Consider the following 144,179-nt stretch of genomic DNA (forward strand, 5'->3'; position numbering starts at 1 on the left):
GCTGTGGGGAGACGAACTGAAGGGATGGGAGGGAGGAAATCTGCAGCAGGGAATGCCTATGGAGGAAGACTAGACTGCCAGGGAAGCAGGCGATACTGCTGAGTCACACATAGGAGGAGGAACCACTATTGTAGCCTTTCTCTCCCCACATGCCGGCGTCTGCTGTCGACAATAAAAGAAGCCTGCTCAGGGCTGGCTCTTGTGTGCTGGCTGCTAGGCAATAAAAAAGTCTCCTCAGAGCTGGCCCTCACACGCTGGCTGCAGGGCAAAAAAAAAAAAGCCCTCTCAGGCCTGGCCCTCGTACACCTCCTGCCAGGCACCAAAAAAGCCCTGGCCAGGGCTGGCCCTCACGTGCCTTAAGCTGGGCCAAAGAAAAGGCCCTCATTAGGGCCATATCTCTTGCATCTGTGGCCACCGACTTCCCTGGACATTTGGCGCTGCCAGGGCTCCCACGATCCAAGCAGTCATACCATCTCTGCGCCTTGTCCTCACAGGGGCAGACCCAAGAGCTCCAAGGCAACCTCAGGACTGGACTCCTGTGGGTGGACCACACGCAAAGGTGGGGATAAAATCAAAGCTGAACTCCAGGGATGGGGTGACTAAGGAAGAAGATTGAAAATCTTTCCATCAGCTGTATAAGCTGCAGATTAAATCTCTATGATCAGCTAGGTAGACCCTGCATCTGTGGAATATCTGAATAGACAATGAGCATTGCCACAACTGAAAACGATCTAGCTCTGGCCGCTGTGGAATTTGGGGGCAGCACACGCAGGAATTGGGCCAGATCAGAGTCTGAGTGGTCCCCACAGGGCCCACAGCAGGTCCAGAGACCAGCCCAGAGGCAGGGAAGAGCCTCTTGCGTAGGCGGAGGTGGGCTGTGGCTCACAACGTGTGCAAGGACACTTACAGCAGGGAGCCCAGGGAAACATAATTATTACTATTAATTTTATTATGTTTTGTTTCATTCTGATGTTGGTCCTAGCGTTTTTTTTTTTTTTTTTGGTTTCTTTTTTGTTAGTTGTTTTAGTTTTGTTTTTTTTTTCTTTTTTTTAGTCTTTTGGGATCTCATGTATTATAACATACATTTATTACTTTTTATACATTTCTATATTTAATTTAATTTATTCTTTTATACAGCAGGTTCTTATAAGTTATCTATTTTATAATTTATAAATATTAGTGTATATATGTCAATACCAGTCTCCTAATTCATCCCCCCTCTTCCCCCTTGATGTCCATACGTTCTCTACATCTGTGTCTGTATTTCTGCCTTGCAAACCAGTAATTGTATTTTTAGTTTTTTAAGGAACCACCATACTGTTCTCCATAGTGGCTGTATCAATTTACATTCCCACAAACAGTGCAAGAGGGTTCCCTTTTCTCCACACCCTCTCCAGCATTTATTGTTTGTAGATTCTTTGATGAGGACCATTCTGACTGGTGTGAGGTGATACCTCACTGTAGCTTTGATTTGCATTTCTCTAATAATTAGTGATGTTAAGCATCTTTTCATGTGTTTGTGGGCCATCTGTATGTGTTCTTTTGAAAAATGTCTATTTAGATCTTCCACCCATTTTTTGATTGGGTTGTTTGTTTTTTGATATTGAGATACATGAACTAATTGTATATTTTGGATATTAATCCCTTGTCAGTTGCTTTGTTTGCAAGTATTTTCTCCCATTCTGAGGGTTGTCTTTTCATCTTGTTTATGGTTTCCTTTTTTGTATAAAAGCTTTTAAATTTTATTAGGTCCCATTTGTTTATTTTTGTTTTTATTTCCATTACTCTAGGAGGTGGGTCAAAAAAGATCTTGCTGCAATTTATGTCAAAGAGTGTTCTGCCTATGTTTTTGTCTGAGAGTTTTATAGTGTCCGGTCTTACATTTAGGTCTTTAAATCCATTTTGGGCTTATTTTTGTGTATGGTGTTAGGGAGTGTTCTAATTTCATTCTTTTACGTGTAGCTGTCCAGTTTTCCCATCTCCACTTATTGAAGAGACTATCTTTTCTCCATTTTATATCCTTGCCTCCTTTGTCATAGATTAATTAACCATAGGTCTGTGGGTTTATCTTTGGACTTTGTATCCTGTTCCATTGATCTATATTTCTGTTTTTGCACCAGTACCATACTGTCTTGATTACTGTAGCTTTGTAGTATAGTCTGAAGTCAGGGAGCCTGATTGCTCCAGCTCTGTTTTTCTTTTTCAAGATTGCTTTTGCTATTCGGGGTCTTTTGTGTCTCCATAAAAATTGTAAAATTCTTTGTTCTAATTCTGTGAAAGATGCCATTGGTAATTTGATAGGGATTGCATTGAATCTGTATGTTGCTTTGGGTAGTATAGTCATTTTCACATTATTGATTTTTCCATTCCAAGAACATGGTATATCTTTCTATTTATGTCAACTTCGATTTCTTTCATAACTATATTATGGTTTTCTGACTACAAATCTTTTGCTTCTTTAGGTAGGTTTATTCCTAGGTATTATATTCTTCTTGTTGCAATGGTAAATGGGATTGTTGCCTTAATTTTGCTTTCTGATCTTTTGTTGTTAGTGTATAGAAATGCAAGAGATTTCCGTGCATTAATGTTGCTTCCTGCAACTTTATACCAAATTTATTGATTAGCTCTAATAGTTTTCTGGTGATATCCTTAGGATTTTCTATGTATAGTATCATGTCATCTGCAACCAGTGACAGTCTTACTTCTTCTTTTCCAATTTGGGTTCCTTTTATTTCTTTTTCTTCTCTGAGTGTTGTGGCTAGGACTTCCAAAACTATGTTGAATAATAGTGGCTAGAGTGGACATCCTTGTCTTTTTCCTGACTTTAGAGGAAATGCTTTCAGTTTTTCACCATTGAGAATGATGTTTGCTGTGGGTTTGTTGTATATGGCCTTTATTACGTTGAGGTAGTTTCCCTCTATGCCCACATTTTGGAGAGTTTTTATCATAAATGAGTGTTGAATTTTGTCAAAAGCTTTTTCTGCATGTACTGAGATGATGTATGGTTTTTACCCTTCAGTTTGTTAATATGGTGTATCACATTGATTGATTTATATATACTGAAGAATTTGCAGACTGCCATACAGAGTGAAGTAAGTCAGAAAGAGAATAACAAATATCGTATCTTAACACGTATATATGGAATCTAGAAAAATGGTATAGATGAACTTATTTGCAAAGCAGAAGTAGAGACACAGACATAGAGAACAAACATATGGATACCAAGGGCAGAAGGAGGGGGTTGGATGGATTGTGAGATTGGGATTGACATATATACACTACTATGTATAAAATAGATAACTAATGAGAACCAACTGTAAAGCACAGGGAACTCTATTCAATGCTCTGTGGTGACCTAATTGGGAAGGAAATCCAGAAAGGAGGGGATATATGTATACATATACCTGATTCACTTTGCTGTACAGCAGAAACTAACAACATTGTAAAGCAACTATACTCCATTAAAAAATAAATGAATAAATAAAATGAATAAAAGTCCAATATTGCTAAGGAAAGCAATTACATTGAAATACATTTTTCAAAATATATATTTAAAAAACTGGGCTGCTTTATACATTGCAGGATGAGCCATATTCTTTTTGACTAAAGAAAACAACAACAAGAAATATTCTCTTTCTCTCATCTCCTTTTTTTCATGGTTTTCATTAGAATAATCATGTTGTTCCAGCTGCGTCCAGACTCTTAGTTGCCTTTTCAAAGGTGCATATTTTTCTTTGCTCTCAGTAGGAGCCCCATAACACATTTAGAGATGGGATGCTTGTTCATGACTTTCTAACTTAAGATGAACAGTAGTTTCAGGCAACTCAATCTTGATTTTCATCTTTTGATTATTTTGTTGTTTAAGCACCAACATGCATGCACACATATTAAGTTAGCCAAAAGAAAGTGGAATAATAAAGCAGTCAGAAGAAGCCAAAATATAGCAGTTATGGTGAAAAGCTGAGAGCAAGGAGAAGTGCATTTTCAATCTCGATGAAGTCATAAAAATTTTTCTGCCATGATTTAAAATTTATAGTAAAAAAATTAATTAAAATGTTACTTAAACATAAGCATTCAATCTGGTATCATTAGTTTCTCCATTTGTGAGATTTCATATACCAGTGAGAACAAAACAAAACAACAAATCCCCCAAAGGTTTAAACTTTTTTACCTAGTAAAAGATTCAGGAAAAAGGGGTGGGAAGTGGAGGTAGGAGAGACGTTTGAATTTCTAATGTGAGCTTCAGTTCTTATCCTTTCAATTTTAACCTTGTAATCAGTAAATCGCTGGGCTTGGTGATAATACATGCATATGGAAAAGGACTAATTTATTTTCATGAAGACGATTAATAGTTTGCAAGAGAGAAAAAGTAATTAACTATAACTTCCAGCCTTATAATAACCATAAAATTATTAAACCTCTCCTCAGTAATGTTTAGAGAATACTGATGCAGTATGTCTTTGAAGATCAAGTTGTACTGGACTTGCATGCAAATATTAAAGAACTTAATTAAAATGTGAATTATTTTTGAATGCTGATTTTGGTTATATTATAAAAATACATTGCAATTATTACTTAAGAATCCAGTTTTTCTTCTTTTTGCCTCATTAGCATTTCTGATTATGTCTGTTTGAACCATCAAATTCAGTACCACTACTAGAGGTATTGGTATGGACTGCAAAGTTGGAGAAAAAGTGTATTTTAGTAGTTTCCTCTCTTTCTCCAAATAATAAATAATTTGTAAATTTCCAAATAATTTATCCTTTACTCTGAGTGTCCTACTTTTATGTTGAAAAATGAAATCTGATGTTTTTAAGATTAAATGAAGGTGCTGCTGTATTTTTACCTATTTTCCGAATATTAAGAAGCAGATGGACCTCAAGCCTATAACCACGAGAGAATAATTAGTGGTTCTAGGTTATTTCAATTGATGACCCTACAACTCATTATATTAAATCTCTATGTCTTAGTATCTGTGTCCATATTAGAATTAAGTTAGGCATTTTCCATATAACCCTGAAATATCAATACAGATGCATACACATGTAAATTTAAATTAGTTTGCTTTCTGGATGTGTAATATATCTCTTTAACAATTCAGTGTGACTATAGGTCCCAAGGTATTGATACTTACCATTCTATATGCAGCTGAATCTAGGTTCCAGAAACAATCTAACTAGCAAATATTTGGATAGAGTTCAACAATTAGCATCTTAAAGATGTATGTTTTTATTTATGTAGTGATTTCTTCAAGTAATGTTTATTTTTATTTAAGACTTAGCAAATCAATTAGGAATGGAAATGTATTTGCACTATCTAAATATAGGGAAGTAACATAACTTAGCAAAGTCACATCTTTTATAAATATTTTTCATTGAAGACATTTGTTGTACATTTGCACAAAATGAAGGATTCTTTAAAAGAAAACAAAAATTAATGGAGTGAATTGTGCACGAATAATTTTAAGCTAAAACGATGTCTCTTTTACATCTTCTCTTGTTGTAAACTATTAGTAAACATCCAGAGCTGAATTAACACCTAGAAAAAAGTTATCACTAAAAAGAGACCACCAGGTATCTACTGAGTAAGAAAGGCCTAAATTCTCCAATATTAGTGATTGCTTGATATCAATTCAATGAACCAGCATCGTTTGAGAACCTGCTATGAGTCATTATTATGCTTGGTTCTGAAGATTTAAAGATAAATTAGATGTTCACTACCCTTGAGAATTTGTTTTGATAGATATGGAAAGAAGGAATGAGGGAAGAAAGGAAGAATTTTACCATTTCTAATATGGTCTGAATTGGCAGTACTTTTTCGTGTGTGAAGGACAAGGTTCATATTGTGTCAAAATAATAAGTGTTAGTCAGCCACTTTATTTCCCACATAAGAAAATTAATGCTCAGAGACAAAAAGTAAATGTTTCAAGTGCATACTGCTTGCTGTTTGTAAGTCCAAAATAAAAATCTCATGTTTTCTATGGATTTCTAAGAGTCTCAATGAATGTATAATTATAGATGGTAGGAAATAATATGTAGATAGGAAAAACTTTTTTCTTTTTCAGCTGCCTGACTTTTGAGGATGCAAATAGTGCCTGAATTGCTCTACCTTGGTCATGTCATCATTTTGATTGCTGTTGTTCAAATATACTTTGACAAGATTCAATTCTGTTTTAAACAATCCCAATTTCTTTCTTTCCCTCTTTCTCTTTTTTTAGAAAAAAAATTTTCAATCCATATAAAGTAGTGCTTCTGAAACTTCAATGAGCATATAAATTACCTGGGGTATTAGTAAAATGCAGATTCTCATTCAGTAGGTCTGGTAAGCAACCTGAATTTTGTGATTTTGATAAATCCTTAGGTATTACTAAGCTGCTCATCTGAACACCATTCTTTACTGAGTAACAAGGCTTTGAAAGAGCAATATGATAGAAATTTGTTATTCCTCTACCTTAAATGCTGTGTCGTCTTTCCACTGCTTGCAGTAGTTTGGGATTTGGAATAGTCCAAATTGAGGGATGTTGCCTTAAAGCATTTAGTTGTATAATGAAGGCTTATGCATCATTGTGAAAAAAAAAAGACCCTTATATAGCACAAACTGGGAACAGAATCAGCCATTGACTTCCATGTTTCCCTTTTCTCAGTGACTGTCAGGCTTTTGGCATATATCTGATAGCACACAGCCAAGAAAAAGAACATTTTCCAAGCATCAGTTCTGGTGTTCTGAATTATTGTCACATGAATAAACCCTAGGTTTATGCCTTCGACTAAAAATGTAGCAACAGATAGGATTTATTCAGTCAGTACACATTTATTAAGCCCAGCTACCAGGCAGGCATTGCCCTTATTACTGTATAAGTGCAAGAAACAACCAGTGGTGTTACTATCTCCAGCAAGTCACAATAAGAAACACTCTGCTCATTTGACAAAGACCTAGAAATTTTATATCTATCTCTATATTTGTTACTAAAATAATACCAGTTATATACTTTCTGTCTTCTTATAATAGTAATATATGATTGAGGTAATAGTGATGGTGTGAAGAGAGATCGTGCAACTTGTCCTCCCTACACCCCCAAAATAGAAAGAAAAATAAAAGCGACAAATAAAACTATAAATATCCATGTTCTTAGCATAAATGGAAGACTTAGAACATCCTCAATTCAATTTTCCTTTAAGTGGAAATATAAATAAGATGTTCCATCAAGCTATTGGCCATGTTCCAGCACATGTCTTTATAGACAGCAAGAGCAGTTTGAGAAACAGATCAACATCTTCAAAAAACTAAAGAAGTATAATTGTGAACCAAGGATTTTATAACCAGCCAAGGTTTTTTTCTATCAAGGTTGCATAAAAGGATTAAATACACAAGAGCTTAGAGAGTTGTGCACCCATGAGCCATTCCTGAGGAACCTATTATTATTTGCTACAAAAGTAGTGACAGTGGATATTTTATATATTTAATTCTAGATTGAAGATGAAAATGAATGCATACATGAGGATGGAATAAAATATTTTATATGATGGATGTCATGTGTTGTATATCTGACAATATACTGCAACAAAAGAATGGAAGGAAATAGGGGAAGATAAAATTAGCATATGCTTAATGATTGCCATACTGGTATTAGATATACCATTTAAGTATATACCATTTAATTTACTATTATAAACCAACAAAAAATTAGTAAAATGTTAAATAAGAAAATGGAAAAATAAGAACATTAAATATGTGTTCATGCAAGGGTAACCAATAGAACAAAAGTACAAACCCGGCTAAATGCCAAAACAAATTTAATAAGTAAAAAAAGCAAAGGAAAACATTGTATAGAAAAATAAATAGAAAATATAACAAAATATATAATAATTATATCAAAACAATGTGACAATTGAGACACACTACTTATCAATAAATGGAAATAAACTAATTCACCTATTAAAAATATTTTCAGTTTGATTCACGAAACAAGAAACAACTATATGGCTTAGAAGAACAACACTTTAAAAAAAGCTTCCCAAAAAGATAAAACTGAATAAATAGATGTATAGCAGGCAAAGGGAAACCATAGTAAAGCAAGTGTAGATATACTGATATCAAAGTAGAATGCAGAGCTAAAACCATTAAACAAAAAATAAGGGCATCATTTATGGCTAAAGCCAAAATTCATAATGAAAATGTAAAATAACTGTGCATCAAATACCACAACAGCAATCTTTATAAAGCAAAATTGGCAAGAGATGCAAGAAAACAAAGACAGAAACACACTGATAACCCAAGAACCAAAAAGCTTTTTTATAGCATAGACAAATTGACACTAAAGTATACTTGGAAAAAGAATCATGCAGAAGTAGACATAAAAACAATTTAAAAAAAAGAAAATCTTTGAAGGAGAATAAGCATACAAGGGATTAAAATATAGACCCTTCATATTAAAAAATATGGTTCTGATGCATGAATAGACATGCAAACAAGGGAAATAGAATTAGAAACCCAGAATTACGCTAAAAAATATGAAACTTTAGTATGTGATGAGGATGGTTTCTCAAATCTTTTTGAGAAGCAGTAAGCTTTTAATAAGTGTTATTGGGATAACTGGTTAGCCATTTGGCAAAGATAAAATTAGATCCAAATCTCAGACCATTATACAAGGGTAAACACCAAAGAGCTCAGGGCTCTAAATATAATAATATACTACTCAGACATAAAAAAATAATGAAATGTTGCCATTTGCTACAACATGGAGGGACCTTCAAGGCATTATGCTAAGTGAAATAAGTCAGGTGGAGAAAGACAAATACCATATGACCTTACTTAGATGTACAATTAAAAACAAAATAAATGAACAAATAAAACAAAACTCATAGATACAGAGGGCGGAGTGGTGATTTCTATGGGGAAAGGGACATTGAGGGTAGGGAACTAGTAAAAGGGGGTCAAGAGGGACAAACTTTCAGTTATAAAATAAATAAGTCATGGTGACGTAATGTACAGTTTGGTGACTATAGTCAGTAATATTGTAGTGCATGTTTGAAAGTTGCCAAGGGAGTAAATCTTAAAAGTTCTCATCACAAGAAAACAAATTGTAACTTTATATGGTGATGGATGGTAACAAAACTTATTGTGGTGATCATTTTGCAGTGTATACAAATATTGAATCATTACATTTTATAACTGAAATTAGTATGATGTTATATGTCAGTCATACCCCAATTTTTAAAAATTTTTATTTTATATTGGAGCATAGTTGATTAACAATTTTGTGTTAGTTTCAGGTGTACAGCAAAGTGATTCAGTTATACATATACATGTATCTATTATTTTTCTAATTCTTTTGCCATTTAGGTTATTACAGAATATTTAGTAGAGTTCCCTGTGTTATACAGTAAGTCTTTGTTGGTTATGCATTTTAAATTCAGTAGTGTGTACGTGTCAATCCCAAACTCCCAATCTATCCCTCCCCAACCCTTCCCCCTGGTAACCATAAGTTAATTCTCTGAGTCTGTGAGTGTTTCTGTTTTTTAAATAAGTTCATTTGTATCATTTTTTTTTAGATTCTTCATATAAGCAATATCGTATGGTATTTGTCTTTCTCTGTCTGACTTACTTCACTTAATATGATAATCTCCAGGTCAATCCATGTTGCTGCAAATGGCATTACTTCATTCTTTTTAATGACTGAGTAATATTCCATTGTATATATGTACACATCTTCTTTATCCATTTCTCTCTTGATGGACATTTAGGTTGATTCGATGTAGTGGCTATTGGAAACAATGTTGCAATGAACATTGGGGGGCATGTATCCTTTTTTTTTTTTTTTTGGCATGTATCCTTTTGAAACATATTTTTCTCCAGATAACATGCCCAGGAGTGCGATTGCTGGATCATATGGTAGCTCTATTTTTAGTTTCTTAAGGAACCTCTATACTGTTCTCCATAGTGGCTGTATCAATTTACATTCCCACCAACAGTGTAGGAGGGTTCCCTTTTCTCCACACCCCCTCCAACATTTATTGTTTGTAGATTTTTTGATGATGGCCATTCTGAGAGATGTGAGGTGAACCACAGACAAAATGAAAAGGCAACTCACAGAATGGAAGAAAATATTTACAAATGATGTAGCCAACAGGGGATTAGTCTCCAAAATTTACAAACAGCTCATGCAGCTCAATATCAAAAAAACAACCCAATCAAAAAATGAGCAGAAGATCTAAACCGACATTTCTCCAAAGAAGACATACAGATGACCAAGAGGTAACATGAAAAGATGCTCAATATCACTAATTATTAGAGAAATGCAAATCAAAACTACCTCACTTTTTTTTTATGCAAGTTTTAGAAGAAAACGTAGGTGAATTCCTCCTTAGTTGTAATATATGGAAATGCTTTCTAATTATGAATAAAAATGTATAAAAGAAAAGATTGATAAATTTTACTTAATAAAAATAAAATACATGCCAAGAAATGCCATGGAAAAAGGTAAAAGAAAAGAGATACTAAAATAATTTTAAAATGAAGACACAAATTGGGAGGGAATATTTTCTGATAACATATCTGGAAAAAGACTTTTATCCAGAATATATAAAGAACTCTCAAAATTTAATAGTAGGAAAACAAATGACCCAATTTAAAAAAAGATCAACAACTTGATATACTTTATCAAATAGGATATACTAAAAGCAATTATAAGCATATGAAACAAGTTCAACATCCTTAGCTATTAAAAAAACACAAATTAAAACCACGATGAGATACTATTCCACACCTATCAGAATGTTAAAATGAAAAATATTGTTAATACCAGCTGTGAGTGAGAATGCAGAGCTACTGGAATTTACATAAATTGGTGGTGGTTAATGCAAAATAGTACAGCCACTTTGGACTGTAATATGGCAGTTTCTGACATAGTTAAACATATTAATTGTATTTCCCAGGAATTTCACTCCTATATATTTGCCCTAGAAAAATAAAAAACCTATGTTCACACAAACACCTCTACCCAAATGTTTATAGCAGCACTGTTCATAATCACCCAAATCTGCAAATAAAGCAGATGTTCTTCTGTGCCTGAATTGATAAGCCATGGTACACCCATCCTAATCTGTAATAAAAATGATCTCAATATACATAATTCATTTGGATAAATCTTTAAAAATATACTGAGTGATAGAAGCCAGTTTCAGATAGTTACAAAGCTTATGACTCCATTTATGTGGCATTATGACTACAGAGGCAACACAAGGGAGATTTGGTGCTGATGAAAGTGTTGTATGTTACAATAGTGGTTATACAAATCTACACATATATTAAAATTCTAAGAATTGTATACCCAAAAATCTCAATTTTTGTATGTTAATATAAAAAATAGAATAAATACTTGAAAACTGAGACTATGTTTGAAAGATAATATCACATATAATGAACTAGTACTAATAATACATAAAGAAGTATTAATATACTTAAATAATTAATTAAATTATTTTTAAAAAGACCAAAACTCAGAAAAGAAATGAAGAGACTAACCACAGAATAGATACAAAAATGACCCTTAAACATATGAAAAAGATGTTCAATTTCACAATAAAAGAAATTTAAATTTCAAGTAACTCAAATAACATTTCTCACAAGATTGGCAAATTTGATATGTGTAACAAAATACTCTCTTAGCAAACATCTGGGGATAAGTGCTATCATTCACTGCTATTAGGAATGTAGGTGGGTATAAACTTTATAAGGAGAATTTGGCAACATCTTATTAAACTACATATGCATTTACATTTGACCCAAAAAATCTTTATAGAAATTTACCATTATAGATATCCAACATGAAAAAGTAAATGCATTCATACTTATTCATTACTATATTTATAGTTTCAGAACATTGGGAACAAATTAATGCCATATGCCCTTACATAAAAGGGTAGTTGAATAATTATGATACATCCATACAAAAGAGTGGTATGGCAGTCATAGAAAATAATAAACACCTTAATGAAGAAAAGTCGAGTGATTTCTAGATACATTTTTCAGTGATAAAAGTGATGTGTAAAAGAATATCTTCAGTATAACATTCTTTATGTGAAAAAAGAGAATTTAAAAAATACACATGTAATTTATTTGTGTAAGGAGAATCAGGGACTACGGAGGTGTTTTTCTAGCCATGACAGGATAGGTGAAAATGGGGTTTAAATAATGGAATGGTGTTTTTTGTACAGTTTAGCTATTTGGAATCATGTTTCTGTTTCATGTATCCACAGAGTGCCTAAGTAAAATCAACAAGGATGGCAAAAGTTTTAAATGGCATATCTCCTCCTGTAAGTGTACAAAAATATAGTATATCTGATAAATATTAAGATTTATACTGTATTATTTATAGTGAGCTCTTTTTCTTCCAGTAACTTTTATAGGTGATTGTTTTCATATCTGCAGAAGGGAAAACCTGTAATATTCTAAATACTGCCAAATAGCTCTTCTCTATACCAATAAATACACTAGTCTTAGAACTCTCCACTTAGGACATAAAAGCTAATACCTTAAAAATTACTGGGCTGAGTTGTTGACTGTAAGAGGAAAGGATATCAAATACTGTAGTTTGTTTGGTTTAATAAAGGTATTATACCTGTGTTTTGTATAATGTATTAGTTTTGGTTTTGTTTTTGGTTTTTTTTTTGCGATATGCGGGCCTCTCACTGTTGTGGCCTCTCTCGTTCTGGATGCGCAGGCTCAGCGGCCATGGCTCATGGGCCCAGCCGCTCCGCGGCATGTGGGATCTTCCCAGACCGGGGCACGAACCCGTGTCCCCTGCATTGGCAGGCGGACTGCCAACCACTGCGCAACCAGGGAAGCCCTAGATATTGTTTTTTATAAAGAAAGATATTATATAACTTTTTGTCATATATGAAAGGTATTTACAAAAGGACGTAAAAAGAAATAAAATTTGATGTGATATATTTAAGCTCAGAAAAAACAAAACCCCTGATATTTCTTAGACAACATTATTAAGATATTAATTGAATTATTTATGCCATTTTTCTATGTGAAGATTATTTTTATTTTTCTATAGTCAACTTTATGGATGAACCTTATTCTCTAGTTCTTGCACATTTTTATCTGGATCAAAAGATAACTAGTTAATAATGCATAATATATTATTTATTACATCATCCAATGAAAATAAATGTTAAATTATGGAGATATTTCATTCAAACTTTTGAAGATGAACTAAGCAATTAATTGTGTTTAGTATAAAATATATTCCCCTCCTGCCCCTTTCTAAATATGTGCATTTCATTAAATACTGAGGGATTTTCTCTGTACTTAAAGTCCTTGAAGATATGCAAAAAAATTTCCATGGCCATTGTTCTGTTAAATCCTAATAAAAAACTAGGTCCAGGGCCTTGAGCTTTAAGAGCTCCTTAGAGAGGGAAAGCAATAATTATTGAGTTGAAGCAAATATAATTCTGGCCTTTAATAGGAAGAACAAGAACAAAAATCAAAATTAGAGAGATGTCTGACCTTCAGACATTTTAAGGACATTTAGTCATTAATTTAAAAATAATAAATGCTAGCAATAAAATAAACACTAGGAACCATTACTTAGCATGGAAAAGTTAGGAAAATCAGCCAAATTTTAATTTGGATTTTTAAGGCACCAAAGATTTGTCGAATTTTTTTTCATTCATCTTTCAGACATAATCTGGAAGTAGTTACTGAACATGAATTACATTTATCAGACAGCATCTCTGTGTGAATGTTAATGGGTGTTATCAAGTCAGCATCTCAGAAACTCTGGAGAAAACAGGATCTTGGTCAAAGCCTCCCTTCTAAATTAGAATAATTTATGTTGCCCCAGACTTCTCAAGCACTGACTGCCATACAAAACTTAGTTCTAACAGTTTTAACCCAGATTTCATATATATTTACAACATAAAATGATGTCATCTAATGAAGGACAGGTCTTCTTGCCTCCTAACACTGTGTGTTTTGTTTTTGTTTTTTTCTGATTTGTTGATTTTCCTTCCATTCATTAATAGTGCAGTACTTTATTCCCATTTTGAAATTTAATTGTCATATCTGAAGTGAGATTTTTCTGATTTTTTTGCATCTACTTTTAATACTGACACTTCTTTGTTGCACATTTAACTGAAGTTCCTCTGTAAAGTATCTTTTCATTAATCAAAAGAAATTACTCTGCGATTTATTTTTAAAATGCTTTGAACACTTTATTTGTTCTCTTCTGAGCTCTCTTCAGCTTCAAAAGAGGATTAATCAGTTTCAAGTAGAAGACATTAATTACTTTGCCTGTCTGACATGTGCTGATTCCATTTGTGTACACAAATGTAGGATTCAATTAATTTCTATAATTTACTGAGTCCTATCCAGTTCATTATGTTATTATTATAGTCATATGATAGCTTATCCTTCTATATTAATTATTCGGAGTTCTCACATTCTATTCCATTTGCTCTTTTAGAGACTCTAAATAATTCCCTGAATTCTAATTGCATTTTACACTAAAACTCCCACCCAGAAGTTGATATAAGGAGACTATTAAAGTGCTATTATCAGGTAAAAAAAAAAATGACTTCAGAATTATTTAAATTACAAGAATTTTTAAAACTGATATAACCACTTGTCTATAGGAGTGTGATCTCTGTAGTATGTGTTTACTGTATGAGCTACACAACATCCAACACTTTCTATATTTACATGTAAATTGTGAATGCTAATCACAGATTCTCAGATTCATGGTAATGCACACAGAAAGGTTCTATGAACATCTAGGAGATTCAGTCTCATTATTTAATCTCTGATTAAACAGAAAGACATTAATACATTTTAGTTTATAAAGTTATTAATTACATTTACTTTAGTTTCACAAAGTATCAAAACCAAAGGATTTCTGGTTAATTTTTAAGTAAACTAGGACCTTCACTCAAATTCAATTCCAGCTGATTGAAATTTTCTGTTATATCCATTCACTTAGTCATTCACTCAACAACAGGGCAAGTCTTAGGAATGAAATCCTTTGTTAAATCTCCCTTGATGTATTTCATAACATTTTGCAAGGAAGATCCATGGTTTTGCATGCAAAGTATCAAAGTTACACATTATAAACACAAAACAGCAGAGTACATTGAGATTTAATGATTCTGAGGAGTGGTAAGATATTAGTGTGATGACATTCTCCTATTCATCCTCAGTTTCACAGTTTGAGTACCACAGGTTTGCAAGACTTAGCATATCTGACAGAATGAGGATAGTTTGGTGGTCCAATTCTTTGGCAGATGGAAAGTTCCAATGAGTTCTAAGTATCCTAGGGGTATCTGAGAAGATGCTTGCCAACATCGTCTTCTACTGGAATTCCTATTACATAGAGCCTGGGACAGGCATATTTGAAAATCAAATTATCAGAGAGGAGAAATAAGCTAAGGGAAACAGGGAACTGACCCATCATTTGTGACCTTAAATCTAGCCATTTCTGAAGCCACACTGTGTAGGTGGACTTTCCTATTGTGTGAGCCAGTAAATTCCCAGATGAGGTTAAACTAGTTTCGGTTAAACTTCTGTTGCTTGCAATGAAAATGTTTCACATTTTTATCTAAGGTAATATGTTTCCTGATTACAAAGTAACCCATGCTTGAAAAAAATAATCAGAAAATGAAGTCTTGTATAACAAAAAAAGTTGACTTCCCAAAGCAATTAATGGTATATATACATATCTGTGAGCATATAAAAGAAAGAGGGGGGCAGGAGGGGTGGGGAGAGAGAGAGGGAAAACGAGAGAGAAAGTGTGAATTGGTACTCTCGTAAAGAATTTACTCAGAATAGTGGTGATTTTTTTTTTTTTGCGGTACGCGGGCCTCTCACTGTTGTGGCCTCTCCCATTGCGGAGCACAGGCTCCGGAAGCGCAGTCTCAGCGGCCATGTCTCACGGGCCTAGCCACTCTGCCGCATGTGGGATCTTCCCAGACTGGGGCACGAACCCGTATCCCCTGAATCAGCAGGCAGACTCTCAACCACTGCGCCACCAGGGAAGCCTGGTGATTTTAAATAAAAAACATAGTTACAGAAAGTCCTTTATATATAAATCTATACGTATAAATAATCAACATTTATATAATATATATATAACATGTAATATATACACACACACATAAATGCAACCATAATTAATGTTAAGAATACCGAAAAGTTAATGAAAGAAAAAACTAAGTCTCTTATTCTGGGTTTGGAATTCTTCATTAATATAGATTCTTAATTAGTGCTGGAAGTTGTAATTAAAATACCTCCAAAATAATTGCTTTATTCTTGGACACTTACAGAGAAAGTATGCATTTCCTTGGGAGAGTTGTTTATTTTATATCAAAAAGAAAGATAAAGGGACTTTCATAAGTGTTTGCTTAGAGGTCAATAATTTAAACTTACAACATGACAGAAGCTAATGTATTTACTAATCATAACACTACAGGAATGTTAATCAAATGTGAAGAAATAAAAAAAAATCTAGTGACAACCATATGGTACATTGAGAACAAGTGTTCCAACTGTTGGAGGGAGGGCGAAATAGTCTTCTAAGAGACAACATAATTAAAAGTGAGAAGAATGTTCTTCTCCTACAAAAAGCAATTTCTAAGAACACAGAACATTCAACATAATTGTAGGAAAGAATTATGAAATAATTAAGGATAAATATACTCTGCAGCAGAGATATGGAGAAGAATATAGAATATTATTAAATGTCACTTAGAAAACAGATACGGAAAATCATTAAACAGAATAAGTAAATGTTAGCAAATGAGAAAAAACATATCACACAATATTCTTACATATTTAATACAGCACAACATACTAAAAACTAAACCAGCCAGATAAGGAATAAGTGAAAGTTCCATGTAATTATTTTTTCAGTCTTTGAAAAGTAAATAAAACAATCTGCCAATTTATATTTAATAGATAATTTTAAATGCAGGAAAGTGTATGTTGGATCATTTCCCTATTTAATGTTGAATAAAAAATGCATGTGATATGAGAAGCTTGCCCCTGTCCAAGGTACAATTGTATGTAGAGTGAAACAAAATAAAGATAATGCTGTGTTTCTAAGGGTAAATATTATACACTTTGTATTTCTGGTTTTCCAGATTAATATTGCTCATCTTCTAGAAATGCCTTGTCATATAACTTTTATGTTCTGTGAAATTTACTAATGACAATTGTAATTGAGAGTCCACATAATAGAATAATACACGGGGAGGTGTGTACCGGCTTCTAGTGGGTAGAGACCAAAATGCTCTTGATAAACATCATACAATGCACAGAGTAGCCCCTTAAAGAACTGTCTGGCCCCAAATGTCAGTAGTGCCCACCTCAGGACAATGACTCAGGGCAATAGTTATTATGGATGAAGAAACTGATACGTTGAAAATTTATCATTGACTAAGTTCACCAAGCAAGTAATGGAAAACGAATTGTTTGTAGAACAAGATTTGAGGTGAAAAACAAACCCCTATTCCAGATACTAATTTTCAACTGAATTGTGAAAAAGTACTTTAAAAATGTCTAATGTAATATTTATCCTTTTTTTATCTCTGACCCCTTTCATTTCTCTATGATATTTAATTCAGTAAACAGTATTTTCACTTGTACCGAAAAAATTAATTCCATCACTTCTCTTCTAAATTAGGGTCCATAAAGTCTTCCCATTTTGGTAATAGCAAATCTTTGAAGACTCTTCTCACATGTTTGATTTAAGCACTGCTTAAGCCAATAATGTATTTTTAATCATGTTTCATGAGGCAGTATTGTCATATTTTACTTTCTCTGATCTGAAAGTACATGATATTTAGAAATGACCTAAAATAGGTATATTATTATTTTTCTTTCCTATATAACATTTCATTAATTTATATTTTGACACTTTCTCTGCTAGTACTGTTTTCATTGTTCTTTTCATTTCCTTTTTTTGTCCATACCAAGTGGCTTGTGGGATTTTACTTCCCTGACCAGGGATCGATAACTTCCCTTCCCCTGCAGTGGAACTACAGAGTCCTAGCTACTGGACCACCAGGGAATTCCACAGTTTTGTTTTCTTATTTACTACCCCAGGTATATTGCATTTCATAAAATTTGTGTTCTAGGATGTTTTTCTCCCACAGTAAACTAGTAATGTATTAAGGACATAAACCAGCTGTCAAACCTTACCTTTATTTCAAGTTTGTTGAATTCTGCAGACTTTTTGTATTTGTTTTTTATTAGTGATTATTCATTATTGAGAGTAAGTGGCTATATGTAAGATCTGGATGAGCATCAATAGTTAGAGATTGATACTGAGCTCACAGGATTTGGCTCATAACTGACTTTGGTCCATAAAGTTCAACACTGAGTGAAGGACAGAAATTGCTCTCCACTATAATACAGCATAAAATGCTGGTTATACAGTGAAAGAGCTCAACTTACTCTTGTCTGATAGTCCTACAGAATGTTGGGACTTTATGAAGAAACATTTAAATTGGCATAATTTCAGATGGCATATCTAGTCATGTAAAAAGCCTGTGATTTAGTGGAGGAAAAATATTACCCTTTAAAGGAAACAGGGCAGATTGCCTATAGGGTGCTGCCATAAAGAACCATTCTAATGCATTTGGTATAGATGAACATGAATTGCGGTATATTTTTGAAAGGGGTCTTGAACTGGTAAATCAAATTTTTATTGCTTATGTTAAATTTCAAAAAATTACTCTTATATTGGGATTATATGAATAATGGAAGTTTATTATAGAATATAGTTAAAACAAATAATTACATTGATTTATATATTTATATTGGTATTTCTCCAAACCTATTTATATATTTATTTGTGAAGAATGGAAAGAAAACTTTAATACATTAATTTAATTCTCATTAATTCATTTACAATTGTATGAGGAAGATCCTTTTATTCACTCAGTATTTTATAAAATGTATTTCAATGGTTATGTAATATTCAATGTAATTCAGTTATTTTAATGTACTAAATTTATTTAAACTTCTCCTCATTATTAGGCATTTACTTTACTTCTACTTACTTTCTCTTAAAGTTCAATAAATATTTTAGTTCAAAAGTATTTTTTCTCTTTGTTAAATTTATAAAAGTTGGAATTACTGGGTAAATATTTTTAAACTACTTTATCACGTATTTTCCCACCATGAGAATTTAATGTTTGTCTTTGATTTGTTAGGGTTTTTATTTTCATATAGTTAGTTGTCATTTCCATCTGAAAATTATTTTCCCATTGAATGTTAGTTCATACTGTAACTTAATGTTTTTCAAATATATAATTGATTTTCTCAGAAGCAATATTGTATAATTCTTCATCCACTGATCCAAATGAAACTTAAGTACAAAAGTCTGATAAATCCATACTCTGTTATCATGCTGCTTAATTTATATAGTTCTTAAAAATTAGGTTTTAATTTCTTACAGTACTGCTCTTATTACTTTTATTTTTCAGAAACTTCTTTATAGTTCTTACACAGTTTTGTGTCAAATGACATAATGATCATCATTACCAGGTTCTTCCATAAATAGAAGCTGGGTTTTAATTGAATTTTCATTAGAAATCTATACTTTGAGGAAATTGTTTATCTTTACAATTTTATTTTTCCTAAACAAGAACATTTATTCAATAAATTATTCCTTGATATACTGTGGTAAAATTTTGTATGATCTTGTATATAGGGCTTGCATTTTTTATAATTAATTATTAGATAATATCATGAATTTGCCCTATGCTAGGCCCTGTTCTTAAATGTAACACATTTAATCACTACTATAGCCCCTTGATACTTATATTATTATTATCTCATTTTATAGCTGTGAAAACAGCACTGAGAGATTTTTGAGAACATCTGAGGACACAGAGCTATGGAGTGATGGAGACACTATATTTTTAAATAAAAGTACATAGCATATAAATATATGCTATGTATTATCTGTGATGCATATTTATAAATGTATATATAAATATGTTCTTTTTTTTTTTTTTTGCGGTACGCGGGCCTCTCACTGTTGTGGTCTCTCCCGTTGCGGAGCACAGGCTCCGGACGCGCAGGCTCAGTGGCCATGGCTCATGGGCCTAGCTACTCCGCGGCATGTGGGATCTTCCCGGACCGGGGCACGAACCCATGTCCCCTGCATTGGCAGGCGGACTCTCAACCACTGCACCACCAGGGAAGCCCTATGATCTGTTTTTATATGCTCTATATACATACACAGATATATACACACACACACACACACACACAGATACATATACTCACATACAAATATGTTTTCAATTGTTTAGTTTTGGTTTATAAGAAAACTGTGTTATTTATTGTTTCTTATACCACTATTACAGGATAAATTGTGTCCCTAAAAAGAATATGTTGAAGTCCTAACTCCCTGTACCTGTGAATGTGACTTATTTGGAAATAGGGTTTTTGCAGGTGTAATGAAGTTGAGATGAGTTCATACTAGATTAGGAGACCGAATCCAGTATGACTGATACCCTTATAAGAAGAGAAAGCAGACACAGGGAGGAGAATGCCACGTGAAGACAGAGACAGAGATTGCAATTTCCCTGCCACAAACCAAGGAACACGTGAGGCTAGCAGAAATGCAAGAGGCAAGGAAGAATCCTTCCCTAGATGCTGCAGAGGAAGTATGACCCTGCCAAAACTTTTACATATTTTGAACTTCTAGCTTCTAGAACCTTAAGATAATAAATTTCTGTTGTTTTAAGGCACGTAGTTTGTGATGCTTTGTTACAGCAGCCCTAGGAAATCAATATAACCATGAAATTATCATATTAGTTCTAATAATTTTCATTTGATTTTAGTATATTTAGACAACTCTATTTTCTGTTAGACAACTGAAGTTTATTTTCTAACTTTTAATGTATGTGTCTGAGCATATTAGCTAGTACTTCAAAAAAAAACTTTGACATTACAGTGATATTGTACTTCCCTTGATATTCACTGTAATGAGACTCATTTAGTGTTGCACAGGCTGCTCATTTGTTTTATTATTATTTTTAAATCTTGTCAAAAGAGAATTACTAGACCATTCAGATTCTTTTAAGGAAAATTTTGAATTTGATAAATGTTTCTGAGCATCTATTGCAATAATAATAAATTTTCCTCTTTATGTTAGATATGCTTATGTCTGTAATATCAATATATTTTTATTGGCTAACTATTCTTGTAGTCCTAGGATAAACTTTTAAAAATAATGATGGAATAGTCTTATAATGCATAATTTCATCTGTTAGATTTTATATATAATTTCTACAAGTATATTCAGTAACTGTCTTTTTTAAAAATAGACTTTACCATTCAGAACTGTTTTAGGTTTACAATAAATTGAGAAGATAGTAGAGAGTTTCCATATACCCTAAGCTCATCTGTTCTACTGTTAACATCTTTGTTAATAAAATTAATGCATTTTGTTAAAATTAATGAATCAATATTGATGCTCAATTATTAATTAAAGTCCATAATTCACTCAGATTTCCTTAGTTTTTACTTAACATCATTTTTTTGTTCCAGGATTTCATCTAGATTGCATTTAGTTGTTGTGCCTCCTTAAGTTCATCTTGGCTGCACAGTTTCTCAGAATTTCCTTATTTGTGATGACTTTGACAGTTTTGAGGAGTCAGGGTACTTTGTGGAATGCCCCTCCTTTGAGATTTGTCTGATATTTTTCTCATGATTAGCCTCAAATTACAAGTTTTTGGAAGTAAGACCACAGAGGTAAAGTTCCATTCTCATTGCAGCATATCAGGGAACGTGCTATCTACATGACTTATCACTGCTAATGAGAATCTTGTTTACGTGGTGGAAGTAGTGTTTGTCAGGTTTCTACATGATAAAGTTATTCCTTTTTTCTGCCTTTCCACCCCATACTCTTTGGAAAGAAGGTCCTATGTGCAATATAGTTTACTCTCTGTGATATAAAATTCTGTGTGTTTTGTATGATCCAGCAATCCAACTCCTGGGCATATATCCAGACAAAACTATAATTTGAAAAGATACTTGCACCCCTATGTTCATAGCAGCACTATTCACAGTAGCCAAAACATGGAAACAACTTAAATGTCCATCGACAGATAAATGGATAAAGAAGATGTGGCATATATATACCTATATGTGTGTATATATATACACACACAATGGAGTATTACTCAGCCATAAAAAAATAAAATCATGTTATTTGCAGCAACATGATTGGACCTACAGATTATCATACTAAGTGAAGTAAGTCAGAAAGAGAAAGACAAATACCATATGATATCACTTATATGTGGAATCTAAAATTCAACACAAATGAACATATCTATGAAACAGAAACAAACTCACAGACAGAGAACAGACCTGTGGTTGCCAAGGGGGTGGTGGGGGGAAGGAAGAGAGTTTGGGATTAGCAGATGCAAAATATTATATACAGGATGGATAAACAACAAGGTCCTACTGTGTAGCACAGAGAACTATATTCAGTATCCTGGGATAAACCACAATGGAAAAGAATATGAAAAATTATATATATATGTATAACTGAATCACTTTCTATACAGCAGAAATTACCACAACATTGTAAGTCAACTCTACGTCAATAATTTTTTTAAAGTTCTGTGTGTTTTGAAAAATACCTAGTGTCATGTATCCACCATTAAAGTATCATACAGAATAATTTCACCACACTGAAAAATTACCTATGCTTCACCCACTGAATCTACCAGCTCTCCCCCTGAACCATTGTCAGTATTGACCTTTTTATCATCTCTGTAATTTTGAGTTTGAACAATGTCATACAGCTGAAATCATACAGTAGCTTCTTTTGCTTAGCAATATACACTTAAGATTAGTCCATGTCTTTTTGTGTATTGGTAACATTTCATTTTAATCACTGAATAATATAACTGAAGGTGAAGTTTGCTGGCTTGATTTCTTCCAGTTTTGACAAATATGAATAAAGGTGCTATAAACATTTTAGTACTGTTTTTGTGTGGGCAAAAATTTTCAAATAGGTTAGGTAAATATCTAGGAGTGAAACCACTGGATCATATGATAAGACAATGTTTGCTTTGCAATAAACTGCTGAAGTGTCTTCCAAACTAGCTATACATTTTGGATTCCCACCAGCAATTAATGAAAGTTTCTGTTCTGCATCCTCGCCAGCAATTTGTATTTTTGTATTTCAGTCATTCTACTAGGTATTATCTAGTGTTAATTTATAATTCCCTAATGACAAATAATACTGAACAGTTTTTCATATGTGTGTTATCTTTATATCCTATTTGGAGACATGTCTGTGCAGATCTTTTGCCTATTTTTTAATAGGGTTGTTTTCTTACTGTTGAGTTTAAGGGTTTTCATACATTTTGAATACAAGACCTTTATCAGATATATTTTCTCCCAGTCTGTGGCTTGTCTTTTCATTCCCTTAACGATGTCTTTTGCAGATGAGAAGTTTTTAATGTTAATAAAGTCCGTTTAATCATTTTTTCTCTCGTAGACCATGCTTTTTTGTTGTTGTGTCTAAAAACTCATTACCAAACCAGGTCATGTAGATTTTCTCCTGTTATCTTCCAGAAATATTATTGTTTTGTGTTTTTTATTTAGGTATATATTCCATTTTTAGTTAATTTTTGTGTAGAGATGAGTTCTGTATCTAGATTCTCTTTTGTTTCATATAAATGTCCAATTGTTTCAGCACTAATTGTTGAAAAGACTGTCTTTTGTCCAATTGTTGAAAAGACTGTCTTTTGTCCCTTGGTTTTCCTTTGTTTCTTTGTCAAAGAAAAGTTGAATTTGTGTGGGTCTATTTTTGTCCTCTCTATTCTGTCCCATTTATCTGTGTATCTATTCTTTCATCAATATCATGCTGTCTTGATTACTGTAGCTTTGAAATAATGAATATTGAAATTCTGTGATGTGATTTCCCCAACTTTTTTTGTTCTTCAGTAATGTGCTGGTTATTTTAGGTCTTTTGTCTTTCCATATAAAATTTAGAATTAGCTTGTTGACATATAAAAAACAGCTTACTGAGACTTTATTGGGAATTTAGTTGAATCTATAGATTATTTTGGAAAGAATTAACATCCTAACAATATTGGATTTTTCAATCCATGAAAATGAGACTGTCTTTATTTATTTGTCTGCTTTTATTTTGTTATCAGGATTATTTTGCTACATTTATACTTAAGAATTGCATTTTTGTGATATTGTCAATTGTATTTTTAAAATTCAAATTGCAATTGCTGATTGCTGACATATAGGAAAGCAATAAACTTCTGGATATTAAACTTGTGTTCTGTGATCTTGATATATTTATTAATTAGTTGTGGAATTTTTGTTTTGCAATTTTCTATAAAACTGTCATCTGTATACAAAGACAGTTTTACTTCTCCCTTTACAATTGTATACATTGTATTCCATTTTCTTATTTTAGTGTACTAACTGGGACTTCCAGTGTGATGTTGAGTAGGAATGTTGAGAGGGATAATCCTTGCCTTGTTTCTCATCTCCAAGGAAAGCATCCAGTTCTCACCATTAAGTTTTTTAAAGGTGAATTTATTATCTTAAAATAGAGTTTATTTTGTACTACCCCTCTTTCCTGCAGAAGCACCACATGGTAAGGTAGCTAGACATAATAAACTAAAGTTAATTAGAATCACTTTTCATGAAAATCCACTGAGGATCTGTGTATCACATGGGGGCTATTCAGGAGTATCATAACTAGAATTGGAAATCTCTGGCCTACTGTAACTTTTAAGAGTCTATATTTTAAAGATGAAAGAGACATTTATAAAGCTTTACATTTATGCACCTGAGCACTGATTCAGGTAGATAGACAACTGACTTTACCCTTAGGGAGCTGGCTGTCCTCAAGAGGCAGGAGAGAGGTTGGTGAGGGGTAGGGGCAGATGCCCTACACTGCCAGTGGAGGTATGTGAAGATCAGGTACACTGAACATGTGATGTCCTCTGAAGAAGTATAATATATATGGGAGAGAACATGGAAACTAGGGAGGATGGGGAAGAGATAGTGAGGGAAGAGTGAGGGCTTTGGGGGCTAAAGTTCCCCAACTAAGGCTAGTTCAGCATGGGCCTGTTTTTCCCCACCCAGCTGCCCACAGTACTTCATTATATACTACCTCTATTGGAGAACTCTGCCACGTAAGCTGCTTTGGTCCCAGCCAGATTCCATACTCTGCATTTGGATCTCTAACCCTATCTACTCACACAAGACAACTAAGTAAGAAGAGAGCAAATAGTCATATAAATAGTTGATAACTCTTCAGTGCCTGCTGGGCACTAGCCACTTTCCATAATCCTCACCACAATCTTGCATGGTTGGCTTTATCATCTTCTCTGCTTTTCAGATAGGGAAATAGAGACTTGGACAGAAGCAGACTTGGTTGAATCAAGATTGGAACCTGGGGCTGCCTGTCTTCAGAGTTGTGTTCTTCCAGCAGTTTCTAGGAGACTGGGGTTGAAGAGCAGTGACTGTTCTGTTAGGGGATGAGGAGGGAGAGGGGTGGCTATGGGGGCCTCTAGGGGGTTTAGGTATGTATTGCTCTCTGTGGGTCATTTCCTGGGCTTCATGGGAATTTAAGTGTGAGTGTGTGTATGGGTTGAGGTGTGTGTGCATATGGATATTTGTGGGTTAGTTTTTGGAATGTGTGTACTTGAGTGTGTATGTATGTGTGCATGGTGGGGGGGTTATCCCTGGGCTGTGCAAATATATGCATGTTGGGGCTCCAGTGAGGGCAAATGGGCTTGGATTTTGTGCATTATTGTTAATGTGAATGTGTGAGCTTGAGGGTACAAGTATTTTGGGGTCCTGGGTGAGGGTCAATCCTGGTCGTGTGATTTTTTTGAGGTATAGTTGATGTACAATATTTTATGAAAGTTTCAGATGTACAGCACAGTGATTCACAATTTTTAAAGGTTATATTCCATTTATAGTTATTATAAAATATTGGCTATATTCCCTGTGTTGCATTACTCATCCTTGTAGCTTACTTATTTTATACATAGCATTTTGTACCTCTTAGTCCCTTACCACTCTCTTGCCCCTCCCCTTTCCCTCTCCCCATTGGTAAGCACTAGTTTGTTCTCTATATCTGTGAGTCTGTTTTGTTTTTGTTATATTCACTAGTTTATCTTTTAGATTTAACATGTAAGTGATACCATATTTGTCTTTGTCTGACTTATTTCACTTAGCATAGTACCCTTCAAGTCCATCCATGTTGTTATAAATGGCAAAATTTCATTCTTTTTTAATAGCTGAGTGTTCCATTGTATATATACACATCATGTCTTCTTTATCCATTCATCTGTTGATGGACACTTAGGTTACATATCTTACTAATGTAAATAATGCTGCTCCGAAGACTGAGTAGCATATATCTTTCTGAATTAGTGTTTTCTTTTTTTGGATAAATTCCCAGGAGTGGAAATTCTGGGTCATATGGTAGTTCTGTTTTTAGTTTTTTGAGAAACCTTAATACTATTTTACATAGTGGCTGCACCAATTTACATCCCAACCAAGTGTGTATGAAGGTTCCCTTTTCTCTGCATCCTTGACAACATTCCTTATTTGTGGTATTTTTGACAATAGTCATTCTGACAGGTGTGAGGTAACATCTTGTTGTTTTGATTTTCACAATTTCTCCAATTATTAACAATGTTGAGCATCTTTTCATGTGCCTGTTGGTCATCTGTATGTCTTCTTTGGAAAAATGTCTATTCAGTTCTTCTGCCCGTTTTTAATCAGGTTGGTTTTTTTTTATATTGAGTTGTATGAGCTGTTTTATATATATATTTTGAATATTAACCCCTTATTGGTCATATCATTTGCAAATATTTTCTCCCATTCAGAAGGTTGTCATTTTGTTTTGTTGATGGTTTCCTTTGCTGTGCAAAAGATTTTAAGTTTAATTAGGTCCCATTTTTAAATTTTTGCTTTTATTTTCTTTGCTTTAGGGGATAATTCTAAAAAAAATATTGTTACAATTTATGTTAAAAGAATATTCTGCTTATATTTTCTTCTAGGAGATTTACAGTTTTCATTCTTACATTCAGGTCTTTAATCCATTTTGAGTTTACTTTTGTATATGGTGTTAGAGAATGTTCCAATTTCATTATTTTACATGTAGCTGCCCAGTTTTCCCAGTGTCACTTAATGAAGAAATTGTCTTTTCTCCATTGTATATTCTTGCCTCCTTTGCTATAGATTAATTGACCGTAAGTGTGTGGGTTTATTTCTGTACTTTCTGTCCTTTTCCATTGATATATATGTCTCTTTTTGTTCTAGTACCATACATTTTTGATTACTGTAGCTTTGTAATATAGCCTGAAGTTGGGGAGTGCTATTCCTCCAGCTCTGTTCATCTTTCTTAAGATTGTTTTGACTTTTGGGGGTCTTTTGTGTTTACATCCAAATTTTAAAATTTTTTGTTCTAGTTCTATAAAATATGGCATTGGTATTTTGATAGGGATTGCACTGAACCTGTAGATTGTCTTGGGTAGTATTGTCATTTTAACAGTATTGATTCTTCCAATCCAAGAACATGATATATTTTTACATCTGTTTGTGTCATTGTTAACTTCTTTCATCAGTGTCTTAGTTTTTGGAGTACAGGTCTTTTGCCTTCCTAGGTAGGTTTATTCCTAGGTATTTTATTCTTTTGGATGTGATGGTAAATGGGATTATTTCCTTAATTTCCCTTTCTGGTATTTTGTTGTTAGTGTGTAGAAATGCAACAGATTTCTGTGTGTTAATTTTGTATCCTCCAACTTTACCGAATTCATTGATGAGCTCTAGTGGTTTTCTGGTAGCATCTTTAGGATTTTCTATGTATAGCATCATATTATCTGCAAACAGTGACAGTTTTACTTCTTCTTTTTTAAATTTACATACTATTTATTTCTTTTTAATCTCTGACTGCTGTGGCTGGGACTTCCAAAACTATGTTGAATAAAAGTGGTGAGAGTGGATATCTTTTTCTTGTCCACTGATCATAGAGGAAATGCTTTCACCTTTTTGCCATTGAGTATGATGTTAGCTGTGGTTTTGTCATATATGGCCTTTATTATGCAGAGGCTATGTTCCCTGCTTGCCCACTTTCGAAGAGTTTTTATTATAAATGGATTTTGAATTTCATCTAAAGCTTTTCTGTATCTATTGAGATGATCATATGTTTTTTATTCTTCAATTTGTAAATGTGGTGTATCACATTGATTGATTTGTGGATATTGAAATATCCTTGTACCCATAGGATAAGGTGTGAAATCATTACTAAAATTCAGTTACAGATATTTTCACTACCATTTCAAAATTGTCCCTTTACAACTTAGGTGTACTTAATGTGGAATTAAGTGGATCTTTGTAGTGAAACGGTTTGACTTCAAATGATACTTTTTGCCTCACCCCATTTCACCACCCTGCTCTACCATATGAATACTCAATTTAAAAACAGTATTTTGAGTATTTACCAAAGCAATACAGATAAGTTATAGGAATGTTCAATTTTTAGATTTTTTTTAATCTTTGTTAGAAGCTTCCATTATTCAACCCCACCCTCCAACATCATGTCTTTGACCTAAAGAATCAATGATCAAACTATGTCAGAAATCAAATATAAAAATGTAACTAATATGTGAGACTGGAACTCATTTCTTTATTCCTTTATTCATTAAACAAACATTATTAATAAGCACTTAAATTATGTGTACTCCTCTTTAAGTTGGAGAGAGAATTGAACAATAAAAAGAAAGTATCAGCCATTGTGAACTTTATGTTCTGGGGATGCCACATTTGCCTTATTAGAGTTCTGAAATTTTATCATAGTCATTCTAGATATCATTTTTCATTTATCTTGTTCATTATTCCATAGGCCTTTTCAGTTGTGGACTTGGCTTCTTCTTCAACAAAGGGAAATTTCTACATAATTTTTTTTTCTGGAAGTAAGGATTTCTAGATGTATTGTCATGTTTCAACTTGTTCACATATTTTTCTTTTATCCTGTATTCTAGGAGAATGTTAAGCTACTACACCTTCCTGCTTACTATTTAACTATTCAAGTACAAGGACACATCTATCACATTTTCCCCACAACATAAAATATGTTAATGTTCTGATGGTTACACAACATTTTGAATGTATTCAATGCCACTGAATTGTACTCTCAGTGGTTAAAATGTATATTTTATTTTATGTATATTTTACCACAATGAAAAGTGAAAAAGTTATCATAATGCACACATCATTCCACAACTTGCATAATTATCCAGAGCTATATCTTGTATTCATTATAAATAGATAGGTGAAGCTCATACTCTTTATTCCATTATTTCATATTATGGGTATAGGCTTATGAAAAACTAAGGACAGTAGCTAAGGTCTTTTTATTTATTTAATTAAAAAAAATTTTTTTGGAATGGAAATTTTTAATACTTATCTAGACACTTTTATCCCCCAAATGCCCTTGAGATTACTTTTTAAAAAATAGAATAATAATAATGATGATGATGATGTTGTTGAGATGTTTCCTTCGCTAATTGAGCTAAGGTCTTTTTAAATGGAATAGGATGCCTTGCAAAGTGGTGAGTTCCTTATCAGTGGAAGTCTTCAATCAGTGTATAACTGGACCTGTCAAGAGTATTTTAGAAGGATTGTGCCATTGTATTGGAGCCTGAAATATCTGTCCTCTAAGATCGCATTCATTTCTACGGTTCTGAAGTCTAAAAAGTAATATAAAATTGATGACACCTTTTAGTCATTACTTTCTGAATTAGATTTACACTCCTGTAATTAGACAATGGCTTTTTAAAAACTTATGGCCATTTTAATTATACTGTATTGTAGTTATTGAAATTTAGCAAGACATGTCCCTAAACTTTTCAAGAATTAAACACTGCATTTCAAGCTTATTGCATTGAATTTCAGAACTTCTGCTAGAAAAAATAATTGCACAGTATCAACTCATATATATGCAACTCATATATGTGCAAAGTGTAACATCAGAGTGAAAGCATGGGCTGTGGCATTAGGCAGTTTCCCATACCACATCTTTGGCAGAAAAAAATTAGTAATCAAAATGTAACAAAAAATCAAATATCAAAGTAAAACTGATATGTGAGATTAGCACTCATTCTTTCAGTCCTTCACTTATTAAATAAACATTATTAAGCACCTATGTATTAAACAGGTTCTCTTCTAATTAAATTCTACAGTTAAATTCTACCACTAACACTTGGGAGATGTTGGACAGGAATTTAAACTATCTAAGTCTCAGATTCTTTGTTGAATGGAAGTAAATATATCTACTCCACTGAGTTCTTGGGAAGAATAAAATTAGGTGCTTGCTTAACAGAGGCTAATAATTACATATCATAAGTAACAGCTGATATTATTTTTGTTATATCAATACGATTCCAGGTGATGACTTCTGCACAATAAAAAAAAATCTTCTATTCCATAAAATCAATTCAAGAACAAATTGAAATATATAAGATACACTCTAAAAAGAAAGAATAAGATATTAAGTGGAAAAAAAAGTCCAGGGAGAAGGCTAAATAGACAAATATATAGCCTATATTTTACACTAATAAATTTTACTTAAGAATCTCTGTAGGAACTCAGTTTATTTGGTTATTTTTTAAAGTATGGCTGTCCTTCTTATACCACATTGTGTACAAAGTGGCTAAATAAAAATATAATTTGAGATGAGTAGTGACGAGGCTGGCCCAGTGACATCACAACAAGGGGTATCTAGAAAGATAATCTTTTAAAAAGACAGCATATCAAAGTGTTCTATAGTCTTTGGCAACCATTATCATTTTTAGCGCTCTGCTGCTGTACCTGTGACTTTCTTTGCTCTTCTCTGAGATTTTCCATTTATACGTCTTTTATTTACTTTTCTTCTACATACTTCACTACCATCTCTAAAAAATGACTCCTTTAATAGGCAGAATTAGAGTATTTGAGAGGTTTTTTTGTTTTGTTTTGTATGGTAAATAACATGTAATAGTAATTTATTGGGAACCTCCAGTGCTTAATATTTTTTCCTGACAGAAAATGTATCAACTCTACTTTAACATTCATGTGCTGATTCATTCTCATAAACACATGGGGAGGGGGTAGTGTGAAGGACACTGCTAACAGGAACAGAGCAAATCTATAAATTGAGCATTCCAGAACAGGTGTAAAAACTGTATCTAAGGTATTTTGTTTCCTAGCTCTGTGTGCTCCAAAGCAGCTATCTTTTTTTTTTTTTTTAAGATGTTCGGGGTAGGAGTTTATTAGTTTATTTATTTATTTTTGGCTGTGTTGGGTCTTCGTTTCTGTGCGAGGGCTTTCTCTAGTTGTGGCGAGCGGGGGCCACTCTTCATCACGGTGTGCGGGCCTCTCACTATCGCAGCCTCTCTTGTTGTGGAGCACAGGCTCCAGACGCGTAGGCTCAGTAGTTGTGGCTCATGGGCCCAGCCGCTCCGCAGCATGTGGGATCTTCCCGGACCGGGGCGCGAACCCGTGTCCCCTGCATTGGCAGGCGGATTCTCAACCACTGCGCCACCAGCGAAGCCCAAAGCAGCTATCTTTAGCAAAGAAAAACAAAGGTAACACAATCAAGAAACTTTCAAGTTGTTTTAGAGTCAATTCAGACAATTTTAATAAAAGGTATTAACACTGGCGAAACCTGGTGGTACTGTGACTCTTCAGTGCAATAAAATGATTCACTGTGTGGATTCTGGAATAAATAAGTGATGCATTCTCATCATTTTTTAGTGTTTTTTCCCCTTTGTCATATACATTTCTGAACCCCATCAAAGCATCATGGCCTGTAAGGAGGAGGAAGTAAGATCTGATCTCTTATCTCTTAAATATTGTAAAATAATTTAAAAAGAAATAAAAAATGATGTTGACTATATGGTGTAGTCCCACCTCAAATCCCCATTAGTATGCTTTTTCTGGCTGTCTTTGAAAGTTTCTGGTATTGGAAGTGATATGTATCATGAGAGAAAGAGCAGGTTGATTCAGCTTGTAGAGGTGAGCAATGTGACCAGAGAAATTCTCATGAAGGAGTTGATTTTTGCTCTATATCATGAAGTGTAGATATAAAGTAATACAAAGATGAATAAAAGGAATACTAAAGTTTTAATTTAGACTATAGAGTTAGAAACAATATAAAACTGGCCATTGTTTTTTGAAGTTAAAGACAACTCAAACTCTGACATTAAAATCCACTAACCATGGATTATCATTACCAACCATTCTTTTACCCATCAAGACCAAAGTTACTTCTTTCACCTTACTTCCAAATTGATACATAAGAAAGTAATAAATCTAGAAAAAGGTACGTCACATAGAAATTGCTTAAAAACATTGATTGAACCAATGATTGCACATTTAAAAAGGATCCATGAGTTTGCAATTGGAAACATAATTATGGCGATTTTGCTGCTAGCTATTCTGTACTTATAAAAATACTCCAGTATGCATGCAGTCTAACTTTCATATCTCAAACCTACCAAATTTTGTTTCTAATGGGATGAGAGATTAAATTTATGACCAACAAACGTCCATTTCATTAAAAAAAATTATAAAACCTCTCTTTTTTCAGGAAATACACTGAGATCAGAAAAAAAAATGGAATAATTCATGAAAAAATTATATAAAATGAACAATTCTGTTAAAACTTTTTATTTTTTGAAGGGGTGGGAATAAAAGGTAGAAGCATATGCAATTAATTTTCTAGTGTTCCTTTCAAATATATTGCAGGACTTTGCTGTCTTGCATTTTTATTATTTATTTTTGGTGATAGAAATTTCAGGATGGCTAGGAGTCATTAGGTTTCAAGAAAGTAAGTAGAGTAAGGCTCGCTAATATATGAACTTGTTTTTAAGCAGTTCCTATGGTTTTAACAATTCTTATATTTTTAAAACAATTTCTATGGATTATAATTCAATATGCTTCTGTCTTAAGGTTTTCATTAGAAAAAGTAAATTGATAAAACTAATACTAACAGTAATGTTCATGTAAATAATTTTAATAATAGTTGCCTTTTCTTGACCCATTTTTTAACTTCCAGAAACTGTATTAAGAATTTATTTATGTAATTCCAATAGAAACCTCTAAATTAAGTTCTATTTAGTATGTATTTTATAAATGAGAAAAGTTAGTGTATAGCAAAAGCAAGTTACTTGGCTTTGCCTACACAACTATTCAAAGCTGTAGTCTCCCGACCAGGTAACTCATGATTTTAAGAAAGAGTTTCAAGAGTAATTGAATTATGACAAAGTGATGATCTTAGGATTTCTCTGTCATCAAGAGGAGATAAAAGACTATAGAAGCACTATCACATGTCTGAAACCTTGTGCTAACCCAATTTTATTTTCTATCAAAATTGTACTCAGAGATTATTCTGTAGGATTTACTTAGAATTTTACATGGAGGTGTATCATTCAGCTTCATAATTATCTAGTCTTTGGACTTAAAAATCCTAATTTGAATTCAATGACTCAGTTATTTTATATTTATCATATTTACATGCTGATATTCTATTATATTGAGGTATAAACTAAATAACTTGGATGAGCCATACCTGATTTTGCATTAGATCATAGTATTTTTATATTTTCACAAATTCTAAATTATTTTACATATAGTTATTGACTTAGTATAACCCTTTTAGTTTTACTCTAATTACCTTTATACTTACCTAGGAATGGGAAACGTAATTACAACTGAAAAAAAAAACAAAAGCAAAAAAAACCCTTCAAATAAATATGCACATAACCATCACAATAAGTAGAATTTTATAATGATTTAAAGAAAATAATATGAGAATTTATGACTATGTTCAAAATTTTCTTTGATTTAAAGTTATATAACATTTCTTACTTTTATTCTAAACCCTACCTAACCTGTTAGTGGAGTTCTACTGCTTTAATTCTGCTAGTGACTGTGAAGCTTAGTCATTTATTCAATCTTTTAGTCATATTTACATAACAGGAATTCCTTTAACATTGTCCATCATTTTTTCGTAAAAGTCACACTTGCATTATATTATATGGTAGCTTAGTAAACTAACGCCTTCCATTCCCATGGGTAACAAAGTAAATTTTCCATAGGACCATGGAATTCATTCTAAAAACTCAGAAACATTACTTTGTTGACAGTATTGACACTATCTGTGTCAAAATATGGAACGTAGCATTGACTCTTTGCCAGTTCCCTAATGTACCCAAAGTGCTTTGAAGAGAATGTGACAGACTGGGTATGCAATAAATATTTGTTAAATAAATAAATTCCCTGGTGGCGCAGTGGTTGAGAGTCCGCCTTCCGATGCAGGGGACACGGGTTCGTGCCCCGGTCCGGGAGGATCCCACATGCCGCGGAGCGGCTGGGCCCGTGAGCCATGGCCGCTGAGCCTGCATGTCCGGAGCCTGTCCTCCGCAGCGGGAGAGGCCACAACAGTGAGAGGCCCGCGTACCGCAAAAAAAAAAAAAAAAAAGCATTTTCTTTTTATTTCCTTCTTTTATTTGTTAATATGCATTTTGAGTGTCCATTTGTTTACCAGGCATTTTGTTAATCACTATGAACACAAAAGAGGTTTAAAAATAAAAAATTTAGCCATAATATACATCCTTGTTCAGATGTTTTATGCTACCCATTAGGTACACTGTGATGGAGTGCTTCATGGGCCTAAGAAGTTAAAAATGTTTAGTTCACTTGACTGTAGTGACTGTTTCGCATTCCAGTTGTTGATTATCCATGAAATCACATGATATAATTATGAAGAAAGACAATTATTCAAAGTTATATTTCACAAAAAGGTTACACATTCAAAAACAGAGGGCTCTGAAGTTGTAAAGTTATAAAAGCCAAGTTAAAAATTATTTAATTTACAACTATCTGGATGGTTAAAGCTCATTAGATTTTTGATAGAATTTCATCCACCCACAAATTAAAAGTAAAGTCACCCATCTGCCTTTAATGCTTTATGTACCAAAGGTTTCGTAATTTATTGTTTCCTGATCCCTCAAGGAAAGAAGAGGTTTTAGTAGGAAGCTGTGCTAAATTCAAGCCATTAATGCCATACATTATTTAGCTCCAACTATCATAATGGTATCTATGAACTTTCTTTGCTCATTATTTTTATGCTTGCTTTTAACATGGGAACCAGCTTGTCCTCTTATCCTGTCAGATCCACCGAGCTGTGCATTGTTGGTCTGAGTGAGTACTTGTCAGAGAGCCCTTCAAAAACTCCTGAGAGGGCTTCCCTGGTGGCGCAGTGGTTGAGAGTCTGCCTGCTGATGCAGGGGACACGGGTTCGTACCTCAGTCCGTGAAGATCCCACATGCTGCGGAGCGGCTGGGCCCATGAGCCATGGCCACTGAGCCTGTGCCTCCGGAGCCTGAGCTCCGCAACGGGAGAGGCCACAACAGTGAGAGACCCACGTACCACAAAGAAAACAAAACAAAACAAAACAAAAAACCTCCTGAGACCCTTGTGCTGATTCATTAGGTGGCAAGCTTTCTTCTGACTCAGGCGTTAATGGAAGGACTTCTCAAGAGCAGCTAGACTATTCCTGATTTCTGAGCAAAAGGGAAGATAAATTATGTTGTAATACCTTTCTGGCTTAAAATGCTCAAGTGTAAATGTGTGCTGTGTAGATAGAGACACTTTCATTGCTCTCTGCTGGCTCCAGGAAGCTATGTTTAATAGAAATAATAAATAAAGCAGTGAGTCCCATGCCTCTTTTCCCAGGAGGGTGAACACAATCAGGAAACAGATAAAATTAAGAATAAAAAGTATATTGTTCCACAAGAAGACAGTTACATCTGTCCCAGGAATTTGCTCCAGTAGAGGAAGAAATAGTCATGTTAGGGAAGAGCATTTTGAATTTGCAACTGAACTAGCTATATGATCGTGGGCTAATGCCAAGCTCTCTGAGTCTTTGCTTCATTCATCAGCATAGGTCTGAAAAAGATAAATGAGATATATGAACATTGTAAGGCAGGTGGAAAAAAATGACATGTAACTAAAATAATGTTAGTATTTCCCTCAGGTTGACTAAACTTTAGACCAGCTTCTTCCAAACTCTAAGCCCTGACCTCTCTTTCTTTAGAGAATTTACTTTAGAAAACGTATAATTGTGAATTATTCCTTTGCTCCTTTGAGATGTAAAATTTTAAAAAACCTCTTGCCGGTTTTGCAACTCAGGATTGTCTCAAGGACTGGGGAGCTATCCCCTTGAAATGCATTCATCAAGGAGTATAGGCCCATATCTGTCAGTCTCAGGGAGAGTAGCAGCCTAACATCAGCGGCTGCCTTGCTCCAAGTTATAAAATGATCTCCTTTCATGAATATATGAGAAAGTTTTCTTTTCCTTTGGGTAGGCAAATTAGTAAAAACAAATGGCCTACTGTTTCCCCTCCATCCACCTCACCCCAGCTATTAAAAACTCTCTGGCCCTTGTTTCAGCACAGTTGAAATCAGATGGTGCTGGTTTCTGTCCCCTATAGCAATAGTCTCCACCTCTTTAACCTCATCCATGCAATTTTTGCTTTGACCCAGGCTCACAAAGTCTCCTTGTGCTTACTTATTATACACACTGCAGCATTCACCTTTGGTGTTCATCTTTATTTGCTGAAAAATGACCCAAAGGCTGAGTAGAACATTAATATTGCTTGGTAAGTCCTTTCTCAGCAGATCTCACTGAACACAGTATGATTTGGACAGCTCTCTCTGCACAATGAAGATGAAAAAATGGCTTCTTTTATTGGCACATTTCACCCTAGAAATATTTACTTAGTGTTTATTATTAATTCCTCCTTGCCTAAAAAGCCCCCAGAAGCAAGAATAAAATATCATTAATTAAAAGTGAAAATATGATAAATTTGCAAGGTAAAACCCAATAGTAACAAGAAATAAACATTAAAAGGGGAATAAAACCTTAGAGACTCTAGACCGAGGAAGCTATCTCAAATAGGGTGATTTTTCTCATATTTTAATACTTAATCATAAGTATAAATTTCTTATAAATAAATTAGAAATTCTGGAATATGTTATGAATTCTTTGTAATTTTTTAGGACAGTTTATGTTTGTATAATGAACACAATGAAAATAGTCCAAAAATGAGAACGTATGTGGGTATCTTAAATGGACACACACGTCCACACACACTTGATTTCACTTTTTCTTTTTTTATATCTAAATTGAATCTTTTGGGTAATGCATAACCGATAGACATTTCCACATGGCAGTGAAAATAGGTTTCCAAAATTTACAATTCCTTAATAATAGATTGGGTTATTTCAATATTGTGTTAGACTAGGATTACAGAAAGAAAAGTTTTCTCAATTATAGAGTATTTTCCTTATTTATAGTAGGGAAAAATTAACTTCTCTGGCTTTCTAAAATCTGTGGTACTCACTGGAGGGTTAGTGAGCTATTAAATACTGGTCCAGGAGAGGGACCAATTTTGCTTAGTCAAAGTGTGCATAGTTAAGTAGTACCCAAAGAAATGTAAGCAAGTGTACATACCCCTGAGTAGATTCAATAACCATCCCACTTCTTTTCAACACAGACTTGACAGTCACAGTTTTGTTTATTGAGTGTGCTGGGTGTAGAGCTGCTAAGGAGCTGTTGGCTTAATTCAAGTTTAGTAACATCAGCAGTGTGTTCCTTGTATACCTTTGCTTAATTTTACAGTCCGTGCAGTAAGAAAATGAAAATAAATTTCTAACATATTACAAATTTGATATAAATACTGAAGTGAAAGCCTCAGTCAACAGTTTGACAACACTAATGTATATATTACCTCTCTTCTATTTCCAGCTATCCCCGAAAACAAACACACACACACACACACACACACACATGCATGCAGCTACAGTATTCACAAACAGTGCTAGAGCCAAGAAGTTCACAATACATGACAATTGAGACAACTTTCTACAAAATGTAAATCAAGGATCTAAAAAGCTTTCTTTTTAATTTGTAAATAGTTAATTCGCCAATTAGGTAAAAATATGTTCTTTAAATGATTTGAAAGATGTCCATAACTTTGAAGCAAGCCAAGTGAATATTTCTACACCTATGCCTCACTGCTAATACATCTAAAGTTTCCAAAAATGAAAATATGTCTCCACTATTTATTTTCATACAAATTGATCATATATTGAACTCAAAGTTTGTTCACACAATTTTATTTTGTGATATAATTCTGATTACAAAAGTCCTAGGAGCATATATCTTATTTATTTAATAATAACCACTTTATTTGGAGAGATAAGGTAAAAATAAACATTGATTAAGGGTGGGAGAAGCATTAATTCATTATTATTGTTATGACTGCATTATGGAACATCTGAGAAACAGGGAGCATCAAGATCACCTGTAATGTCAGAACCTTAATTATGAAAGTCAGTGTAGCAAACTAATTAAAAACATGATCCTTGAAGTCAGAACAACCTGGGTTTGATTCCAGATCTACTAGGAGCCTTGTGATTTAAGGTCAATCATTTGACAATTTTATACCTCAGTGTCGTCAATGATATAATAGTATATTATATCATTTAATATTTAGTTATTTAATGTATAGCTTTGCTGTGAGGAATAAATAAATGTATATAATATATAATTATGTACCACCTGACATGTACTAAAACTTAATAAATATGAGCTACAACTATTAACATTATCCTTCCTAGCAATATATATAAAACAATCCAATCCCTTTTCTATATTTTGAAAATATAAATCTGTTATTAATTTGTATCCTATTTTTCATTTATTAATTTTTCATTTTTACACATAAATAACACATAGGTTTTACATTATCTACTATTTCATTTATTTATTCATTTTATGTTGAAAAATGATTTTCGAGTACCTACTATATTGTGATACACTGCTAGGAGTTGAGGCTAAAATAATGAGCAAAATAAGTATTGTCCCTGCTCTCATGGGAATGACAGTCTAGTATGGAAGGCAGGCACAGATATGAAATCCCTACAAACAATTGTAATATTGCAGTTGTGCCAGGTGCCCAAAGGAGAGTCACAAGGTGGTATGATCTGTTCTAGCTGTAATGTGGTGTTTCCTCTGTAAACTCTTGCTGAAGAGGGAACTGAAAGATAATTAGGTTAAAATGATGTAGGTGAAAATGACAAAACAACTTCAGTAAAACCCCTGGTGACAGGGAATATGGTAATTATATATAGTTATTTATGTCTTGTTTTAATCCAAAGAACAAAGAGGATACAATGAGGGTTTTATCAGATTTTTGTTTTGAGAAATTTTTTTGACTACATGTGATGAACAGATTCATAGGAGCTAAGATGATAAAAGACCAGTTGGGAAACTTAAAATAGTATGGGCTATATTCCTGGTGAACATGAAGAAACGTGTGTCATTTGAAAAATATACAGGAGATAACACTAACTGATACAATGATGAATTGACTGTGGGGGATTCTTATGCGGAGAGATGAAAGAATGACAACAGATTTGTGCAGATTTGTGGTGATGGTACCATTTTCTGAGCTAGGCAACACTGGCTCAGGGTCAGATTAGGTGGAGTTAGAAGATGCATTGAGACATGTAAGAACTATCAAGTACCATGTTATTAAGCTCTTTATACTGAAGATTTCTAATTACTGTATTTTATTCCATTGATAGTATATGCTTCATTTTGTTTAGAATTCCTTCATTGCTGAACAGTTAAATTCTGTTTTGTTTTTTTCATTAAAACAAGTAGTAATGTTATAATTGAACATCTTTGTGCCTTAGCTTCTTCCTTGTTGCAGATTATTTATTAGGAGGAATATACTAGAAATAAAAGTCCTGGTCAACTAGCACTAAAACTTCTTTTGCACTTAATGAATATTGCCAACTAGTTAACCAAAATGTTGTAATTATTTATACTGTCACTATCTAAACATAGATGTACAAATTTAATTACACCCTTCTGCTCATGACAAGTTCAATAAACTACCTCCTCCACCCCATCACAAAGTCTTTATTAAGGGAGAAGATAAACTTCTCCATATTCCATCTGAGGCCAGCCTTCTGAGATTTCTAAGTGCTTTATATTTCTTTACCCAGATTGATTGAGAGTAATAATGTCTCTGCTTTCAGAGTAAACCTTGCTGGCAGGGTGACCTCACCTCCAGCCCCTACTGAGCAATCATACTAAAGCAAATAGGCATGAAAATAACACTACTCAAAGTCTAGGCCATCATCCTATTTAATTCTTAATCTTATTTAAAACAATATTTTCCTTTTAAAAGTGATGCTTGATAAAATTAAAAATTTAAATATGTATGTAAGGAATATTTCATATATATTGTATGTATGTAAGGAATGTATGTAAGGAATATTTCATATATATTGTACTATATATATACACATACATATATAATTATACATATTAAGAGAATATTGTATATTATATATAAACAGATATATATGTGCATGTGTAAAATTATATGTATTAGAAAAAGAAAAGATATATGTGTATGAATATATATATATATATATATTTTTTTTTTTTCTCCTGACATTTAGTCCCCCTTTCTAAAGGCAAGCAATGTTAACACATTTTTGGTATGCTTTCAAATATCTTCTTGGTTTTTTTGTTACACAACTTTATTAGCACAAAGAAATCATACTATATCTACTGTTTAGTAACTAGTTTTTTCCATTTTAGATTATATTTGGTATGCATTTTCATATTATTATATGTAACACTTTTTTACTCTTTTTAAGTAAATGCAAAATTTTCCCTTTTTCTAGAGTTTCATAATTTTTTGTGTCAGTTTCTATCCCTGGACATTTACGTTGTTTCCATTGGTTTTTGGCATTTACAAAAAAGAAACCATGGTCAAATTTATTCATAGACATTTACATCTGTCTAAGTGTATTTTAAGGATGAATTCATGCTTAAAATGAAATGGATGTGTCAATATGTACACATTAAAAATTTAGTTATAAATTTATATGTGGCCCTCTCATGCAGAAGTTGTATCAATTAAATTCTCATTTTAAAGTATGAGTACACATAGTGGTGTGCTGGTAAATGTTTAACAATGGGTTCTCTGGCTTTAAAAAAATGCCCTTATTGATAATGATTGACATATTCTGTGGTAAAACTCTTCCAGCCAATGACAGTTTCAAGCTATCAACATGATATCACTCAAGTCAGAGTTGGGCAAAAATGAGCAAAATTAGCTCTCGTGAGCCAGTAAAACTGTCTCCAACACACCACTGATTATGTTTTCTGAGAACCCTTTAACTATGGATGCTATCCAACTTCTAAACAGTTTTGCTTTGACAGATTAACAGAGGTATTTCTTTGTATTTTAATTTATTTAACAATAAATGGATAGTTTTTCATAGATTAATTGGTTATTTAATTGTTTTAGCTGTGTGCTCATGTCCTATGCTTCATTTCCACAGAATTATTCATCTCTCTATTATTGATTTGAACCCCTTCTTTGTGTAGTAAGGGAAGCATTCCTTTAAGTTGTCAATATTTGTCTCACTTGTCATTTATCTTTTAACTTTTGTTTTGATTTTGTTTTTGTGTGTGGCATACCTTTAATTTTTATGAAATCAAATGTATTAATCTTTTAGGCATTCATATTTGTAATAATTAGAAATGAATACATGGAAAAATTAATTATGTCTTTGCATGTCAGTTTTCTTACCTGTTAAGCCGGAGCTGATGGCTGTAAGATGTTTCTTCCCAGCTCAAATAGTATAGAATCCTTTAAAACATTTCTCCTTTGGTCCCTTTAAGCTAGGTTATTTCTCTGAGAATCAAGTCTTAGAAAAATTTCACTAAGTGAAATAATCCACCATTCATAAGCAGTATACGTGAGAACAAACCCTCAGTTGTATCCCATTCCTATTTCTTGCCAAATGTATTGGTATGTGGAAATGTCCCAACCAAATGACTAGGTTCTTTCTTAAAGTGAGAGTAGTGCCCATGTTGTGGTTCTACGGGGGAGGGTGTGTGTGTGTTGGCGGCGGGGTGAGGATCTGCTAGTGGGAGATGGGTTCTTCCTCATAGATATATTTCTTCATATCCAACAAGAGTTTCTGTTCATGAAATCTCACCAAATAATTCTTCTATCGTGTATTCTGTAACTTTTTCCTCATAACTTTCCTATGTTTTTTTCCCATAAAACAAAAGACAAGACAGATGTAAAGATAAGCAACTTTCAAATCATGACTTCTTATCAGCTGTAGATGAGCTGTTTTAAGTAATATAGTTACAAGACCAGTAATCTTTTCTTTATCTCCAAATTCATACTTCATTTTTCTTCCAGGGTATTAGGACCAGACAACCTTAGATGCAAGATAATAGGCTAGATTACACCACATAAGTAAGATACAGCTCAATCAGAAAAGTGTGTGTCTCTGTGTGTATGTAATGTAGCTGCAATCTTTTCTCAACTGGAAACTGGTTGTGTTTGAAAATGCTGCTCACAATTTTGGAATTTAAAATGTATTTGGCATTTTAAACTATGGTCATTAGGATCCCAGGTGAGTTCTTAAGTTTCTATTTAACAGATTAAGTATCTAAAAGAAAAAATATTAAGAGGAATTCTAAGGAACAGATTGTGGATCCTGGGAATTAAGCCGCCGAAGTTAGAAGAGGTTTTCCCTGTTACCTCTTCTGTTACTATTCTCTTTGTTGCTACTCAAGGTTATTGAGGGCTGTAGTGAGAAAATGAATGAAGGGGTTTATCAACAGTAAGAGGAAGAGGAGATATATAAGTCAAGTTCTTTATATGTTCATTCTGCTTCAGAGCTCTGAGTCAGCAACAGGCAGATGTAGTATCCCAAAATAGTGATGCATTTCTTTTCTTTTTTCTTCCTTCATCATGTCTCCTTCTATCCCTCTGCTCCTGTTGTAGCACATCAGATCCAAATTCTAAGTAACTGGCGTTATAGCAAGGTAAGAAGAAAGAACCAGGTTGAAACTGGTTAAGGGTAAGCAACTGCATCTGACAGGTAGGGAACTGTAGTAATTAGGAAAAAGCTGAGGGATAAAAAGAGGGTCTGCAAAACAGAGAGAAGGCAAGAGCAGTTGCTGTTCCTCTGTAGCACATGAGAGCAAGTGTTTCCAAAAGCTATTTCTTTCTTAAAAATTATTTTTTAAAGTAGGTTCTCAATAAAACTGAGATGAAGGTACAGAGATTTCCATATACCTCCTGCCCCAATACATGCCTGTCTTTCCCCATTATCAACATCCCCATCAGAATGGTACATTTGTTATAATTGATAAACCTGCACTGACACATCATAATCACCCAAATTCCGGAGTTTACATTAGGATTCACTCTTGGTGTTGTACATTCTATAGGTTTGGACAAACATATAATGAAATGTATCCAACATGTGGTATCATAAAGTATAGTTCAGCTGCCCTAAAAATCCTCTGTACTCTGCTCTTTATCCCTGTCTTCCCATTAACTCCTGGCAACCACTGACCTTCTTACTGTCTTCATAGTTTTGCCTTTTCCAGAATGTCATATAGTTGGAATCATACAGTTTTAGCCCTTTCAGATTGTATTCTTTCACTTAGTAATATCACTTTAAGGCTCCTCCATGCCTTTGCATGGCTTGATAACTCATTTATTTTTATTACTAAGTAATATTCCATTTTCTGATGTACCATAGTTTATCCATTCACCTACTGAAGGACATCTTGGTTGCTTCCAGATTTTAAAAATTGTGAATAAAGATGCTGTAAACATCCATGTGAAGATTTTTTTTTTTTTTTTAAAGTTTTTTTTTTTTTTGATATGGACCACTTTCAAAGTCTTTATTGAATTTGTTACAACATTGCCTCTATTTTATGCTTTGGTTTTTTGGCCCCGAGGCATGTGGGAACCTAGCTCCCCAACCAGGGATCGAACCCGCACCCCCTGCACTGAAAGGTGAAGTCCCAACCACTGGACCGCCAGGGAAGTCCCCATGTGAAGATTTTTGTATGGACCTGAGTTTCCAGTTTCTTTGGGTAAACACCAAAGAACATAATCATTGGATTCTATGTTGAGTATGTTTAGTGTCTTAAGAAACCATCAAACTGTTTTCTAAAGTGACTGTATGTATCATTTTGCATCCCCACCAACAATGAAAGAGAGTTGCTGCTCCACATCCTTGCCAGCATTTGGTGGTGTCAGTGTTCTGGATATTGGCCATTCTAATAGATGTGTAGCCAAAGGCTTTTCAACTTTATAAAATATGACTAATGGTGCTTAATAGCATTGCTTAAGCAAGAATAACATTGATTAAGCAAGTCTGTAATTTTACTTCAAACCAAACTGTTTTCTATTTGTGTTTTTGTTTAGCAGCATGTTACTGAATGGAGTAAATTTATAAAATTTAGAACCTTAAAAGCTTTGAGTCCATCTTGTACATTCTCTTACCAAATTCAGGAATCCCCTCCCCCACAAATCCTTTAAAGTCAGTGATACAGACACTGCATAATTTCATTCATGAGACACCCTCTCTGTAGGGATCATTCTCTCAGTGGCAACAAGTGAGACAGTGAAGTAAGTGTTTGAACATATAGGCTCTAGGCAGATTGTTTTGTTCCTGCTAACAAGATCTTAGGCAAGGCATTGAACATCCTTTGTATTTCAGTCTCCTCACCCCCCAAAATGGACAAAATAATAGAGTATTTTAAGTATTGAACCAGAAAATGTATGTAAAGTGATTAGGGCATACTTGTCCCTACCTAAATCTTAGAAAATCCCAGTTATTATTATTAACTATAATTAGATAGAAAATAGCTTTTATCAAACTAAAATGTTTCCACTTGAAATCCACCTAATTTCTCTTAAGATTCTCCAGGTTTGTTAACAAAGGATGGAAAGGAGATCTGTAATGTAGCTCATGATTATACTACTACCTTTTTCTTCTAATTTTGTCCAAATTTAAATTATAAAATTTTCACTTTTAAGATTCATTACCAATCAGCTACATCCTGATTTAAATACACATATTATCAAAGTAGGAGGTGCCTCCAACCTGTTCGCCAGTACTGGAACATCTTGGGGGCCATCTGTGAATTGTTGTGAATACAGAGGTCAGAGCAATAGTTATTGTGCCCAAAGTTAAACCCACAGTGCAAAAAATCAACGCTCTCACTCTTTGCCTAGTTCATTGCCTTCCCATTATTATAACAATTTTCACTTTAAAAAATGAGTGAATAGTATTACTAAGAAAAATCATGAGGAATAAGATATTCGTGCTTTTCATGATAAGGCAGTCTCATTTTGTGGATTTTATTTTCTCATACAGACTCATGATCTACAATGATAGTTCATACCATTTGGTCAATCAGCGTTTAAAATATAACCAGTGGCTCAGAGCACTATGCACAACTGGTACTAGGGCAGTGTTGGAAAGTAGATGTAGTCTTACAAACAGTCAATCAACATCAATACATCAAATGTATGGTGATAAAGATTCTAGTCAATCATAAATAGCAAATATGAGGAAGATAACTCTAATGTTAATTGTACCAAATATATACATGGATGTTTTCATTGTGATATGAAGATTTCAGAAGGTAGTGAGACATTCCTTAGTACCTTTCATCTCTTCTAGTAGGAACAACAGCTTGTCTTTGTCACTGACATAATTTATGATTACATTTAGCAAGAATATAAAACATGTCATATCTCCTGAATATCATTGAGACCATTTTCTCATTGGCCACATGTTACTAATTGTACTTAGCTTTCCTTGGAAATTCTATATGTAAACTAACATAGAAAATGTGTAGAAAAATCTTTTAAGTATATTCACTTGTGGTTAGCTCACTAAATTTTAGTTTAAAATTACAAATTAGAACCAAAAATCACAGCTTCCAGTTTTTAAAAGAGAGCAGATTCAAAACTCTCTCTAGTGAAATTTTAAGACCCTGAAGGGTGAACAGTGGTGTTCTTAGGTGATAGCTTATAAGACTCTGACATGATGTATAATGAACCACAGACAATTCTTGAAAGATTTTACTCTTTTTTTGGAATTATCACAGAACCACACATTTATTGCGACTATTGTGGGTTTTTTAGGTTAGGTTATGTTTTAATCCCTCTTTGCTTTCTTTGTAGTGGAATTTAAGGGCTCAACTTGGTCTCATTACTTCTTTTGTGTGTGTGTTTGGGTGCTGAGTATTTTTTTTTTAATTTTTTAAAAACTTTAGGGACTTCCTTGTTGGTCCAGTGGTTAAGACTCTGAGCTCCCAATACGTGGGACACAGGTTCAATCCCTGGTCAGGGAAATAAGATCCTACATGCTGCAAGGAGTGGCCAAAAAAAAAAAAAAAAATATTGGAGTATAGTTGATTTACAATGTTGTGTTAGTTTCACGTGTACAGCAAAGTGATTCAGTTATACATATACATATATAAACTCTTTTTTAAGATTATTTTGCCATATAGGTTATTACAGAGTATTGAGTAGAGTTCCCTGTGCTATACAGTAGGTTCTTATTAGTTATCTATTTTATATATACTAGTGTGTGTATGTCAATCCCGATCTCCCAATTTATCTCTTCCCCAGTTATCCTCTGGTAACTGTAAGTTTGTTTTCTACATCTACATTATGTTTTGTAAATAAGTTCATTTGTACCCTTTTTTTTAGAGTCCACATACAAGTGATATCATGTGAGATTTGTCTTTCTCTGTCTGATTTCACTCAGTTTGACAGTTCCTAGGTCCACCTATGTTGCTGCAGATGGCATTATTTTGTTCTTTTTTATAGCTGAGTAACATTCCATTGTATATATGTATCACATCTTCTTTATCCATTTCTCGGTTGATGAACATTTAGGTTGCTTCCATGCCCTGGCTATTATAAATAGTGCTGCAATGAACATTGGAGTGCGTACATCTTTTCTAATTATGGTTTTCTCCGGGCATATGCCTCGGAATGGGATTACTGGGTCATATGGTAATTCTATTTTTAGTTTTTTAAGGAACCTCCATACTGTTCTCCATAAGTGGCTGTACCAATTTACATTCCCACCAATAGTGTAGGAGGGTTCCCTTTTCTCCACATCCTCTCCAGCATTTATTGTTGTAGATTTTTTGAAGATGGCCATTCTGACCAGTGTGATATGATACCTCATTGTAGTTTTGATTTGCATTTCTCTAATAATTGGTGATGTTAAGCATCTTTTCATGTGTTTTTTGGCCATCTGTATGTCTTCTTTGGAGAAACGTCTATTTAGATCTTCCACCCATTGTTTGATTGGGTTGTTTGATTTTTTGACATTGAGTGCATGAGCTGTTTGTATATTTTGGAGATGAATCCCTTGTCACTTGCTTCATATGCAAATATTTTCTCCCATTCGGAGGGTTATCTTTTTGTTTTGTTAGTGGTTTCCTTTACTGTGCAAAAGCTTTTAAGTTTAATTAGGTCCCATTTGTTTATTTTTGTTTTTATTTTCATTACTCTAGGAGGTGGATCAAAAAGATCTTGCTGCAATTTATGTCAAAGAGTGTTCTGTGCTTTCCTCTAAATTTTTTTTTTTTTTTTTTTAGCTGCACTGGGTCTTTATTGCAGTGTGCAGACTCTTCGTTGCGGAATGCACACTTCTCTAGTTGTGGCGTGCAGTCTCAGTAGTTGTGGTGTGTAGGCTCAGTAGTTGTGGTGTGTGGGCTTAGTTGCCCCATGGCACACAATATCTTAGTTTCCTGACAAGGGATTGAACCCACATCCCCTGCATTGGAAGGTGGATTCTTAACTACTGGACCACCAGGGAAGTCCCTCTGACAGTTTCATAGTGTTTGGCCTTACATTTAGGTCTTTAATCCATTTGGAGTTTATTTTTGTGTATGGTGTTAGGGAGTGTTCTAATTTCATTCTTTAATATGTAGCTATCCAGTTTTCCCAGCATCACTTATTGAAGAAACTGTCTTTTCTCCATTGTATATTCCTTCTTTTTTTGTCATAGATTAGGTGACCGTAGGTGTGTGGGTTTATCTCTGGACTTTCTATACTTGTCCGTTGATCTATATTTTTGTTTCTGTGCCAATACCACACTGTTTTGATTACTGTAGCTTTATAGGATAGTCTGAAGTCAGGAGCCTGATTCCTCCAGGTCTGTTTTTCTTTCTCAAGATTGCTTTGGCTATTCGGGTTCTTTTGTGTCTCCATGAAAATTGTAAAATTCTTTGTTCTACTTCTGTGAAAGATGCCATTGGCAATTTGATAGGGATTGCATTGAATCTGTATGTTGCTTTGGGCAGTATAGTAATTTTCACATTATTGATTTTTCCATTCCAAGAACATGGTATATCTTTCTATCTATTTATGTCAACTTCAATTTCTTTCATAACTATATTATGATTTTCTGACTACAAGTTTTCTGCTTTAGGTAGGTTTATTCCTAGGTATTTTATTCTTCTTGTTGCAATGGTAAATGGGATTGTTGCCTTAATTTCACTTTCTGATCTTTTATTGTTAGTGTATAGAAATGCAAGAGATTTCTGTGCATTAATGTTGCTTCCTGCAACTTTATACCAAATTTATTGATTAGCTCTAGTAGTTTTCTGGTGACATCCTTAGGATTTTCTACGTATAGTATCATGTCATCTGCAACCAGTGACAGTCTTACTTCTTTTCCAATTTGGATTCCTTTTATTTCTTTTTCTTCTCTGATTGCCATGGCTAGGACTTCCAAACCTGTGTTGAATAATAGTGGAGAGAGTGGACATGCTTGTATTGTTTCTGAGCTTAGTGGAAATGCTTTCAGTTTTTCACCATTGAGAATGATGTTTGTTGTGGGTTTGCCATATATGGACTTTATTATATTGATATAGATTCCCTCTATGCCCATTTCTGGAGAGTTTTTATTGTAAATGAGTGTTGAATTTTGTCAAAAGCTTTTTCTGCATCTATTGAAATGACCATATGTTTTTTATTCTTCAATTTTTTAATATGGTGTGTCACATTGATTGATTTGCATGTATTGAAGAATCCTTGCGGCCTCAGATAAATCCCACTTGATCAAGGTGTATGATCCTTTTAATGTGTTGTTGGATTCTGTTTTCTAGTATTTGTTGAGGCTTTTTGGGTCTGTGTTCATCAGTGATATTGATTGATCTGTGATTTTTTTTTTTTTTTTTTTTTTTTTTTTTTTTGTGGTACGCAGGCCTCTTACTGTTGTGGCCTCTCTCGTTGTGGAGCACAGGCTCCGGACATGCAGGCTCAGTGGCCATGGCTCACTGGCCCAGCCGCTCCGCAGCTTGTGGGATCTTCCCACACCGGGGCACGAACCCGTGTCACCTGCATTGGCAGGCGGACTCTCAACCACTGTGCCACCAGGGAAGCCCTGTAATATTCTTTTGTTTGATATCGTTATCTGATTTTGGTATCAGGGTGATGGCAACCTTCTAGAATGAGCTTGGGAGTGTTCCTTCCTCTACAATTTTTTGCAAGAGTTTGAGATGGGTAGGTATTAACTCTTCTCTAAATGTTTGATAGAATTTGCCTGTGAAGCCATCTGGTCCTGGACTTTTGTTTGTTGGAAGATTTTTAATCACAGTTTCAATTTCAGTACTTGTGATTGGTCTGTTCATATTTTCTTTCTTCCTGGTTCAGTCTTGGAAGGTTGTACCTTTCTAAGAATTTGACCACTTCTTCCAGGTTGTCCATTTTACTGGCATATAGTTGCTTGTAGTATTCTCTTATGATCCTTTGTATTTACCTTCCTATCTATACTTTGATTTTTTTTCTTCCACCAGTTGCAGTGGTTTGTGACAGTGATTGTCCAAATGTTTTTTTCATTGCCCTCAAAGATAGACGTAAAGGGTCCGTTCATTTTAAGCACTTTATTGTATTTTCTATGGAAAAACTGAGATGTTCTAATAAACACAGCAGTAAATGTACACAAGTCATAAATAACAATGTTCACATAGTGAGGCCGTGCTTTCACAGTACACCCTCACTTAACAAATTTATGTATAATTTCTTATTTTTTCTTTAATATAAGGTTTTGAATTTGAGTTTTGTGGCTGCCATAAAAAATGATTTTTTCAAATATTTGACATAAAAGAGGATAATTGATCAAAGACCAGTCTTCTGGATTTTGAGATCCATCTACGTGTTTGAGCTGAGATATTCTCCCCATGGTGATGACTGAGCATGGCAAGGATACTAAATGAGATACAGGATTCCTCTACCTGGCAACTTGGCCTTAAAGATTCCCCGTCAGCCTTGCTGAACACCCTGGAACTGCACTGCATTCTAAGACCGTCCTCCCCACTTTCCTTCCTTCCTTCCCTCTCCCTTTCACAAGGGTCAGAGCTACACCGCAGTCCTGTAGCTGTCGCAGCACCACCTCCGTTCTTGCCCTTTTACTTTGCCCCTCACAGGCATTTCGCCTAATAAATCTCAAGTCATTTTCTCCGTATTGAAATCTGCTTGTCAGATGGCATGAACTTATACATCCCTTCATGAGAATTTATCCCATTCCATCACTGAAAAAAAATGCTAGTTTAGATAAAACAAACATGTAGAAGGAGTAAAAATTTAAAAAAAGTTAATAGGATGTTTTAGTAGAAATAAGTAATATTTAACCTAAAATACCCTAGGAAAAGATATTGTGGTTATAAATTAAATATTCTAGTAAATGTTTGCATTTATTGAGTTTTAGAGATCATGCATATATAGGTAAGTTGTAGTTTAGAAAAGGTTTATTAACACCTAGTTGATAATTTCTTAGCAATCTTTATAGATCCTAAGGGCACATAAAAAGAGGCATAAAATTACTTGCCCTTGTCTTTAGGAAATGTGCTCAAAATACCTCAAGTTAAGAGGAGAAGATTAAAAGTACCCCTAGAAATTACAGGCTTCACTATCACAGATTCTATCTTTGTTCTGTCACTTCTGATACTTTAAATGATCCACACTATTTTTCCAGCTAAACTTTGGTTTTTTATCTGAGCCATGCTGTTTGAAAACAGGAAGAGAAGCAAAAATTGACAAACCACAGTAAAGTGTTATCCTATCAGGAAGGTTTAAAACCACTCTACCTTCTGTTTTAATTACCAGTGACAAACTAGGCTTAAAACATGTCATAGGAAATGTCACTTACTAATTAATTTGTTTCACCTCTGTTGAAAAACAACAATCCATATTAGGATCCTGATATTTGTTGCTTAGAGAAAATGCAAATCAAATTGTTCTAGTTCCAAGTATATTTACAATCCTCAAATTAAAATGTTAGTTAATACGTTAGCTGTTACGATGGTTTCCATAAAGTTAAAAGAAGTTTAAAAGGGACAATTTGGGGCTTCCCTGGTGGCGCAGTGGTTGAGAGTCTGCCTGCCGATGCAGGGGACACGGGTTCGTGCCCCGGTTCGGCAAGATCCCACATGCCGTGGAGCTGCTGGGCCCGTGAGCCATGGCCACTGAGCCTGTGCGTCTGGAGCCTGTGCTCCGCAACGGGAGAGGCCACAACAGTGAGAGGCCCGCGTACCGCAAAAAAAAAGAAAAAAAAAAAAAGGGACAATTTATGTAATGATCCAGTCACTTAGGATTGTAATAAATAATACACAATAATATTCTCTAATACAGTTAAATTCTGGGCTTATTAAAAAAGTATAGGAATTCCTCTCAGACTATGGAAAATACAGCAATGATGAAACAGAAGATAATTCCAAACAGAAGGATTAGAACGAAGAAATGAAAAAATCTAGGAGAACTAGAGATGTGTATCTGGAAAATCAAAAACATTTAATTGGACTGGAGTCAAACTTCATGAAGAGTGTTTTTAGGAAATAATATTGAAAAAGATAAGGCTCATGGAATATGTTGAATGTCACAGTAAAGCCTGTATTTCTGATTGTTTAAACCACTGTTTCTCAACTGGTATACAAGGAGATATACACTGAATGCCCAGAAATGGGGACAGTTTCAAGGAATTCTCTATTGTTGAATGTTTTTGAGAAGTCAAGAGGAAAAAGACTGAGGAAAGAGATTGGATGTATAAATAATAGCACCATTTATTGTTTACTGGTACCAACAATTGTGGCAAGTAATTTACCTTCATTTATCTTATTTAATTATCATAATAACCATATGAGTTAAATATTGTATTGATTTTGCCTGTGAGGAATGGCAGCTTAGCGGGATTGAGTTACTGTTTTAGTCATTTGTTAAGTAACAGGAACTAGATGCAAACACAGATACGTAGGACTTCAAAACCTGTTTCTTAACCATTTCACTGTTCCACAGAATTTGTGACTCTTCACAAAATCTACATGAGATGATTAAGGAGCTAGGAAGTGAATAAATGGTCAGAAAATAAATCAACTAGAAAAGAACTTCTTTTGAGAGACTTTGAGGTTTTGAGAAAGGAACAGGATCAAAGCTGTTTGGGTTTTGTGGTTTGCATAATGGTGTGTGTCTCTTTTGTCTCCAGCCTTCCTTTTTTGCACACTTTGCCTGTTTTTCACCCATTATAAATGTCACTAAGTTTAATGTGAACTATTGCCTTCCCCTTGACTGTTTTACATTATTGTAGTTAATGCTTAAAACATCTTTGTCCCTTATCCAGGGCATTCTCATCTTTTACCAGAAACTGAGGGATGAGGTCTTATATTTTCATTTTTATCCAATTTCAGGTAATGCAGTTTGGGGCAAGATGCATTGTCTTTCTTCCTTAAAAAGGATAACACAGTAAAATAGGGATGAGGCTTTTTGGGTACACGTAATTTTAAAGAAAAGTCCAAAATCTGAAATCAAATGCAGATTTGCAGCAACAAAGAAAAGCTATAAAACTGAAAGAAAAAATCTGAAGCCAACTCGTGAGAATGAGGCAGAACTTGAGGAGAACATTGTCCTTTGGGAGATGTGAGGGCTGAGGCCCAAAACAATGGGAGTTATAAGATCCACAGCTTGTCGTGGTTTCCTGTTACCTGTCAGTACTTACCCCAAGCCAGGTAGCCTAGGCACAGAGCAGGTAAATCACCAGCATTGGTGCAGTTTGGGATTGCCTAGCTCATCCAGCTCTAGCACAACCCAGCAGGGAAAGCTGATCAGTGGTCACGGGTGGAGATTGGGGAAGGGGCACAGAGAACCGTTTGCTGATGAATATGTTTCATATTTTGATTGTGGTGGTAGTTTCGTGGATGTATATATTTGTCAAAGCTCCTTTTGAACTAGGTAATGACCTTGGTGATCATCTGTCAGTAACTGCCACAAAAGGAAAAAATGATATTTTAAAGCTGTCAGCAGTGGTTTTTAATCTTTTTCCAGGCAAAAATGGTTTTTTGTTTTAATGGAATATGTTACGGGGCATTTTATTTTTGCAAAAGAAAAGCCCAATTGCAAGCTGTTATGGAGTAATTCAAGCTAAAGTACTCTGCATAATAATTTAAAACTTTATCTTAATTGTAGACTATTTGCATTTCTAAAGTTTATTAAGATTTTGATTGGAGGTGAGCAAGAGCCTGGGAGTAGAAAATAACATTTTCCTCCATCATTGCAGTAATCTAGAGAAGATGAAGGTAGAAGTGAGGTTCAGAACATCACCATTGAGGGAGATAAACTGGCCCTTGCCATCTGACAGCAGGAGAATGGACAATAAGACGAGAGAGAGCCAAAAACTTCACCCTGTAAAGACTCATCTTTTGTGGTGTCCAGAATTTATGGCCCCTGCCTGTTGCTAACATTTTCTTTTTTGTGCTGTAATTTCTTCCTGCTATCTCCAAACTTTCACTAAAGTTCGGTTTAGAATTACAACTTGGACTAAGCAGAGTTTTGTAGAATTAAGGGAGAAATCTTCTCCTGTGTATGGAGTAAAGAATTATGGGCAGACTGAGAAAGCCAGTAACTAGGTTATCTGCAGTGTCTGGAGCAAAAACCAGAGCCCTTTCACTAGTGACTAGAGGATTGTGGTCTAGAAATACTTGGGCACTGGAACCCAATAAAAACTAAGGAACTAAGATTTCTGTAGTCACAGAGCATAGATATTCTTAAAAATAGTTTCCTTGTTTATGAAAAAGGCCTTCCTTCTTCTTCAGTGGTATAATGAATATTTATGGGATATCAGAGTTAATATATCACAGAATATAAATACATGATTCCAGCGCTATACTTTGAGTTAATTTTTCCTATTAGTTTGTGTCACACATTTCTTGGTTCTGACTATATTTACTCAAAATAATATTATAATATCCAATTCATACATTTTTTGGTAATATAAGGTATATGAATGTTCTCTGGGAACTCTAAAGTACTATACAAATATAAGGGGTAAGCATCCATGCTGAAAATCACAAATACTCCTAAATATTAATATCTTATTGTCTAATAAAAGATTAGTTTTCTTTTTGATGTTTTGTGCATTCAGACAGTTTCTGTATCCCTGTACCACAGAAATCAGTAATAATGTTTCATGTCAAATGAAAGGAAATGTGGTTTGGAAATATTTTTATTATTTTTTTCTCAGTTGGGTCAGATAAGGAAATGTTTGCTTACCCACTGCTGTAGGGGAAAGAGTTCATCTCTGCTGAATCACTAGGCTAAATAGTAGAGGTGGTATTCAGAAATTGCATCCAGGCTGTTTTAAAGGTTAAAATCTGCTCAAAGCCATGAAAATAATTTAAATTAAAAAAGGGAGCTTGCTCTTGCCATGTTGCTCTGTATACATTCAAGTCGAAAGCACAAACTGTTCATTTAAAAACATATTGAGTTATCAAAATGCAATGCAGAAATATGATATTTAGGTAGAAAAGGTCAGATTTTAAAAGAAGCAGGAGTCTCAAAAACTTGAAATGTCAAGATTCTGGGGAAAACTATGAAATGATTTTTAAGCTTACTATTTGATTAAAACTATTTCTCATGAAGTATGAGGGAAATGCAACATAGCACACTTTGATACAGATCTTTGTAAAAGTTGTGAGTGTTAAGTTCTTTCTAGGGAGTAGTATTTTGGGGGCACAGAGTTGGAGGGTGTGTTTGAAAGTATGAATTTAATAATAAATGCTACTGCTTTGGTAATCTTGGAATTTGGGGGAGTAATTTGGCGTCTTTGGAATTTTTAATACAAAGATAACTCTTTAAATGTGTATGAAAATACACCCAGACCTTCTTAATATCTCTCTTCTTTTAAATGTTCTATGAATTGCAGTAGAAGGGATTAGTTGGACTATATAAAGGTGTGTTTTCTGAGGCAAAACAGAATAAAAAAATTGAAAGTTCAAAATAACAACTTGACAAAAATCAAATATTCATCTCAACTGCAGACAGTTTTATTAGCAAACTAGGCCACTGATTAGTAGTGGTACTAATGAATAGACTTGATTTCTAAAATTTTATATTTTTCAAAAATTGTGAGGTCCTCTATTCCAATTTCGAATGGTGCATCTCTGGCCCTCTTGGAATTTATAGTCTACTTAAATTATAGGGTATTTAGAATTCAATATTTTGATTTTAAGATATTCTGGACAGCATCCAAGTTCAATGAAAAAGAGAAAGCAAATAACAGCAAAATTGTGATAAGAGTTATGTTGGTTCTTTTATTGGCAGAGGGTCCTTTCTCCCTAAGGTTTCAGGGAAGGGGCAAAATTATTGGTGGGAAAGGGAACTTAGTTTATCCCATGAGAGGGTGTTACTCATTTCCACTTAATGTGGTATAATCTGTAGAACTCCAACCAAAAATGCTGCCTGAAATTTTGCAAAACTCCTTTCCTTGTGTTAAAAGAAGCAAAGGCTTTAATGTGCAACTTACACAACAATGATTAATGTTTCTCTTTTAATGCATTATCTGTATCATTTCCAAAGCGGAGACTGAGATACTGTGAAGGAGCTGAAGAAACACTTAACGGCCTAACAGAAAATTGAGGAGCAGGACATAAAATAGGAAGAAAATTCTACCTAAAGGAAATAGACTCTTACTTCCTCACAATTTCTTCTAGAGATATCAGTAAAAAAAAAAAAAGTAGGCTTAAACTAACTGATCTTGGGGGGTTTAGGAAGTTCACTTTTTTCCCTTTTACTTTAAAGGATAGTAAGCAAACAGAAATCCAAAAATACTTGCTAAACTGGAAGGATATCTTCCTAATTGACAATATTACATACAGAGTTTAAATATGAAGCATAATCAATAGCTAGTGGAAAGCAGCCACATAGGACAGGGATATCAGCTCGGTACTCTGTGATCCCCTTTTTTGAGAACATCAACACGTTTAAAATAGTATTGTCTCTAGAGGTGCAGACACAGAAATCTTACACCAGGCAGCTTTTTGTTTAGAGATATGGATTCAGTTTGCAGGAGTGGTAGAATATAGGAGAGATTAAAAAAAAAAAAAAAAAGAAACAGAAAAAGAACCATTTTCCTTCATAGGCGTACTTTCTCACCACTTGGAACGGTGTCTTCATCTTTGTCTACCAGCTCTAACATCCTCATTCTTCTGGTAAACACTCAAGCTTTAATTTGGAAAGTTTTTGTTTGGTATAACTTTTTCCATCATTCTACTTCCAACAGTTTTTTATTCTTGTTTTAAATATAGATTTTGGTAAACATTACATCACTGGATTTTTCTTTTTTATTCTTTTTCTGCACATTTTTTTTCTGTAACTAGAGCATTTTTATTTTCTACATTTTTATTTTCTTTATATCATCACTTTTTTGTGATTTCCATGTACTTTGCCTTTCTGTGCCTTTATTTCCTCTATTCCTGCCTTCTTTTACATTGATTGATTTTGTTTTAACATTCCATGGTTTTCCTTAACTATGTTAGGAGTTATATATATTCTATTTATTAGTTATCATAGAAAATTTAAGTGTTCAAAATATAAACATTAATGTTTAATCTTTGCTTCTCATGATGTTCAAAATCTAAAGTCATTTATCTTTCAATCCTCCCCTCTAAAAATACAAGGACCTTAATTTCAATTACAACCCCATCCTTTTTACATACTCCAGTTATTAAATATGTTAGTTTTACATTATTTTTAACCCTATATAGCATTATTATTTTTGTTTTATTTGGTCAGTATTTGTTTAGATAGATCTACATGCTTACCAGTACCTTTCTTTTCATTCCTTTATAAATCTAACAGACCTAGTTTCCTTCTATCTGAGCAAGATTCTATACATTTTTGGGTGAAATCTCTTGGTGGCAAGCTTAGAAAGTTCAATATCTACATTTAATTCAAACTACTACACATATATGTTCTTTTCCTCAGGCACCCCCATTTCCTGGAATCCTTTATAATTGAGCAGAACCTAAAGTAATGACTAATATCATATTTGCAAAATGCAGCATATAAATTATCTTTTATTCACATTATGTGCTTTCCATTGATGACTGGCTTGTATTAGGCTTTATTTTTCTTCCATAGGGAAGCTAAATAGGACAATTAAGAAAAAGGAATTTAATAGCCCCTACAATTTCAAATCACCAGGGAGGAAAAACGTGGTCCATCTCAATCATTACAGTGAAAATATCCATTTGTGCCTTAGCTGGCGTGAAATCACAGAACAGAACATTTCACTTAAACACAGGATCTGCTGGGATTTTCACATGACAACCCTCAGGGCAGAATTGGGACTCCACTCAACCGAGCAATTAAATACAGTTAATCTTTCTAGGTAATTGCAGTTGTTGGTCTGGCTGCATCTCAGAATAGGTAATGAGAGGTAATTTGGGGATTATGAGTATTGTCATTTTATACACTGGCAGTAAAGAATAGTCTACCACTAGCTGAATTATCCTTATCAATTGTGCATTTTATGTATCCATATGACACAGAACAAATAAGTCTAGAAAGGCCAGGCTGCAAGATAATTTAATGTATTAAATCACCTCTAATCTGGGCATAATTTATTTTGGAAATAGTGTCTACATAATAAAAATGATAAATGAAGATGTGTCAGTTATCCCTTATTCCACATCACCATTTTAGGGTTTACAGAATGGAAATGATGTTTTGGTGAAAACTGTACTTTTTCATTTTCAGATAGTTTGTCCTCAGGTGCATAAAAACCTTACAAAAAATATTTACAAATAATCAGATTATACATTGACATTGGAAATTTAAAAACAAAGTGTTTGCAAGGTGATATATTTGGTTCTTAAAGGAGTAGTAAAGATAATTAAGTATAAGTCAGTATTTATTTACATGTATTGATATATTAAAAGATATTGAATTAGTATAGATTTATATCCTATAAATACTATTAATAACCTATTTCATTTACCTGTCAAGATGAACTATGGGAAAAAAATGTAAAATAGGTATATTTTAAATTTTTATGCTATTTTTATACAGAAAATATATATTTTCATAGATTTTTTTATTTTTAATAGATATTTTGTAGCTTATCTAGCACTTCAATGAATTATGTGATCAAAAAGGTACATCTGGAAGAAAATAATAAATTAAGGACTACACAGACGACAGCTGTGATCTTCACTTATCATACCCTGACATGTGGCAGAGAGGGTTAGACATCTGATATGTTTAATAAATAAATACATGCATTTTCACACCAATAATATGACACTTTTGTCATCCATCAACCTTCATTTTCCATCAATGTTGAAGTAGCTCTAAGGGTATCTGAGAATAGAGTGGCTTCTAATTTACTGTCCCTTCAATTTTTTATTTGTACTTTTCCTTTTCAATACCTGATGAGGGTTAGTCTGTCAGAGTCCATATCCTAAGCAATGACCTGAAATGGTCCTTAAAGTTTAAAGATGTGGCTGGTGATATCCCATTAGACAGCAGTACGAGTCTTACCATCTGTTGGGTCGTAATTTTAATTAGGTTGAAAATGGAGATCACCACGTGGAAATATTCTAAATCAGCTCTGTCAAGACCCATTTTTCCATGCTTTTTACTTTAGTTCAGAGGCCACTTAGCAAGATACCGTCAAGTCATAGCTTCAAGTACATTGGTATTGTAACTTCAAAATAATATTGGTGATATCTTGCTATGTAATCTATGGGATATCCCAACATTTTCTGCAAACCTTTAAATAGCTTTATATTTTTCTAAATTACCTCAATATTGAGGTAAGGAAAACATTAAAATGTCAAAAATAAACTTTCTTTCTCAATATATATACTATGAAAATAATACATTTTTCTGTCTTTCATATTAATTATTTTCAAAGTTGGCCAGTTAGGAAAACAGCAATTTTGAACTTCTTCTATCCACTATATCAAGTAAAACTAAATCCATCACTCATAATTTATAGAGGGTGGACTTTTTTTTAATCCAGCAGGTGTACACTTATGAAATGTTCAGAAAACTTTGTAGGAATTCAAAAGATGCCACCTTATGCTTAAAAATATTTTTTTTTACTTCTCTAGATTGATTTTTTAGTAATTCTATTTATTTTGTATATGAATATCTTTTGTTTAATACTTAAATTTTATATTTGCAATAACTATTCATAATAGCTCTAGGTATATGGTTCTTTTAAAAATGATCCACATCTATCAGAGTAAGATTTATTATCAGAATAGTGGGGTTCTGCCAAATTTACACCTGCTGTAATATTTCTATCATCATTCATACATTGCTGTGGATCCCAGACTCAACTCCCACCCTCTGAAAATTTTACTGCTTTTGGCACTTTCAAAATAATTCATTTAGATGTTGTTTCTTCAGGATATAATGTGATCTATTTGTCTCTCAGACAAAATCTCACTCACTGACTTTTCTACATAATAAATGCTCGGTCATATGTTAGTTGTGTTAAGTGACTAGTATGTTGAATTTCAGCTTTTTATCTGTCATTTATGTATATACATGTTTGGTTTTACAACCATGTTTACAAGTTTGTCAGAAAAATGAATGTAGACAAAATTTACATTAGATTCTAGGGGCAAGAAATGCATAAAATATTTACTTACCTAAATTTTGTCACAGTGAGCCATCATCAACATGTGAGAAGCAGTGTTTGATTTATTTCCTTATTGATTCTTTTCATATTCTCTGATTCTACTATGTTTCCCCCCTTTTATGATCTTTCCACTTCATTTAACCCTCTGCCTGTCCAAATTCGCTTGTCAAGATGAAAACAACATTTTGTAATATTTGTAATGGTGGCCAGTCTGTAGTGTTTAAGATGACCAACATCTCTAGGCAATTTCATAGAGAGTAAATGTTTTGGCATTCATTTTACAATCAGTTAGAAATTACTTTAAGATCAGTATAAGTAAAACTTCTCAGAGAATATTTAGCCATTACTTGATAATTTAATCAAGTTTCTGGAATATTTTCGTTTGTATGGCCTAAAAAGAAGTACAGATTTTTACATATTGAGGAATCAATATGTCAATTTTAGCTAAGTTATACTACTGGGCAAACTTTTCCCACATCTCAGTGGTTTACAACAACCAAGGTTCATTTCTCCCTAAAGTGATATGACCATCATGTGTCATCTGTTGCCCTGCTGCATGATTTCTTGTCTTTAGTTTGACACCTTGACTGAGCAAGCAGCCCTTGTGTGGGACATCACCAGTCTTGTGACAGAGGGAAAACATCTTGTGAAGCACCTGTCAGTTCTTTGAGCTTCCATTCAGAAATGGCACCTATCATTTCCTCTCAAATTTCTCTCCAAAGCAAACCACAACAGTACCAGTTACCACAGAGAATATTCTTTTCCACGTGGTTCTTACAATTGTTAAATGATTTTCTTTTGGTTCTTTATATAAAGTGATCAGAAAGTTTTAAACAAATCCTAATTACCAGTTTCAGCAGAAAAAATAAAATAATGTGAGTTCAAACCAAAATGATCTAGGCAGGGGAATTTTGGATCATTTGAAGATCCATCAGTAAGTACCTGATGTATGAATAAGTGCGTAAAAATCAAGCCAATTTAGAAAATGATGTATAAAATCAAAGTTCTGTTTATCTTCAGTTGAGGGTTATGCTCTCTGCTCCTTCCCACCTCCCTTCCTCCTCCCCTCCCTCTTTTTCTTCTCTCCTCACTCTCTCACATACACTCACAACCTATTTATGGATACATTCAAAATAGATTTGGATTTATAATAAATAAAAGAATGTTAGTGAATATACAAATATCAGTATTCCCGATATTCCCGAGTATAAGTTATATACCTATTATAATAATGCCAGGGCTTTTGAGATTTATATTTCATTTTCAAGTTATGTTAGTTTTCCGGCATTTAATATTTTGGTGGCTTCTCCAAGTTAAATAAAATCTCTGATTACTTCATAAGTTTCTACTATCCTCTAGTGAATGTTATTCCTGAGTTTACATCCTGCAGTCATAAATAACTAATGCCACCTTTTTCTTTAAATGACTATCAAAGGTATCCTTTGTAATCTTGTTTTATAAATATAAGTGTTATACTATTAAATGAATGCATACCATTAACAACGATTCAGTGAACCTATGTATTTAGAAACAACTACAGCATTTTTCTCCTTGTTTATCCCAAGATCTTTTCCAGGTGTGTGCTCCTCAAGTTTAAGACCCCCTCCAACTGTCCCTTTGTCTCTCCAGATCTTTCCTCTGTAATAACCTCACCAAGACTACATGGCTCCCCATCATCTAATAATTTAGTCTGTCTCCAAGACTTCTAATTTCATTTTATTTTCTTCTTTCAAATTGCGGTCACAGAATAATATCTTTATGAAATAATTCACACTTAAACATTAAAATTAATAGATTAATTTCTCATCCACTATAAGGCATAGTACGTGGATAATGGGGTAGAAATCTTGAAGCAGGATCTGGACTTAAAGATGGCATGTCATGGACAAAAGCCTATGTGCTTAAGTCTTACCAACAGTGCCAGTGATTTGTTATACAATATTTTATAATTGAATGGCGGAAGTGGCGATGATCAAGAGTTATTCATAGTTGTTATCATAGGTAATCATTAATAAGCATTAAAAATATCATGTTCTGAAACATATGAGTAATCCCAAATCTATTATGTTACATAGGATTTGTTTCCTTTCTGGAAACTGAGAATACATCAGAAGAAAGATAGAATATCCTTGCCATCTTAAACATCTAAATTCTATTATAAAAACATTATTTTATGAAATGGGTTTATTTTCATTTAATATTTTATTATTTCAGGATGAGGAATTTTGGAGTAATAACTAATCACTGAGCTCTTAGTTTATTGTGTTAGGGATAAATTGACCATATATTTAATCTATTTGTATTCACATGATTAGTAATACACAAAGAGCCAGGGGACCTGAGAAGTCAGGTCGCATTGCCTTCAGTAGACACAATAAAACTGCCAGTGTTTTCAAAGTTTGGCATGTGTGGCTGGGACTCTAGTGCCTCATTCATCTATCCCAAGTCCTGGGCAGGAGAACACCAAACAAACAGACAAAACCAACAAACAAACAAAACCCCCTACATAATCAAGATAAATATGTTAATGAATTATTTTGAAAAATCAAATTGAATGCAAAGTACCCGTAAGTAACAAAATAACAGAATTTTAAATAAAAACAGCATCAGTAGAGTAGGTCATAGGAAAGAGTTTTGTTTTTGTTTTTTTTTTAACTGGGGTCTATAGGGGGTGCCTCAAGCAGTTTGTGGACCACCTTAAATTGTGTAAAAAATGTGGTGTGAATGTCCATATTTATGTGTATATTCACAGCTTTTTCTTGCAAAATAGTGTGGGTCCCATCATATTTACAGGGTAGCCTCTCCCTCTGAATAGTTTAAGATTTACCAATCTTCATGCTATTATTGATATTTATATAAATATCAAATATGAAAATGAGTTAGGATAAAAAGTATAAAAATGGAAGTCCAATTCTTGCCCAGGATATAAAATTTACTAGCAATATTACTAACTGTTTGGGAGAGGAAGTATAGACAAGAAGCATGAGCTCTAAAGCCAGGCAGTATGGATTTGTATATTGAAATAACCACTAATTAGTTCTTTGACCTTGGGAAAGTTATGTAATCTTTCTGTGCCTCAGTGTCTTCAATTGTAAAATTAATATCAACTCTAAAATGAATTATAGTGCCTCTCTCATGAGGTTTCTGTGAGAATTAAATAAATGAAAAATGTAAAGCCCTTAGAAGTGGCTGACATGCTGTACACACTATTTGAGTGTTTTAGTTATTATTGTAGCTGTTGTTACTATTTGAGGAAAGAATTACACCATGCAAATTAATGGTTTTCATAAAATCCTATAAAAAATTACTAAGCCTACTTTTTGAAGAACAAAATATTTTAAATACTCATAATGTCCTAGCACATTACATACAATTCAAAAGCTATTCTCATTTACTCTGGTGTCAGTAGATCCAGTGATTAACATTGTTCAAAGTACAGAACAGTGATAAAACCACATCCCTTTAAAAATATTTTATAGCTTAGTTTCCATTAATTCAGACTGGTCTTCACTCTATTTCAAATTATAAATCTGCATTACTCAAGAGTTATACAGTATAGGTATAAAATACACATCCATATTGTTTTTAACTAACAAGAACAAAATATAAATTGAAAAAGTTCAAGTTCTTTTAGTAGTTCAGGTACGTATAGACACAGATATATAATTATCACCGTTGTGAAATCAGTGGCCTAGCAGTTGAAATAAGCATATACTGAGAACATTTTCTTTTCACTCGGCTATGATTGGGTAAGTTACCTAACAAGGGATGACTTCTTGCTATTACTAACTTATTTTAATATATTAACCAAAATGCATTAATGCTAACCTTTGCATTGTGAAACCACTATCTGTTCTCTGCGACCTGAAGATGTCCTGTTTTAAATCCATTAAATAAAATTGTGTGACACTGATCTTAATTAATTACACCTACCCAGCAGCTGAAAATCGGGCATATAAATAGAATATTGATCTTCAGGAAGGCTTTTCCTTATAACTGTAATGGAATCAGCCACAGGTGTGTTTTGCAAGCAATGGTAGGATAATTATCAGCAGTAAACCCAGGGCTTGTAGCTAATTTAATCCATTACAGAAGAGTGTTTCCCCAAAATGTTACCAAGCACTTAAAAGCTGTCTTAAAAGAGCAAATCATAATTTCATTTATTCACCTGGGTGTGTAAACAAATTAAGTGGATAAAGACACTGGCAACTAGTAAGAGCTTTTTTTTTTAATGACTGTTATCTTAGATTTGTTTCCTACTCATTTATAGCCATGCTGACATCAGTAACTGATTAAAAAGCATCACTGATTTCTGCTGGAGGTTATTTTTGTTATTTCATATAGTTTGTTCTCTAAGCCAAATATAAAGGTCATTTTACTTTTCCTTTTTCCTGATGCTTCATTTACAACATAAACATGTCCACTAATTGAATATCATTTCTCTTATTCCAATTTTATTTTCCTTGTAATAAATATCTACTTGAAAGTGACAGGCATCTTAGAAAAACACATTTAATTGCTTAATTTAATCTGTAGAAGATGCACATATGTTGCTTACCTTTTAGTTTCTAAGGTTAAACCACAGTTGCCACAGTTCATTAATATCTACTCTACCAGTAGTAATCACTTTTTAATAACTTAAAAAAATAAACATTGAAAAGAGCTATTTAGTAACAGTATAATAGCTCATTTTAAAAAGCAGTTAACACTGGAACACATGAATTGGCTAGGATTTCCTTTGAATTTTCCTTGAGTGTTAGCTTTATTTCCGAGCACATTCCAAAATAATGCATCTGTGAATTTTTTATTAATATGCAATGACTTGTTTCTTTACCCTTGTAGCTCAGCAGTCCCCATAGCAGGAGGTCTCTCTCTGATGCTTTCAACTTAGGAGATACAAGTATGGCCTAGCTATGTGCCGTTCACCTTCTGGAATATGTAGTGTCCGTGATTGCTGTGTATAATTGTGCTAAGTATGTACAACACATTTCCAGAGGAGGCCACTTGCATTTCTGTGCATTGAATGACACTGAGATGTCCACACACAGCAAGCTCTAGTCACTTATTTTTTAATTTCTAAAATTTGTTTAGCTCTGCAATATGAAAGAAAGTCATCCCTCACTACTTGCAGATTCTGTATTTGCTAATTTACCCACTCTTTAATATTTTTATTGTGTGTATTTAATATGTATAACTTGATGATTTGATATATGTATACATTGTGAAATAATCACCACAATCAAGTTAATTAACATTTTCATTATCTCACATAGTTTCTTTGTATGTGTGTGGTGAGATCACTTAGGATTTACCCTCTTAGCAATTTCATGTGCACAGTATTGTTACCTATATTCACTATGCTATACATCAGCTATCCACAACTTATTCTTGCATAACTGAAACTTTGTACCCCTTAACCAACATCTTCCCATTTCCCCCTCACCCTAGGCCCTGGTAACAACCATTCTACTCTCTTAACATTATTTGTAACCCCCAAATCAATACTCACAATGCTTTCTTCATCATCCACAGATACGCACAGAGTAACAAAAACCTTGAGTCCCCAGATGCACACTTTTCCAGCTAAGGTTGAACAAGGTGACACCCTGCCTTCTCATTTCAGCTCTCATAGTATAAACAAGTGTCCTTTTCATGCCTGTTCAGCACCATGATTTTTGCATTTTTATGCTTTTTGCTGGTGGTTTCACTGTTTAAACTGGCCCCCAAGTGTAGCATGCTGAAGTCCTGTCTAGTTTTCCTAAGCACAGAAGGCTGTGATGTGCCTTATGGAGAAAATTTGTAGTGTTACATAAGCTTGGATCAGATATGAGTTATGGTGCTGGTGGTCATGAGTTCAGTGTTAATGAATCAACAACATGCTACGTACAGAAAAAGGAACAGGATTTTGCCAATCTGTATGTGAAGTTGCTCTGGAAAGTAGTAATATAACATCTATAATGTATGATGAGGTTATGAGAAAAGTGGAAAAGTGGCTAAATTTGTGGATTCATAAGATGAAGACTGATTAAAAAGTGTAGTAGAGGGAATTCCCTGGCCGTCCAGTGGTTAGGCTCAGCGCTTTTGCTGCCGGGGCCCCAGATTCAACCCTGGTCAGGGAACTAAGATCCCGCAAACTGAGCAGTGTGGCCAAAAAAAAAAAAACTGCAGTAGATAGCATTGTTCTGAAGCTGAAAGTCAAAGAAATTTATGGTCATGTTACCCAGGGTCAGGAAATCACTAAATCCTTCTCAGCTAGTGTTTTATTATTAAAGCCCATACTTTATGTTGATATAATTAATTATTTTAAAGAAAGCCATTGTAACCACGGTGTCTTTAAACAGAAACACACATAAAGCAAGGTTTTGTATTGATCAGTTGATGAAAATGTTATAAAAAATGTTCGCAGAAGCCTAACCCTGTGTTTCCATTAGGAGCGTTGTTTAGCATTTGCTAATTCAGAACTGAGGGAGAATTTATAGAAATAACGCTCAGGAATAATGAGAATTGACTATAAATTTACAGGGAGTTGCAAAGATAGTACAGAGAAGCTCTTCACTCAATTTCTATCCAATCGTTACATCTTGTATCTTGCATAACTAGAATATGATTTCAAAACCAGGAGGTAGACATTCGTACAGTGTGTATGTATATACTTCTATGACATTTTTTATCACATGTACAGAGAAGGATGTTGAAGTCCCTAGCTTTAATTGTGGATTTGTCTATTTATCATTTTAATTTTATAATATTTGCTTCACATATTTTATAATTCAGTTTTTTGATGTTTTGGTTTTTTGTATATACATATTTAAGATCACTATATCTTCTTCATGGATTGATCCTTTAATAATTATGTAATATGTAAATGAGAACATAATATCTATCTATCTATGGGGAAAGCACTTCTTCATATGGCAATGAATTGTGAACATTTTAGCAGGTGATTAAATGTTCTTTTACTACTTTTTTTAGAGACTACATATTATTCTATTAAATGAATATACCAAAAAATCATTTATCTAAAGACTTCTGTTTAAAAGTTTTGGTATTTACATTTCAGTTATTAGCATAGTTTCAATACGTATCTTTGGTTCCAATTCTAAGATGGTGTAATTTCACTTCACTCTATCTCTCCCATGGGTTCCCAGACAAAATGTAGAGCATCTAGTTAAATTTTAATTTCAGGTAAATAACATTTTTTTTTGTAAAATCATATCCTTTACAGTATTTTGGACAAATTTATAATAACAAAATATTCCTTGTTTCTTTGAAATTAAAAGTTAACTTGGGATCTTTTATTTTTATTTTTAAATGTAGCATTCCTAATTACCAAAGCCAAAATAGAATACATAAAGCAACTCTCTGAGGTCTCTGAAAAATCAATGGTAGCAGGTAGATTGGGGAAGGAAACAAGAATGCAAAGTACAAACACAACAGTGGTGCATTTTCTGTATTTTTTTCTCTCTCATATCTCCCATCTTGAACTCAAAAGAAATCCCTGGAGACTTCCTCACAAAAATAAACTCCCTGGTGTGGATCTTTTAAATTGTTATGAGCATCTTAATTTAACTGGCTTCTGGGTATGTCATTCTCTGCCTGATGATTCTAACCATTGTTTAATCCACAGTGCCTTTATTATTTCTAAGAATTCTATTAGAAATAGCAGGTGATAGCCTCAATTTCTGCACCTCCTATTCAAAATAGCCTTCAATGCTTCAAGGTGGGTGGATCTAAAGTCAAATATGTCAATAATTAAATGAAATGTAAATGGTATGCACAAAGCAACTGAAAGATGGGGATTGTTGATTAGACAAATAAAAGAGACACAGCTACAAGCTGTATATTAGAAACCCACTTCATTATTCTTTAATTTTTTTTATTGACATATAGTTGATTTACAATGTTTCACAGCAAAGTGATTCAGTTGTACATATACATATATATGCATATATATGTATATGTATATACCTATTCTTTTTCAGATTCTTTTTCATTACAGGTTATTACAAGATATTGAATATAATTCCTTGTGCTATACAGTAGGTCCTTGTTGTTCCCCACTTTAAATATAATGCTATAGATAGATTAAATGGAGAAGGACAGAAAACTATATATACTATGCAAACATTAATCAAAAACAAGTAGCAGTAACGTAAAAATATTTACATCAAACAGTGTAGACTTCATAAAAGTAGACTTTCCTGAGCATTGCACAATAACAAAAGGATAATTTCACCAAGAATATATATAAAATTTAATATGTATAAACCTAACAATAGAGCTTCAAATCATATGAAACAAAACTGATAAAACTGAAAGGAGAAAAGAGAAAATACATAGTTACAGTAGGATACTTCAATACTATATTCAAAGTAGTATATTATTAAAATAGAAAATTAATAAATATAGAGAAGACTTCAGTCAACAGATTTGAACTCATTCATAATTATATAATTTTAGGATATTAAATAGAATACTTATTCTGAAGTGTACATGGGATGTTGCCAACTTTATCTTTGTTCGTGAAACAAACCTTAACAAATTATATTCCCTGACCATAACAAAATTAAAAATGAATAATACAAAAAAATAAAGAAAGTCTCACAATTACTTGGAAAATAACTAAGACCCATAAATAATACATTGGTAAAAGGAAAATCTCAATGAAAATTAGAAATAGTTCAAAGTGAACAAAAAAAATACACATATCAAAATGTGTGAGATGCAGCTAAGAATATTTTAAAGGGACATTCATAGTGTTACTTGCTTATATTAGAAAATAAAAATGATCTCATATCAACAATCTAAGATTCTACCTTCAGACACTAGAACAAAATACACCCCAAACAAATGGAAAATAAAAGTAATAATAAAGAGCAGAAATCAATGATATAGAAAATCATGAACAATATGGAAAATCAGTAAACCCAAAGATGGCTCATTAAACAGATAAGTAAAGTTGGTAAACTCTAGCCAAGTTGATAAACAACTACAACAAGGAGACAAAAGACATAAACTAATAATTATGGTAATGAAAGAGAGGACATATCGCTATATTCCACCGATATGAAAAGGAATACTACGTTTAGGAATATAAAGTAGGAGAATACTATGAACAACTCCATGTGCATAGATTCAACAACTTAGATAAAATAGACCAACCATTTCTTGAAAGCCAGTAACTACCAAAACACACCCAAGAAGAAACAGATAACCTGAATAGTGCTATATATGTAAAGCAATTTATTTCATAATTAAATACCTTCTGAAAAAGAAAATCTGATGTCTTGATGGCAAATTCTATGCAGTATTTTTTTAAATGACAGTTCCATATAACCAGTTTCAAAAAGTAAATGAGAAAGACACTCTTCCCAATTCCTTTTATGAGGTCAGCATTACCTAGATACCAAAGTCATCAAAGTTATTAAAGGAAAGAGAACTACAGACCAATACCCTTTATGAACACAGGAATTAAATTCTTAACAGTACATCAACAAATTTAATCCAGCAATACATGAAATCAGTTGCCACTAAATGGGGATTATCCGGAAAATAAAAGGCCTTTACAGATTTCAACAATTAAAGTTATCCACAATTTTAATAGACTAAATGATAATTTTTAAAACATTATCACATCAATTGCTGCAGAAGTATTTGACAAAACTCAACATCTATTTAAGATAAGAAAGACACTTGACAAACTAGGAAGAGAAAGACATTTCTGAACCTAGTGAAGGACATTAGCAAAAACCTACAAATAGCATCCAAGGTTGAAAAACTAAATTCTTTTACCCTAGGATCATGAACAAGGCAAGGATATGCAATCTCATTGTTATTATTCAACATAGTTCTTAATGTCCTGGCCACTGCAATAAGGAAAAACACATTATAGTTTGTAGAGGAAGAAAAAAAGAAAACCCTGTATTTGCAGATAAGATTTTCCAAATTGAAAATTCCAAGAATTCTACCAAAGAGCTCCTAAAACTAATAAGTGAGTTTAAAAAGGACAAGCTACCAATTTCAACAATATTTCTATATACTAGTAATCAACAATTGGAAATAATTTTTTAAAATATTACTTTCAATTGCTCCAACAAAATGAAGTTTGTGGATATAAATCTAATAAAACATATGCTTGATTTGCATGCTGATAACTACAAAATGCTGAAAAAAAAGAAATAAAGGAAGACCTAATTAATTGTAAAGACATACCATGAATTGAAAAACTCAATATACTAAAAATGTCAATTTTTTCCAAATGCAATTCCTAAAAATATCCCACTAAGATTTTTGTAGATATTCTTAAATGTATGTGGAAAGGCAAAAACATAGAATAGCCAAACCAATTTTGGGAAAGAGAAAAAGTTGTAGGACTCATATTACCTGATTCTAAGATTTACAGTAAAGCTGTAATAGTAAAGAAAATGTGGTATTTGCAGAATGATACACATGTAGGTCTATAATAGATTCTAGAAATAGACCCAAACAAATATGGTCAGTTAATTTTTAACAAAACTGTAAAGGCAATCAATAGAAAACAGTGGACACATTTGAAGATTTATATATTATTTTTAAGTGAACCTATTATACCTCACATATAATACAAAAATTACAGCATATTATAGATTGAATTATAAAATGTAAAACTACAAAACGTTTGTGAGGAAAACATGAGAACATTTCCATGACCTTGGGTTAGGTGAAGAGTTTTTAGATGTGATATCAAATACAGTATCAATAAAATAGTAAAATGGCAAGCAGGACTTAATATTAAAAATATTTGCTATGCCAAAGACAGCATTAAGAGAATCTCAAGACAGACAAAAGACTAGAAGAAAATATGTGCAAGTCAGATATCAAACATGCTAATTCTATGTAGGATATATAAAGAGTTCTCAAAACTTATCAATAAGAAAACAAACGGTCCAATTTAAAAATGGGCAAAATATATGTAAAGATACTTCAACAAAGATGATATTGAGGATGGCAAAAAAAGCACATAACAAGATGCTAAACGTCATTAGCCATTTGGGAAATGAAAAATTATGACATCAGTGAAATACCACAGTACAAGTCTTAGAATGGAAAAAAACACACATACACTCAGACACACACACAGAGTTAGTATTGCTAACTAATAGTGAGGATATGATGCATCAGCTGCACACATTGCTTCTGGTAATGCAGAATGATACAAAGTAAACACTTTGACAATTTCTTATAAAGTTGAACATATATTTGCTATACAATATTCTGCTCCTAGTTTTTTTACCTTAGGAAAGTGAAAATTTATGCTCACATAAAAACTTACCTGCAAATGTTTTTACAGCTTTATTCATAATTGCCAAAAATTGGAATTAGCCAATATATCCTTCAATGGGACATATATTCTTATATATCCATACAGTGAAATGCTACACAGTAATGAAATGGAACAAATTGTGGGTAAACACAATAATGCTCTATGAAAAAGTCAAGTCTCAAATAGTTCCTAGTTATATAATAGTTAATAGTTATATTAACCTATTGATATTACATCCTGTAAAGGGAGAAAATGTAAGGAAGGAGAACAGATAAGTGGTTTCCAGGCATTAGTGGTGAGGAGAGGGTTTGACTACAGTGGGGCCTCATGAGGGATTTTTAAGGGACATGAAACCATTCTGTATCCTGATAGTGGTGGCTATTACACAAATTTATAAATGAGTCAAATTCATAGACTATGCATCAAAGAAAATAGTTAATTTTTCCTTACAATAATTAAAATTTTTTAAGGAATAGAGAAAAAGTATACAACAGAAAGTTCAAAAATAAGCCTTACGAATGAACTTAGAACATTTTCTCAACCATATACAAAAATGAATTCAAAATGGATTAAAGACCTAAATGTAAGACCAGAAACCATAAAATTCCTAGAAGAAAACATAGGCAGAACAGTCTGATATAAATTGTAGCAATACTTTTTTTGTATCTGCCTCCCAAGGCAAAGGAAATAAAAGCAAAAATAAACAAATGGTACCTAATTAAATGTAAAAGCTTTTGAGCAGCAAAGAAAACCATCCACAGAACAAAAAGACAACTTATAATTTGGGAGAAAATATTTGCCAATGATATACCCGTATGGGGTTACTATGCAAAATATATAAAGAACTCATACAACTCAATATCAAAAAACAAACAACCTGATTAAAAAATAGGCAGGAAACCTGAACAGACATTTTTCCAAAAAATACATACATATGGCCAACAGGAACATGCAAAGCTGCTTGACATCACTAATCATCAGGGAAATGCAAATCAGATCTACAATGAGATATCACCTTCCTGACCTTCATTATAAAGACTTCAAATAACAACATTTGTGAGGATGTGGAGAAAAGGGAACACTAGTACACTGTTGGTGTGAATGTAAACTGGTACAGCCACTATGGAAAACAGTATGAAGGTTCCTCAAAAAACTGAAAATAGGACTTCCATAAGATCCAGCAATCCCACTCCTACGTATATATCTGAAAAATATGAAGACACTAATTCAAAAAGATGCATGCACCCTGATGTTTATAGCAACATTATTTACAATAACCAAGATATGAAAGCAACCCAGGTGTCCATCAACAGATAAATGGATAAAGAAATATGTGGGATATATTATATATATATTATATATATATATATATATATATATATATAATGGGATACTATTCAGGCATAAAAAAGAATGAAATTTTGCCATTTGCAACAACATGGATACACCTGGAGGGTATTATGCTTAGTGAAATGAGTCAGAGAGAAAGACAAATGCTATAAGTTTTCACTTATATGTGGAATCTAAAAAATAAAACAAATGAATGAAAATAACAAAACAGAAACAGACTCACAGATATAGAGAACAAACTAGAAGTTACCAGTGGGGATAGGGAAACAGAGCGGGGCAAGACAGGGGCAGGGGTAGGGGATTAAAAGGTACAAACTACTATGTATAAAATAAAGTGGAAAGGGTGTGGAGAAAAGGGAACCCTCCTACACTGTTGGTGGGAGTGTAAATTGGTACACTATGGAGAACAGTATGGAGGATCCTTAAGAAACTGAAAATCGAACTACCATATGATCCAGCAATCCCACTCCTGGGCATATATCTGGAGAAATACATGGTTTGAAAGGATACATGCACCCCAATGTTCATTGCAGCGCTGTTTCCAATACCCAAGACATGGAAGCAATCTAAATGCCCATCGACAGAGGAATGGATAAAGAAGATGTGGTACATATATACAATGGAATATTACTCAGCCATAAAAAGAATGAAATAATGCCATTTGCCACAACACAGATGGACGTGGAGATTATCATACTAAGAGAAGTAAGTAGGACAGAGAAAGACAAAAATCATATGATATTGCCTATATGTGGATTTTTTTTAAAAAAATGATACAAATGAACTTATTTACAAACCAGAAGTACTCAGACTTACAGAATGAATTTATGGTTACTAGGGGGAGATGGTGGGGGGTGGAGGGATAGATTGGGAATTTGGGATTGACATGTACACACTACTGTATTTGAAATAGGTAACCAACAAGGACATACTGTATAGTACAGGGAGCTCTGCTAAATGTTCTATAATAACCTAAATGGGGAAGAATTTGAAAAATAATAGATACATGTATATGTATATGTATAACTGAATCACTTTGCTATACACCTGAAACTAACACACCATTGTTAATCAACTATGCTCCAATATAAAATAATTTTTTTTAATTGGGGTATTAAATGGAGTATAATCTATCAAAACTTTGAATCACTGTATCATATATATGAAACTGATATGATATTGTGAACCAACTATGCCTGCATTTAAAAAAATAATTAAGAGAGGAACCAAGATGGCAGAGTAGAAGGACGTGCTCCCACTCCCTCTTGTGAGAACAACGGAATCACAGCTAGCTGCTGGACAGTCATTGACAGGAAGACACTGGAACTCACTAAAAAAATACCCCACATCCAAAGACAAAGGAGAAGCCACAATGAGATGGTAGAAGGGGCGCAATCACAGTAAAATCAAATCCCATAATTGCTGGATGGGGGACTCACAGACTGGAAAACATTTATACCACAGAAGTCCACCCACCAGAGTGAAGGTTCTGAGCCTTCACTGGTTCTGAGCCAGGCTTCCCAACCTGGGGGTTCGGCACCGGGAGGAGGAATTCCTAGAGAATCAGACTTTGAAGGCTAGTGGGATTTGATTGCAGGACTTCAACAGGACTGGGGGAAAAAGAGACTCCACTCTTGGAGGGCACACACAAAGTAGTGTGTGCATTGGGACCCAGGGTAAGAAGCAGTGACCCCAGGGTAGACTGAACCAGACCTACCTGCTAGTGTTGGAGGATCACCTGCAGAGGCGGGGGGTGGCTGTGAGTCACCATGGGGACAAGGACACTGGCAGCAGAAGTTCTGGGAAGTACTCCTTGGAGTGAGCCCTCCCAGAGTCTGTCATTAGCCCCACCAAAGAGCCCAGGTAGGCTCCAGTGTTGGGTTGCCTCAGGCCAAACAACCAACAGGGAGGGAACCCAGCCCCACCCATCAACAGTCAAGCAGATAAAAGTTTTACTGAGCTCTGCCCACCAGAGCAACAATCAGCTCTACCCACCACCAGTCCCTCCCATCAGGAAACTTACACAAGCCTCTTAGATAGCCTCATCCACCAGAGGGCAGACAGCAGAAGCAAGAAGAACTACAATCCTGCAGCTTGTGGAACAAAAACCACATTCACAGAAAGATAGACAAGATGAAAAGGCAGAGGGCTATGTACCAGCAAAGGAACAAGATAAAACCCCAGAAAAACAAATAAATGAAGTGGAGATAGGCAGCCTTCCAGAAAAAGAATTCAGAATAATGATAGAGAAGATGATCCAGGACCTCGGAAAAAAGAATGGAGGCAAAGATCAAGAAGATGCAAGAAATGTTTAACAAAGGCCTAGAAGAATTAAAGAACAAACAAACAGAGATGAACAATACAATAACTGAAATGAAAACTACACTAGAAGGAATCAATAGCAGAATAACTGAGGCAGGAGAATGGATAAGTGACCTGGAAGACAGAATGGTGGAATTCACTGCTGTGGGACAGAGTAAAGAAAAAAGAATGAAAAGAAATGAAGACAGCCTAAGAGACCACTGGGACATTAAATGCAAAAACATTCACATTATAAGGGTCTCAGAAGGAGAAGAGAGAGAATAAGGACCAGATAAAATATTTGAAGAGATTATTAAACTTCCCTAACATGGGAAAGGAAATAGCCACCCAAGTCCAGGAAGCACAGTGAGTCCCATACAGGATAAACCCAAGCAGAAACACGTGAGACACATAGTAATCAAATTGGCAAAAATTAAAGACAAAGAAAAATTATTGAAAGCAGCGAGGGAAAAATGAGAAATAACATACAAGGGAACTCCCATAAGGTTAACAGCTGATTTCTCAGCAGAAACTCTACAAGCCAGAAGGGAGTGACATGATATACTTAAAGTGATGAAAGGGAAGAACCTACAACCAAGATTACTCTACCCAGCAAGGATCTCATTCAGATTCGATGGAGAAATCAAAAGCTTTACAGACAAGCAAAAGCTAAGAGAATTCAGCACCATCAAACCAGCTCTAAAACAAATGCTAAAGGACTTCTCTAAGTGGGAAACACAAGAGAAGTAAAGGACCTACAAAAACTAACCCAAAACGATTAAGAAAATGGTCATAGGAACATACATATCAATAATTACCTTAAACGTGAATGGATTAAATGCTCCAACCAAAAGACACAGGCTTGCTGAATGGATACAAAAACAAGACCCATATATATGCTGTCTACAAAGGACCCACTTGAGACCTAGGGACACATACAGACTGAAAGTGAGGGAATGGAAAAAGATATTCCCTGCAAATGGAAATCAAAAGAAAGCTGAAGTAGCAATACTCGTGTCCGATAAAATAGACTTTAAAAAAAGCGTGTTACAAGAGACAAGGAAGGACACTACATAAGGATCAAGGGATCGATCCAAGAAGAAGATATAACAATTATAAATATATATGCACCTAACATAGGAGCACCTCAATGCATAAGGCAATGGCTAACAGCTATAAAAGAGGAAATCAACAGTAACACAATAATAGTGGAGAGTTTAACACCTCACTTACACCAATGGACAGATATCCAAAAGGAAAATAAATAAGGAAACAGCAGCTTTAAATGACACAATAGATCAGATAGATTTAATTGATATTTATAGGACATTCTATCCAAAAACAGCAGATTACACTTTCTTCTCAAGTGTGCACAGAACATTCTCCAGGATAGATCACATCTTGGGTCACAAATCAAGCCTCAGTAAATTTATGAAAATTGAAATCATATCAAGCATCTTTTCTGACCACTACACTATGAGATTACAAATCAATTACAAGGAAAAACATGTAAAAAGCACAAACACATGGAGGCTAACAATATGTTACTAAATAACCAAGAGATCACTGAAGAAATCAAAGAGGAAATTAAAAAATACCTAGACACAAATGACAATGAAAACACAACAATCCAAAACCTATGGGATGCAGCAAAAGCAGTTCTAAGAGGGAAGGTTATAGCTATATAAGCCTACCTCAAGAAACAAGAAAATTTCAAATAAACAATCTAACCTTACACCTAAAGAAACTAGAGAAACAAGAACAAACAAAACCCAAAGTTAGCAGAAGGAAATAAATCATAAAGATCAGAGCAGAAATAAATGAAAAGAAAAAAAGAAAACAATAGCAAAGATCAATAAAACTAAAAGCTGGTTATTTGAGAAGATCAACAAAATTGATAAACCATTAGCCAGACTCATCAAGAAAAAGATGGAGAGGACTCAATAAAATTAAAAATGAAAAGGTGTTAAAACAGACACCACAGAAATTCAAAGAATCCTAAGAGACTACTACAAGCAAATCTATGCCAACAAAATGGACGACCTGGAAGAAATGGACACATTCATAGAAAGGTATAACCTTCCAAGACTGAACCAGGAAGAAATAGAAAATATGAACAGACCAATCACAAGCACTGAAATTGAAACTGTGATTAAAAATCTTCCAACAAACAAAAGTCCAGGATAAGATGGCTTCACAGGTGAATTCTATCAAACATTTAGAGAGGCGCTAACACCCATCCTTTACAAACTCTTCCAAAAAAGTTCAGAGGAAGGAACACTCCCAAACTCATTCTTTGAGGCCACCATCACCCTGATACCAAAACCAGACAAAGGTATTACAAAAAAAGAAAATTATAGACCAATATCACTGATGAATATGGATGCAAAAATCCTCAACAAAATACTAGCACAGAGAATCCAACAACACATTAAAAGGATCATAAACCATGATCAAGTGGGATTTATCCCAGGGATGCAAGGGTTCTTCAATATACACAAATCAATCAATGTGATACATCATATTAACAAATTGAAAAATAAAAACCATATGATCATCCCAATAGATGCAGAAAAAGCTTTTGACAAAATTCAACACTGATTTATGATAAAAACTCTCCAGAAAGTGGGCATAGAGGGAACCTACCTCAACATAATAGAGGCCATATATGACAAACCTATAGCAAACATCATTCTCAATGGTGAAAAACTGAAAGCATTTCCTCTAAGATCAGGAATAAGACAAGGATGTCCACTCTCACCACTATTATTCAACATAGTTTTGGAAATCCTAGACACAGCAATCAGAGAAGAAAAAGAAAATGAATACAAATTGGAAAAGAAGAAGTAAAACTGTCACTGTTTGCAGATAACATGGTACTATACACAGAGAATCCTAAAAATGCCACCAGGAAACTACTACTAGAGCTAATCAATGAATTTGGTAAAATTGCAGGATACAAAATTAATGGACAGAAATCTCTTGCATTCCTATAAACTAATGATGAAAAATCTGAAAGAGAAATTAAGGAAACACTCCCATTTACCACTGCAACAAAAAGAATAAAATAGCTAGTAATAAACCTACCTAGGGAGACAAAAGACCTGTATGCAGAAAACTATAAGACACTGATGAAAGAAATTAAAGATGATACCAACAGATGGAGAGATATGTCATGTTCTTGGATTGGAAGAATCAATATTGTGAAAATGACTATACCACCCAAAGCAATCTACAGATTCAATGCAATCCCTATCAAATTACCAATGGCATTTTTTATGGAGCTAGAACAAAAAATCTTAAAATTTGTATGGAGACACAAGACTCCGAAAAGCCAAAGCAGTCTTGAGGGAGAAAAACAGAGCTGGAGGTATCAGACTCCCTGAGTTCACACTATACTACAAAGCTACTGTAGTCAAGACAATATGGTACTTGCACAAAAACAGAAACATAGATCAATGGAACAAGATAGAAAGCCCAGAGATAAACCCACACACCTATGGTCAACTAATCTTTGACAAAGGAGGCAAGGATATACAATGGAGAAAAGTGTCTTCAATAAGTGGTGCTGGGAAAACTGGACAGCTACATGTAAAAGAATGAAATTAGAACACTCCCTAACACCATACACAAAAGTAAACTCAAAATGGATTTGAGACCTAAATGTAAAACTGGACAGTATAAAACTCTTAGAGGTAAACAAAGGAAGAACACTCTTTTACATAAATTACAGCAAGATCTTTTTGATCCACCTCCTAGTGTAATGGAAATAAAAATGAAAATAAACAAATGGGACTTAATGAAACTTAAAAGCTTTTGCACAGCAAAGGAAACCATAAACAAGACAAAAAGACAACCCTCAGAATGGGAGAAAATATTTGCAAATGGACAAATGATTAATCTCCAAAATATATAAACAGCTTATGTAGCTCAATATTAAAGAAACAAACAACCCAATCCAAAAATGGGTAGAAGACCTAAATAGACATTTCTCTATAGACGACATACAGATGGACAAGAAGCACATGAAAAGCTGCTCAACATCACTAACTATTAGAGGAATGCAAATGAAAACTACAATGAGGTATCACCTCACACCAGTCAGAATGGGCATCATCAGAAAATCTACAAACAACAAATGCTGGAGAGGGTGTGGTGAAAAGGGAACCCTCTTGCGCTGTTGGTGGGAATGTAAATTGATACAGCCACGATGGAGAAGAGTATGGAGGTTCCATCAAAAACTAAAAATAGAATTACTATATGGTCCAGCAATCCCACTACTGGTCATATACCCAGAGAAAACCATAATTCACAAAGACACATGCACTCCAATGTTCATTGCAGCACTATTTACAATAGCCAGGTCATGGAAGCAACCTAAATGCCCATTGACAGATGAATGGATAAAGAAGATGTGGTATATATATACAATGGAATATTACTCAGCCATAAAAAGGAACGAAATTGAGTCATTTGTTGAGACGTGGATGGATCTAGAGACTGTCATACAGAGTGAAGTACGTCAGAAAGAGAAAAACAAATATCGTATATTAATGCATGTATGTGGAACCTTAGAAAAATGGTACAGACGAACCAGTTTGCAGGGCAGAATTTGAGACGCAGATGTAGGGAACAAACGTGTGGACACCAAGGGGGGAAAGCCGTGGGGGTTGGGAGTGGTGGTATGCTGAATTGGGCTATTGGGATTGACATGTATTCACTGATGTGTATAAAATTGATGACTAATAAGAACCTGCTGTATAAAAAAATAAGTAAAATAAAATTTAAAAATTAAAAAAACTAATACTAAACTTTCTTTGGGTTATTTATATGGAAATATGTTAATATATATGTTTCAGACATTACATGAAATTCCTAAAAATCGTATATGTTCTGGTGTAATGTTATAAGTCATAATTCTAGTTATTACTTTAAAATGTATATCTCATAAATGACTAAATTTTCTTGTCAATTGCATGATTATGAACTTTCATCAAATCTTTAGCTGTGATCATTTTTAAGTCTTTTGTCATTTACAAATATGCTTTTGCAAAAATATTCCTATAAACGGTTTTCATCTTCAAGGAATATATGGAAAAGACTGTGACAAGTACAGGTTTCTGGTAACTGACTATACAGCTAAACTGAATGAATAAGCATTTTCAGAATTCTCATGGAAAACTGATGAATTCATAAAAGTACTAACAGAAGATTAAGGTAAAAAAAATTAATTACATGGGACTGAGTTAACTGATGAGGATGATTATACTTTTTGTGACTTTCTGTTTTAATAAAAAAAAATGTGATGTAAATTTATGTAAAAAGAACTTAATGTAAAACAGTGCCATTCTTCTCACATATTTTCTCTTTTGGAAACTATAGATATTTTCTGTTAAAAACGTGATTTATGCTGACACGTAATAGGTTGATTATTGCTATTATAAATGAATTAGTAAATATTTTTAAGTTTCAAAAAAAAAAAAAAAAGTAAATGAAGAGATTTCCCTGGTGGCACAGTGGTTAAGAATCCACCTGCCAATGCAGGAGACATGGTTTCAAGCTGTGATCTGGGAAGATCCCACATGCCGTAGAACAACTAAGCCAGTGCGCCACAACTACTGAGCCTGTGTGCCACAACTATTGAAGCACTCATGCCTAGAGCCTATGCTCCACAAGAGAAGCCACCGCAATGAGAAGCCCATGCACTGCAACAAAGAGTAGCTGCTGCTCGCCAGAGCTAGAGAAAGCCTGCGCACAGCAATGAAGACCCAACACAACCAAAAATAAATTTAAAAATATATATTAAAAAAAAACAGTAAATGCAAACCATTAATGAAACTTAATGGAAGGGACTGAAGATGGAGAGCTTTTTGCTAACGAGAGTTGGAATGATGGCATTTTTTAATATACTTGCTGACAACTACTGACTTGGTTGCAGCAGGTTTACAACTTCCTGAAAAGAACCAGATACAAGAGGTTTCAACTTGCTGGAACTATTATTATATGCTTGAATGACCCCTGGAACAAAAGAAAGCTGTGCGTGATTGTTTAGGAATGTATAAGATAAAGCATAGGTTTTCTAACATCTAACTGTAATCTGATAGTCGTGTTATATTGGTCTCTGCTCATTTTAAGGTTATGTGATGAAGATGACTTTAGTGGTTCAGTACATAAATAAATGATGTTAAGACTCCACTTAAAAAAAAATTAAGAAAATAAACCTTACCTCTTAAATAAGTGTTATTTTGTACTTGTTTCCTTAGAATAAACCTTTATAAGTGGATATGCTATATTAAAAATTATTGGAATTCTCTGGCAGTCCAGTGGTTAGGACTCAGTGCTTTCACTGCCATGGCCCAGGTTCAATCCCTGGTCAGGGAACTAAGATCCCACAAGCTGAGGGGCCAAAAAAAAAGTTAAAAAAATAAAAGTTATTGCTTAACACTTTTGTTGCACTTCTTCCTGTCTTCCTTCCTTCCTTTCTTCATGCTTTCTTGATTCTTTCTTGTTTTCTGTCAGTTTCAACTAACATTTATTAAGCACCATCTTTATACGCATAGCCCTAATGTTCCTGAGAAGGATTTAAAAACTAAAAGACAAATGCTTAAATGGATTAAAATATTGTTGAAGAGGCAAGACAAACATTAATATCAATATTAATAAATGAGCTAATAAAATAAATATAAATTAAAAGTTGCATTAATAAAGTTAAAACTGTCATCAAAAGTTGTACATCAAATAATGAAATGTTGCCTCCACTGTTCTCCTTCACACACAGAAAATCAATGCTTCAATTAAATGAATGTTTATTAAGTGCTTATTATCTGTAAGAAGATGTTCAAAGCACCAGGTTTTAGCAACTCAATCAGACAAGTTCTTGCCGTTTTGGCCAAGAGATTCTCATAAGAGAGAAGACAGAAAATAAATAGCAAATATAAATAACCAAGTTATTTTTTTTAATGGTCATCTCTTATAAGGAAAACAATGTGAAATAATATAATGAGTTATGGGAGGGGTGTAACATAAATAAGGTGATCAGGAAGGCCTACTGTCAAGAAGGAGACAATATGCAGGGATTGGGGAAGAAAATTTAGGCACAGAGAATAAAAAAGGCAGGAGCTATGTATAAAGAATTCAAAATATTAGCTAATTGAAAATATATAAAGATATTAAGTGGGAAAGTTGATTCAAGGAATTTTCTTTAGGAAAAATAAACTAGCAGTTTATTAGAGAAAATAACCTCAAATATATTTGAATGAGTAATATTTTATAGTTTATTTCAAATTATAAAATCAATAATCCTGTGAAAAAGAGAAGAAGGATTTGTTTGGATGTTGATGATATGTTTTGATAACTTGGCAGCAGTCCCTGCATTTTCTTTTTCTATAATATTTATCCATAGCTAAGGAAGAGCTGGAAAATTCTCTAGGGCTTTTCTATCTTCTTTGGCCCTTTCTAATAAAACCTTGATCACTTTTGATGTAGTGGTATTAATTGTTTATTTTCTTATCTGCAGGAAGTCTTTATTGTTCATCTTTCCCACTACTGAAGAATGTATATTTAAGATCTTAGAAAAAACAAATATCTGTGGCTCAGCTTGCACAGACCTTTAAAATTATTTTTTAATGACTTGGCACTACTGAAACTGAATGACTGAGTATTAAGAAAAAAGCTACACTGTGTGATATTTTCTTTAATAGAATTTAATTTTAGGACTAATGATCTGAGTTTTGTCATTTATATTGATCCTAACAGGTGTCGGTAAGAAAATTAAGGCAAGATTGTACACAGTACATTGAGCTCAACCTGGTTCATTTTTCTGGCTTTCATTTTTTTCAAGCCTTTTCCATTTTTATGCTTCATCTGTTGTTTTTTTCACTTAGTCTTGGAGACGTCTGGAAAACTGCTTTGCAGACAGAGCAACTGGATTTTAATTTTCAGGAAAACAGGAGGAGAGGAGGAGAAAACAATAGTTGGGCTCTTAGTTAAATCCTGGCAGTTTTATCATGGTCTTTTTAAGGCGATTTTCCTGATATGGTAGAAAGAGTGAAGAATCTTTGAACTTCTTACAGATACTATATTTTGTGAAACTTAACTGGTTAGAAATAAATCTTATAAAGAATGAAATAAATGCTATAGAAGAAATTACAAGGAATTACATAGACACAATCATTTAATTACTGATGTAGTATCCATTCTCCAAACCACATTTTCATATTACTACAAAGAAACTCAGATTTCATACAATTTCAAATGTACTTAATAAAGAGAAGAAAAATATGAAGGTTAAGCTGATGAGAAAATGTTGCTCTGAATACCCTATTTTCTCATCTACTGAGTTTTGCATATCTAAATGTATATAACTTTGGACTTGCATAAAATTATTCATTTTCAGTTACTTTAGAGAGTAAAATAAATAAAACAATGAACAAGTGAAGAATTCCCTAAAACAAGATAATATTTACCCTCGTAGATACTACTAGATTGTTGTTTAAGTTATAAGCTTTATTAGACAATAATCATAAATCAATAATTAATTGTTTAGTATGGTAAAAATTTCAACATATTTTAGGAAATATTTAAATATATTTTAAGTAAAATTGTATAATTTTAGGGAAAAAATAGTATTGCTTAAAATAACCTATTTCAGTAGATATTCTCTACTGAAAATAGAGAATTTTCCTTTCCCTTTTATTGTCATTTTCTCCTATTTAAAAATGTTTTACTTAAATAACCTATTAAATAATTAATTTAATAATTGCCTAAGATTATCTCAACCTACTGCAATGCTAAATTTCAAGAGTTTAGGAAATTCTGTGTTCTTAAAAATTTTTAAGTATCCAATTCTAAATTTCAAGCATACCTTCTAAGCAAGCTAATAAACTATACCACACAAGAAATGACATATCACTAGTGAACAACCATTTGCTCAAGGGTATATCAATGAAAATAATCCAAATATTTGCATACAATATTTTGAAGGGAATATGAAGTGATAAAATGCAATGGCTAAAACACTTTTATAATTTTCAATAATTCCTCTTCCGGGTGAAATCTTTTTTTAAAAAATTTGGCTAAAACTTCAGAAACTACGTTAATCACATGTATTATAATGTTATATTGCTGCAGTTCAGTTTGTTCAATATATTTTGAAGCTGCTTTAATTTTTACCTTTATTAACTGAAAAGATAGTTAATTTTGTTAACTCATTTTATTAGGAATTATTATTTAAAAAAAGATTTCTTCCATATTGCAAACAAAATAAAGTAGTAATTCTTATTGCACTTACCTTGGAAGTCCAGATCTTCTGCAGTAGCTCTAGGACCCATGAAGATACTAGTTAGCAAAATAGTTTATGTTAAAGTATAATAACAAGAGTGTCATGACAAACAATGATAAAGGTTTTTCAGGGAAAAAAATGAGGAGTGCTTTGGGAAAACGCAGTAGGAAAACATAACTTAGATTGAGGAGATGTTGCATAAGACCCTTTTGATAAAGTGATATTTGTGGTTCATTCTGGACACTGAGTAGAAATAAACATTCATCAAAGATGAAGCAAGGATGAAGAGGGGGAGAATATTTCAGGCAGAGTACAGCATTTGGGGGGTGGGGATTGAATCATGAAAGTGCTTGAAGCATTGGAGGTCAGAAAGCAGACCAGATGGCTGGCAAGTTTTGAGTAAGGGAGTTGGACAAGAAGAAGCCATAGAAGTGGTCAAGGAAGAATACCACATTTTATAGACCCCATTAAGGTTAGTGAATTGACGGGATTTAGTGATGGTTTCTTTATAGTTGAGCAGTGGAGAGGGAAGTTTTAAGATTTAAACGAACATATCTGGCTTGAATTGAAACTTAGATGGTTTGAAATATCATTAATGAGAGAAGAAATCACTCCAATGTGAAGAAAAGCAAGAATTCGGTTTTGAACATACTATATTTGAGATCTTTTTAAGAAGGATGTGTTAAGAGGCAGAATAAACTGATTTGGAACTCAGATTACTCAGAATGAGATATAAGACATTTATCACATAAATATTTGAAGCCTTGGAAATGAGTGAGAAGGCCTAGGGCAAAAGTGTTGGGTAACTAGAGTTGAGAGCTAGAATTTTAATACTTAGAGGTAGAGTGGAAATGAAAAAGCCTTCAAAGGAAATTGAAAAGGAGCAGTTAGAGAGATGGAAGAAAATCTGCAAGGGTGTGATATAGTGAAACTCAAAGGAAATGAGAGTTTCTTGAACTTTTTCTTTCTTTTTTTTTTTCAGCAGCCATAGTAATCCTTTAATTTTACTTAGAAATGGACTTCTCAATGTGTTTTGCTCTCAGGCCAGATGTTTCTTTTCTATCTATTAGGAGTTGTACTAATTAGAGCACTCTAGAGGCCTGGTGGGATCTGGGCCTCAGAGGCAGACAACAGGAACCTCAGCAATAACAGGGCCAAGTGCCAAACAGGGCAACCCCCCCCACCTCCTCCTCCTCACCTGCTTCTCAGACTATTGCACACACTCTCAACAGCTACTGGGAAAAAGCAGTCACTTAGTCTAAGCAGTTGAACAACAGAATACTCAGCCAGCCTATGCCATGGGGAGCTGAGGTAGGCACAATTTCCCTTGATCCTCATGGAAATCAATTCCCTTGATTTTTGTTTTTTTTTAATTATTATTATTAAATCAAAAGCTGCACCAGAAAGCTAGGCAGGTTTTTGCTCAAATGTGTCCACTTCTTTTTATCTCCCTTAGCTCCACCATTGTTCAAGCATCATCGTTTTATGTAATGAACTATCATAATAGACTCTGAACTGGTCCCATCCTCTCTCCACTTCTACCCGTTCCTCTCCAATCCATTTCCCACAAAGGACCCAGAGTTATCTTTATACAGTATAAGTCAGAATGTATAATTCCTCTGTTAACAACCTATCAATGGCTTCTGTTCACACTACTTACTTTGGCCTATAAGTCTCAGCATGACAGGCTCCTATCTTTCTCCTCAAGCACATCCCATACCATGCTTCATCCTTCTCCCTGTGAAACATCACACTGGCCCTCTGTCAGTCTAGAACATATCAAGCTCTTTCCCACTTTGGAGGCTTTGAGTTTAATATTCCTTGAAATAAGTTTACCACCACTCTTTGCCTGGTAAGTTCTTTCTGCTCTTTAGTTCTCCTCGAACTGTCAGTTTCTTTGAGAAGCCTTTACAGATAACCCATTGATTTCTAAAGCTGTTTTTTTTCAACAGCTTTAAAAAAATAAAAAATATATCTTTATTTTTTTAATGTTTTAACCTGTTTATTGCCTTTCTCACATACTAAAGTGTAAATTCTACAAGGATGAGGAGCCAGTCTATCTTTTTCATTATATCCTCAGCAGATAGAATAATCATAGGAAAGAGGAGATCCTTAAAGTATTTGTCTAGTTAGTGAATGAATAAATGAATAAATCAAATAAACTAAGGATTAAATATTTTGTGTGATTCACTGCATATATGATTCATAATTATGAATTTAGCACACATAATGATTAAAATGATGCCATAACTATGTTATGATTTATAATTAAACCTACAGAAAAATTATAGAAGCTTTTTAAAAATAACAGTGCTTTATTTTTTTAAATTTTTTTAATACAGCAGGTTCTTATTAGTTAACTATTTTATACATATTAGTGTATATATGTCAATCCCAATCTCCTAGTTCATCCCACCACCACCCCCACCACCCCATCCATTTTCCCCCCTTGGTGTCCGTACATTTGTTCTCTACATCTGTCTCTATTTCTGCCTTGCACACTGGTTCATCTGTATACCATTTTTCTAGGTTCCACATATATGCGTTAATATATGATATTTATTTTTCTCTTTCTGACTTACGTCACTCTGTATGACAGTCACTATGTCTATCCACATCTCTACAAATGACCCAATGTTGTTCCTTTTTATGGCTGAGTAATATTCCATTGTGTATATGTAGCACATCTTCTTTATCCATTCGTCTGTCAATGGGCATTTAGGTTGCTTCCATGACCTCACTGTTGTAAATAGTGCTGCAGTGAACATTGGGGTGCATATGTCTTTTTGAATTATAGTTTTCTCTGGGTATATGCCCAGTAGTGGGATTGCTGGGTCATATGGTAATTCTATTTTTAGTTTTTTAAGGAACCTCCATACTGTTCTCCATAGTGGCTATATCAATTTACATTCCCACCAACAGTGCAAGAGGTTTCCCTTTTCTCCACACCCTCTCCAGCATTTGTTGTTTGTAGATTTTTCTGATGATGTCCATTCTTACTGGTATGAGGTGATACCTCATTGTAGTTTTGATTTGCATTTCTGTAAGAATTAGTGATGTTGAGTGGCTCCTCATGTGCTTCTTGGCCATATGTATGTCTTCTTTGGAGTAATGTCTATTTAGGTCTTCTGCCCATTTTTTTATTGGGTTTCTGTTTTTTTTAATATTGAGCTGCATTAGCTGTTTATATGTTTTGGAGAGTAATCCTTTGCCCGTTGATTGGTTTGCAAATATTTTCTCCCATTTGGAGGGATGTCTTTTCGTCTTGTTTATAGTTGCCTTCTTTGTGCAAAAGCTTTTAAGTTTCATTAGGTCCCATTTGTTTATTTTTGGTTTTATTCCCGTTATTCTAGGAGGTGGGTCAAAAAAGATCTTGCTGCAGTTTATGTCAAAGAGTGTTCTTCCTATGTTTTGCTCTAAGAGTTTGATAGTGTCCGGTCTTACATTTAGGTCTTTAATCCATTTTGAGTTTATTTTTGTGTATGGTGTTAGGGAGTGTTCTAATTTCATTCTTTTACATATAGCTGTCCAGTTTTCCCAGCACCACTTATTGAAGAGGCTGTCATTTCTCTACTCTATATTCCTTCCTCCTTTATCAAAGATAAGGTGACCATATGTGTGTGGGTTTATCTCTGGGCTTTCTATCCTGTTCCATTGATCTATCTTTCTGTTTTTGTGCCAGTACCATACTGTCTTGATTACTGTAGCTTTGTAGTATAGTCTGAAGTCAGGGAGTCTGATTCCTCCAGCTCTGTTTTTCTTTCTCAAGACTGCTTTGGCTATTTGGGGTCTTTTGTGTTTCCATACAAATTTTAAGATTTTTTGTTCCAGTTCTGTAAAAAATGGCATTGGTATTTTAATAGGGATTGCACTGAATCAGTAGATTGTTTTGGGTAGTATGGTCATTTTAACAATATTGATTCTTCCACATCAAGAACACAGTATACCTTTCCATCTGTTTGTGTCATCTTCAGTTTTTTTGTCAGTGTCTTATAGTTTTCAGTGTATAGGTCTTTTGCCTCCTTAGGTAGGTTTATTCCTAGCTACTTTATTCTTTTTGATGCAATGATAAATGGGATTGTTTCCTTAATTTCTCTTTCTCATACTTCACTGTTAGTGTATAGAAATGCAACAGATGTTTGTATATTAATTTTGTATCATGCAACTTTACTGAATTCATTGACGAACCCTAGTAGTTTTCTGGTGGCATCTTTAGGATTTTCTATGTATAGTATCATGTCATCTGCAAACAGTGACAGTTTTACTACTTCTTTTCCAATTTGTATTCCTTTTATTTATTTTTCTTCTCAGATTGCTGTGGCTAGGACTTCCAAAACTAAGAAAATACAGTGCTTTATATCTTCCAATGTGATGCACTTTTTATATGTATAAGACATATTTTGATTGATGAATATGTGCTCACCCCAAATGATCAATATATTTAGGAAAGTTTGTCTTTTTAATGATAAATATTTTTTCTGCCTAGTGAAGCCTACCAAAATATTCAACCCAGTTTCTATTAATAAAAACAAATGTAACTTGGGTCTTGAGTCATTTAATAAATATTTTTTTTAAATATGTTACAGACAATTTGAATTTTAATTCAAGCTCCAATATTAACTGTTGGTATAACATTTTCCTAGCGATGTAGAATCTGTATGAAATGGATAACATTGTACATATTCAGTGCTTTCTTTGGACTCATTTATACTTGCTTATATAAAGGTAGATTCAAATTTTTTTAAGAAAATAGTTGATGCAACCCAATAGATTTGAATTCAAGTTCCCTTATTTCATTTATTAGGTATGAAACACTGGAAAGTTATTTAATATATTTATATCTTAGTTTCTACCTGTGTAAAATGAATCTAATAATAATATCTGCCTAGCAAGGTTGTTATGATGATTAAAATATTACATATGAACACTTAGCCTATGGGCAGGGGCTTTGCACATGTTTGTGGGTGTTACTGTTACTGTTATCTTTATTCAGAAGCAAGTCAAGTGAATTTGCAATGGAAATCTTCCAGAACCGATATATGATGGCAAATAAAAGCTTTTTTGTGTGTTCAATGTTGGATCAATGTTAGTAACTGAGTTTAAAACAATACAAAGAGAAGTGAAAGCTGACATTGTCTTATGCTTTTTAACATTTATGGATTAACAACTCTAGAAAGCAGGAAAACTTTCCAAAAGAAAAACATTTTTCCATGTTAAAAAAGGTATATAGATTGATGTGAGAATAGTATTACCTCTAACAATTTCATTACTTAACATGTCTGAAAAGTTCATTTTCATTCTACTGTCATAGCCACTGATTTAATAAAGTACTTTCTTGATTAATGTATTCGTGCCAGTTTGATTAAGGATCTCTACATTTTCTTTGACTGTTGTTTCATGAATGGATAGATTTATTTGAAGTGAAAATAAGTGCTTGGATATTGTCTTTCGAAAGTTCAGTTTTAAGATAAAGTACCTACAAAATAATCTATTTTTTTCTTTATCTGAAATATATAATTTATGTTGTTTTTAATGTTTCTCATACTTCCAGGAATACCCTACATAAAAAACACAAAACTATTGCCTAAAAATTGTGTGAAATCTTGAATTCTGTTAATAATTATGCCGATATATCTATGTTTATGAATAGATATAGATATATATAAGCATCATTATATCAGTGATTTAGGTCATTCTTCCTTTTAATAAAAATGGATTTTCAGTAACATTCCTTGAGTTTTAAAATACTCTCAGCTCTTATATAGAACAAAATATCTTAGAACAGAAATTAACTGTAATTTTAAAATGTTTAAATAATACATGGAGCATAGCTATATGATGTGAATTCCAAATACTACCAAAGAAACGTCTTCATGTAGTCATTAAGGCATATGAAATATGCATTTACACCTTTTGAAATATTTATTTTGAATGTAATATATGTCTTCTAGAATTCTGCTGCCATTTTATAAAGCACTGAATTGAAAGAATAAAAACAAGTTTTCATGGAGAATCTGTTTGAAATACTTGAATAAAGAAATTGATCTTGGGCCAATTTTTAAAGTAAAATTTAAATATTGTTTTAATTATGTTAATTGTACTCAGGTATAATATGTAACTTGCTTTTGTAAAAGATAATTGTGATTTTAGTGGCATTGTTTTCTCAGGAGTTTTGAATATGTCTTTAAGATTGAAGTAGTAATCAAAGTTGGAAAACTTATTGCCCACTATAGAAAAGAAACAGAATCAATTACTGTTCATTTCTAAGCACTTTCCATTAAAGAGATTGCCAGTTACATAAAATGGAGGTCGGTCATATCACACACAGCTACTCTCAGCAATCTCTTTTTATTAAGCTATGCTACGATATTTGATACTGTGAGGAGTGGAGTGGTGAAGGAAGCTATTTGGTAACAAATGTTTTAAAATAACTACTAGTATTAATATAAATTTGAGTATTTTTAATTTATATATACAAATATTCAATGATATGACTACTGCTAGGGGTGCTACTGTGGTGGTAGTAAATGATGGTTTACACAATATATCAAAGAGAATTGATAAAGGTGACTTTACATTAAATTTTAAATAGGTGTAACTATACTCCATTTTACATGTTTTCATTTCCTAAAAACATTGTTTGAAATTCTCCTTTTTGTTAGAAAGAAGTTTTGAAGCTACTTTAATTATATAAAATATGAAGTGATTAAGTAACATTCAACTTATTCAAATGTTAGTTATAAAATATCTTCATATAAAATGGTAATTTGTTAACTGAATTTAATCCAAATCAAAAGTACGAAATCCATAGTTTATGATTGACTCACAAATAGGTTTCTGCATTACAGTTAGGGGTTTAACTTGTTCTTTAATAAGTGTACTTAAAAACTAGGATCATTCTGTGATTATTTTTAATGGGTTCACTTTATAATGGGTACATGTATTTATACAACTGGATTTTTAATGAAATTTGTTCTAATAAGCTTTGATTATCATTTTATTCCATGTATCCCAGACCACATAATGAATGCTCAGTAATAAATGGTCAGCATTTATGTTTTGTTAGTAATGTCTTCATCTATATTTCTTTATAAAATAGTAATGCCACCTTTTTACCATGCACTATTCTACTTTTCTGTCAAAACTTCTTACATTCTGAAGTACTATATAATTTATTTATTCATTTTTTTATTGTTTATTATCCATTCCTTCTCCACTAGAATGAAAATTCCATGAGACAGAGAGATCCTCATATGTGTTTTTACTGATATATCCTACCTATCTAGAACACAGCATGACATATAATAGGTACACAATAAATACTGCTTAAATGAATGCTTGAATGAAATAACATTAGTGGCTTTATTCTGACAAAATTTTCAGATCTTCATGAAATAAGTGAATTTTTAGAAATTCCATATTTTAATATTGATGTAAGTAGTAGAAAAACTAACAAACTAATATCATTGTAGAAAAATTAAAATGTCTTTATCGTCTTCTATTAAAAATAGTCTTTTATTCAGTATAATTTTTTTTTAATATCTTTATTGGGGTATAATTGCTTTACAATGGTATGTTAGTTTCTGCTTTATAACAAAGTGAATCAGTTATACATATACATATGTTCCCATATCTCTTTCCTCTTGCACCTCCCTCCCTCCCAACCTCCCTATCCCACCCCTCCAGGTGGTCACAAAACACCGACCTGATCTCCCTGTGCTATGCGGCTGCTTCCCACTAGCTATCTACCTTACGTTTGGTAGTGGATATATGTCCATGCCTCTCTCTCGCTTTCTCACAGCTCACCCTTCCCCCTCCCCATATCCTCAAGTCCATTCTCTTGTAGGTCTGTGTCTTTATTCCTGTCTTACCCCTAGGTTCTTCATGACTTTTTTTTTTTTTCTTAAATTCCATATATATGTGTTAGCATACGGTATTTGTCTTTCTCTTTCTGACTTACTTCACTCTGTATGACAGGTTCTAGGTCTATCCACCTCATTACAAATAGCTCAATTTCATTTCTTTTTATGGCTGAGTAATATTCCATTGTATATATGTGCCACATCTTCTTTATGCATTCATCTGATGATGGGCACTTAGGTTGTTTCCATCTCCGGGATATTATAAATAGAGCTGCAATGAACATATTGGTACATGACGCTTTTTGAAGTATGGTTTTCTCAGGGTATATGCCCAGTAGTGGGATTGCTCAGTCATATGGTAGTTCTATTTGTAGTCTTTTAAGGAACCTCCATACTGTTCTCCATAGGGGCTGTAACAACTCACATTCCCACCAGCAGTGCAAGAGTGATCCCTTTTCTCCACACCTTCTCCAGCATTTATTGTTTCTAGATTTTTTGATGATGGCCATTCTGACTGGTGTGAGATGATATCTCATTGTAGTTTTGATTTGCATTTCTCTAATGATTAATGATGTCGAGCATTCTTTCATGTGTTTGTTGGCAGTCTGTATATCTTCTTTGGAGAAGTGTCTATTTAAGTCTTCTGCCCATTTTTGGATTGGGTTGTTTGTTGTTTTGTTATTGAGCTGCATGAGCTGCTTGTAAATTTTGGAAATTAATCCTTTGTCAGTTGCTTCATTTGCAAATATATTTTCCCAATCTGAGGGTTGTCTTTTGGTCTTGTTTATGGTTTCCTTTGCTGTGCAAAAGCTTTGAAGTTTCATTAGGTCCCGTTTGTTTATTTTTGTTTTTATTTCCATTACTCTAGGAGGTGGGTCAAAAAAGGATCTTGCTGTGATTTATGTCATAGAGTGTTCTGCCTATGTTTTCCTCTAAGAGTTTGATAGTTTCTGGCCTTACATTTAGGTCTTTAATCCATTTTGAGCTTATTTTTGTGTATGGTGTTAGGGAGTGATCTAATCTCATACTTTTACATATACCTGTCCAGTTTTCCCAGCACCACTTTTTGAAGAGGCTGTCTTTCCTCCACTGTATATTCTTGCCTCCTTTATCAAAGATAAGGTGACCATATGTGCGTGGGTTTATCTCTGGGTTTTCTATCCTGTTCCATTGATCTATCTTTCTGTTTTTGTGCCAGTACCACACTGTCTTAATTACTGTAGCTTTGTAGTATAGTCTGAAATCAGGGAGCCTGATTCCTCCAGTTCCGTTTTTCTTTCTCAAGATTGCTTTGGCTATTCGGGGTCTTTTGTGTTTCCATACAAATTGCAAAATTTTTTGTTCTAGTTCTGTGAAAAATGCCAGTGGTAGTTTGATAGGGATTGCATTGAATCTGTAGATTGCTTTGGGTAGTAGAGTCATTTTCACAATGTTGATTCTTCCAATCCAAGAACATGGTATATCTCTCCATCTATTTGTATCATCTTTAATTTCTTTCATCATGTCTTATAATTTTCTGCATACAGGTCTTTTGGTCCCTAGGTAGGCTTATTCCTAGATATTTTATTTTTTTGTTGCAATGGTAAATGGGAGTGTTTTCCTGATTTCACTTTCAGATTTTTCATCATTAGTGTATAGGAATGTCAGAGATTTCTGTGCATTAATTTTGTATCCTGCAACTTTACCAAATTCATTGATTAGCTCTAGTAGTTTTCTGGTAGCATCTTTAGGGTTCTCTAAGTATAGTATCATGTCGTCTGCAAACAGTAACAGCTTTACTACTTCTTTCCAGGTTTGGATTCCTTTTATTTCCTTTTTTTCTCTGACTGCTGTGGCTAAAACTTCCAAAATTATGTTGAATAAGAGTGGTGAGAGTGGGCAACCTTGTATTGTTCCTGATCTTAGTGGAAATGCTTTCAGTTTTTCACCATTGAGGACGATGTTGGCTGTGGGTTTGTCATATATGGCCTTTATTATGTTGAGGAACTTTCCCTCTATGCCTACTTTCTGCAGGGTTTTTATCATAAATGGGTGTTGAATTTTGTCTAAAGATTTCTCTGCATCTATTGAGATGATCATATGGTTTTCTCCTGCAATTTGTTAATATGGTTTATCACATTGATTGATTTGCATATATTGAAGAATCCTTGCATTCCTGGAATAAACCCCACTTGATCATGGTGTATGATCCTTTTAATGTGCTGTTGGATTCTGTTTGCTAGTATTTTGTTGAGGATTTTTGCATCTGTGTTCATCAGTGATATTGGCCTGTAGTTTTCTTTCTTTGTGACATCCTTGTCCGGTTTTGGTATCAAGGTGATGGTGGCCATGTAGAATGAGTTTGGGAGTGTTCCTCCCTCTGCTATATTTTGGAAGAGTTTGAGAAGCACAGGTGTTAGTTCTTCTCTAAATGTTTGATAGAATTCTCCTGTGAAGCCATCTGGTCCTGGGCTTTTGCTTGTTGGAAGATTTTTAATCACAGTTTCAATTTCAGTGCTTGTGATTGGTCTGTTCATATTTTCTATTTCTTCCTGATTCAGTCTTGGCAGATTGTGCATTTCTTCGAGTCTGTCCATTTCTTCCAGGTTGTCCATTTTGTTGACATATACTTGTCTGAAGTAGTCTCTCATGATCCCTTGTATTTCTGCAGTGTCAGTTGTTACATCTCCTTTTTCATTTTTAATTCTATTGATTTGAGTCTTCTCCCATTTTTTCTTGATGAGTCTGGCTAATGGTTTATCTATTTTGTTTATCTTCTCAAAGAACCAGCTTTTAGTTTTATTGATCTTTGCTATCGTTTCTTTCATTTCTTTTATTTCTGATCTGATTTTTATGATTTCTTTCCTTCTGCTAAGTTTGGGGTTTTTTTTTTTTTTTTTTTTTTTTTCTCTAATTGCTTTAGTTGCAAGGTTAGGTTGTTTTTTTCGAGATGTTTCCTGTTTCTTAAGGTGGGCTTGTATTGCTATAAACTTCTCTCTTAGAACTGCTTTTGCTGCATCCCATAGGTTTTGGGTCATCGTGTCTCCATTGTCATTTGTTTCTAGGTATTTTTTTATTTCATCTTTGATTTCTTCAGTGATCACTTCATTATTAAGTAGTGTATTGTTTAGCCTCCATGTGTTTGTATTTTTTACAGATCTTTTCCTGTAATTGATACATAGTCTCATAGCGTTGTGGTCGAAAAAGATACTTGATACAATTTCAGTTTTCTTAAGTTTACCAAGGCTTGATTTGTGACCCAAGTTATGATCTATCCTGGAGAATGTTCCATGAGCACTTGAGAAAAATGTGTATTCTGTTATTTTTGGATGGAGTGTCCTATAAATATTAATTAAGTCCATCTTGTTTAATGTATCATTTAAAGCTTGTGTTTCCTTATTTATTTTCGTTTTGGATGATCTGTCTATTGGTGAAAGTGGGGTGTTAAAGTCCCTTACTATGAATGTGTTACTGTCAATTTCCCCTTTTATGTCTGTTAGTATTTGCCTTATGTATTGAGGTGCTCCTATGTTGGGTGCATAAATATTTACAATTGTTATATCTTCTTCTTGGATTGATCCCTTGATCATTATGTAGTCTCCTTCTTTGTCTCTTCTAACAGTCTTTATTTTAAAGTCTATTTTGTCTGATATGAGAATTGCTACTCCAGCTTTCTTTTGGTTTCCATTTGCATGAAATACCTTTTTCCATCCACTTACTTTCAGTCTGTATGTGTCTCTAGGTCTGAGGTGGGTCTCTTGTAGACAGCATATATATGGATCTTTTTTTTGTATCCATTCAACCAATCTGTGTCTTTTGGTGGGAGCATTTAGTCCATTTACATTTAAGGTAATTATCGATATGTATGTTCCTATTCCCATTTTCTAAATTGTTTTGGGTTCGTTATTGTAGGTCTTTTCCTTCTCTTGTGTTTCTTGCCTAGAGAAGTTCCTTTAGTATTTGTTGTAGAGCTGGTTTGGTAGTGCTGAACTCTCTCAGCTTTTGCCTGTCTGTAAAGGTTTTAACTTCTCCGTCAAATCTGAATGAGATCCTTGCTGGGTAGAGTAATCTTGGTGGCAGGTTTTTCTCCTTCATCACTTTAAATATGTCCTGCCACTCCCTTCCGGCTTGCAGAGTTTCTGCTGAAAGATCAGCTGTTAACCTTATGGGGATTCCCTTGTGTGTTATTTGTTGTTTTTCCTTTGCTGCTTTTAATATGCTTTCTTTGTATTAAATTTTTGACAGTTTGATTAATATGTGTCTTGGTGTATTTCTCCTTGGATTTTTCCTGTATGGGACTCTCTGTGCTTCCTGGACTTGATTAACTATTTCCTTTCCCATATTAGAGAAGTTTTCAACTATAATCTCTTCAAATATTTTCTCAGTCCCTTTCATTTTCTCTTCTTGTTCTGGAACCCCTATAATTCGAATGTTGGTGCATTTAATGTTGTCCCAGAGGTCTCTGAGACTGTCCTCAGTTCTTTTCATTCTTTTTTCTTTATTCTGCTCTGCAGTAGTTATTTCCACTGTTTTATCTTCCAGGTCACTTATCCGTTTTTCTGCCTCAGTTATTCTGCTATAGATCCCATCTAGAGTATTTTTCATTTCATTTATTGTGTTGTTCATCATTGTTTGTTTCATCTTTAATTCTTCTAGGTCCTTGTTAAATGTTTCTTGTTTTGTCTATTCTATTTCCAAGATTTTGGATCATCTTTACGATCATTATTCTGAATTCTTTTTCAGGTAGACTGCCTATTTCCTCGTCGTTTGTTAGGTCTGGTGGGTTTTTATCTTGCTCCTTCATCTGTGGTGTGTTTTTCTGTCTTTTCATTTTGCTTATCTTACTGTGTTTGGGGTCTCCTTTTTGCAGGCTGCAGGTTCATAGTTCCCGTTGTTTTTGGTGTCTGTCCCCAGTAGCTAAGGTTGATTCAGTGCGTTGTGTAGGCTTCCTGGTCGAGGGGACTAGTGCCTGTGTGCTGATGGATAAGGCTGGATCTTGTCTTTCCGGTGGGCAGGTCCACGTCTGGTGGTGTGTTTTGGGGTGTCTGTGGACTTATTATGATTTTAGGCAGCCTCTCTGCTAATGGGTGGGTTTGTGTTCCTGTTTTGCTAGTTGTTTGGCATAGGGTGTCTAGCACTGTAGCTTGCTGGTCATTGAGTGAAGCTGGGTGCTGGCGTTGAGATGGAGATCTCTGGGAGATTTTCGCCGTTTGATATTATGTGCAGCTGGGAGGCCTCTTGTTGACCAGTGTCCTGAATTTGGCTATCCCACCTCAGAGGCACAGCACTGACTCCTGGCTGCAGCGCCAAGAGCCTTTCATCCTCATGGCTCAGAATAAAAGGGAGCAAAAGTAGAAAGAACTAGTAGAAGTAGGAAGGAAGGAAGGAAGGCAGAAAGAAAGGAAGGAAGGAAGGAAAGAAGGAAGGAAGAAAGAAAGAAAAGATAAAGTAAAATAAATAAAATATATAAAGTCATTAAATTAAAAATAATTATTAAGAGAAAAGATTAAAAAAAAACAGACGGATAGAACCTTAGGACAAATGGTGGAAGCAAAGCTATACAGACAAAATCTCATACAGAAGCATACACATACACATTCACAAAAAGAGGAAAAGGGGAAAAAATCATAAATCTTGCTCTGAAAGTCCACCTCCTCAATTTGGGATGATTCGTTGTCTAAAGGAGGGAAGGAAGGAAAGAACGAAAGAAAGAAAGAAGATAAAGTAAAATGAAATAAAGTTACTAAAATTAATTATTAAGAAAAAAAATTTTAAAAAGAAAAAAAAAAAAACGGACGGATAGAACCCTAGGACAAATGGTGGAAGCAAAGCTATACAGACAAAATCTCACACAGAAGCATACACATGCACACTCACAAAAAGAGGAAAAGGGGAAAAAATAATAAATCTTGCTCTCAAAGTCCACCTCCTTAATTTGGGATGATTCGTTGTCTATTCATGTATTCCACAGATGCAGGGTACATCAAGTTGATTTTGGAGCTTTAATCCGCTGCTTCTGAGGCTGCTGGGAGAGATTTCCCTTTCTCTTCTTTGTTTTCACAGCTCCCAGGGGCTCAGCTTTGGATTTGGCCCCGCCTCTGCGTGTAGGTCGCCGGAGGGCATCTGTTTTTCGCTCAGACAGGACGGGGTTAAAGGAACCGCTGATTCAGGGGCTCTGACTCACTCAGGCCGGGGGTGGGGGAGAGGGGGGCGTGGAGTGCGGGGGGAGCCTGCGGCGGCAGAGGCCTGCGTGACGTTGCACCAGCCTGAGGCCCTCCGTGCGTTCTCCCAGGGAAGTTGTCCCTGGATCCCGGGAACCTGGCAGTGGCGGGCTGCACAGGCTCCGCGGAAGAGGGGTGTGGATAGTGACCTGTGCTCGCACACAGGCTTCTTAGTGGCGGCAGCAGCAGCCTTAGCATCTACTGCCCGTCTCTGGGCTAAAAGCGCCGCGGCTCGCGCCCATCTCTGGAGCTCCTTTAAGCAGCACTCTTAATCCCCTCTCCTCGTGCACCAGGAAGCAGAGAGGGAAGAAAAAGTCTCTTGCCTCTTCGGCAGCTCCAGACCTTTTCCTGGACTCCCTCCCGGCTAACCGTGGTGCACTAACCCTTTCAGGCTGTGTTCACGCCACTAACCCCAGTCCTCTCCCTGCGTTCCGACTGAAGCCCAAGCCTCAGCTCGCAGCCCCGCCCTCCCCGGCGGGTGAGCAGACAAGCCTCTCGGGCTGGTGAGTGCTGTTCGGCACCGATCCTCTGTGCGGGAATCTCCCCGCTTTGCCCTCCGCACCCCTGTTGCTGCACTCTCCTCCGCGGCTCCGAAGCTTCCCCCTCTGCCACCTGCAGCCTCTGCCCGCGAAGGGGCTTCCTAGTGTGTGTAGAAACCTTTCCTCCTTCACAGCTCCCTCCCAATGGTGCAGGTCCCGTCCCTATTCTTTTGTCTGTTTTTTCTTTTTTTCTTTTGCCCTACCCAGGTACGTGGGGAGTTTCTTGCCTTTTGGGAGGTCTGAGGTCTTCTGCCAGCGTTCAGTAGGTGTTCTGTAGGAGTTGTTCCACATGTAGATGTATTTCTGATGTATCTGTGGGGAGGAAGGTGATCTCCGCCTCTTAATCTTCTGCCGTCTTCCCCTCGTCCCCCTCAATATAGTTTTGGAAGTCCTAGCCACAGTAATCAGAAAAGAAAAAGAAATAAAAGGAATCCACATTTGAAAGGAAGAAGTAAATCTGTCAGTGTTTGCAGTTGACATGATACTATACATAGAAAATCCTAAAGACACCACCAGAAAACTACTAACGTTCATCAATGAATTCAGTAAAGTTTCATGATACAAAATTAATATACAAACATCTGTTTCATTTCTATACACTAACAATGAAGTATCAGAAAGAGAAATTAAGGAAACAATCCCATTTATCATTGCATCAAAAAGAATAAAGTAGCTAGGAATAAACCTACCTAAGGAGGCAAAAGACCTATACTCTGAAAACTGTAAGACACTGATGAAAAATATTGGAGACGATACAAACAGATGGAAAGATACACTGTGTTCTAGATTTGGAAGAATCAATAGTGTTAAAATGACCATACTGCCGAAAACAATCTACAGATTCAGTGCAATCTCTATCAAAATAGCAATTCCATTTTTTACAGAACTGGAACAAACAAGTTTTTAATTTGGATGGAAGCACAAAAGACCCCCAAAAACCAAAACAATCTTGAGAAAGAAGAAAAGAGCTGACGGAATCATGTTCCCTGACTTCAGACTATACTGCAAAACTGTAGTAATCAAAGCAGTATGATACTGGCACAAAAACAGACACAAAGATCAATGGAACAGGATAGATGCCCCAGAAATAAACCCATGCACTCATGGTCAATTAATCTACAACAAAGGAGCAAGAGTATATAATGGAGAAAAAACAGTCTAGTCAATATGTGGTGCCAGAAAACCAGACAGCTGCATGTAAAAGAATGAAATTAGAACATTTTCTAACCCCATATACAAAAGTAGACTCAAATTGGAATAAAGACTTAAATGTAAGAGTGGATACAGTAAGTCCCCTACATACAAACGAGTTCTGTTCTGAGAGCACATTCATAAATCCAATTTGTTCGTAAGTCCAACAAAGTTAGCCTGGTACCCAACTAACATAATTGGCTATATAGTACTGTACTGTAATAGGTTTATAGTACTTTTCACACAAATAATACATAAAAACAAACATAAAAATAAAGAAAAGATTTTTAATCTTACAGTACAGTACCTTGAAAAGTACAGTAGTACAGTACAACAGCGGCATACAGGGGCTGGCATTGAGTGAACAGGCAAGAGGAGTTACTGACTGGAGGAGGGAGAGGAGGTGGGAAATGGTAGAGCTAAAGGATCATTGGCAATAGGAGACAGAGGGCAAGCTGCAATTTCACTCATGCCTGACGTTGATGGCACAGGTTCTGGTTCCTTGCTGAATTCAGTTCTATCTATCCTTTTGAAAAAATGATCCAGTGATGCTCTTCTTTCTTCATCATAGATGACATGGTAGCACTGGATTGCATTCTGAATGGCTGCTGCAACCTTTGTGTACTATTCTGCGTTCAGGTCCTGTGCCTCAGAAACTAATAGTGCCTCCTCAAATAAAGAAAATCCTCTTGTCATTTTCTGCATCGTGAATCTCTTCTGTTCTTCTGTTACTTCTTCTTCTTCTTGTCCCTCTTTGCCCTTTCTCTGGACCTTCAATTCCATCAGATCTTCATTAGTAAGCTCCTCGTGTTGCACAGCAACAGTACTGTACAGTAAAGTACACAAAAGCACAACCACTTGTAGAGGATGCACGCACGTGACAATGTACGCCAGACATGTGAATTAACTTACGTGGTTGGACATGCGCACGCATGTTTGCATTTTTGAAAGTTTGCAATTTGAAGCTTTGTATGTAGGGGACTTACTGTACAATAAAACTCCTAGAGGCAAACATAGGCAGAACACTCTTTGACATAAATCACAGTGATTTTTTTTTGCTCTATCTCCTAAAGTAAAGGAAATAAAAGCAAAAATAAACAAATGGGACCTAATTAAATGTAAAAGCTTCTGCACAGAAGAGGAAGTCATCAACAAAACAAAAAGACAACCTATTGAATGGGAGAAGATATTTGCAAATGATATGATTGATAAGGGGTTAATATCTAACATATGTATAAACAGCTCATACAACTCAACATCAAAAGAAACAAACAACCTGATTAAAAATTAGGCAGAAAAACTGAATAGATATTTTTACAAAGAGGAAATGCATAGGAACAATAGGGTCATGAAAAGATGCTCAACGTCACCAGCCATCAGGGAAATGCAAGTCAAAACCACAGTGATATTTCACCTTACACCTGTCAGAATGGCTATCATCAAAAAGAACAGAAATAACAAATGTTGGCAAGGATGTGGAGAAAATGGAACCCTCCTGTACTGTTGGTAGGAATGTAAATTGGTGCAGCCACTGTGGAAAACAGTGTGGAGGTTCCTCACAAAACTGAAAATAGAACTACCAAATGATCTAGCAATTTCATTCCTGGGTATATATTTGAAAAAAAAAAGAAAACACACTAAATCGAAAAGATACATGCACCCTGATGTTCATAGCAACATTGTTTACAATAGGCAAAATATAGAAGCAACCCAAGTGTCCATCAAGAGATGAATGAAATTCTGCCATTTGCAACAAGGTGGATGGACCTAGAGAGTACTGTGCTTAGAGAAATAAGTCAGAAAAAGGCACATACTGTTATCACTTATATGTGTAATCTAAAAATTATATATATATATATATATATATATATATATATCAATAACAGAACAAAAACTGACTTACAGATAAAGAAAATAAACTAGTGGATACCAGTGGGGAGAAGGAAGGGGGGCCAAAATAGATGTATGAGATTAAGAGATATAAGCTACCATGTATAAAATAGATAGGCAACAAGTATATATTGTACAGCACAAGGACATATAGCCATAATTTTGTACTAATTTTTAATGGAGTATAAGCTATAAAAATATTGAATCACTATACTGTACACCTGAAATGTGTATAATATTGTAAATCGACTATACTTCAATAAAGATTACTTTACAAAAAGTGTTGAAAATGACTTGTGTAATTGAAATAAATTAATGTCCCAATTTATGAGTTTGCATCCTCATTTCCTTTGATGGACTCTCCCAAGCATCCATTATTCCAGCCTGCCTGCTCACAGCCTCTCCCTCTTCCTTCCACCCTCCATCCTTCCCCCTGTTTCTTTTTTCTTCTTCTGTCTCCACCTCTCACCTGTTGTGTTTCCTACCTTTAGCTTCTTCATGTGGTAAACAGTAGAGCCACATTCAGATTACATTAAGTATTTAGGGCATATGATACTAATTTCTGGGGGAATTAGGTCAACAGAGCACAATGTCTCAGTAGTCAAAAAGCCAGGCCTCAGACAAGATGAGATTTCAGTTCAGGATACTATAACAGAAAAAACTGGGGTCTGTCTGGCTTTGATGATTGCCAGTCTAGTAATTCAGCTTCTTTCTGTCTCCATCTGCTTCTAGTCATTTGGCCTGCTACTTTTATTTGCCTCACGTTTAAACTAGCTGAAATAAAGTCCATTTGAATCTATTAATCACTGGGAAAATAAAGCATATTGTTAGACAGATACACCAGTCATGAGCTCCTGCACTAGCCTATTAAGGTGTAAAAGCTCTGCCAAATGGCATAGTTCTTGGCCTCCCATTTATACAAGTCCTTGTCCTCTAACAGGGTGATAGGCATTCAGCCTAGATCAAGATTCCAAAAATTTCATGTATACTAGTTTACTGTTCCTTTTCAACAATCTACTAAAGCCTTTGAGTTGTTTTCTAGTTTTAAGCTATCAGAGGAGACTGCTTAATACATGAGGCACTTTGGGAATATGCAGCAGTGGTGCCAAAGGTCGTATATAGAGAGTCATAAAATTCTTTAATTCTTTGAGATCTGTATGAAAATCAGAAAAAGAAAAACTTAGTATGATTTAAAATTGCAACCTGTCGTATATGTTTCCTGTTAAATAATTCTTATCAGGCAGCTATAAATCACTATTTTATTAGCACACACTAGTTTGTAATCTCTTCATTTATTGACATTTATGTGTGTGTGTGTGTGCCTATGCATGTGTGTGTACTATATGTATGTATAGTGTGTTTTATATTTATGTGTATATAACACCAGAAACTAAATATTGAACTTAATGACTTACATTGCAAAACCCTGAAAAGAAATGGTGAATTCTTCGTGTCATGTACTATACTATAGGGCACGCTTAGAACTCAGCAAACTAAAAATATAATAATAATAAAAAAATTGTGGAATAAAAATGGTCACAGAGGGAACACTGGTAGCAGGAGAATTGAGCCCAGTAATAATAATTGATGTAATCTAGTCTCTGGATGAACATGTAATTTTCCATCTCTTTTGCCCCCAGGAGTCTCTTAAAATTATTCAGGTGAAGTCTGATTCACAGAACTCTAAGGATATGTAAATGTGAAGATTTATGGTCTAAGTTTGCTGTAAATAATGGGTCAGTGCATGTCTGGGACAAAAGCATAAAAGAATAGTCAGGTTGAGATATTTTTCATTTAATATCATTTATTTGCACATTTATAAGATCTGTACTGGGTGGCTACCTCACACTGAGGATAAGAGTCTCCAGCCCTCAGGGAAGCATCTGTCCCAGAAAGGGGACATCTTGAGGGTCTACTTTGAGGAGAGTGACAAAGAGATGAAAAAGCTCAAAAACGTGCAACACCTTGCTCTATACATTTGTATAACATGCCTTGGTGAGGAATTCTTCTCACTACTCAGTGCCCTTTTCTTCCAAGCCAAGTGTAATTTTAATATCTACACATATGCTATGTATACACATAGCCAGGGCACCATCTGACTTCAAATCAGGACTCTTAATGCAAGATAGTTAAGTACCAACCTACACACATTTTGGCCAAAGTGAAAAAAAAAGAAAAAAAGAGGCCATTGTTCTAATAAAGATTTTAAAATAAATTTAGAAGAAATAGCAAGACAGGGACTGATTTCACTTACATTGGATTGGGGAGTGGTAAGGGACACTGGGAAGAATTTGCAGAGTTTTCCTGGGTAATTATAGGAACTTAAGAAGCAGGAGAGGAGAAGGACATAACTAATAGCAGCCTTGAATAAAGACACGTGCTGTGTAAACTACAAATGAGTCAGGGGGATTAGAATACTGGATGTATCCGGGGGAGTAATTGCAAATGAGGATGGAAAAATAAAGTCAAATTGTGAAAAGCCCTAAATGCCAGGCTCAGGAATTTATAATAAATGGAGTGCCATTGATAAAATTTAAGCAGAAGACTATTACAGTCATATATATAAATTTTGAAAATTTATTTCTGACAAAGCATAAAAGATAAATTGGAAGCAGAAAAGGTAGAGATTAAGGATTATGAACTGAAGAAGTCTGAGTATGCCATGGAAATGAGAATGGAGGTAAAGGGTTGGAAATGATAGGACTTAAAATAATTGGGTTGGAAGATGAGGGAGAGTAAAGAGTAGACATACATTCAGGTTTCTAATAACTGTGTGTGAAGCCATTCACTAAAATAGATAACATAGATTTACGAATGGGGAGAGGAAAAGAAATTTATTTAGTAGATTAAGTCAGGTTGCATTGTATTACTCCATTCATTCCTCCTGTGGCTATTATTTCCTTTTCTTCATATCTTCTTACATGGCATCTGTTATCATTGTACTTTAAGAATAAAGAACAAAGAAAATATCATTTGGGAATTATGGCAGTCAACTAAGAAAATGCAATCAAGAGGACTTTCAGTAGGAAGTGTCAAGTACCTGTGTCTCTCTTCTCTTAGCCGAGAAGACTCAGCCTCCTTTGACTTTGTATAGCAGGTATAACAACTTGAGCTGATGAATATATATTGATTTATTCATTTAACAAATAAACATGCATCTGCTCTGAAGTTGCTAAAAGAATTGTACAATGTACTGTGTATATTGAAAATGTGTAAATGTATACCAAGCTTGCTTCAGTTAAATCCAACATTTCAAAATATGGTAGGCAGAATAATAGCCCCCAAAGTTATTTACATCCTAATTCCCAGAGCCTATGAATATATTATGTTACATGACAAGGGTAGATTAAAGTTGCAGGTGGAATTAAGTTTGCTATTCAGCAGAACTTGAGATGAGGAAATTATACTGGTTTATCTAGGTAGGCCTAATAAAATCTGAAGATCCTTATAAGTGAAAGAGGGAGGTATGATAGTCAGTGTCAGAATGCTGCAGTGTAAGAAAGACCCAACCAGCCATTGCTGGCTTCTAAGATGGAAGAGGGGCACAAGTCAAGGAATTCAGGCAACTTCTAGGAGCTGAAAGGGGAAAAACACTAAAACAGATTTTAACCTAGAGCCAAACCCTTGATTTTAACCCAGTGAAACCCATTTTGAACTCTGACCTCCAAAACCAAGATAATAAATTTGTGGTTTTTTAATCCACTAACTTTGTGGTAATCTGTTATAGCAGCAATAGGAAACTGCTACATAAAAAACACTCCATTTATTTGTTTGTTTTTTGTTGTTTAACTTTTTAACTGGATAACATAAATGTGGTAAATCAGCAAATGATTTTAATGTGTTATTTGAGGATATCAAAATTTTAATAATGTTTCTGCTTCATAAATGGCAAGATGTTTCTGTAAGTCAAATTTTTTAATGGAAATGTTTTCCACTTAACCAATAGTCATCCCACATATCCTCATCTACATGGACAAGGAGGAATCATTTAATAGCTAAATTCTAGATAGAATTTTAACATAGATACTATGCAACTTTGAGACTAAAATTTTCCATTGGTGTATAAAAATATACACTACTGTTTTGGAGGCTGATGAATGATAAATGTTTAACCATGGTAAAGAGCATCTAAAATGGCCCCCAATCAGCCTGACCTCCTAGTTTTCATAAGCTTGGGTAATCCTCTACCCTAGTGTGAAAGCTAGACCTAGTAACTCACTTCTAAAAAATAGAATACAGCAAAAGCGATGGGATGTCAATTCTCTTGCTATATACCTTTCTTGTCTTGTCAGCTGCCCTATGGAGAGATCCAAGTGGTAGGGAACTGATATCTCTAGCCGACAGCCAGTGAGAAGTTGAGGTCTGTCGAAAAGCATGTGACTGATCTCGGAAGTGGATCCTGTCCCAGTCAAGCCTTGAGATGACTGCAGTCCCAGCCAACAGTTTTATTGCAGGCTTATGAGAGATCCTGCACCGGAAGAGCCAGTTCAACTATGCCTAAATCCGTGATCTGCAGAATGGTAGGATCATACTCATTGTTTTAAACAGTAATGTTTCTGGGTAATTTGTGAAGCAGTAATAAATTAGTAATGCATAGCTGAAATACATGGAGAATAAATGCTATTGCATATATAGAAATTCAGGTGGGATTTGGAACCCCAATATTTTGACTCTGTCCTATATTTAAAAGTTTTGGCTCTATAGATAGAACAATAACCAAATTATCATTGACTTTTATAAAGTCTAAACATATTATTTAAAAGTTTTATTTCCAAGCTCTATTTTTCAGCCAGTAAAGATTCTGAGTGAGATTTGAGCCCAATAGGAAATGACAGAGAATAGGTGAAGAATGTGTACATATCAATTATTAGAGTAAATTATGTGGAAAATTTCCAAAGAATATTTTTCTTCTATCACACCTTCATAAACTCAGAGCCAAGTTGAATATATTTGGAGGTAGTTTTTTGAATAAGCAATTTAGAGGTTATTTTGTACTGATCACCATGACCCAGCCACTGAAATGTTTTGATCCCTGGTATTACTAAACTTTGCTTAAGAAAAAAGTAATAGAGTCTATAATAGTAATTATACTCTGCTTTATTTGAGTTCTCCAAAGCAAAAGAGCCAATAAAAGTCAGCCCCTCTTTAAATTTAGGAACTTTGGAAGAGAGGTTCTACTCTGAGGGGTAAGAATGTGCCATGCAACATGGGAGATCTGGTCAGAAAGAGGGCCTCTGGGTATTTGTTCACTCATTGGCTGGGCAGGGCCTGATCACTAAAGGATCTGGGCTTCTCCCCCTTGTCTATTCAATGAAAACTTGAAACCACATCCCAAACGGGGAGCAAGCTTTGCTGCGTAACAGTTAAAAATAGGGTTCAAAAAAAATAGGGTTCAAGAGCAAGATAATAGGAGACAAGTATTTTTACAATATAAAAGTGAGGGGCTAGATTATAAAAAAACTATAAATAATTTTTTTAATGTTTTGCATCTTTCAAATCTTAGTCCAATATCTACCTCAAGGGTATACAATGTTTGATGTGTTGAAACTGACCAAAGAAAGATATGATTTGTTTGGAGAATGTTGTTGGAGTGCTATGAAAATATCCTTCACTTCCTCCAATGGGTGAACCCAAGCTAATTGAAAAACTCCTTGGAACAGTTAACAAATGTTCATCCTGGTTGGGGGACCACAGTTGACTGAAATCTTATTCACCCTTGAAAAGTGCACAGCCAAGACACTGGCTAGACTGGACTATGAGAGCAGAATAGTGGAAGTAGGAGAAAGATAGTTATATTTTCCCATGGACCACATGCAGACACCAGGAGAAAGTCCAACTACGTCATTTTGAAAAGAACCATAACACAAGATTATTTTCTTCCAAGGTTAATCAATCTTGGCATAAAGAGATACAGATGCACCATTAGATTCAGAAATTACAAAAAAAGCAAGCCATTACCTGTCAGAGAAAAGGACTCTTCAATCACTGAAATGAAACTTTTGTGTGGGGAATTTTTATTATCTGAAAATGACCAAAATAACCCTCTGAAATATCAATATAAAAAAAAATCAGTAGAAATGTGTTACTCTTAATTGGGTACAGATTATTATTATAGAATTTCTTGGTATTATTTGGCAGTGATTCATTGTTAAATCTTGACATTTTAGTCACTCAATTTTATTTTGTCAACTTTTTGATATCAACTCTTTTAACTGATATAGATATGGTTAAGGTCAAGCAGATGATTTTTAAGAGCATCATGTAAAGCTTACTGAACCTCATATCTATTTTAAGTAAGAGTCCATAACCAAAGTAGATAATTTGTAAATAGATTATTTGCTATCAATAGATGTTTACAGGAATAGGCCAAGTGCAGAACAAAAAATAAAAAGCTTCAAACTACAAAGGGCCAATATCTGACCTTTTCTAACATGGCTTTGAAGAATCATTGTTTTTCATTTTCTTAACCTGAAAGGAAAGCACTATGTTAGTACCCAGAGATGTGCTGTCTGGATCTATTATTGTAGTTGCATTCCTAAAGTACACTTTGATATTAATAATTTAAAAAGCACACTCAAATTTTTTAGAAAAATTCTCTTTTAAGCAAGGAAAATAAAATCTTGAAAGTGATTAGATTTTTGGATAAAATAAAAACTCTGCTAAAGCTGTGGAATATTAAACATTTGTTTAACAATTGTAGTATGGAAACTTATAGGAATATTGAACTCAGTTGCTACTGAATGAAGATGGACATTGTTTGAAAATATACTCTTAGATATTCAAGAAAAATTAGGCTTAACCCACAAAGAGGTCTTTGGAAAGAACCTTCTCCCAATTTTAGAGAAATTTACCTTTCTTCCCCCCCTTCCTCTTTCCCTCCCTCCCTCCTTCCCTCCCTCCTTTCCTTCCTTCCTTCCTTCCTTCCTTCCTTCCTTCCTTCCTTCCTTCCTTCCTTCCTTCTTTCCTATAAAATGCCAGTCATCTCACATAGTCATCTTTCCAGATTAAACAGGAAACAAATGTTGATTAATATGGAAAAATTTTGTGATTGGCCTGAGTTCTCCTTCTGGAATGCTGTGTGAATGTTATTTCTATTATTTAAGTTGATTCACTAGCATTAGGGGATCACATGACACAGTGTGATGCTAAATTCAGGGTACAAAATGGTACAGACACTATGATCCCATTTTGTAAATATTTGTACATAGATTCATATGTGAGTACTACGGATAGGTGTGCACCAAGTGTTTACTCTTTGTATCTTGCTTGCAACATATAGATTTTTATTTTTCATCTTACAACTTTTGTTACATTCTAAATTTTCTACGAGTACACACACACACACCACACAACTTTATTATTTTAAAAACCAGTGAGATTTCAAGAAGAATAGAACTAGTTTTCAGAAACAGAAAAATGTAAGCCAATTATAATTGCTATCATGCTAAATGAATAGTATTATAACTTGTATTTTGTCCACATTGTCCAAATAATATAATATATTACTGTGTATTAGTAATGTGAACATTTTCTGGACTTGGAAAAAGTCATAGATATCTTTACATGTCTATTCTGTATTCTGCCTTCAACCTAGTTATTAATCAAATGATTAGTGGCATTTCAGTAGTATAGCAAAGGCAAAGTGATTGATTTATGTCATGTATTAAACTAAGAAAACTAGGGAGATACTGTGTAATAGCATACTACTTAAAAAGAAAAATATAATTAAGTACTTAACACATTCGTTACCTTCATTTGCCATACCTAAGCCATGAAATGTGCAATAGGGAACAAGACCAATTCCTTTTAAGTAATATTTTTGAATATTTTTGACACATTCTGAATTGCACATTCTTTATAAATAACTTGCTAATTTTTTAATATCTGAGAAATACTGATCATTTTCCTTATTAGCCTTTATCCTATCTGTTTTGACTTAGGTAGCATTATTGAGCATAGATTTAAAGTTTTTAATCTGTCCCCAAATAATTTCAGAACAGTATATCATCCTAGCACAAAGCAATTGGCTCCCTAAAATCTCACTTTTCATTAAACTCTGAACCTCAGCAGCAGCTGTTGTCTTTCCTTTCCCCATCCTTGCAGTAGTGATGATGATAGAAGGAAAAGGAGGAGAAGAATAAAAGAGGCAGAGGTAGAGGAGGAAGATGAAGGAGAAAGAGGAGGAGGAAAGGTGGGTAGAGAAAGGGGAAGGAAGAGGAGAAGGAAGAGAAAAAGAGAAACAATAGAAAAGGAATCAACCATTTAATGAAATATACCTGGCTTTAGAGTAGGCTATTCATATAAATTATTTTATTCAATCCATATAATAATCGTGTGAAGGTTGTATTAGTTTCTGCATTTTACAGATGAGAAAACCAACATTCACAGAAGCTAAATAACTTAGTAAAGCTCGCACACATATTAGGTAAAACTGCACTCAGAGCCAGTTTTTCTGACTCCCAAGTGTTTCCCACTTTATTGCCTTGAGTTTTCTCTTCCCTTTTCAACACTCCTCCGTTTCTCACCTCCCTGTTCCCCCTTTCAGTAAGTAAGCTATCCGCAGGGAGAAACACAGTCACAGGGTCACAGCTGTATAAAATGGCACATTCTTTCCCATCTATTATGGATTTCCATCTCACACAGTTGCTAGAAGTGTTTTATTGTGGTTGTACCATAATATATTTGTGTGCATATTTTATAAATTTATTTATTTGTGGCTGCATTGGGTCTTCGTTGTTGTGTGCAGGCTTTCTCTGGTTGCAGCCAGCTGGGGCCACTCTACATTGTGGTGTGTGGGCTTCCCATTCCAGTGGCCTCTCGCTGCAGAGCATGGGCTCTAGGCATGCAGTCTTCAGTAGTTGTGGCTCGCGGGCTCCAGAGCGCAGGCTCAGCAGTTGTGGCGCACAGGCTTAGTTGCTCCGTGGCATGTGGGATCCTCCCAGACCATGGCTCGAACCCGTGTCCCCTGCATTGGCAGGCGGACCCCTAATCACTGCGCCACCAGAGAAGTCCCTGTGCATATTTTAAACAAAATAAAATACAAAAAAATTTCACTTTCAAGTTCATTTTTACAGTGTTTCATTTTTCATATTTGCAAATAACCTGCCAATGTTAAATATAGAATTTAACCTCCAACTGACTATACAAGTTAAAAGGCACAATTGAGGTAATTTCTATGAAAATACAAATTATTTTACCTTTCTGGGGGGTTAGGTTTAAGGGAAACCTTGATTAAATTCATCACTTATTCACCTAACTCTCTAGATTCGATATTCTAATGTGTAGGATTTTTTTTACTGTTAGGTAATTATGAAAAAGACAAATGTTCAAGATAGAACCAATACAATATGAAGTCACATAGGTAATTTAGCTGAAATATTTTTGGTTTGAATTATCTTATTAATATTTATTTGATAACTATATTAAGCATTCAAACTATCAGTGATAAAATTTTTAATTTTGCAAAATTTTATATTTTAAGTGTTCAAGAAAAATATGCACACACATAGCTTGAATACATATCATTAAATGTCTAACTTTATAGCACATTGAAGATATAGATTTTTCACTGTATATATTAAAATATTTTATTTTCACACATCTGCCACACCCTATCATGATATTTAACCAATCTAATCCAAGAAATTTTGACTAAAATGACTAAGTGGTATGCCTTTAGCTTAATTCTATTTCAAACCATAAAAGGAAGTAAAGTAAATATCTATATATTATAATAACAAAATTTTGCTTGATAGAGAACTTGATCAACATTGAATTCTGGCCTATGGTTATATTGACATAGTAACTATTATAGCTGTTGGTAAATGAAAGCAGTGCATCCTTCTTCTGTGAGTTGGATTTATTTATTGAACTTTTGTATTTCATATGTTATCTGACCTGCTTTTTATAAAGTTTAAATTCCATCCCCATAATTATCTATTAAATAAAACTAAACTTTACATTAAAGTTCAATCAAGGCATTTTAGTTGCCAATTAATAATGAAGAAAGAAAGCAACTGTACTCCAATAAAAATTAATTTTAAAAAAAAATGAAGAAAGCATGAAATAAAACTTATTTTAGCATGATAAAATTTTTGTTTTAATTAGTTTACATAAAATATAGAAAATAAATAATTGTTTACTTTCCAAATATGCCAGAATTATTATTTAGATCCGATACTAATATTGAGTAAAATAAATGGAAACCTTGAACCAAATCTATAATAATTATCAGACTTGCTGAATTACTACATAATTATTTAGTCATCATGAAACTACACTTTGATTGCTCTTTTATTAAGTCAGTTTGAAAAATTGTGACGATCAATGTGTTTAGAGTGCATATCAATAATCAAAATCAAAGGACTTCCCTGGTGGTGCAGATGTTAAGACTCCACGCTCCCAAAGCAAGGGCCCGGGTTCGATCCCCGGTCCAGGAACTAGATCCCACATGCATGCCGCAACTAAGAGTTCGCATGCTACAATTAAGGAGTCTGTGAGCCACAACTAAAGATCCCACAAGCTGCAACTAAGGAGCCTGCCTGCTGCAACTAAGTCTCAACATCACCAAATAAATTTCTTTAAAGTTTAAAAAAATAATCAAAATCAAAGATAATAATTTAGAGAAGAAAAAAATTCAGTGCATATATGATTAAAGTTAAGACTCAAACAGGTCCCTTTTTAAATATAAAGCATATGGTACAAAAATTACAAACTGAAACATTTCTTAGTCTTTATAAATGTATCTCTTCAGCTGAGTTCTCTGATTTTTTTTTATTGTTCTTTGGTTTTTGTTTTGTTTTGATTTTGGGCCACAAGATAATTATCTTCACAAATTTAATGCAGATGTTATAATACATATACAGATGTATCCATATATCTTTCTATATATGTATAGGTATACTCAGACATGCTTACTGTTTATTCAGATTTAGTAAGAACACAGTTACAGCTCATAAACAATGCCATTTAGTTTTGGATGATGTTGTTTTTGTCATTAATAAATTATTAACAAAAGTCAAGTATTTTACAGTTTAATATTTCCGGAAGTAGAAAAACCCCAGTAAATCAATGAACATAAATCCGAGACAAGGCAATAACCACGTTATTTTGTTGTTTCACTTGGGAAGTGCTGAGCAGCGGGAATGTTAGAATCACAGAAGGAGGTTCAACTCAGTTCAGTGTCTCCTGTTGCTTTAAAAATGGCATTGATCTTATGCAGCAGATATGGTTCTTGCTTATTCTAGGCTCCTCCACTATCAAAAGCTTCCCTGACATAAATGAAAACTTTACCCTTCCACGTTGGAAGCCCTATTGTGGTTGACCCTACCTATCTTTCCAATGCCTTTACTATTACCAGAGTTTCTGACCCTTCCTCTTTTTGCTGCTTCTACACCTGTTTTTTTATCTTGCTCAGGCATTCAGGTCTTCAGTGTTCTCTCTTCATTCTGAATTGAATCTATCCTGCCTATTTTCTTTTTATTATGTCCATATTTAACTTCTAGTTAAAGATTCTTTAAGCATGGGCTTTTATATCTAGCATTTGAAAGTAAAGAATAAAGCAGAACCAATAATGAGATACAAGATTCGCTGGTACACAATTTCAAGTTGATAAGGTTCAACTCAGAAAAAACTGCAGAGGATACATATGTTTGGGCTTTATTCCTTCTTCAACTCTGAAGAAGAATGTTCTCTCACCTCTGCTTTCCACCCCTTTCTCTTCCTCTTTCTCTCTAGAACAACCTGGCAGGTTTACACTCTTCTCTAACTCTCTGCTTGACCGAAATGTCACAAATCTGCAGGCACATCATAAGTGTCATTTTAGCCTTTTGCAAATACGTGTATTAGCACTTATCTCACTCTTTAGTAATTACTTGCATATATTTCCACCTCCACCACATGATTTTGAGCTCTTAAAACACAGGAAGTTTTTCTCACTGGCACAAGTTATTATTAAAACAGTATTGAATGAATAAATAAAATTAATGCTCAAGAAAATGAATAAGGATAGAAAATAAGTTTGAGGACAATAATCTATAATGGTGATAATGTATTTCTCTTCTTTATGCCACCATCTCCTTGTTATGTAAATAGCACATTTTATCCTTATAGAAGATTGATTTTAGTCAACACTTAAACACTTTTATCATTAAGTCTTAAAATGATATTTTGAGTCTATGTATTAAACAGCAACTACATAGTCCTGTCATATCTTTCATTCCATAATGATTTACTTACCATCAACACAACTGTGCAGTAGGCTCAAATTTTACTTTTACAACACAAGGAACCAAAATCTAGATGAATTATTGTTTTTATAAAATGCAACCCTGTGGCCAAGGAAAAGGAAATACAACCTCATTACAAACCACTTCAGATTTACTCACTTTAAAGCAGCCCATGGATCTACACTTTTTTTTGTTTCACATAGATACAAGGAACATAATAGAAAGAAGTAACAAGACTGCTACAAATATCAAAACAACCAAATATGTAATAAGACCGCCTATTATTTGTATCAAGGTTTTAACCTGATCAAGTTATTTAACCTAATGTCAATTTCATTACCTGTTACATGGACATAAAAAAATCTCCATCTTAAAAATGATCAAATGTGATTATGTATATTGAGCCTAGGGTAAAGAAAAAGCAAAATACAAATATTATCTATTATTATTTCACATCCAAGTTCTTCCAGCAGTTGGTTAGCTATTATTCTTACATTATGTACAGATTTTATATATTTTCCAGGTTTTACTTTCATTATATACTGTGAAAGATTTTATTATTCCCCACTATTTGCACCCCCTTTACTCGTAGTAGGATTATACATCCTATTTATTGCCATGTGGCAAGCAATGCATTCTTTATCATCCTCACTTGTGACAAGAAGCTTGGGCATGTGACTTACCTTGGCCAATGAATGTGAACAAGGTGACAGTGGATCCTTTTCCAGCAGACACTTTAAGAGCCATTATGTTCTTATGTTGCCTTCTTGCTCTTTACCCTCTGTTATAATTAGAGCATATCCTATTGGGAACTGTTCATTCAGCCTAGATCCTGGAATAAAAAATGCATAAATTAATTACTTAAAAAAAAAGAGCAAGGAGCAGTAGTGCAAACACCATTGAACCCTACATTTAACATGAGCAAGAAATAAATCCTTTTGCTTTAAGCTGTGGTGACACTATAATTTATCAGCCAGACTAGGAATTGTTTGAGAAAGAATGGTGTCCTATTAATAATTATAGCAAGACTGTAGACATAACACAGACAGTCCGGGGCAAACAGGAAGAATGTGCAGCTTAGCTACATAAACAAGAGTGTGAAAGTTCTGTGAGGCATATTACAAAAAAGCTATTACTCCCAATCTTCTCTATCCTTGCACCCTTTCCCAATAAGGCCTTTATCATGATTTATCTACCAACAGTATCTGCTAATATTATTTGGATTCTATAAATAGTTTTCTGTCTTGAATAGACGTATTATGGTCGATTTTCATTTCCTGTATACATTTCCCCCTGGATTTAATTATCATTTATAAACTTCTGTTTGCTTTTTTATGAACATGGCACTAATTCAACTCCCAACTCTCTTCCAGTTGTCTAAATCTCTTGTCTATATTACTGTGCATCAAAAATGTTCCCATTTAATTTCCTTGAATAACATGAAAATTTTTGAAGAACTCCAAGAGGTTTTTTTTACTTTCTATAGACTGAACTACATGTCCTCTAAATCTGGTATGCATTTGTCATCATTTTCCCTTCACCAGTATCTCATGTATTCTTTCATATTCCTTCATTTATTTCTCTCTTGAAATGGATTTCTGTTTTATGGAGTTTTTTTCTGTCTAGGTTTACTGCCTTGTTTCAGTTGAAGCACATGCCTGTCTGAAAATATTTTCATTCTAGCTTCAATAATAATTAATGTTAAGCTAAGTGAAGAGTTTTACTTAGACATCATTTTCTACAAAATGTTTTTAAATTATTTTTCTGTTGCATTAACTTGCAATGCTGTATTGAGAACTTTAAAGCCATTATTATCCCTAACATTTTGTATGTGGGCTGTCTAGTCCCTCCTCTTAGAAGCTTGCAGAATCTTTGTCCCCAGAAAAATAAGATGCTGCATGCTTTGGTGTGGATGTATTTTCATTCACTATGCTGGCCTGTTGTTGTTTGCTTTTAAATATTTATTTTATTTTTTTCCTCTCATCTATTTTCTTGGTTCAGTAAGTCAAAGTTAACTGAAGCTAAATGTTGTGATGATTGAAGTCAACCATGCCAACAATAAAAACCCATCTAAGCTGCTAATCTCTAGCAGTCAGGGGAGCCAGAACAGAGAGAGCCTCTGTGCTCTATTCTTCACCTCTTTATTCGAAAGAGATGATATGTGCTATTGCCTCTAGTTAGGAATAGGCAACCTATGGAGAAGATATCAAACTCCAGATACTAGCAAAATGTGCCCGAGTATATTCTACTCTGTCCATTGAGATAAGTTATTCCTCTTTCTTTCTGGATGATACATTAAAGAAGACAAGGTCAATATTATTTAATCCAATACTTTTATTTTATGGGGAGGAATATATTGTCCACATCCTTTAAAAAAAAAAGGGTTATTATAAAAGCCCATGCTGCGTAACAGATTTGATGTTTGAAAAACAACACCAGAACAAACAAATAGACAAATGTTAAAATAGGGATGGAAGATCAAAACACATATTAATAAATAAGAAATAATATTCAAACCAGAAATCTAGAATAAAAATGATTTTTGAATTTAGCACAGACATACTTCATTTTATTGTGTTTTGCTTTGTTGTGCTTTGCAGATACTGTGGGGGTTTTTTTTACAAATTGAGGGTTTGTGGCAACTGTGCATCTAACGAGTCTATTGGCACTCTTTTTCCAACAACATTTGCTCACTTGATGTCTCTGTGTTACATTTTGGTAATTCTAGAAATATTTCAAACTTTTTCATTATTATTATATCTGTTACAGTGATCTGTGATCAGAGATCTTTGATGTTATTGTTGCAAAAAGATTATGACATGCTGAAGGCTCAGGTGATGGTTAGCATTTTGATGTCTTTCTTCACTATGCAAAAAAGCTGTTTAATTTTATGTAGTCCCATTTGTTTATTTTTGCTTTTGTTTCCCTTGCCTGAGGAGGCATATCAAAAAATCCTGCTAGGAATGATGTCAAAGATCTGCTTACATTTTCTTCTAGGAGATATATAGTTTCAGATCTTACATTTAACTGTTTAATCCATTTTGAGTTTATTTTTGTATATGGTGTAAGAAAACATTTTAGTTTCATTCTGTTGCATGTAGCTTTCCAATTCTCCCAACACCATTTATTGAAGAGGCTGTCTTTTCCCCACTGTGTAGCCTTGCCTTTTTTGTTATAGATTCATTGACCATGTAAGTGTGGATTCATTTCTGGGATCTCTATTCTGTTCCATTGACCCTTGTTTCTGGTTTTGTACCAATACCATACTGTTTGGATTACTGTAGCTTTTTAGTATAGTTTGAAATCAGGGAGAATGATGCCTCCCACCTTTATTATTTTTTCTCAAGATTGCTTGGTTATTTGGGATCTTTTGTGGTTATGTAAAAATTTGGGGATTATATGTTGTATACTCTGAAAAATGCCGTTAGTATTTTGATAGGGATTGCGTTGAATCTATAGACTACTTTAGGTGGTATGGACATTTTAACAGTATTCATTCTTTCAATCCATGAGCACAGTATTCATTTCCACTTATTTGTGTCATCTTCAATTTCTTTCATCAATGTCATAGTTTTCATTACCGGTCTTTCAGCTCCTTGGCTCAATTTATTTATTCTTTATGATGCAATTGTGAATGGGATTGTTTCCTTAATTTCACTTTCTGATAGATCATTATTAAGGTATAGATATTCAACTTATTTCTGTGTATTAATTTTGTATCCTACCACTTTACCAAATTCATTGATGAGCTGTAGTAGTTTTCTGGTGGCATCTTTAGGATTTTTCTATGTATTGTATCATGTCATCTGAAAACAGTGACAGTTTTACTTCTTCCTTTTCAATTTGATTTCTTTTTCTTGTCTGATTGCTGTGGCTAGGACTTCCAATACTATGTTGATTAAAAGTGGCAAGTTGCCATCCTTGTCTTGTTGCTGATCATAGAGGAAATGCTTTCAGCTTTTCACCAATGAGAAGTTAGCTGTGGGTTTTTCATATATGGCCTTTATTATGTTGAGGTAGTCTCCCTTTATACCAGTTTTGTTGAGAGTTATTGTCATAAACGGATGTTGAATTTTGTCAAAAACTTTTTTCTTTACCCATTGACATAATCATATGATTTTTATCTTTTGTTTTGTTAACGTGGTATATAACATTGATTTGCAGATATTGAACTATCCTTGCATCCCTGGGGTAAATCCCATTTGGTCATGATGTATGATCCTTTTTATATATTGTTAAACTCAGTTTGCTAATATTTGTTGAGGATTTTTGCATCTATATTCATCAGTGATATTGGCCTATAATTTTCTCTTTGTAGTGTCTGTCTGGTTTTGATATCAAGGTAATTCTGGCTTTGTAAAATGAGTTTGGAAGTGTTACTTTCTCTTCATTTTTTGTAATAGCTTGAGGAAAATTGGTATTGAGGTTTCTTTAAATGTTTGATAGAATTCATCTGTGAAGTCAACTGGTCCTGGACGTTCATTACTTGGAAGTTTTTTTTTATTACTGATTCAATTATATTACATAATTAGCATCATCAGATTTTATATTTCTTAATGATTCAGTGTTAGAATATTGTATGTTTCTAGGAATTTATCAGTTCCTTCTAGGTCGTTCAATTTGTTGTTGTATAATTGTTTGCAGTGACCTCTTATGATCCATTGTATTTCTGTGGTATTGTTTGTAACTTCTCTTTTATTTCTGCTTTTCTTTATTTGAGCCCTTTCTCTTTTAATCTTGATGAAAAAAAAAGGGCGATGGCTAAAAGTTTATTGATTTTGCTTATCCTTTCAAAGAACCAGGCTTAGTTTTCTTGATCTTTTCTATTATTTCTTTAGTCTTTATTTCATTTATCTCCTCTCTGCTCTTTATTATTTCCTTCTTCTAACTTTAGATTTGTCCTTATTTTTCTAGTTTCTTTGGGTATAAGGTTAGATTTTTTGTTTGTTTGTTTGTTTGGTTGCTCTTTTTTGTTTCCTGAGGTTGGATTGTATCGGTAAAAAATTTTCCTCTTTAACTGCCTTTGTTGTGTCTGATAGATTTGGATTGTTGTGTTTCCATATTCATTTTCTCAAGGTATTTTTTAAAATTTCCACTTTAATTTCTTCAGTGACTCATTGGTTGTTTGGTGTTATGTTCTTTAGACTTCACATCTTTGTGGGTTTTTTCAGTTTTTTTTTTTTTTTTTTTTTGGTAGCTATTTCTAGCTTCATACCATTATGGTCAGAAAAGATGCTTTATATGATGACAATCTTCTTAAATTTATTGAGACTTGTTTTGTGGCCTAATTTGTGCTCTACTCCAGAGAATTTTTATGTGCACTTGAAAAGAATGTGTATTCTGCTGTTTGGGGGTGGAATGTTCTATTAATTTTATTTGGTCTAACATCATTTAAGACCAGTGTTTCCTCATTGATTTTTCATCTGGATGATCTATCAGTTGATAAAAGTGGGGTGTTAAGAGTATCCTACTATTACTGTATTACAGTCAACCTCCCTTTATACCTGTTAATATTTGCTTTATGTATTTTGGTGCTATGTTGGATGCATATATATTTACAAGTGTTATATCTTCTTGTTGGATTGATCCCTTTATCATTTATGTAATACCCTTCTTTGTTTCTTATTAACAGTGTTTGATTTGAAGTCTATTTTGTCTGATATAAGTATTACTACCCTAACTTTCTTTTTGTTTCTGTTTTTATGGAATATCTTTTGCTACCTCCTCACTTTCAGTCTGTGTGTGTCTGTAGACCTGGATTGAGTCTCTTGTATATATAGGTATATACTTATTGCCATTTTGTGAATTGTTTTGTTTGTTTTCATTGTTCTCTGTTCCTTTCTTTTGTTCTCTACCTTGTTGATTTGATGACTGTCTTTAGATTTATATCTGTATTCCTTTCTCTTTATTTTTATATATCTATTTTCAGTTTTTGGTTTGTGGTTACCATGAAGTTCTGATAAGACAACCTGTGTATATAGCAGTCTATTTTAAGTTGCTTAAGTTTGGGCATATTCAAAAAGCACTACCTTATTATTGCCCCCAACATTTTTTTTTTGACATCATATTTTACATCTTTAATTTTGTGTATCCCTTAACTAATTATTGTAGATATGTATAAGATTTTACTAGTGTTGTCTTTTACTCTTTATACTGTAGCTATACAGGTGATCAATCCAGTACCTTTATTGTATGTTTGCCTTAATAGTCAGATATTTTCTTTCATAATTTTCATATACCTAATTATGGTCTTTTCTGTTTAAAAAAGCCCCTTTAATATTTCTTGTGAGGTTGGTTTAATGACGATGAAATGCTTTAGCTTGCTTGTCTGCAAAACTCTATCTCTCTTTTAATTCTGAGTGATAACCTTGCCAGACAGACTGATTATGTTTTTCCCTTTCAGTATTTTGAATATATCATGAAACTTTCTTTTGCCTGTAAGGTTTCTGCTGAAAAGTCAGCTGATTATCTTATAAGGGCTCTTCTATATGTAACTAGTTGTTTTTCTCTTGCTGCTTTTAAGATTTTCTCTTTAACTTTTGACATTTTAATTATAATGTGTTTTGGTGTAGGTTTCTTTGGATTTATCTTTTTGGTATTCTCTGTGCTTCCAAGACCTGGATGTCTGTTTCCTTTACCAGGATAGGGAAGTTTTCAGTCATTATTTCTTCAGATAGGTTTTCTGTCCCTTTCTTTCTATCTCTTCTCCTTCTGGGTCTCTTATAATGCAGATGTTTCTTAGTAAGCTTGATGTTGTCCAAGAGGTCCCTTAGACTACCTTCATTTTTTTTTTCTTTTTGCTGTTATGATTGGGTGATTTCCACTAGCCTCTCTTCCAAACCACTGTTCCATTCTTCTGCATCATCTGCTGTTGGTTCCCTCTAGTATATTTTTCACTTTAGTTATCATATTCTCCAGCACTGATTGGTTCTTTTTTATACTTTCTCTCTTTGCTGAAGTTCTCATTGCGTTCCTCCATTTCTGTCCTGAGTTTGGTGAGCATCTTTATGACCATTCCTTTGAACTCTTTATCTGGAAGATTGCTTATTGCCATTTTGTTTTGTTCTTTTTCTGAGGTTTTGTCTTGTTCTGTTGTTTGGGGCATTTTCCTTTGTCTCCTCATTTTTCCTAACTTTCTGTGTTTGCTCCTATGTATTAGGTAGATCCACTACATTCCCGGGTCTTGAAAGAGTAGCTTTGTGTACAAGGTGTCCTGCGAGGCCCAGTAGGGCGGTTCCCCTCTAGCCCCTGGAGGCAGGTGTTCGAGGAGGGTCCCCTGTGTGAGTTGCATGTGCCCTCCTGTTGTGGCTAGACCACAGTTGCTATGGGCATGCTAGTATGTGGTACTGACCCCCAGTGCATCTGACTGTAAGGCCTAGCTGCAACTGATGTGCCAGTTCAGCCCCTAGGGGGAAGCCAATTTGAGGAGATGTCAATGCTGGCCGAAGGCACCTGCCAGGAGTGGTGGGGTGGAGTGCTGTTTTTGAGGGTTTCTGCTGCAGGGCAAGGGTGCCTGCCTGGCCTGACAGGATGGGGGTCTGCTTTGGAGGAGCACAGGCTGGGTGCTTTCACAGGTGAACGTGGGATGAGACGAGTAGTACATAAGTTAGATGAGAAGAGTTGGAAATGGTGCCTACCAGCATCAAGTCAGCTAGGTAGAGAATGAGCCAGAAACAAAACAAACAAAAAAAAGGGCACCTGATAATTCATTTGTAGCCAGAGAAAGTTGCAATAGATACCTGCCCCTTGTTCAAAAGCCCTAAAATTAGTCAGTGAATCGCCTTCACTTCCGACCCACATGCCTTTGAAATTGCTACCTCTGCCCTGGGATTTAGAGTGTGTGCGACTTTTTACGTGCCCTTTAAGAGCAGATTCTCAGTTTCCTACAGCATTCTAGTTTTCCCAGATATAAGCCCTACTGGTTTTCAAAGCCAAACATTATGGGAGCTCATCTTCCCACTGCAGGTCTCCCCAGGGCTAGAGAGCTCAATGTGGGACCCAGAGCCCTCACTCCTCAGAGAAGACTTTTAAGGTTGTGAAATTCCTCCTGCCTGTGGTACACAGTGCTGAGGGTGTGGGTCCCACCCAGATTGTGTCTCTACCCTCCTACCCATCTCAGCGTGGCTTTTTCTTTTTATCCTTAGTTGCAGAAAATCTTTTCTGGTAGACTTCAGGTCATTTTCAGAGATGTATTAATAGATGCTCTATATATAGTTGTAATTTTGCTTTTTCATGGCAAGAGGCAAGCCCAGGATCTTCCTACTCCACCATCTTGTCTTACTTGGTCAATTTCTTTTCACAAATGCAGATATGAATGAAGTATGAGATATATGGAGAAAATGGAGAAAAATATTTGAGTCAGATTAAAAAGTAAATGTAAAAGCCCCGAGTGGGGCATTGTTTGGAATGTGCAAAGAACAACAATAAAGTTGATAAAGATACAGCTCCGGAGTGGATGAGAGTAGTGGGGATGAGGTAAGAAGTAAACGGACTCAACCATGTGAGATCAACTAAGCCTCTTTTGGGACTTCAACCTTTACTGCTCTTGATGTGAGATATACAGTGAAGGTTTTTGAAAAGAGTCAAAATGATCTTCTTTAACAATTTTACAGAATTACTCTGAGTGATATGTTGAGAATAGAGTGTAGAGGGAGCAAGCATTGAAATAGGGATATCGACTGGGTACATATTATAATAATCTAAATGAAGAGTGATGGTGGCTAGGACCAGGGTGGCAGCTATGAAAAAGTGAGAAATGGACAAATTTTATATGTTTTTTAGAGAATTGATGTACCGTGTATATTGATCAGTTGGATGTGAGGTATGTGAGAAATAGAGTCAGGGATGACTCCAAAGTTTGGGACCTAGGCAGTTGGAAGGGTATAGTTACCATTCACTGCTTTGGTAAATATTGTGGGGAGAAGATTGTTGGGGGGAAAGAAATCAAGATTCTAAAATATCTCTTAAATTTTAAAGTGGAAATGTAGATGAGACAATGTGATTGAATTCAAAGGAGAAATTGACATGATATCAGCAGTCAACTTGATGAAGAATTTCAAAAGGTAACAGCAAAAGAATGCAGATGGCCTAGAGTCTCAAAACAGACAGTGTCACCACTAAGGTCACACAGGTGGATTATTAGCAGTCACGTCAAAACAGAGCAGATGGCAAGGCAAAAAACAGGGAAATAATGGACAAAGCAGGACTGCTTGGTTCAATAGGGGCCTAGGAAGGATGATGACTGAGATCCTGCCACTTGGCAGGTAAGAAGGGACAAATTAACAAAGTGAGCTTTTCAAAGTTCTTCATCTTAGATGATTGATATTTGTTCTAATGGTCATTGGGCTCAATTTATAATATCAAAAATGTAAAATAACTCCAAATATTCCAGAATAGGTGATAGACAAGATCAATTGTAGTATAATCACAGGAACATTAATATTTTATGACATGTAAAAAGGTTCATGAGTCTTGATGTCCTCACAGAACAACCAGGCCTGTTCAGGAACAGGTGTAAGAACCTCTAGGCAATTACTGGAAATGTTAAGAAAGAGCAATATTAAATACTAGACTTCCTACAGTCAGGTAGCTGAGCTGCTCAGAGCTGTTGAAATCTGCTTGTTTAGTATTACTACATTGACAAACATGACCTGATAGGGCATATGGGTTAACCATTTAAATAGGAAGTTATTGATCAGTCATGATGGCATAAACCTATATATCATATATTGTTTGGGCCATGGAGTTAGCAGGACTGTCTCCCCTAAAGTCTACTTTAAGAGGAAAATTACTTCCTTGGTCCATATAAGGTTTTGGAATTGAGGAAGACATTACTCCAACTAAAAGTCCTTATACCTAGATCTTGAAATTAATTTTTGGTGTAGAACCAGAAATATAGACAGCACAAAATTAAGCAGAACAAATTTAAGGAGGAAATACAATTTGCTTTAGATATGCACATTGATTGATTTATGAATGGAATTAAGTTTTGCTTCTGTCTTCTGTTATTGTCTTCTTTTATCTGTGCACATAATATATATTGTTCAAAAGACTGAAAACAAGGCAGTTTCTTAGAGATAAGACTGAGTTCTCAATAGAGTTTGTAGCCAAATTGTGGTTAAGCAGAAGGAAAACTCAGTTGGGAAGTTCCATTATGGAGAAAGTTTCTGTTTTAAAATCCTTGGAAATGGTCAGTACCCTGCGGGAATACTAGTTGACCGAGGTTGGCTTCAGTTCCCCTAAGAGAGGTGTGCAGAGAAGAGAATAGAACCTTCTACAAGCATACTTCTATTACAAAGGAATTTTCCCTGAAGGTTGCATGGCCAAAGTAAGAGATGAGTTTTTTTTTTTTTTTAAACATCTTTATTGGAGTATAATTGCTTTACAATGGTATGTTAGTTTCAGCTTCACAACAAAATGAATCAGTTATATATATACATATGTTCCCATATCTCTTCCCGCTTGCGTCTCCCTCCCTCCCACCCTCCCTATCCCACCCCTCCAGGCAGTCACAAAGCACCAAGCTGATCTCCCTGTGCTATGCGGCTGCTTATCTCTTGCAAATTACTGAATTATTGTAATATACAAATATTAGCTGTAACTAATACTACTGTTGTTATTAATGTTCCATAAAAATGGGAAAAAAAATCTTGACATGTGCAAAAGACTTCTGGGTAAAGTTAGATATTTTATTTAATTTATGGTTCAAATGATACACTAAGACATGATATCAGAAATCTGGTTTTGACCATTCCAACAACTCTAGAGAGCTTAATGGGAGAGTAAAACTCCTTTCCTTCCTTTCTCCCCCAGGATGAGCTTGCGTTACATTCAATCATTTATCCAATCATTCATACATGCAAAAGATATTTATTATACACCAACTGTGTGTCAAGCACTATTGGATATTAGTGAATCAAAAACATTTCTTAAAGAGAGAGCCTGAGGTTAAAACTTATAAGGATATAATTCCCCCAAACAGAGGAGCTTGGACAGAGAACTAGAAATTTTTTGCAGAAACATGCATGGTTAATCAGAGAAGATGCTCTATTTCCTTCAAAAGATTTGTGGGTATCACACAGAACAAGCAACAGACAAGCTCTAACCAAGTGCCCCCTGTGCCCCTGCTTCACTTCCATTGCACCTCTATCCTTGATAATAAACAGTGGCAATGAGATGATATTCCAGTGTATACAGATGTTTGTATTTTCCAGGAAGGACCTAAACAAAACAACAAATAAGACAAATTTTATTTTGCTACTCTCCCAGTTTCTTTCCTTTGGAACAACCTCTCCATCCCAAATTTTATTTTCCTCTATCCTTTCCCTTTATGGTAAATTTGATATCTCCAACTGCCCGCATTATGGTGCCTCCCTTTGGCCCTTCCTTTCAGAATTTTAATCTAGCATTGTTACTTATTCCTCTCTGAAAAACATGTTTTCTTTCTCAGAATGACAGTTTTAGATGTTAGATCATGTAATTAAATCAAACCACTTTTAATGTAGTAATTTACTAGTCTGGATGATCACTAAGTCAGCTCGAAGCTAAAATTATTATGTATTCACAGCATCAACCCCAGCAGCAATTAATATGAACCTCTGGAGGTGAAGCTTAGGAAATCAGAGCTAAAAAGATGTTTCTTAATGCAACCTGGCCCATAAATTGATTTTGGGGTGTATTTGCTTTACCATTAAGGAGTGGTGGCAGAAGCAAGAATGTCAGAGTGAAGCAGAAGGGCCTAAAGGTAAAGTCTCTGACTGGTTAAAGCTAATTATAGAGACCTAGTTTCCCTAATGAGTGAGGCAGAATTCTCCACCATGCTTCTGTTACTTCTTCTGACTTCCTGCATAGAATTTCTTCCTGACTTTTTTGATTTTTCTCTGTACTTAAAATTTCAGATCAAGCCAATCCTTCCATGAAGGCTTTGAAAACTATGCATGACCTTGATTTCTATTTGAATATTTTCTACCTCCTTGAACCCTTTGAAGGCTAAATTTGTGAGTTGAGGAAACAGAGGGGAGATCATGAAACTTCTCTGGGCAAGAAAGAAATAAGAATTCTAGTATAAAAGACAGAAGAGGAGGAAGAAGAAAACAGTTCATGGAGAGCAGAGAGAGGGTCGAGCAGTTTAGAAGCAGACTAGAGCCTAATTCCAGGGAAATGTTGCTCAGGATAAAAATGAAAAATAGTCAAATTAAGTTGTTTATTACATTTTGATGTTTTTCTTCCATCTTCTCAAATCTTCAAGAATTTGGCTGCACACACACAAATGTTCTGTGAAGAAATCAAGGAAAAGAGAGACCATGTTTTATTTCTGAAGCTCAAACTTGGGGAATCAGAGTCAATTTGAATATGCATGGCAGACTCCCTTCTTCTGTCATAGGATACTTGTCAGTTATTAAACCCCTTAGTTTGCTACCGGTGTAGGCAGTTGGCTCATGAGCAAAATGTAACTTTCTATAATCTGCTGACAGACCTCTCCATGGAACATGGAAAGTGTTGAAATAATTGTGAGTGTGTGTGTATGTAGCAGGGAAGGTATCCAAGAATGCATAGGACTGTAGCGGGCTGTGGTACCACATATTCCATCACACAATGAATTACACCACTGTTTTCTGGAAATTTTTCCAGCCATGGGTGAGTAGTGCTTGTTGGGGCAGAAACCAGGACTGGAAGGAATCAGAAATGTTCATCTTCTTGTTATGGTTACAGGAAAGCAAGATTTCCCAGACAAAATGTACCCCTGTGCTACTGAGGACTCAGTGATATGTGGAATTTTTCCATTGACTATTAGAAATGTGCCATTGCTGGGTCAGGAGTGCTTATGGGGATGAACCCTGGATGTTTAAAAGCAGAAATGTCCATCCTTTAGTTATGGTGGTTGAGAATCTGAAATTTCCAGATAAAATGCAGTTGCATTATTTCAGGGATACTTTTTTTTCAGATTTTAACATATCTGAATTTAGATGACTTATAATTGTTGTCATCCAGGAGCAGGTAGGCTAGGTAGTTGTTATTGCCTGCCCCGGTGTATCAAAAATTATAAAATAGCGTTAGCTGCTTGGACAATAATTCTACAGAAAATAGTGTAGCATTTTTTTAGGAAATAATGAATCACCAATGCTTGTGTAGCCATAGAGGATGATTCTACATGGAAAAAAAAAATGCACTGATGATCCCAGCTCAAAAAGTTGGACCCTGAATATAAAGAAGTTTTAGTTTTAAAATCAGTTGATTAGTTATTTCACTTAAATTTTCTTTTTGTGATTGCATAAGCATGATATATAAGAAAAGAGGTATTTCAGTAAGAATAAAATAAAAACTGTGATAGGAAACATTGTATCAGTATTAAATTGGCAGAGATTTTCCCCTTTTCATTTAATGGTACATATAATAATGGTGCATGTATTATAGATGGCATTTTAGATCTAATTGCATTCACTATTCTGAAAATTTGGCCCTGTTCAAGCAGAAGTTAAAGCTTATTTAGAGGTGCTGAGTACAGGATAGGAAAGATTAATGACAACCACTTCAGAAGGAAGCAGGAATCCTTGACTGAAGGCCTAAAGGAGCCAGGGTAATAATCTAATTTCTTAATATCTGTGTATAGAACCAGGCCCTACACACTGCCTAGTCAGCCTGATTTCCCTTCAGGAATAATCCCTTACACTGAAGATATTGTGGCAATAACAGCTGTTTATCTCCCAATTACCATATGCCTACCAGAGACTCTGTCTGATGCATAGAAATTTTGCCTGGCACAGTTAACCCAGCTCTAGAGAAAACGGCACTAGACTTGAGATTTAGTGTGAATAGCTAACATCCTACGGGAAAGGATGAATAACAATACCCTATCTATACACCTGAATATAATTCACCACCAACTGGAAGACAGAGGGGAAAGATGTGAATCAGAGAGGAAAGATGAAGAAATGAGTGACCAATCTTCTTTCTACCTCAGAAATTATTCCAAATTCAGGACACCTTAAGCCGAGCAGTGCACCTAGAGAGGGTTCCATAGAATTAGAAGACAAACATCTAAGAGAAAGAGATAACATAGTGTAACACAATGTAATGCATAGGATAGTATAGCATAACCTATAACATAGCACAGCATACATAGCATACTATAGCACAACATGTAACATAACATAACATAACATAATATAACATGTAATAACATACATGCATCCCCTCTGGAAGATAGAAAGCATTTACGTCTTCTTTAGTTATATTCTCTGTGGACCACATGGGAAAGATATCACATTCATTGTTAACCATTATTTGATATACAGCAGGGACCATCTTCATAAAACTCGTTGAGAATATCTTTCATCTGCATAATGTTTCAACTACATAATTAATGTATTTTATCATGACTACATCATATTTGGGGAGCAGAGACAGCTTTTGCAGGATCTGTAAAACATTACTAGAGGAAAATTATAGATGTTCAAAACCATATTACTTCATTTTAATAATTATTATATTTTTTAATTATTATGAAATATAATTATAATAATTATTAAAAATATTATTTAATTACCTAGCACTGTAGTTCCATTTGGAAAGAATTTTTTTTCAAGAATATATTGAATAAATGGAATGGGAGTACTGTAGATAAAACCAACAAACATGGTGGTATCCAAGAACTTGGGAATGGTGGCCAATGAACTTTGAAAAACTAAGCTTTTCAGTATTTAAAATTTATGCTTTCGTGTTCTTGTGGAAACACCCGTATTGATTTTTCCAGACCTAAAATGTAATCATTTGTATAAGTTAGTTTTGTTTTATTTTTTGTTTGCTTGCTTGTTATGTTGATGATGGTATATAAATTAAATAAAGTGGGCCATATTTCATATCCAGGACAGTGTGACAGATCACATCAAACAGGAACAAACTGTTGGGAATGGTAAGATGATCCATAAAGCAATCGAAGCCAGTGGTGACAATAAGGAAGTGAAGCCAAGTTCTTACCTCAGACTCCAAACCATGGAGATGATAGGAATCATGCAGATCTCAAATGTATGTGGAAGAAGGTACTTCAACTGATATTTGCCTTACCCTGAGATAGTAGCAATCTTACCAAATATGACTTCTAGGAAGCAGTAGACTCTACATCAAGGTTAAAAATTTACTAGATACTAGATGATTTAGGCTTTTATTTTTCCTTTAAGGCAATTGAATTTTCATTAAAAGGGATTCTGAGAAATTCTCCGAACACAGTCCAGCACAATTGACTGCAGCTCTAAATGTAAATGAAACAATAAGTACAGATAATTTCCAAGTTTATTTAATAATGTTCATTAATATTATAAGAATATTTAAAAAATTTAAAACAATAATTCTTTAAAAATTTTTCCTATTTCAAGTTTTACTCCATTTTTTATAAGATTTAACATAATTTGGGAAATCTATTCTTGTAAAATTTTCCCAAAACATTTATTTTTATCCATTTAAAATCTTTGACCTTCTGAGAGTTTTACCATCTTATTGTCTAATAGAAGTATCATGGACTTCAAGTCTTCTTTTAAGAAAAATGTTAAAAGTTTAAAAGTAGAGATCAAAGTTCTAGCTACAGAATCCTAGTTAATTCCTGAGAATCTCTAAATTTCAATAGCAAAATTACTCTACTTCACACAGTCTTTTCATCAGTCACCTCAAGTTTGACAGGAAGACAAAACATGAAAATAAATTTTCATGAAATTATAATAAAATTATTCTAATGCTTCTAATGATTATTCTAATGATTCTCAAAAAGGAATCATTGAAAGTCATTTAAAAGCAATTCAGTTACACCTACTGTTTTTCTAATGGAAGATATGCTTTAGTGTTGATAACAATAAAAAGTTTAAGTGATTCAAGCAATTTTCAAACATGTTTTTCTCTTCTTTTGAGGTTCATACAACTCCCTTTCCCCTTACTGATAAAATTAAATTATGTCTCTTCATTTGCTCTCTCCCTTTTGCAATACAGAGTAAGCCCATCTTTTCCAAGTAAAATAGAGATCTCAAGACTGACATTCATTTCATACCAGTTTGTAGCAGGATTCTAAAATTTATCAGGTTGAAAGGTATTTCTTTAAGGCTGAGGTTTAGGGACAGTTCATGAATACATGTGAGTGTGAGGAAGTGAAGCTTCCAGTAAATTTTCAGGAACTGGGCACAGAGATTCTTCCTCAGTCTTTTTGGTTTAGGTCCATAATTGCAGTCAAGCCCTTAATTATTGACTGATTGATTATTCATCAGAGGTGGAGCAAAATCATATCTAAGACATTTGCCAGATTTAAACAAATGAAAATCCACAGTTTATGGAAAGAAAATTATTTTGAGGTAATAAAAGACTTTGCTCATCAAAATGTATCTTTTGAATTATCTGTGGAATTATGGAAAGAAATTGCTGAGTACTTGACATCAGAGAATTTGTCTTCAAGTTCCTGCTTCATTTGTAAGTTTGTGTGATCTAAGGCAAGTTACTTAATTCTCTAAGCTTATGTTTTCTCACCTATAAAGTTAGAATGCTCATAGATTGCAGTGAGCCTTGAAGAAAAGGAGTGCCAGCTATTATTATTACTGCTCCATAAAGATGTCCCAAATATAGAACTAATAGGCTTCAGTGTTAACTTACTTTGAAAGATGATCATCCAGACACATGCAGGATCCAAGGCCATTCAGAAAGATGAAGATTTGGTGATGTGTGCTTAGAGGACAGTCGGGCCTGAAAGCAAGTACAGGGGTAGTTTTCTGGCCTGAATGTTCATAGAGCTCTGTGAATCTGCCAAGAGGTGAAATACTGAAACTTCTGAGACCCATAATCTCTTCAAGGAGTTTGGCTCAGCCCTCAATCCTCTGCAGTTCTGTAACCTCTTCTCTTCTTGGAAATGTCATGGTCAATTTTTAGGCTAACTGGATGTAGGTAGACTGTATCTGTGACTCCTCTTATTCATCTACCCCTCCTGAATTCCATAATCAAAATATATTGCTTCAGGTATATCATATGCTGGAGTCAGTGATTATCATGTATTTTGGTCTATCCTTTGCTACCCAAATTTGAGAATACTGAGATTAATTAACCTACAGAACACATTTTTTTTTCTGTTGTATTGTATTCACCTAAATGAATGTGCTTTGGATGTGTCACTCCTCTGAGAACAAGCCAGACAAGGAAAAGAAAGGAATTTTCTTACCAGAACAGTTCATATATGGAATAAGACTATCTATGTAATGAGAAAAAAAAAAAAAAAAAGAAAGTGGAAAGCATTTTATTCAATCCACAGATTGAGAAACACTTGAGAATAGGCTATATAGATATGTTCACAGAAACATGTGATGATTTAAAAAAGAGGTAATGCCGACAACTTCAATAAAATAGTTGAAAATACAGGAAAAGAACTCCAGATAAGAAATTTACTAATTCTGAGATGATAGAATGTAAATAAATGTAAATGCCTCTGACCGAGTTCTGCCTGAGTTTGACTGTCCTTTTGTAGTAGGGAATATTTTCCTTCACCTCATAGTATCCTTCATATTCTCAGAACTGCTTAATGAGGTTTCTAATATTTTTATAATAGTTAAGAGTTTAGAATAGTCCAAGTATCACCTTGATCGTAAAACACTGTTAAGTGCTCATGGCAATAGTGTCAAAGGGCTGGGCCCAGGAACATTTACATTGTTCAGAGCACCAAGGCAAAGAAAACCCTAATGTATAGGGAAATTAGTGTGTGTTGCAATTCCAGGATCCAAAGAGCCCTGATATTTTTCATATAATGACAAAACTAAACCTAAACTGATGTATGATTATTTACTGATTATTTTTATTTTTTAAATCAAATATTTATATTGTTCATATATTTTGAAGTATTAACATATCTGAGTAGGGGGAGCTGCTCCAGGCCCCACTGAGTGTTAGCATAATATAAGATACATGCAAAATGTTACCTTTAATAAATTCAGACAAAATCCCAATTCTGGAATACATCTGGCCCCTGGGGTTTGGATAAGGAATTGTAGATCTGATCATATCTCATAAGCAATGTATTTCTATCTCTCTAGCTCTTCTATTTTAAGCCATATGATTTATATTAGGGAATTTATTCCTTAACATGTTTGTTTTGATTTCAAGTAATTGAATCAAATTAATTATAAATGAAATATCTTAAAGCATATTTATATAGTAAATAAATCCTTTGGTTTCCTTCTACCAATTGATTTACAAGCTCCTTTAGACTAGTTTCTAATAATTTTATAATATTTTCTGTAACTACATCATGCATCCAAATGAAAAGATTACACTGAAACCATTATCTAATTCTAAATAATTTTAATCACAAATCATATTTTTAACTCTTTTCTACTAATTATTTGAACTAAAATCAGAAAATATTGTGTTTGAATATGCCTAATTGAATATCTTAGGAATGTGCCTCATACACAATATAGAGGTCTATAAGCATAAAGTTATGGTGACTATTATTTATGGTAATGAATTTATATAAAAGCAACCAACTAGCACTCCTTTGTCTTGAATTCAGCATAACATTTCAGGAGAAATTTTAAAAGGAATGCTTAACCAGGAACATATTTATGACAACTAAGAATGCTTTCATTTCAAGAGAAATTTTTAAGTCGTGGATTATATCTAGGAAACTAAAGTGCAATAATTTTAAAAATTCAAGAAACCCTCTTTCAGGAAGAAAATTATTTATTGCTTTCCAGAAACATGTAGCTTGATTGATTATGTTATCTTTATTAACAAGAAAATTGTCATCTTCATACTCATTTTGCCAATTTATGTGTTTGGCTAATCAATTAATTTATAAAAAGTGTGTTACTTCTATTTCAGATCTCCATCTAAGTCTCATGTTTATGATTTACAAATTTGAATTTAGTGTCACAATTACAGAGGACATAATTAAAGCAAGTGAAAAATCAAAATTGACTTAATTTTCTCAAAAATACCAGGTCAAAAAAAAAAAATACCAGGTCAGAAAAATTGACACAGATGCAGCTGTGCTGCTGCATATTTTTAGTATTCTCTTTATTGTCTCCTGTTTACTGAAACATCTGCTTCATTTTCTAAACTAGTAAAAAGTCTTCAAGCCCTAATAGACTCCACACTGAGTTTTATGGATCATATTAGTTGAATTCTTCTTTCCCCTTATTCATCTGAGGAACATCTTTCTCATAAATCACTGTTTAACTTGACAGTTTAGTAGGAATATTGTTGAGTTTCTTGTTTATAAATTCCTTAAACATTTATTTGAAAGGATTCTTTTATTTTTAAATTTAAAAGTACTTGTACAAAAAAAATCCATTTATCAAAATAATAAGATATTTAAAGGAGCAAACTCTTCAAAATTAAAGAATAATGTATAATTGTCAAAGTTCAATGAACTGGTTTGTATGTGGGTACCTATGTATGTGTTTCATATCTAAGTGCATGTGAAAATATAGAATCTACATGAAAATATACACTGTATATTTATTTAATTAGGAGTGCTCACTCATTTTTTACAATGACAGTAGGTGGGTGATTGTGGAATTTTGGATTATCATAACATTTCACTAGACTATAATAGAGTACGTAGTGGGTTGATATTATTTTCCAAAGTACACAATTACCACAGAGTTTTAAAAGGTCATACCAATTAAATGAAAAAGGATGACATGAACAGCCAATAGAAAATTATGCCTATATATATATATATATGTGTGTGTGCATATGTGTGTGCGTATACACACACATTTTAACAAGAGATAAAATGATTAAAACAAGAAAAAGTATTCACATTTATTGTAAAACTTTCCTGAAATGTCCAAAGACCTAATTCTGTCATTAAAAGCTCCACCTCTTTGAATATCAATTTTTAAAAATGGAGATTTAGTCATATCCAATGAATATAAGGAAAATTTTGTGGATAAATAAAATACCATGTACAACTCTGTGCATAAGTCTCCTATGAAGGAAAAAGAAAATTAGACTCACTTCATCTCTCCTCTCAATGTGAGAAGTCAATAATTGTATCTAAACAGTGGGGTAAGCATTATTTCCCATGAAATGTTTTCCATTTTGAAGAAGCCAGGAAATTTTGAGTGGGTTGACCTCTTCCTCAGTTCCAGGTGGCATTGATACCAATGCCCTTGCCAGTATGATTGGGTCAGTGGTGAGCACAGCACTGTACTGGCTGATTAGCCAATCCTATAGCTGATATCCTATGCGCACAGTGATTCATTTTGAGGTGAGTTTCTAAACTACTCTGATAAATCAGAATGATGTTCAAGAATTTTGTATGATGGCTGACAAAAATAAAAAATGAACAAGTTTACTTTGGACAGTGTGATGTAAAGTAAGAAAGTGATAGAATAAGGCCATCAAAAAATTAAAACTAGAGCATAACCAAAAAAACACAGTTTATCTAAAAAACTATGCAAAACAATAAAACTTTAAAAAATTGTGTCAAATATAAGGCAAAGTAAGGATTTTTTTTCTGTTTTATCAAATAATTGGATTTGAGATGTAGAATTGTACTATTAGAGTCAGAATGGAAAGAGAGACTTCTGATTTTTCCTATCAGTGGATTAATTTGTATACCAAACATATATTACTTAATAATAATTTTCAATAAAATTTTAAGTTTTATTTAAATTAAAATAAAATTTTAGTGCAATTTTTTTCTTAAAAGGTGACAATCTTCCTTGAATCTACATCTTTATGCCTCAATATCATGAGGAGTTTTCAGAAATAAATTTTAGAAGCCACACTCTATTGTAAGCCCACCTGTTTTTAAAGAGCACATACTAACTGTGTAATGCTGGACCTCTTGTTTAATCTTGCTATCCCTCAATTTATTCACCTGAAAATGTATGAAAATAGTACATGCTATGGTCTGACTGTTTGTGTCCCTCATGTGAATTTCAATTCACATGTTGAAATCCTAACCCCCAAAGGTGATAAGGTGATGATGGTATTAGTAGGTGCAGTCTTTGGGAGGTTTGTAAGTTATGAGGGTGGAGCCCTCATAAATGAGATTTGTCCCCGTATTATAGCAGACTGAATGGTCTAAGACACATTTCAGTATGGCTGTGTAATGATTAAATTAATAATGTTTTATATATATATATGTATATGTGTGTGTGTGTGTGTGTGTGTGTGTATATATATATATACATATATATATAAAATCACCCTTAAAACAGCCTTGACCTGTAGGTATCATTCAGTAAAAGTATTGGCATTGCCCATTCTTGCAGAAAGAATACATGGCATTTAAATTTGTGCTAATAATGTAGAAGTACATACAAATGTAATAGTATGGAAAAGTGGTATCTCAAAATGCTACCTACTGGACGGATGAATTTCTTCAGTTTCTTACCTCAGATTTTGGGAAAGAGTAATTACTTTAGAAACAGCTTTTTTTTTCTGTCTAAATGCTGCTAAATTTATTACCCACTGTTTGGAAAAAAATGTTTTAGTTCAGATATCAAAGGAGATCTGTAAGATGTTCTCTGCTTTCAAGCCTGGCTCACTAAGATTGGAATGCAGCAGCAGTTGGAACTCACAGTTCAATGTGTTTCACAATGGCTTGACATCTAAGTGCACAATTTTTGCTTTAGAAAACTTATATTGGCATAGTAAGCTAAAAAAAAAAGTTTCCTCAGAGCAAGCATACTTGCTTGATAAAAATCTTAATAGATACTGTCTACATTTATACCTATGTTTTGATGAAACTAAATAATGTGTATAATATATAATATCTACACCTGTTTATATGTATATGGAAGAGAAAAAGGAAGAGAGGAAAACATCTAAGGGAAATAATTAAAGTTTAAACAAATCAAATAGTTTTATGAAGTCATAATTTATGCTACACAAAACTTTGAAATAAACTTTATTCTAATGTTAAGCTAATATACTATATTTAAATAACCATTTTAACAATAATGCTAGAGTTGGTTTATTAAAGATTGAATTATCTGAACATTTTAGTTATGGCAGTCAGAGTTTTCCATCTTATAGCACTTTCTAGATGATATCTATGTTTAATATTTGTAAAATATAGGTATATAAATATATACATAAAAAACAGCAAGTAGTTTACAATGGGGTTCAGAAGTCATTATCCTAAGGTCTAAACCTAAATTCTGGTACACAGCTTACTAGCTGTATCACACTTCGGGCATGTTGCTGATCTCTGCAGCCTTTATTCAGATAATTAATTTAAATATATAAATAACATACTTAAGAGTACCTTATACAGTATAACAATGTGGGTATCTTTCTAAACTCATTAAGTAGGAAAAGGGATTAATTCACATAAGCAACTGCAGGTAACACCTGAGAATTTGACCTATGCATAATATATTCAAATTGACACAAAATATTGGTGAAGATCTCTGAGACCAGCATTAGGTAAAGCCCCGATGAATCAACTACAGCTGTCTTATGAGGAATTCAGAAAGTGTCCTGAGATTAACCTTTCATTAAGATTTATTTCTGAAGAGTATAAAGTTCCAGTTTCTTCCATGTAACCAGCGGCTCTTTGTTTACTAGATTCTGATTCTATAATTCATTATAATTTCTGCTCTTTTCTGTTACTTTCCTTCACCTTAATATACAAAATTAACACAAATCAAATCAGTGGACGTAAAAATCTAATTTTACTTATATAATATTTGACTGCTGCCATTAATAATTTCCACTGGATCTGCTATAAGTTTATAACATTAAGATAATTATTCTAACTGTGTGAGCAACTTTGTTAGCTGATGTCTCTTCTTGTTGCAATTATATGGAAAAGCTCTGTCAGATAATCAAAACAATTAAAATGGTTGATGTAATTCTTGCAGAATAGAAATTAGTCTTTGGAATTTTAAACAAGGATTAATTTATGTTTCAGGATAATTTTAAAAAGGAGTCTTTTATATGACTGCACAGAGAACAACAACAACAAAAAAAAACAGAAAGGCTGTTTTTCTCTGTCTCATCATCAAAGATATAAAGTATCCTAGTTTTCATACACAAAGATGAAACTAGTGACCCATAATAAGTAAAGTATACGATTTGAATAATTTTTTTCTGAAGTAGTCATTTTACAGATGTAATCTCACACTTTAGTTGCTATTTCAGTTAATGATACACAGCAGTGGTGACTTACTGAGGTGAGAAGTCAAGCTGTGGGCACTTAAATGGAACTGAGCTAACTATAAGATCTGTAGCTATAACCTCATTAGTATCCTGCCCTGATCAATTAAATTATCTAAATTCAGGAAACACGTAATTATCAGCATCATCGTGTTAACAAAAACAATATTTACTGAATGTTTCCAATGTTCTCTGAGAAAGTACACATGTACAAAAAAAAAATTTTAAGCATTTGTCAATCACTCCTACAATTACTTTGTAAGATGGTTTCTAACTCCTTTATCTTAATGTTTTCTTATTTTAGTGTTATTTAGACATGTATAATGGGAAATTGAGTTCTATTTACCTTATAAAAAAGATTTTGTTCTCAATAAATCCATGTACTTTACCACAGATATTCTGTCTTTTCTAACTCTAATCTTTTGGCCAATCCACTGCTATTTTGGTTTTAATAAACACCCATTCAAGTTTCAGTGTAAATGAAAAAAGATGGTAAAAATAGAGGGAACTTTTAGTATTTTAAGTTCAGCAAGATCTTATAGAACCCAAGTGCCTAAAGAGTAGTAGAGCTTGCTGTTCTGGAAGAGCAAAGTTGGAAACACAAGGTGATCTTCTCTTCTCTCTGACTCAAGAGTCCATCTTTACTACTCTTTTCTAGCATTTCCACTACCTTCTGTGACTGTTTGTTGTCTCTGTTTTTTGTTTGTTTGTTTGTTTTGCGGTACGTGGGCCTCTCACTGTTGTGGCCTCTCCCTTTGCGGAGCACAGGCTCCGGACGCACAGGCTCAGCGGCCATGGCTCACGGGCCCAGCCGCTCCGCGGCATGTGGGATCTTCCCGGACTGGGGCATGAACCCATGTCCCCTGCATCGGCAGGCGGACTCTCAACCACTGCGCCACCAGGGAAGCCCAAACCAGAGTGTTTTTAAATCAGAGCGTGAAGACTTCATTCTGTTCAAATTTAAAAGTTTTAGCTGAGCTCATAGGTGCCCTGGGGCTTTGCCTTCCTTGTGGTCAGGGAAGAGTTCCCCCAGCCCAAAGCTATGGACTGAATTGCAGAAACCTGAGAGTGGTACTAGCCAAATTTCAGAAGTAGTCTTTTTGACCATGTTAAAAATTTTGACCTTCATCCCAAAATCAGAGGATGGATTTATTTTTCATTCAAAATCATCTTTGTGCTTTGAAAAGGTAATTCTAACTGCAGGGTTAAGAGTGGATTGAGGACAATAGATAGTACATTGAGACCAATAAAGAAGCTATTGCCAAACCTCAGGCAAGTGTTAGTGATCAAATGAGACAGAGTAGCAAAAGCAGAAAGAGAAAAATGGGAAAATCTGAAAGATATTTAGAGTCAAGGTCATCCAGGACAAATGGTGGATTGGAATTTGGGTTGGGGCACAGGAGAGGGCAGTGAAGGAGGGGGATGTCTTAGGTGTCTGGTTTAGGAGAATAGATGGTACTGTTCTCAGACAGAGATGCTAGAAGAAACCATTCTCAGACACAAAGATACCTGAAGAAGAGTTAGGCACTGTAGCTTAAACTTTATTTAAAACTCCTAGAAGAGTATCACTTAGCATAGCTCTAGATCCTGGGAAATTACATTATGACTCAAAATTCACTAAGAAGCTTTGAGTTAAATAAGTACTTTAATCACCATATATGTATGAGGAATTAGACTTCGAAAATATGAAGGTTGCTATAAAGGGATGTGGTAGGCTGAAAAATGGCCCCCCAAAGATAGCTATATCCTAATGCCTGAAACCTGTGACCCTTACTTTTACTGACAAATAGACACTTTGCAGATGTGATAAATTAAGTATCTTCAGATGGGGAGATTATCCTGGATTAGCCTAGTAGACCTTAAATACAATCACATGTCTGTTTATAAGAGGGAGGCAGAGAAAGATTTGACAGATGGAAGATAAGGCAATGTGACAACAGAGGCTGAAATTTGAGAGATGGGACCACAAGCCAAGGAATGTGGTAGCCACCAGAAGCTAGTTGAGGTAAGGGAGAGATTCTCCCCTAAAGCTTCCAGTAGTACAGCCCTACTGACACCTTGATTTTGGCCCAGTGATACTGACTTTAGACTTCAGAATGGCGACATAACAAATTCCCCTTGTTTTAAGCCACCATTTGTGGTAATTTGTTATAGCAGCCATAGGAAACTGATAAAAGGGGCTTTCTGGAAATTGCTTTTATACTTAAAATATATACTTTTGACATTAATGTCTTCTGATAGAGCATTTAAAATGTTTTATTCAAGCTAGGATATTCTGTATCACTGAAGGATATCTGCAGTTATTGTGTACTATATAGCCAAGAAAAAAGGAAAATTGGTGTCTGCTCTTCAGATAGAATTTAGTCTCAGAAAATTGCAGCTATGTATTTGAAGAATTTACAGGCCTAACTGCAATATTAGTATGATGTTGAAATTCAGATAGTGTATTTCTAGGTAAAATGAATTGAATGAATATTTTTAATGTTTTTCTAATGAATGCAAGTGTTATTGAAATTTACTTTCATAATATAACACATACTCAGTTTTGGAAACCACTTGAATAATTAATTGCACTCTTCTGTTAGCATTACCAGCATAGACCCAGCTCCAGAACACCAAACACAGAAACATTGCTCTTAGAACTATAATTCCAAACTTCTACTTTACTGTTTTGGATTTAAGTAGAGCAGTATTAGAAACATGTTTTCAATTATTTTTGGACTCATCACCTAGAGAGAGTCAAATAAATTATGAATATAAAGTAGCATAAAATGGTGGCTAGAATCCTCTAGGTAACTTAGTTTGTAGGTAACAAGTGAATCAAAAAGACTGTAATAAATTTTCAGGTGTATATAAACAATAGACAAAAATGAAAAATATATTCATATGCAGATGAGTGAAGAAAAGCAAATAGCTATTCTTGCTAAACTAATCTTTATGTTTATAGAGACATTTTTTTAAGGGAATTATGTCAGCATGAATTCTGTATAAGAAGCAACTAATCACAGAGAACAATTTCAGAAGACATGTTGTTCCATAGGGTAGGTCCCAAGAGATGTTTATAACCTGATAAATGTTTTTAAACTAGTGGAAACATTGATGCAAATTAAATCAAATGTAAAATTTGAGCAGGGATTTCTTACCTTGTATAGTCAATCATTTTTTCCTAGGTTAATAATTAAGTAGAGATCATATTTCTTTCTTAATATTACATTAGTGATTGTATTTCACTCTTATTGTACCCCAAAGATATTAGAAATGGCTCTGTAGGTATGCACAAAGTGAAACATTTAATGCTGTTTAACAGTCACAGACATATGTAAAACTAATATTTCATGAAATTGCTTCCCATAATTCTGAGATGGAGTAATGCTCTGTGTTATCAGATATCCATGTGTTTAAAACTTTGGCTACTTGGTTCCAAAGTGACAATCTCTTCATTCAAAATATATGTCTTTTCAGGAGGAAATTTGAGATAAATGAATTGAGAATTGTGTATACATAATATACATATTGGAACTTAGGGTATTTCCTAATTCTTTCTTCGTCTTTTCTTGTTGTGTTTTACTTGATTTTTGTTAGTTTACAATTTGTTCATTACTTTTTCAATTAATTTCAGTAAATAATCCTCAAATCACACATCTAAAATGGGTGCAGAAAAAGAGAAAGAACTGTTGAAGAAATGAAAATTATAGGTAAGTAAATTTCAACAATTTGAGAATCTCAAAGAAGGGTGTTTGGGAATTATGTGTACTATTCTCACAACCTTTCTATGATTCTGAAATTATGTCAAAATAAAAATTTAAAGGTAAAAAGTCCCTTTGTTTAAAGAGATTAGCAACCTCTTCCAACCTTTCCGCATATTGTCACTTCTGCCACCACCACTATCAAAGCTTCAGCACATGCTTAACCACTCTGATTTTTTGTTTTCTCCCTTTTGGAGAAAACCTATGAACTTTCCTTACTGCCCTGACAGCTCAGCTATACAATATCAGCATGTTTTTAATATTTTATGGAGAATGTCTTACGGTGTTGTAGCTAGAGTGTTTTCAGCTTATCTGATTTCCTGTAGTACCAAAAGTGGAGGGCATCTTATGTTTTTTAATGGATGTATTATCCTCTCAAAGTAACTTCCAAGATACTTATTTTATTCACTTGAGTGATTTGGTCTTTCCTTCAGTGAGTATATTATTTGTTGGTAAGTTCTTCTGTTTCAAATGTTTGGTTCCCATATATCATGCTGTTTCACTTGTTTTTCACTTTAAATCATTGGTAATTCTAAGTTTTCTCTTCATATTTTCAATTAGGGGATACTTTGAATAGCACTGACAATGGCAGAGTTATCTGGGTCACGGACATTAAACAGTATTTTTCTCTGTTATATCTCCAGTAAATCAGTGCCTAGTACATAGCAGGTACTATGTAAAGAATAAATAAATGAGAGAGTAAATAAAATGAATACATAAAATTAATAGAATGAATAAATAAAATATGAATGTAGACTCTAGAATCATCAACAGTAATCCTTATGCAAACATAAAATGCAATAATTAAAACTTTTCTATCTTGTTTAGTATATAAAACTGGGAATGTAAGACTCTTAAGACAGAATTCACAATGAAGAGTCAGTCCTGGTAAATTTGGAATATCAAATAATGAAGAAAATCATTGGATGAGAGGTTTTACAATTAAAAGATTAGATATAAAAACAATAAGATAGAGCAGTTCATGAAGACAAATAGGATACATTATAGCTCAGAATTGTCTTTCTTGAGAATTTTTGGTTGTCACCTTTATGGAAACCTAGTTGATTTGAAATGATATTTGCATGACACTTAATTCAATGTATGAGTAAAGCATGGGGTCAAATTTTTTTACCATTATATTTATTACCTACCTAAATAATTGTTCTGTCCATGGTACCTCTACAATGAATTTCTCAGTTACTCAGTTTGAGTTTGTTTCTTTTCCTTGCAATCAGTGAAGTCTTCATCAAGATAGAACTCTTCTTTGCTCAGAGAAAGGAGACTCCTTTCATCAATCAGTAATGCCTTTAGAAGTTAAGTTCACAGGGCTTTGTGCATATACTAGCCCTCTCCAATTTGGTAGATACCAAAATTTGAGGTGACAAAGGACAGAATGCCATAATATTACCTTTTCTTGAAAATTCCCTCATTAAAAAAGAAAAATTATGTATGTTCATTTGTTTCCTCATGAAATTTGTATCCAAATACTTCTTGTTACATTTTATTATCTTTCATTTACTTTTTTGGCCCCACCACTGAATTATCAGCAACTCGAAGACCATAGGGCCGTTCAGTTAAATTTGAATCTATAGTATGCAGTACAGTCCTTGGTATATTGTAAGAAATCAAGCATAAATTGATAATGAATGAAATTATTTGGTGATGCAGAATTAAAATGAGCCACATTTGTTCAATAAAAATTAAGTGTCTCCTCTTTGTAATGCATATTGTCAGGTGCTAGAGATGGTGTTCTGATCAACACAATCTCATAGGCAACATTTTAGTAAAGGAGACAGATATTATATATCTAAGTGCACCACTTATTATTTAATTACAATTATAAGAAAGTTCTATGAACAAGAATTAAAGGTGCCATGAGAAAGTAAACAAAATAATATGTAGTTGTGCAGGTCACTGCATCTTTGAAGAAGCAATCTCTCAGATCTGACACATGGTAGGAATTACCTAAAAATGTATGGAGAAGAACCTTTGGACATAAGGAACAGCATTTGCTAAAGCCCTAGGACAGGAAGCATTTCAGCATGTCCTGGAAATGAAGGATGATTTGTATGGTGGAGAGCAGGTAAGAGAACGGCACAGAAGGAAACGTGAGTCAGTTAGATTAGCTTTTGTGGAGCTGACTTAAAGAAATGGACCGATTGTAAAAAGATTTAGGAGATAAAAATCAAATGGCTGCAGTAAATAAATTGGAAGCAGACAAAGGTAGATGTGAGGTGATCAGTTCAGAAGTCAATGCAATGGTCCAGGCAAGAAAAATGATAATTTGATCTCAAGTTATGCCAAATAGGTGGAAAGAAGTAGATGGATTTAAGAAATATTTAGAGGTAAAATGACCTTTAGAGAAAATTGGTTTTTAGGGTCATAAAACAAACAGAGGGGAAAGGAAAGGAACTAGGTCTGTCCAAAGGAAAAACAGATTTCAAAAATACACTAGATATAGTTCATTTTACATGGTCAACCTAACAATAATTTCCAGTGGATTTAAAGGATAAATAATTGCCACTCTTATCCATCTTTATATGACTGACTTCCACATCTTTATTGGAAAAAAAAAAAGAATGTGGAAGCCACCAATTCAATTGAGATTCCTTATGAATGTTAAGTCCCATTGTGCTGTTTTTTCAAGCTCTTTTAAGGTAGATAGAATCTTAATGTGACCATTATCATGTATGTTCCTGGTTCATCAGATGAAAATCAACCCTGTTTCCTTGTCCTGGGTATACAGAAAGACTACAGTTTGCAGCCTTTGTTCTTCTTGGTCAGGGCCATGTCATTCAGGACTGGCTGGTGGAACGTGGGTAAAATTATGCACCTCTCATAAAACATCCTAAGCCAAACTCTACACACTCTTTTCATTTACCTGTTGGCCAGTTGATGCAGAAGATACCTGGGACTTACGTAAGGATGAGAGACCCACAAAATTAATTAGGCTGGGTCCCTGTTTAACTACAGAATAGGATTTTTCAGTAGAGCCTCCAAACTCACATGGGACTGTGATAAATAAATCACATTAACTTGAGCCACTGAAACTTTGGGAGTGTTTAATATAGACACTGATGAACATAATATACAATGCTACCTTTTTTGTTTTATTTATTTAACAACAACAACAAATATATATGCCAAGGAATTCTACTAAGCACTTTGTGAATATTAAATCATTAACCTTATGAAATAAGTAATATTATTTCCATTATACAAGA

This window comes from Aethalodelphis obliquidens, unplaced genomic scaffold (genome assembly GCF_003676395.1).
Source record: "Aethalodelphis obliquidens isolate GAN/ISIS:26980383/991018 unplaced genomic scaffold, ASM367639v1 scaffold4, whole genome shotgun sequence".
Lineage (NCBI taxonomy): Eukaryota > Metazoa > Chordata > Mammalia > Artiodactyla > Delphinidae > Aethalodelphis > Aethalodelphis obliquidens.